This window comes from Acromyrmex echinatior, chromosome 16 (genome assembly GCF_024713525.1).
Source record: "Acromyrmex echinatior isolate Ae372 chromosome 16, ASM2471352v2, whole genome shotgun sequence".
NCBI lineage: Eukaryota > Metazoa > Arthropoda > Insecta > Hymenoptera > Formicidae > Acromyrmex > Acromyrmex echinatior.
Window position 1 is genome coordinate 1,200,942 of NC_141867.1, and position 103,201 is coordinate 1,304,142.

General features: G+C 32.9%; 4 protein-coding genes and 1 long non-coding RNA gene across 16 annotated transcripts; 1 reads left to right on the forward strand and 4 right to left on the reverse strand.

The window, feature by feature from the left end:
• Nucleotides 1-683: 683 nt before the first annotated feature.
• On the forward strand, nt 684-76,003 carry wdp (Leucine rich repeat protein windpipe). 5 transcript variants are annotated; one of them, XM_087414846.1, is made up of 3 exons: nt 686-1,316; nt 68,858-68,907; nt 71,926-76,003. In XM_087414846.1, exon 3 carries the CDS (start codon nt 71,943-71,945, stop codon nt 74,037-74,039), a length of 2,097 nt encoding a protein of 698 aa, XP_087270972.1. In that variant the 5' UTR covers nt 686-1,316; nt 68,858-68,907; nt 71,926-71,942; the 3' UTR covers nt 74,040-76,003. The 5 variants fall into 5 exon arrangements, with proteins under 5 accessions (XP_087270973.1, XP_087270972.1, XP_011052739.1 ...); XM_011054437.2 differs by lacking the exon at nt 686-1,316 and adding an exon at nt 52,240-52,679; XM_087414847.1 differs by lacking the exon at nt 68,858-68,907 and having other exon boundaries at nt 684-1,316.
• LOC105145091 (Type III alcohol dehydrogenase) lies at nt 9,351-13,500 on the reverse strand. The gene is made up of 8 exons (XM_011054445.2): nt 13,281-13,500; nt 12,548-12,656; nt 11,733-11,996; nt 11,261-11,493; nt 10,953-11,186; nt 10,360-10,522; nt 9,699-9,980; nt 9,351-9,553 (listed from the first exon to the last, which is right to left on the reverse strand). The coding sequence occupies exons 1-8, from the start codon at nt 13,331-13,333 to the stop codon at nt 9,470-9,472; spliced, it is 1,422 nt and encodes a 473-aa protein (XP_011052747.1). The 5' UTR covers nt 13,334-13,500; the 3' UTR covers nt 9,351-9,469.
• Nucleotides 15,002-33,685, reverse strand: Gp150 (leucine-rich repeat domain-containing glycoprotein 150). 4 transcript variants are annotated; one of them, XM_011054442.2, is made up of 9 exons: nt 33,414-33,685; nt 20,364-20,604; nt 19,702-20,009; nt 18,131-18,711; nt 17,601-17,943; nt 17,145-17,510; nt 16,752-16,925; nt 16,465-16,681; nt 15,002-16,296 (listed from the first exon to the last, which is right to left on the reverse strand). In XM_011054442.2, exons 2-9 carry the CDS (start codon nt 20,589-20,591, stop codon nt 15,901-15,903), a joined length of 2,613 nt encoding a protein of 870 aa, XP_011052744.1. In that variant the 5' UTR covers nt 20,592-20,604; nt 33,414-33,685; the 3' UTR covers nt 15,002-15,900. The 4 variants fall into 4 exon arrangements, with proteins under 4 accessions (XP_011052744.1, XP_011052746.1, XP_011052743.1 ...); XM_011054444.2 differs by lacking the exon at nt 33,414-33,685 and adding an exon at nt 33,229-33,407 and having other exon boundaries at nt 18,428-18,711; XM_011054441.2 differs by lacking the exon at nt 33,414-33,685 and adding an exon at nt 33,229-33,407.
• On the reverse strand, nt 46,002-52,136 carry LOC147907023 (uncharacterized). 5 transcript variants are annotated; one of them, XR_015547825.1, is made up of 5 exons: nt 51,814-52,058; nt 51,263-51,372; nt 47,912-48,512; nt 46,922-47,054; nt 46,002-46,848 (listed from the first exon to the last, which is right to left on the reverse strand). It is a non-coding gene; the product is annotated as an uncharacterized LOC147907023 (long non-coding RNA). The 5 variants fall into 5 exon arrangements; XR_015547822.1 differs by having other exon boundaries at nt 47,948-51,372; XR_015547821.1 differs by having other exon boundaries at nt 47,912-51,372.
• Nucleotides 76,004-77,108: 1,105 nt separating the features above from the next.
• LOC105145088 (uncharacterized) lies at nt 77,109-85,644 on the reverse strand. Its single transcript, XM_011054436.2, has 6 exons — nt 81,550-85,644; nt 80,977-81,280; nt 79,927-80,155; nt 79,189-79,781; nt 78,431-78,848; nt 77,109-77,817 (listed from the first exon to the last, which is right to left on the reverse strand). Exons 1-6 carry the CDS (start codon nt 81,736-81,738, stop codon nt 77,199-77,201), a joined length of 2,352 nt encoding a protein of 783 aa, XP_011052738.1. The 5' UTR covers nt 81,739-85,644; the 3' UTR covers nt 77,109-77,198.
• Nucleotides 85,645-103,201: the final 17,557 nt, after the last annotated feature.

Genomic DNA, 103,201 nt, shown 5'->3' on the forward strand with positions numbered 1-103,201 from the left:
TCGCAAACACGGAGCGGATCGACTGCGCATCGGATGGTGCCGGAATGTTTTTCCATTCGTAATATCGTCATAATCGCCGTTGTTTTTTAGTGCTCGTCAGTCGCATGACACGATTCTGATGTCGGTGATTTCGCAAGACGCGTATAACGCGAGATTTCCTCGATCGAAACTCAGGTATAAGTATTTTATGCAAGCAATGATAAGACGCGAGCAGTTATATCGCCTGGGGGGTCGATTGTGTATCTTGAAATGAGATAAAAATTACAGAAATGGACAAATTTATTGATCAATGAACTTCTAAATATTAATTTGCTCACTTTTGTAATTTTTGGCTGCTTCCTTTTAGGAGATACAATCGGTACTAAACGTCGTTCTATCTCTGATATTCAAAGAATGACGAAGATAAAACGATACTTGTGTCGATTGTGTATTGTTAAATAAAAGCAACCTTTATCTCATTTCAAGACACAATTGATCGCCTGAACGTCGTACTTCACGAAATGATATTTTGGCGACATTTCAACATATCCTTCAATTTTCCTTCGAGTTTCAATCTACATGTTTGCTAATGTTTGCGACATGAGACGATATAATCGCCATGAATTTCCTCGATGATTCAAAGTGCGGAGAGTGGACGAAAGTACGTGCGGGGTAGCAACAGGTGTAGCATCGCCGCGACGCGGACGGTAGCCACGCTTGTCGCGTGAAGTTGACTGCGCAATCAACGAATCTCCGCCATTTCAAATTTGTCCGTTGCACTATTGCGTACTAGAGTCATTACGGGCGCGTCGCGGGTGGTTCGCACGAGCGAGATTTTCGCGTGTTATTCCTCCATTACGATTTAAGGAGGCGCTCTTTGCGATTAGCAGTTTTACGCGATCAATGAGAGTGTTGTGTATGTCGTTATGAATATCGTACGGTAGTGGTATGTGAACGATATCGACTATCTTTTGTTTCGCGAAACAGAGTTGTGTCGCGAGTGGTTCGCACGAGTGAGATTTCTGCGTGTTATTCCTCCATTACGATTTAAGGAGGCGCTCTTTGCGATTAGCAGTTTTACGCGATCAACGGGAGTGTTGTGTACGTCGTTATGTGTATCATGCAATAGCGATATGTGAACGATATCAGCTATTCCTGCTCCGCGAAATGGAGTTGTGTCGCGTGTGTCGGTGTGTACAGTGTGTGTGTGTGTGTGTGTGTGTGTGCAGATTAATACTAGGAATTTGAAGCAACGACGAAGAGAGAGAGAGAGAGAGAGAGAGAAAGAGAGAGGAGAAAGCCCAGGATGGCATCAGGCAACGGCAGAGCAACCGTGGGTGAGTCTCTTCTAATTGAGGGTTAGATCGTTGTAATTTCGCTGAGCTCGGATTCGAATACTATAAGAACGCAATAATGATCCTTATTTTCGAAGAAATAAATCGCAATATGCGATGTAAGGTATCTTAATTCTCACGTGGCTGTAGCGTTAGAAATTGTGCGCGCGCGCGCGTGTATGTGTGTATGAGTCTCAACGAACGCTTATAATAGCATGAGATCTAGTTACAATTTATGTATTTACACGAAAAAAATTTATGTATTTTTTTTTATTTTATTTTATGTTGAGAAACTAGAATATTTGCTAGAATATATTTTAATATTTTTAAATAATATTTAATGTATAAAAAGAAGAGCATAAAAAAACCATTGCACAAGTTATAGTTTGTGATATTTATTATCATTACATTAATTAAAACATTAAACGTTTTGGCCACAATCTGGCCAGCCTCAGTAAATTCACAATATTCTTAAAACGTTAGTTACATATAGCTGACATTAAATTCAATCGTCATATGATATAATTATATAAACGTGTTTTTTCATACGTGAAGATGTCTCGTTCAATAATGTCACATATGAAAGAACACGTTTATATAATTATATCATACGACGATTGAATTTAATGTCAGTTATATGTAACTCTGCGTTTTAAGAATATTGTGAATTTACTGAGGATGGCCAGATTGTGGCCGAAACGTCTAATGTTTTAATTAATGTAATGATAATTAAATATCACAAATTATAACTTGTGCGGTGATTTTTTATGCTCTTCTTTTTATACGTTTTGAATTATAACCACATTCGTTTTTATGATGTATTTTAATATTTAATATATTTAATATTTAAATATTTGAAATTGTGGAAGACAAAATTTAAAATTATTTAATAATATATATAAACAATATTATTTAAATAAACAAGTAAATTAAGCGATTAGGTTTACTTATCTAATTTTGTAAAAATTAATTTATCTAAATAACTTTTTAAAATTAATACGGTTCTTTTTATTTTATTTGAAAGGAGTAAATAAAAAATTTGACATGTGTAGTATTTATTTTTTGGGACATATTTTTGGGGATTGCTTTTGATATTTGGATACATTTATATTATACAGATTAATATTTCAACTCCGCTGTGCTGCGCATCAGACTTGTGAATCGTAAATTGTTTTAATTTTAAAGTAATGACTTTGTGAAAAAAAATTATATCAGATGCATGTGATAACCTTTTTTTATTGAATATCACCATTAATAAAATAAAATTTTTTAAAATAATAAATATCGTATATTATGGTAATAGATTTTATACTATTTATTTTAATGAAGTAATTAATATTTGAATGTCTTTTATTTCTATAATTATAATTTATCTAGAGAGCGAATGTTTATATTGCGAATATCATTGAAATAATTATATCTCACAAATCATTGCTTTGGAATGAATGAGCTATGCTGCAGATTAATTATTAGATATATAAATATTATTAATTATCATGTACATAAATATTAGCAATTATTTATATAGATATTACTGTATGCATACAGTATACTAACGTATTTTAATTAACTTAAACATATAAATTACTCTATTTAAAATTATACAGGGTGTCATTAAATTACGGCATCTTCAATCTTGAGCAGATAGAATGAACTAAACTGAGTCGAAAAGTCCTCTACCATTTTGCGATTTTCGCAATAGTTAACGAGATATTAATTATTAAAATGGTTAACGAGATATTAATTATTAAAAATCGTTAAATATTGGTTTTCAATAATTTTTTACTCAAATACTATCAATTTTACAAAAAAAAAAACACCAAGAGATAAAAATTATTTATTTTCTTCTTATAAAGTTCTGAAAATTTTTTCAGAATTTTTTAATACCGTATTTTTTCTTTCTTTATGGTGATAAAAATAAAAAAATGCAATACTAAAAAGTTAATAAAAAATTCTGAAAAAATTCTTATAGTTCTATGAGAAGAAGATAAATGATTTTTTTGTAAAGTTGATAATATTTGGGTAAAAAATTATTGAAAATTAATATTCAGCGATTTTTAGTTTAATTAATATCTCGTTAACCATTACGAAAATCGCAAAATAATAGAGGACTTTTCGACTCAATTTAGTTTGCTCTATTTATTCAGAATAGGTAATTTGCCGTAATTTAATGATATCCTGTATAAGGTAATGCCATGATCGCACTTAATTCACTCATCAAAAAAAATATTATTACTTATATAGTTTTACCTATTTATTTATTACTTGTTACACATGTCTCTATTGTAATCTGATTATTTTTAAATTATTAATTACAAAAAACAGTATCAATATAATTTTTTATTTGTTTTTGAGAATTAATTTGACACTCTAGTCTTGCGAAACCATTAGACTTATTTTTATCAGAAATGATAGTGCAGAAGGAATGATGAGTCCTCCTTTGTCAGACAAAGCGAATAATAGAGCAAGGAAAATCCTATTTTTATATAAGTAATAAGAATATACTACAATTAATCATAAAAGATAAAATAAGAAAAATTTAAATATTTGGAAATGAAGACTTTGAAAAATATATAAAATACACGATATCTCATGATATTAGACTTGTATGAAAAGGTTGAGTTTCTCATAATTCTTATATTCTCTTTTCTTTATTACGCAGCAAATTAATATAAAAAGAATATGTTAGATTAATATGTAATACCAATCTAACGAGAAATTTTTCAAAGGTATATATGTAAAAATAAACTGAATATGCGGGAGGGTAACATGCTCGCAAATTGCGAGTTCTTATATTTTTTTTAATTATTATTGTTTATTTAATACAAATATAATTAAATACAAAAATAATCAATAAATAATGGGAGTTTTTAATGGGAAAGAATCTACAAAACTTGCGCTTGATTATCCGCGATGATTTTCATTAGTCTTGTTATTTCTTAATTCTTTTGTATTGTAAAGATTGAAAGTCTGTTTTAATTATTTATTACTCATTTTCGCAAACAGTAAAATCTATTTTATTTGCAAAACTCTCACAACGTCTAACGTCTTATCTCCACACAGAATACTTTATCCGAGGAATATTCTGGGATATTCTTAGGACTTGGAATGTTTTTTGCTTGTCTTTAAAGTATGTCTTGGAGGTCTATTCTATATAGGTTTACATATGCGGTCATATTGCGAAATTATAACATATGTTATCCAGATAAAAGTCATATAAATAATAATCGTTAAAATTTTATTCTGCGAGCCATGTCCGTAGAAAATAATATGTTATGATAAGTCTAAACTATTCTAATTTCAATCTTTAAAAACAAAACAATAATCAGCTAAAGGCAAATACATAATGTCGCTATGACTATTTGAATCTTTCTAAAATGCTCACATACGAGTAGTGCAAAAATTTTGTATCGGATCGTAAATTCAAATCGTTTGATTGCAATTGAATATTCAGCATTTCCAATATGAGTTTTTATTCAGTTGTTTTTCTGTGTCCAAGATTTTTATATCCTCCCAAAATCATGACTATGTTCTAATCTATGCTGTGATCACAGATTCATAAGACGTTTTTCTATTAATGTGATTGTTGTCTTCTTTGATTTTCGTTTTCAATAAACGTCCCACATAGGTTGCATTACAGTCTCGACATTGTATTTTATACATGACATTTTTATTAGAGCTTGATGAGAGAATATCTTTATGGCCTTTGATAATGCTATTTATTCAATCCAATATATTCCAATATATTCCATTTAGATAATTCAATTTATTCAAAATTTATAACATAGATTAACATTCATATACTTTGATTACATTCATATTTTTGAATTTCTCAGATATTAAAGGCAAATAGGGTACCGTGAACCAACTTTTACTTGCAGTTTCATCCTCTTTATCACTGTCAATCTGTTTTGATATCTGTTTATTGATTTATTTAAAAGATTTCAATTTAGAATGTATTACACTAAATATGAACTCAATTGGGTAGTTATTTTCCAAGAATATATTGACTATTAATTCTACATTTTTAGGATGATATTTTGGATGTGACAGCAAAACGGCCCTATCTAACCAATTACTAGGCCTTTCTTTTGTGCTAGCGGATGGAGAGAATGGTAATTGATAAACCTGCCCGAAAATGTCTGTTTGTGAAACCAATCAAATTCTATTATATTATCGTTCTTTATTAAAGTAATATCGAGAAAATTCAATTTATCTCTTTCCATTTCTGTAATGTAAATTTAATTTTTAAATGCAATAAATTAAAAGTATTAAGAACTTTATTGATAGAATCATACGGGACTGCTATTGTGATATCATCTACATCTCATGTAAAAAGATGTATCAATTCTCAAATTCTCCAACGCTTTATTCTCTAAATACATTCAAGCACCAAATCTGACTGGAGAAAGCGGAGATTCCATATGGGGGAGTATCGAACTTCCGCCTATAAGTTTTATGATTGAAGGTGAAATAAGTTGAATTAAATATCAATTGCACCACTATTCCTAAAAATTCATTTTTAGGAATATTAGTTTTTTTAGCCTTGTGTTCCCATTTTTCCGCTAAACAATCAATAGCCAAATCTATTGGGATAGTGAACAGTGATATAACGTCTAATGAGATCAGAACATGCTCTTCGTCAATAAATTTATCATTCAATTTATTCATTACCATAAAACTATTGTCTATATGACTCTTTGGTTTGGGAACACATTGGCTCATAGAATCTTGTAAAAAAGAAGCCAATGGATATAGAGAGCTGTGTAAGAAACAATTATTTTAAACTTTACTGCATACCCTCTTTATGAATCTTAGGAAATGCATAGGCTCTCGGTAATGTCCCATCACTACAATACAATTTTCTGTATGTTGTGAGCTGGAAATGTATTCCTGTCTTTCCCAATTTTTCAATATAACCTGTGTCTTTTTTATAAGACTTGACGGTGGCTTTTTGTTCATCAAAATATATGTATCCGTATCTAGTAACATATATTGTTAACACTACATATATAATCGTCTTCAGGGCAATAGTAGGTAATGTTCTCTTTGTTAGCTCTGATAAAAATGATATTAGGATTCTCTTTGACAAAAAGATAAGTAACTTTCGTTAGGCGTGATAATGTCTGATTATTTGAATTATTATTATGTAAGGATGAAGCTATGTTTTTTCTCAATGATAAGTATGCAACGATTCCTGACTGTAATTTTTACATATAACGATAATCTATTTATATATATATATATATATATATATATATATTAGGTGTTGGAATTAATTCGTAGCGTTTTACAAGTGATGGGAAGTACTTTCATTAATGTATTTTTTAATGCTCATGTGAAATAAATAACATTCTTTCATTAAAAAACGCTACGAATTAATTCCAACACCTAATATATATACTTCTTCTATGTTTTTAATAAACCCTGCAATTTTTTTTAGTATCATTCGAAGATAAAGCAAATCTGTTTCCTAATTGTAACAGGCATTGAATTTTTATTAGTATCGTAAAATATATTACTAAGGTTTTTAAACTACTTATTTTTGACACTATCCAACGAATATTGAATATTTTCTATTATAAAATTGGTTGGATGTATACAAATTTCTACTGCTTTTTTACCCCGATGAAAATTTTTCTCAGAATTTTTCATATAACTTTTTAGAATTTCTATATAATTTTTCAGAATTTTTCTATAATTTTATAACTTTCTCACATTTTTCATACGAATTGAAACATTTCTCAGAAAATTTACATCTTTTCTCAGAATTTTTCATATATGTTAATTATGAAATATCGTAAGATTTTTAAGATTTGTTGTAAGTATAATTTCTGATGAAATATTACAAAATCTAAAAAATTTAAAAATACTTTTTAAAAATTATGGGATGAGAAATTTCAGAATATTTCAGAATTCACTTGTATGAGAAGTTCTGAGAAAAGATATAAATTTCTGAATATTTCTGAGTATTTCTAAAAAATATTCCAATTCGTATAAAATTATGAGAAAAATTTTCAGCAATCTATGATGAAATCAAAGGATCACAAGAATAAACATTCAGATTTTTTTCTTGAGAATTTTTTTATTGACTGTGTATGCGCTGTAATAATGAATCGGTTTAACATTATTTAGTTTCTCCTCATTTTGTTTAATATATTGCGTAATAGCCATTGCATTTTTTTGCCTATTCTTATATGTTCTTGTTGAGATAGCCATTGGAAATAAGTATTTTGTTTGTAGAAAAATGAATCACAGATGTGAACAGGAATCCATGAAATCTGTCTAGGTAGCTTAAATGTTTGTGTTCTAGAAAAATATAGTGATCTAAATGCATCATTCAATTCAACATTTAATATCTTTTTAATGAACATATCTCTCGCTTTTGAATATTTTATATTTGAGTCCGGATGTACGAATTTAATATTACATTTATAAATACTAAATAAATGTTGTGGAGTTATGTTTTTATACAATATTATTTTGAATTATGTACTCCAAGGACAAAGTATCAGTTTTAAGAATTTTATTATACGAATATTTAAAAGCGATCAAGAATGTCGCAATCAAGTAGATTCGAATATATCATCAATCTAATCATTCCTGGGTAAAAATTAAAATGGTCTAATCTTAGTTCTTCTTGTACGTGGCGATAGTAATTTGAATTCGGAGAAACATTTTGTACTCAATAAAAATACAGAATATATATGAACATATAGTACAAATAAATGCGTTTTTATATTGTATTTGCCGACACGCAGGTTTGATACATTATAAATGATACGATAAATGAATGTTCTAGTCTGCATTACATTTTCTTTAGCATTCATTGATAGTTTCATCACAATTCATTCTATTTTTCAATACGTTTATTAATTTTTTTATATAATTGGAGTATATACTTACTTTTGAATTTTTTTTTAAATGTTCTAATTTAGTTAAGCAATTAATTGCTTTACATATGTTGTCTTTGTATCGCCTTTTAAGGTAAAATAGTCTCAAGTCCAATAGAATTTTACTTCTTTCTTTTCTTCTTCCTTTAGTTAATTTCTCAGGATTCTTAGGATCTCTACCAAGTGCTTATGAAATATCTAAGCGGCTAATACATATAATGAATTTTTCATCACAATGTTTGCATATTGCTTTGTTACTCAATTTCGTGTAATGTTCACATATCCAGCGACGAGCTGGAATCAAATTGTCTTCTGCTTCTGTCTCTGCCAACCGCTGTGTGGAATATTAGTAATCACAGATGGTTCCTTCTCTACAATTTTCTTGTTAGGTCAATACCAGAGAATGGAAATAACTCGTTTTACTTGTAACAAAGTCACAGTTACAAGTTACTTTTTAGATAACAGTACTGGTAATTGTATTACTTTTTTTTTGTTAACTGTAACGGTAACTTAGTTATATTTTTTTGATAACTGTAACGAATTTTACAGTTACTTTTTATCGTTACTTGGCACACGATTGGACATGGTTCGATTAGACACAATCTACTCATAGCATTTGGGACTAGAAAGCCTCTAGGCACTCGTCTGCTGTGATTGGTGGTCGATTTAAAAAAAAATAACGAAAAAGTAACGAAGAATTAATTTTTCAAGTAATGGTAACTGTAATGAGTTACTTTAAAAAATCAATAACTAATAACTGTAATTAGTTACTTTTTATACTCAGTAATGAGTAACTATAAGTTGTTACTTTTAAAAAGTAACTTTCAAGTTTTAATTAAAAAAAAAAATTTGTCATCCTACGATAATTTTTCGCGAAGTTATCGTTAATCTAATTTTATTAACTTTTTGCCCAAAATTTTTCTATGCCATAATTTTTTTGAACAGTGTATATATATATATATATATATATATATATATAGATTTATATAAACTAATTAAAAACATACATATTTGTTATTAGGTGCGCAACTAAGTTCTCGCTGTTATTTTGATGCAAATGCCATCAAAATAACAGCGAGAACTTAGTTGCGCGCCTAATATATATGTATATGTAATATTTACATTTAACAACAATTACTTAATCTTTTAGCTAAATCTAATTTTTATGTTTTCTTATAAATTCTATTGTTTTTTGTATAAAAATAATTATTACAATTTCATTTATATACAATTAATAAAACGTTAATTTTTATAAATATTAAATTAATAAATGGTAAATGAATTTTCGAATAATTGTGTAAGATCCTCCTCTGATTGTTCACGTGGCGCCAATTTCGTGATACGATGCTAGAAGAAAAGAGGAGATAAATTTTAATATGGTTTTTAATGGCGTTTTTACCTAGATAATGTATTGATCATTATATTACATTTTATATTAATTATATATAATATTTTCATTTAATAAAGAATATATGTACTGAATATTATTTACCTGAGGTAAAGTGCCTTGGACTAACGTAGGAATATCTTCTTTTTTGAAACCGAGTTCTGTCAAACCGTTTTCGATTTTCATAAGGTGCATATATTCCTTTACAATATCGGCCAAAATTTTGCCCGCGTCAGCCTGCTTAGCATTTTTAACATCCGCTCCGAGCAATTCTGCAGCTTCCAGATGCCTATCTGGACATGCACTTCCGGTGAAAGAAAACACTGCTGGTGCGGATATCACCACGGATAGACCATGAGGAATTATGGAATGATCATTGCTGTATCCCTTAAATATAGTAAAAATTTAATAAAAATATCAAAGAATTTTAAATAATTTAATACATAACAATTATTTACTATACAATAATTAATAATTTGATAAGATAGAGCTAGGAAGATATAGTATATAATTTTACAAATGTATTCTAAATAAGAGATAAAGTGTGTGGAGATTTCTCTCGAGAAAGGGAGAAGAGAGAAGTCATATTTTTATAATGCTACTTGGAAAGCTATTGTAATCAAATATTTTTCTACTTTTTAAATAAAAGTTGTTTAAATATTTGCAATAAATATATAGAAGTTTAAATGTAAATTAAATTTTGTATTTAAGTAAATTAAGATTATTGATTATAAAAAGAGTATATGAATTCAAGTTCTTAATTTACCTTTGGTTGGAAATTTCGAACATTTCCACTTATAGGATACGAAAGTCCATGACAAAGATGAACACCAGCATTTCCGAAACCAACGCCTGCCATTGTACTTGCTAAATGCATATGACTTCTCGCTTCCAAGTCTTCTTGATTATAAACTGCTCGCTCAAAGTATCTATGTAAAAAATTACATATTCATTTATGAATAAACAATATTTATTACAAAAAAAAATAAGTTTTCGAAAATTAAACTATGTACTTTCTTTAAAGCCAGTTATTTTAAAACAAAATTTTTAATGTTCTCAACATTTTTCCAATTTTATGATATAAATTATATTTAATTTATGTCATATTGGTGGAAAATTAAGATATCAAAATTTTTTAAGCGGTTTCTGTTGTTTGAAAGAGACAATTTTTGTTTTTGTAAAATTAATGTAATTATTTTGAAATCAATTAGAATGACTTTATATTTTAATATGATTTTATAATTTTACTTTTGGCTTGATAAAAATTAACTTATTATTTATCTGGAAATCCCTGGTTCAAAATATGTACGCAAATATTGAATATGCAATTTTGCACAAGATAATTGACTGATTAATTACTTGCGCATAACTTGGAGAGCATATCGCGCCCAGACATCGCTGACAGGATTGCTGCCTTGATAAGCTGGTCTCAAAATTGGATTTGATGGGCATGGTGTTCTCTCTGTATAGGGTATCGCCGTGAAAGATTCCAAAGCGTGACAGAGCACATCGAAACCAGAGTAAGCACATACTCTCTCCGGCAAAGTCAGAGTATGCTTGGGATCGATGATTCCTAGTGTAGGACGTAGAGATCTGTAATAAAATAGTTGATAAATTAATATTTTTTTATATCTTCTTTCTATCCAATGATTTATACTGAACGTTACCTGTTAGCGATCCCTGTTTTGGCCTTTAGCGGTCGATAATCGAAGATAGATACTCCAGTTGTCTCAGAACCGGTACCGGAGGTTGTCGGAACGGCGATAAGTGGTTTCAGAGGTACTCGAATCGGTTTACCTTTTCCGATCGGTGCGTTTACGTAATCCAAAAATTCGGCATTTGGATCGCAGCTATATAGATTTGCCGCTTTACAAGTATCCATCACGGAACCACCACCAACCTGCGAATTAATAATAAAAAAAATAATATATGATTATATAATAATTAATAATAAATATATATTTTATTAATTATATTATTACATATAATAGAAATACAGGTTCATTTAATGATTATTATTGTACAATATACACATAATTGATACAAAAAGAGAATATAATTTAATTTATATAGGTATATGTTTTACAAAGAATATGATAGTATTAATGTTCTTTCTTATCGCGTTTGTTGCATACGTACCGCTACAAAAGCGTCAAAATTTTCACGCTTGGCAAACTCGATTGAATCTTGTAAGCTTTGTTCGGTTGGTTCCACTCGTACTTGATCGTAAATCTCGAATTGAATGCCATATTTGGAAAGGCTGTCAATAGCAGTTTTTACAGGGGCTAAGTTTATCAAATTAGGATCAGTCATCAGACATGTTTTCTTCGCTCCTAAATTTTGTATGTCCATTCCTAACTCTCTTGTTACTCCTACTCCATATCGCACCGTAGAACAGGCCATCTAAAATTTCACGTAATTTTTAATAATTAACATTATACATAAATTACGACATTATCACATTTTAATTGTCAAACGTTTCAATGATATAAAGAAAAAAGTAAATTACTGAAATGAATTCAAGAATTATGTTTAAAAAATTTTTGGTTTTATATTTGTGAGATACGTGTATTGTTTTTTGTATATATAATTAGTCGGATCTAATTTTTAAAATAGAGAGGGAGAGAGAGAAAGAGGGGAAAGGAAGAGAGAGAGGGAGAGAGAGAGAGAAAGATATCTTATCTTCATCATATCTAATCTTTAAATAATAATTTCTAATTTTACGAAATAGCTTTGTTAAAATCTGTTGTTGCACCTACGATATATTTAGATTATTATTAGAAATGTGGCATTGAATATGATTATTGTAAAAACGTTATCTTAACTGAATGCACAACGTATGTGAGAAGCTTTTGATTTCATAATCGTGGAATCTGCGATAAAATCAATGCATTTAATTTATGTTTTAAGGAGAATTCTTATAAATAGTTTCCCTGTCTTCATATAAATTTTACCTCGAAAGCATATTCCTTATCGGTCGTAATATTTGCTGCAGTGCTTCGTGTTTTTCCATGATCCCATACGCTAGTAGCTCCTGGATTTCCGTGCGCTGGACATTTGCATCTAAAAATCCAGAACAGTTTAACTTTCACGTTCAATATACTTCTATTCTTTCATCCAAATAAATCCATCGAGAAACGTCATCGAGCTAATGTGCGCTACTTTAACGGATTATAAATATGCGTAGATTGTGATAGATTGTCACTGATGTTACATTCCATTCTCATATTTCTTACGTTTCTTATATAATATTTTTACAAAATACAGGCGAAAATTATTTCCACTGCTTTAATGATATAAAACAGGAGTCTAAATGTACTTTGCTTATATCTTTTTAATACTTTTTAAGAAGGAAGGTAAATAAAAATATAATAAAGATGATATTTTGATGGAAAGGATTATTTGTGTTGCGAGAACTAATTTTAATTATAAAAACTCAAATGTTCTTTTTTTAGCAGTTATTATATATTTAATTTTAAGTAATATTTATTTGTTATTAATTATAGCACGATTACTCAGTTTAGTTCTCTTTACTTTGATTTAAAAACATAATGTATTTTTACATAAAATTTATCATATTGATTTATTTATGATAGAGAGCATAATTAAAATACTTGGCTATTTATTTGATAACATTGCTACTATATTAATTTTTTCCAAATAACAATTATACTGTAGTTTACTTACGACTGAGATGAAATGACTTGCAGAAGTTCAATGACGCGTCGCCTCGGTAACATTTTAAATACTTGTTAGGAGTGATTGTCTAAAAAAATAGCAAAGTAGTGGTGGTTGGAACAAATTTTAACAGGTCTTTTGATTGAAAATATTGTGGAGTGACGTTCTCGACAAACTCTCGTACTGTACTCTCGTACTCTTGGTATCACGATCAGTTCATATTCCCCTTCCACTAAGACCTGTTTACCAGTTAAGCTTTTGATGAGGTGGCTCTGTTATCCATGTGTTCGTATTCATATGTGAACAGGGCTGTATCAATAGAACGTGTATTAATAGAGCTACGTTTTGTAGTGCTACTTGCTTTCTATCATTCAATTTAAAAGATCATTTCCGAAATTTCGATGTTTAAAGCAAAAATTCAAACATTTAAATTAAATGAAATTTATTGAATCGAATATTACAAAAAGAATGTTACAAAAAAAATAAATATTAAAAATTAAGAATTTTTTATCTATGTAATTTGTGAGAAGAAGAATATAAAGCTTTATTTGTGTTACATTTTCCATGAGTAATTATATTCAATCAAAACTTTATATAAGGATAAAGCTTCTAAAATAAATATTCCAAGAATATTTCACAACTTAGAATTTTTAGAATTTATTTAAATAAATTTCTAAAGGTATAAATTTATTTAAAATTTGAGCAGCTCTATTGATAACTGAAACGAAAACTTTTTGACTGAACGATTTAATAAATTTCATAAATTAATAATTTTGGAGTTATATACAAGAATAGATTAGAAAAGTTTTTTCTACAAAAATAACATAAATGTTTAATCTAATTTTTTAAATTATAATAAATAATTATAACTTAAAACGAGATACGATAATGTCTCGGCTCTAAGACAATATAATTTACATTACATGATGTATTTTTTACTGTAATACTATAATACTGTGAAATCTTATTTTTTTATCAGTAGAATTTTTCAATAATTAGTTCTAGAATACCTTGAATAAATAGTGCAAAAAATTAGTATGCTATGAGTCTGGCATGATTTTATTGAGTCGACTATTCTTATTTTTTTTTTTTGCACAAGTTTATCGCGTTGATTCTTGTTGTGGCAGAAGTTATTCAATCGAGCTTATTCCACGTCATCTATCTATAAGTATACTCTCTGTTATATACGTTTTATTATATTGAACCTTGATTGAATATTAATCACTTCTACAAATTTTATAAATGAAATATTGTATTTTTTTCGAATCACAATATTAACCTTCATGATTTTTAACATACTTTTTTTATCATTAATGTCCTTTTTCTTTTTGTATTAGGTGTTGGAATTAATTCGTAGCGTTTTTTAATGAAAGAATGTTATTTATTTCACATGAGCATTAAAAAATACATTAATGAAAGTACTTCCCATCACTTGTAAAACGCTACGAATTAATTCCAACACCTAATAATATACTGAAGTCGGTTTTTTATATACTATTTCTTTTTTTTAAACGAACTCGATTAAGGCAGAAAATTCGAATTTGATTCTAAATAAAATTTTATTAAAACGATATTTATTATTTACAATGTATATATATATATATATATATATATGTGTGTATATAATATATATAATAGAGCATAATAGAGATGTGCGTGCGTAGCGACATAACGTACGTACAAAATATTAGTTTGAATGTAAATTTTCGAATTGTCACTGAATGAAGATATCGTTACCATAATTATTATTTTATTGTTGGCATATATTACTATGACTGGACATCCTACAGGAAGCTCTCTCGTTTCGTAAATAAAATTTTACATCTGTCATACGTAATTCTCTCATTCGTTCATCACCGACCACCAATTATAGACATGCTTTTGCCCAATTAACGCAATATTATTATTATTATTATTACATTACATCTTCATGTAGAATCTTCATTTGATTAAATTTGTGCTTCTTAGACAGTACTGCTTTTCTTCGAATTATTCTTCAAATTCTTACTTAATCAAGTAAAGCTTTTATTACTTTCAGCTTATAAATAATAAGTACATTGTTATATTTTTTTATAACTCTACTTTTTGTAAAAAATAATTTAATTTTTCATTGTTTCTTACAAAAAGCTACATAATTATATGTATATGATTGTAACACAGTACTGCAGTTTATATATCTAAGATATATTATAACTATTTGTTATTTTAAGGTATATAACTATTCGTTTCTATCAGGCATCTTTGAGTTAATAATATAACAATAAACGCTTATTAATCACGTGTTTTATGTCAACTTTGAGAACATGACAAAGCCTAGAAGAAATATGTAACACGATCAATCGTATTCGTTCTAAGAGGTCGAATTAAATACTCAGTTATATTTTTTCAATCAAAACGAATCATAACAATTTATCAACAGGATTATATTACTGTGGTCACCACTATGTGGTCAAAAGAATCTGCCTAATTATTCTCATCGGCTTCGTCGTTCACCCAATAACAGTCTGAGAACTTCTCTTGATTCGCGAGAACAGCGCAAAATGATTTTCTAAGATTCGCTGTTCATAACCAATCACATCGGTAGATTGCCCAGTAATGGGTCAATTAATTAATCAAGAAACAAATTCTCTTATACACTCTCTGGTACGATTTTGTCGTAATGGAAGGTGCTGCTCGAGTAGAAGCTACCGCGTTTTGGCATGTGAGGCGTGGCTATTTCCTCTTGCAAAGGTTTATACACCAAACCGCAGTTTTTGTTGTCAACTAGACCTTGACGAAGGATCATGGGTGGCCTGATAACAGGACCTCGTCCTCGTTTATTCGCCAAACAGCAGGCAAGACGAGCTATCAATAAAAAGATTACCAGAACAGACAAAACAGTGCCGGAAATCAACCAGACTTTGAAACCGGGTTTCCAGTTGTACCAAGTGTGATATTGCGTGGTGACTGCAAAGTCTTCGTATTCTTGATCCTCCGTTAATCGCGGCTCATCGATATGCTGCATGCCGTGATCGATGTTGAATTTCTGTAATAAACGCATCCAGCATTATCATTTTAATTTAGGAAATAATATAATACATTACAAAAAAATTCAAAATTATATCAAATCAAAAGAGATATTAAATAATTGAAGTATATAAAAAAATATTTCTAAAACATTAATATTAAAGGACATTATTTATTATTGTTTTACCTCATCGTTATCAAGCTCATGTTTCAATAAAGAATCGGAGTCTTCTACAATATCAATATTTAAAAGAATATCTTTTTGTGTGCCTTTGCCAGGAGGTGATCTAGCTGGTGGACCATCATCGATTCCATCGCAAATTATCCTCGCCAAATCTGTCCACTGGTTGACGTCCATAAAATTATCAATATCTTCAATATCGTCATATTTATCATTGATAAGTCTATAAAAATATGACAGATTGAGAGATGTTCTATATAACATTTAACTGACGACTAAACTTGAATACTCACTCAAGTACCTCTGTAGGTGCAACACCACGATCAGTAAGCCATTGCACAGATTCAGTGAATTCGGCATCGCAATCTAAAGGATTATGCAACAAATCCAGACCAGTGAGATGTGGGGTGGCTCTCAATTCCTCAACGGTGATTCGTCGTAGAAGATTACCACGAACCGACAGGAACCTAAACAAGAGCGAAAATGTGAGATACATTGATGAATGAATCTTTTGACATCATAATACACTGGTCAATGAATATCTTGATAAAAATGTCGTAGAATAATTTTGTTTGTAATACAGAAGATATGTTGCAAAATATAATATTAAAAAAAGATTATATTTAAAATATAAAATTATCCTCAAATACGACAATCCATGGAAGAACATAGAATTTTTTGAGTACCGAAGAGTCTTCAATGGCACTCTAGCTTCACTCCAGACGCGCTCGAGATTGCATCGGCTCACGTCAAGTTTGGTGAGACTTGGAAGGTCTAGGAACGGCGTTACTTGTAATGTTCTCAATGGATTACGAGCGAGGTTCAGTTTGTTCAAATTTATGGCGCCGCGGAACATGTTGGGTCGGAGAACATTAATGATATTATCGGACAAATCCAATTCACGAAGAGACGAAAGATTATCCAGGAATCCATCGGGCAAGGTGGATAGATGGTTCTTTGCTAGCTTTAATCGAGTCAATGCTGGCATTTCGTCGAACGTGCCAGGTTTGAGGTTGTCCAGACCACAATTCGCGCATTCGAAACGAGTAATGCTGTTAAATAAAAATTATTATTGCGATATACATATATTAATTTAGTTATATTTATGGTTCTTAAAATAAAATGGCACATGACATATTCACCTGAACGTATTAAATTGCAAGTCGTAAGTTTTAAAAACTGGCAGAATTTGTAAACCGGGGTTGTCGTTCATCAGTAGAATCTGTAGTCTTGGATTGGACTTGAAATGATGCTCAGTTAATAAGGAAAGCTTATTGTCGCTGATATCCAAATATTGTAATTGCTCGAGATTGCTGAAAGCATGCTGGTGGATTCTCTTCAAATTATTCGATTTGACATATAATTGATCTAATAGTGGTACGCCTTCTAGATCATCTTTACCGATTACCCTGATCTTGTTTCTCGAGGCATCGAGCGTCGTCAGTTTCGAGGAACTTATGGTGGCTAACGTCGATAGATTATTTCCTGAAAATAATTTTTTCTATAATTTTTTCAATTAATTTCTCAACGGTTAAAAATCTATCAATTAGTTTGCTCATGAGATGATAGCTATAATTAAATTAAAATTTATCATTTCTGTTAAATTCAATTAAGCATTTATAATTTTAATAATTGTGTACTGATAAATAATGATACACGTTGCCATTATTACCAGCGACGCGAAGAATTTGAACATATTTATCAACAAATAGATCGCTCGGGATTTCATCCAGGATATTATCCGAAAGGTCTACTTCCATGAGCTGATCCAGTGAGTCAAAGATCATGCTGTCGATTTCTCTTAGCCGGTTGCCACGTAAATTGATGAAATTGAGGCTGTGCATCTTGGAGAAGGCGGTGCGTTTCAACCGTAATATTCCATTGTTTGAAAAATCGAAATCAGTGACCGAGGGTGCGTGCAACAGATAATGCTTCGACTTAGAGTCATGCATGTGCTTAAGCGGATTACCGGCGATCGTGAGCAGGCTGAGTTGCGTATTGTTCTGGAAGGTATTCGGGTGGATGTCTTGCAAACCATTGCGTGTCAAGTTCACGGCAAATAGGTACGTGATGCCATTGAAAGCCGTACGATCTAGCTCGACTATACGTGTGTCGACAATGGTGATGGATTCCACATGCTGAAGACCGCGAGCTCGCAGGGCGTTCGGTCCCAGTCGTATTTCGCCGGCGTTTTCGATGCGCAAATGAGCAATACTTGACCCAAAGGATTGCTCATTTACCAGTTTAGTGCATCTATAGATAGTAAATAGAAAAAAATAGGAATAAATAATGGAAGAATGGTGTACTGCTTAAGTGGCAAGATGGCGTCTTAATGACGTCTCTTTTCTACTTGACTAATTCTATTTAGCTATACTGTAAAAAATGCAGTGTTTAAAATATTTACGTTTAAAACAAAATAAACGCTTAATAATAAACGTTTAATAATAAAAATATTTCAATATTAAACGTTTTAGCGTTTCAATTTAAACATATAATATTTTGTTTATTAGAAAAGTTTAAAACTAAATATCTTTGTATCTAAAAAAGACAAAAGTAAAACATTTTAACATTTTAAAATTAAACACTTTTTTTGAGCGTATGTTACGTTCTAAAAATATGGATATTGATTTTAACATCACGGTGTTTATATAATTTCCATTATGTTGTATTAACACCAACATGATGAGGATCTAATATATGGATTTCAAATATACATTATGTTGGTATCAACATCAGAGTGAAGATTATATTAACCGCATGGTGTTAAATTCACATTCATATTTTTTAGAGTGTAACTACTTAGCGATTGTCACCTCTAATATTAGACAAATTATAATTAACCTTTTGTTATCGATTTAATTCGATCGTTCTGCAGAAGACCATCTAATGACTTCTATATATAACTAATTATATATAACTAATATTAAAATGTTAAAGAACTTATAAAGCATAAAGGAAATCATTGTGACGTAAAAAAAGATATCAGAATAATTACGTTTAAATAAAATCACAATTTAGATAACATAATTTTTTTAATTATCTCATTTTATCGTGTTTGGGCATGTCCTTGAAAATAATGATAAATTCTGTATCGAGAGTATTTATTTGATTTTTATTAACTCTTTATTAATGTAGAAAACTGTGTCGTATGATTGCTCTCTAAGCAGGAAACTATCTGCTCTTTATCTGCCGTCGCGCTAAGGGACGTTATTCAGTTATATAATGATTCGATTAGAAACATACGTTGCAGTTGTTGCAGCGGCGTATTGCCCGGCGCATTTACAGTAATCAGGGCATTGTGTCATAACTTCTTCATCATCTTCCACTGGCAGTAGGCCGTCGTCCTCGTACTCTTCGTCACTGAAATCGTCATCATCGAAGTTTGCCTCGTCGTCGTCCTCGTAGGGCGTAGCTTCGAGTTTCTTCAATTCATCTTCCTTCAAAAGCGAATTTGATACATTCAGCTTGATCGGTTTAGAGGTCGTCTTTCGGAAGTTTATGCTGTCCTTTTGCGCTTCGGCCTTGAAAGTCTTCGCCATCTCTTCTTGAATCTAAATAAACGTTTTTTTAAAATCGTAATTAAGTGTAGTTTAATTAAATAACAAAGCAAAAATCAAATTAAAACTGACTGTATTTCAGGATTCGATTTTTTAAATTATGTTTGTATTTTAAGAATTTTCTGTTTAATTATAGATCTATTATTTATGTTTATATATTGCAATGATGCAAGTAATTGGCGGAAAATTTTTATCCGTCAATATTTAATAATTATGTTAGGCATAAGTTCGCAAATAATTGAATTCTTTTTTATGTAGAAAGATATGACCGCGCTTATTTCACTAGAGATAGAAAAATATTATATAAGATAATAAATATTCTTCATGTAACAAAAAATCTGCGCTTACCTTAGCATCGGTAGCGTCTTTGTCTAAAGTCTGGATCTCTCGCATCAGTACGTCCTTCATGTTCGTGAAGGGTCTCGCGTAATCTACAAAGTTGCTTTTCGGTGTAGTTTTCGTAGATTCGACAGTCGTTTTATTCTGTGAATCGATTTTTGCGGATGGCGTAGTTGATGCATCGATCGTGGCAATCGCCAAGAAGATGGTCAGCAGCCAAGCTGCTGAGATCTCCATGTTGTGGCTTATTCTGAAAATAAATCAATCTTCGTTATTTGATAAGATAATAGGATCTTTTATATGCGATGCTTGCTCGTAATTCTAGCGCATTAACAAAAATATTCGTGCTCACAATCAATTCTGACATCTCCATTATTATTTATTAATTGCAATCGTTCTTTTAGTTTGTACAAAAATAAAATAAAGTCTATATTTTAATGCAATTTATATATTTTTTTCATATAAATAATTAATTCAATACGATTTTAATCTTTCTTTAGAATTTTTATTTGTTTTGAAATTTTAATTTATAAGAATGCTTTAGCTTACTTTTATTTTTTTTTAAATAATTAAATAGTGATTTTTCTTAATACCATCTTTAAAATTTTTTAAATTGAAGTACAGGGAGTGCATCACTTCTAAAGTGGTCGGTGTAACGTGAGACTTTTTCTTGTCCTTTCTCAAATAACATCTGCCGACCAATTTCTTTCACAAAGCAAACATTGTTCTGTTGAACTTTCCGAAACATATTTCATAAATATTGAAACGAACAATTTACAAACATTTAAAAAATGTGATTTTTAATTTATTAAAAATATAATTTTAATTTATCAATTATTATTGAATCAAATTTATATCCTTTTTGTACATAATTGTTTATGCACATCAATTTATAATGCTGTATGAAACGCTTTGTTATAACAATTCTTCATTCTTCTGTAGCATAATGTTAAATTAAAATATTGTATTAAAGTTTTCAAGAGATTCAGTGTTGCGTTGGGGCGTCACGTTCGTGTCAGTGCAATCAAGTGCAAGAACGGAAACCTGCAGTTTACAAAGAAACAAGAGAAAACTTCTTCCGGAGTACCTCGAATCATTACACTAAAGTTTCTTCTACCGGATGTGCTATTTTGATGTTTCTTTGTAGACGTAAAACTTAACTTTATCTATGTTATTTTATTGTTATAAAAGCGAAGTATCGTAATCCTTCTTATACGTAATGTAATTTATTTAAAAACGCAATACAATTTATTTAAAAATTTATTAACTCAAAAATTTCTAATCTATCGAATTATCTAAAAAATACATCTAAATAACATTGAAATAATAATCGAGACTTTCAAATAATCAAATTTTCATGGAAGAGTATACCTTTATCTCGATGATTTTCAAAAGTGATCGCGTCACGAGCTTGAGGGATAATCCAAACTCTTGTTCCATTCGTGATGAGATTTTAACGAATGAAGTACACTCGAAGCAATCGTTGTTCGCGTTACTACAACGTTACTGCCCCACCTATGAATGCTGACGTTAGATAACCGTGACAGTTTGCAGACTGGCGTGACTTCTGGCACATATGTGAATAGACTGGTATGGACTTTTCGATAAACGGAGATGAAAAAACATATGTTCTGGACAAGGAATTCTGATTTTCAAAAGAATCGATCTTCCCAAACAATAATAGCGATTTTAAACCAATCTCTTTATAAGGAATCGTTTTTTTCTTTTTTAGCTGAGGACTATTTCGAAGTTATCTTTTTGCAAAAAATCAATTTTTAGTGAATCGATCCGGAGATTGCACATTCCTAGTTTTGGATAGTCAGTAGATAATAACAAGCAGGCATCATTAAAAAGATGGGAAATATCTCTTTGAAACAATCCTTATTAAACATACGCGTTATTAAATATGTTATTAAATACATATTGCGTTGTTACACAATATTATCGTAATCAGAGACATAAAGAAATATTCTATATAGGAAATACACCATCAAACAAAAAAGATATTATATCGTTTTTTTTTTTCGCAATGTGTTTCATTACTTCATTTTCATGCAACTTAAATGCTGATTATGCCGAAGCTAATTGGTAAACTGCTTACATTATATATTGAGCATTAATTTACAAGAAAAAATTGTGAATAATAATCACAACAATTATTACAGGAATTATTCCATTACAATAATATTATTATAATACTCTTATATTAGGTGTTGGAATTAATTCGTAGCGTTTTTTAATGAAAGAATGTTATTTATTTCACATGAGCATTAAAAAATACATTAATGAAAGTACTTCCCATCACTTGTAAAACGCTACGAATTAATTCCAACACCTAATAATATTATGCATATAATAATATTATTGTAATATTATTATACATAATGAATGTTACACAAACGACGAAGAAACCTGTTTGCATTGGTTACGAATGTATTTGGTTGTACGTGGGACGAACAACTTCATAACTGATGTGAAGGGGGATTATTGTCTCGAAAGTTGATCGATTGAAATAAAAGATTATAGTATGTACAATCTAAGTGAGGAGTTAATCAAAGAGTTTTGATTAATTTAAATAACTTATGTCCATCAACGTATAAATTAAAACACTGAAGCATCAGCATAATTATTTTTTTGTTAGGTAGTGTTCAAGCTAAATGCGTTACATGTATTCAATCGACATACGCCTCTATCAGTCACGTATTCTTTATCAAGGGTTGTATGACACAAGCTTTTTACAAGGTACGAAGATCGATTTTCTAAAAAAAAAAACGTCGAACGTTTTTATCAATCGTGGTTCTCAATGTTTCTCGCCCACAAGACGAGATCGTATCACTCTGGCCAAAAAATCTGCCCGACGAAACACTGTAATCATGAGTGTAACCAGAACTGGAGTAGTTGAAAATTTTCAGGTAGGCACAGATTAAGAGACATAGGATGAACAATGCAATGAGATTTTGTAAAAAACGATTTTAAGATGTAATCTCACAAGCTTTGCCTTTATATTAATTTAATTGATTTTTGTAGAACAACTTTGTTTTTCACCTGTTTGATCAGCAAGTAGCTATAATTCAATTCTTCACAATAAATGTAAGATTTAACAACAATTAGATTGTAAGAATATATCCATAAGAATTTGATAATGTAAAAATTGTTCTTATTAAGAAGTGACGGGGCGATGAAATAATATTTCATTGTTCTCTCTCTCTCTTTCTTTTTCTTTCCTTCTCTCTCTCGTTATCGTTCAGATATATCGAGCAATTTTATTTGCGTCGCGTCGCATTTCATTCCTGAAGTTGATCCGACTCGGCAAAAATTGATCATGCATTCATTCTCAGAGCGGGATTTATGCGAATATAATGTCGTTCTCGTATGCTTCCGCGTAAACAATTTCCTGGCGCGGACTTCAGCTTCGAGATGCAAATGCCAGGAGCGCGAGGAATAGTTTATCAGCAACGTGTATCTCCTATGTAAGAAATACATCGGTATGCGGTAGAAACACCGTGGTGACTTGTAAATACTGAAATCGGGCAATTATTTTTCCGCGTCAGAAAGACGCAGACCAGTTTCTGAGAAGCTCTCGACTGCTATATGTACAGACGATACTAGAGTCTTAATCAAAATTGAAATAACAAATAACGTAGCTTGGCAATCTTATCTTGATGAGCATTTTGAAAAAATTACGACTAGTTAATATTAATTGATAATATTAATTAATTGATAATGTATGTGTTATTCTTACTATTTATATTTCTCGAAGAATTTACAGCACCCAACCAACGCGCTGCGCAATAGTCACTCGAGATGCTTTTTGTCATCTGATGACAATGGAGTTATCTTACTGGAACTGTACTTCGTTCGGCGAACGATCGCTGGACTATGTGCGGATCATACATATGTCGATTATACTTAGTCGATTATATTTATTTTCAATGATTCTTTTAAACTGAATTGCGATTGAGCAAAGGATAAGATTAAGATTTTCATTGATCAAGAATGTCATCCTAATTCTCGATCATTCATCGAATAATCTTGGATGAATTAAGCGAATTATGTTTGTGCTTGACATTCGTCCAGCAGGACGATCTTTAACCATTTTGGCTACTTCGTGATGCGTTTCATTGAGACCAGCTGAAAGAAGATTTATTCAGGTCCTTCACGAAACTTTCCGTTCTTTTCAATGCCATATGGGCGCTTCTTTGTTAACTCGGAGAAATTTCTTGAGAAAAGATGAATCGATACATCGTTGTTAGTGGAATGTATCTAGAGGAAGATTGAATGCGTAAAATGAACAAACATACGCGTTTACGCATGAATTTAAGAGGCGGAAGCTAAATATAGGACCCACGAGTTCCATCTGGAGTCTTTGTTCGATCTCTCAAAGATAACTTGACGGCTTCTCGGCGGGGTTTAAACCAGGTAGAATTACTTGCTCCGAAACGAAGCAAGCGCAGGTAGTCAGCTCCTCCTCTCGAATCCCAAATTGCCGGTGGATCCAAGAGAGCAAGAAACCAATCTAATTCGAAAAAGTCTCGACGTCTCGATTTCAAGTTACAGCGAATCATTTAGACAATTTTCGTAAAAATGTTGATACTAGTAAAATTGAAATAATAAATTATAGGAAAATATTCATGGAATAAGAAAATATTATATTTAGATAAAAATATAAAAGTATAAAAATTAATAAATACAAAAGAATATCCATCAATTGAGCGAAAATAATACTGATTATTGATTACTGATAATATGATAAGTATGAAAAGATTTTAGATATGATAAACTTCTTAAAAATTTTACAGATTTTAGATAGAATAAACTTCTTAAAAATTTTTTGCTTTTCTACTTTTATTTTAAAAATATTTTAAAAATACTTTAAAAATTTATCTTTAGAAAATGATTATAAAGAATTTATATATCTGAAACATAATTTTTTTGTGCCCAAAAAAAAAGATTGAATGCCAGGAAAAAATAATATATGTAACTATCTTATCTACACTAATATGTAAACTATCTTATCTTATCTTGAAAATAATTAGCAAACAATAGCAAATAATAATAAATGATTTTTTAGGATATATGTTTATATAGAAAGAATGTTTATATAATAATTTCGCGCGTTATGTATAGATTCACATGAAATTATTCAAAGCACTTAAGAAATTATTCAAAACACTTAAGAACCAGCTTTGTACAGCTCCGGTACAGACATTCTTTCTTACTTATTGTATTCAAAATACAACAATATTTTTTTGCACTTTGTCCCAACGCATAAAACATTATTTAAATAAGTAACTCTTTGCAAAAGAGAGTTTTTATTTCGATTATACTTTTCCGTATGTATAAGTAATACTTAACTCAATTTATCGCGTTTTCTCTATCAATGAAGTTAGTTTGTTATTTATATATTTGCATAGGCATACGCAATGCGAGTGAGAGGAAGCGATTATATTGCATTGATATCAATCTTCTTCCCTTTCATAATAACAGCCTTTGCTAATAACAATAATAATTTTGAGATTACAGCGCGATTATCGTAATTTAAGTCGCGTTTCAATTTTAAATGCAATTAGATATTAGCGTTGAGCGTATCGCACATGCAGTCTGATATTTTTTTGCAAATGCCCACGCCTTTAATCCAACACATTCCGTCGGACATACGCGAGCGTGTCTGATTACAGCACGATGCAAACACGCGTTCTTCGAAGAAGCATACTTTGCTTTTTGAATAGGAATTACAAGTCCATTATGTCGTTCGTTTTAATGTGGTGAACAATTGTGATTTACTTAGGACTAATTAACAAGAGCGCTCTAATGTTATTTATATTTTTAACATGTTAATTAAATGACAAATTGCTTCTTGTAAACATGAATGAGCTTAAAAGAAAATTGGAAACAATCAATGATAAAACAACGATTATATTGATAGCAATTTAAATAATTTATAGCATAGTTAAATAATTTTTTATTAATAGTTCAAGAATTTTACTTTTTATATTAGAAATTCTAGACCTTGATAAAATGTTTCTGCGTCTCCGTAGCAAATGCACAAGTTGACTGATGTAGTATGCCAGCGATTATGATAATTATTGTTGGTTATTACATTCAGCTTCTATCTTCAAACGTGCACGAGTCATAAAATTTCTTTACTCATTAAACGAAAATTGTTAAACGAGGAATACATTCCTTTCGTTCAAAGTCTACCTTTTCACGAAGATATATATATATATATATTTTTTTTTTCTGTAGTCGTTTTTATTTCGTCATATAAACGCTTTTGTAGCTACGATTTACTTATGATGATAGATTGGGTATTTGATCTCTTTAATTTAATAATTGTATGCAAAGTTATACAAGTATAATTAGACGTATAATAATGTTAACGGCACATATATGCAATTTTATATTTTATTCCATATACATATAGAGACATATGTATCCTTATATTTTATTTAATACGATATAGAAATTATTTATAACTTTTTAATAACTTTTTTACATTGCAATAAGTATTATGCATTTATTTTAATAGTATTTTAAATTATTTTGTTTCATCAACATCTCTTGTATATAAATAAAGATATTGATTCATATACTTTTTTATTTAAATGTAATATTAATATTGCATAGCATATTTTATTTTATTTTATAATCAAAGTATTATTGTAATATAATATGATATAATATAAGTAAATATATTAAGTAATAAAAAAATTTTCATTTTACATATAGAAATAAGAGAAAAGACTAAAAGAATAATACAAACTAACTATTACAAAAATACGAAACAAGTATTTTTGTAGACTGGGACACTTGAAAGAGATATCTTTAATTTAATTGTTATTGTTAACTTATTTTAAAAATCTATTTTCACGTATCAAATAACATTTTAATTAAATAAGTTTTATCCTCTGTTTCGCATTTGAAGTTGTTTAACTCCTAAGAAAAGCGTCGTTTCTCCTTTTTTATCGCAAAAGATATTGTGCTTTATCTCATTGTGTTATCGGTATTTATCTCTCGTACTCTGTACTCGAAGAACATATTTGTTTTGTCTCCGACCGCGCTGTTGCCTGTTGTAATTTACCGTATGGTTAACAAACTGTACAATCTGCAAACTGGCAGTTGCGTACTTTAGATTTTTTAAATTTCTCTTGAACTCCCCTAAACACTCTCTTTAGAAAGTGACACTGCACATAAATTCCACAGACACAAACTCATCGTATTTTTTTCGTCTGCTTTATCACCTTACAATTCTTTATAATAAAAATTTCGCACAAGAACTCTCCTTGAGAGCGTCTAATTTTGATTAAGTTCCTCTGCATCTGCCGCGGAAATCTTAATTCCTAGAAATCATCAACCGTGACGATATCTCATCATCACCGAGGCAATTCGCGCTTCTTGTTGCAACGATGCTTTTCCTTGTGTGTCAGTAACCGTCTCTGTTCGCTGGAGGTCAATTCACGTCGTTGACCCTCTAGATCTTCATGATTCGGCAAAAGGGAAAGAGAAATGGAAGTAGTGAACATGGATGATGTGGCCACACATGTCAATATTCGTATTCGCTATGTATGGACGATACGAGGCTGTCCGATTGTTCGCTTATGAATAACGCTGAGACCAAGGCTAGGACAGAGAATGTACGTATTTCATTCGGTTTAAATGACATCGGGAAGACACCTACGTTTGTCGCATGAAACACAAATATTACTCAAAACTGAATGATTCCATAGAATATCTCTAACGTTACGCATTGTATTCTTGTCAGTTAGTCCCTCTAATTAATTTGAACCATTCTTCGATTAAAATTGCATGTGTGTTGTAATGTCTTCATCTGTGTTTATGTGTGCATTCTTTCGTATGCAATTCGGAAATGCGTTAACTGTATAATATCTATAGAATTATAAAAAAAATATTGTATATACAAAGTGTTTGATAAGTAATTGATAAAATTCTCGCATTAGAGTAAAGTGGACTAAACTGAGTCGAAAAGTTCTATATCATTTTATAATTTTTGCAATAGTTAACAAGATATGAATTACTAAAAATTGCTGAGTATTGGTTTTTAATAATTTTTTACTCAAATACTATCAACTTTACAGAAAAACAACAAATGACAAAAATTATTTATTTTCTTTTCATAGAGTTTTGAGAATTTTTTTAGAATTTTTTAGTACCACATTTTCCCATGTTGGAAAAATAGTTGCCAATAAGAAAATGCAGTACTAAAAAGTAAAAAAATCTGAAAAAATTTTTAGAACTCTGTAAAGAAGAAAATAAACAATTTTCATGTTTCTTGCTGTTTTTCTATAAAGTTGATAGTACTTGAGTAAAAAATTATTGAAAACCAATATTTGATTTTTAATAATTGATATTTTGTTAATTATTGCGAAAATTATAAAATGGTAGAGGACTTTTCGACTCAGTTTAGTCCGCTCTTTACGAGAGTTTTATCGTTACTTATTAAACACCCTGTATATATCAGTATGTTAGTATATATCAGTATATCAGCATTTATCGTTGCCTATTATTTGAATAAATACTGCATGGTGACGAAACTCATTAGACTGTTTTAAAATTCTGAGTACACGTGATGCATTGATGTAATTTGTAGTTATCTGTTACTATGTACGCTTGCAATTAATATAACATCGCGATAACAGAAATCTATTATCATCTGGAATCGTCTGGAACTTGAATTTTATCGAAAAAAAAGCAATATCTTCATATTTCTAAGAAATCATTTAAATTAATTTTACTTTTATATAATTGCAAAAATTGATGCTTTTTTATGGATCTTTAGGAAACATACAAAAATGCTGCACATTGTGCTTTCAAAATATCATTATCCTTACACAGTTCGACTTCGCATCAATCACGTGGCATTGAGAAAATCATCCCGATTCAATAGTGAATGGTTCATGGTGAATCGAAATTACGTTCGTTGCCTTTTATAGTTGCACAATATGTGACTCGAACTGAAATATATCTTCCGGGAATATCGCTTAAACATTCTTTCATATGGACTTTTAGAGACACTCACATCATGGCACGAATTGCGTTATTTTCGAACTAAAAGCTAGGAAAATCATAGTAAATATTATATTTTGAATCGCAAAGAAGCGATACATTCTAATTGAATAATTAGAATGTATCAATGACTTAAATATTATTTTGCAACTCTTTATCTATCTTTGAAGTTTACCAATCACATTGATTGAATCTTGATTTAAGATGAAAATCTAATTACTTTGCTAGCCAATAACAGGAGTGTTGGAAAAATGTGCTTACAATTAAAAGAAAAATATTAAAAGAGAAATACAAAGAAAAGAAAAATATATTCCAATTTAACATAATTTCTGCAGAAAGAAAAAATCTTTTAAAATTTACCCTGAAAATATGGTAGTTGTGGTACAACAATACAATGTTTATACCATACACTTCAGTAAAATTAATCAAACTTATTTTATACTTTATTGTATGTTTATACTTTATTGTTTTTATTAATGAATGAAAGAGATTTACATTTAAAAATTCTTGGAAATATAATGTTGTCTCACGACTATCATATTTTCAGGGTAAACTTTAAGAAAAAATTCTCTCCGTGTGATTATACGATCCTTGAATCTTGTTCAAAATTTCTGATTGATAATGATTCTATTTTATCTTTCGTGTTATTTACAATCAGTAATAAAAACAATTATATGGAAATTATATAAAAAATTGTGGCGGAACTCAAATATTTGTCTGACAAATTTGCACAAATGAATCTTTTTTTCTTCTTTTATACACTGATAATATCCCGAAATTGAAACAGTATATATAATAAGCGACACGTACTAATCATTTATCTTTTTACCACATCACATTATTCATCACGTTGATAAAGAATTTTTTGCTGAAGCACATTGTGTAGAACATTGCACATGTTTTCCTCTTTCGGCTTGGAACAAAAAAGACGAAATGGTAAAGAGACTAAATCGATACATCTGATACATTCTTCCATTCGATATTTATGTGTTCAGGACGAAGTTAAATAAAAACAAGGCAAAAGAAAGATTTTATATTTAACCGTAAAATAATGTCATCAAATTTCAAATTACCAGTATTTTTTAAAAACATTATGTATAAATATCCCTCAAATATGCATCTCTTTTTCTCTTGTAATTTCTTGTATACTTTTAATTTTATAATTCTGTAATTTTTAAAATTATAATTTTTTTTTAACTTAATTTTATAATAATTATATAATTCTTAAAAATTAGAATTTTTAAAATAAATTTTAAATTGATTTCCTTTTAATAGAAACATAATTATTATTTAAAATGATTTAATTTTTAATAGAAAACATTTTATGAAAGAAAAACTTATTGTTAGGTCTCTGTAATATATCTTAGGATATTATATTTATTATTATAGTAATTATTATTTTAAATAACAGCGTTTAATATAGAATGTAATAATATGATTTATTTAATTTATTTGATAGTTTCTTTATAGTATAGCGAATGTGTTTATTAACACCTTGACCATCATCTCGCATTTGTCCGCTTTTACAATCAGACTCGACAGAGGCACATGAATCGCGCTTCTTACACGTAAAAATAGATCTTACGGATGGACAACGACCTTGCCATTGCGCAATGGTACAATCCGAATTATTAAAATCCATTATTATAGTATAGCGAAATAATAATATTGCCAGTCGAACTACACCGTGTACATGTAGTGCATCGTACAGATAACGTTAAATTTTATGCAGAAGAGTTTAAGCTAAAAGCAATATTAATGAACATCAATGACATCTTTAAAAATATAAAACAGGAAATTTTTAATTTAATTTCAATATCTAAATAATATGGGCGGAACGACATTAGACATGAGATAAAAAAAAATACGAATTATCGACGAATTGGATCGACTTCCATCATGATCAGAATAACCATCAGACTCTTTGTTTGTAGTTATTCACTACTACTGCGTGTTAACACGTGTGTAGCAGATGATTTCAAGTTCTTTATATAACCGGTTTGTTTATTTAAATGATTGTCCATGCTTGCAAATCGCATTTAGCGCATAAATTAAAGAATATGTTACGTACCAATTATAATTGCATATTGATATGATAAATAAAATAAATAATATAAAATTATATAATTAAATAAATGAAATAAATGATATAATAAAATTATAAAAACACCTGTTCTATTTTAGATAAGATAAAATTAAAAATATTAGTTAAATCGGGAGTTATTTTTCAATAAAATATAAATTTCATATCTAAGATAACGCAGGAGAATGATAAAGGCCAGTTAATGATTTTAAAATGTCACGCTTCGATTTTGCGCAAGCAATCATACGACCTGATAGCGCAATTTACAAAGAATTTATCGATTTTCTCGCTCGATATGTGAGCTCGAGTCTTATGGAAAGTTTCGTGAAAGTCAATGAGAGGTTGGCCGAAATCCTTCTGACTGATCGACGTGGATTCGAACGATCGTGTATATAAGCCTAAAAATATACGGTGAGGTCATTGAGTACACGCGACATTCCGTCGACAGTCAACAACCGAGTGAATTGCGTTACGAGCGAGCGACAAATGAATTTCTATGCGTGATACGCGAATGCGCTGAGCACCAAAAGAATTCCGCGACTAGCTTGCGACGCGACGCAACGCAACGCGACGCGACGCGACGCGACGCGACGCATTGCGTCGTATCGACGCGATATCTTCGCGACCGGAATTTGCATTCGACGACAGTGTTTTCCAGGTCACGTTGGCGTACGCCTGAAGGATGGAATCGGAAATGAGAATGACTCAAGTGCACTTTCTGCCGATCGTGTAATTAAATGGCGATCGGAATATGCTTTCGAAGCACTTTGTAACTTTGGAATCGATCTATTTCTTAAGACTTGAAGCACTTTAATCCAGCAAACAAGCTGATGTTATTTGTAATCAAAATGATGTCAAAATAATAATGTTAGCTTATTTGCTAGATTAATATGCTTTAAGTTTCAAGAGAAATGGATTTTATTAATAACTTCAATTTCATGTTTGCTAGGAATATTTAATTTTATGATAACATCAAATATTGCTCATAATTGATTCATCGGTTTTTTGATATGACTAATCGCCATAATCATAAAAGAGATAACGAGAAGCCATTACTATAATGCGTTTATGTAAGTAATGTAAAACTTTTTGAAACATGTCACTGCTTTGTATCGAGATAACTTTGAGGATGTGAATTTTCTTACCACATACAATTAATTGCGCTCTAACATTCGTTAAATTCTGAGTATTTTAATTGCGTAAATTATGATGTCCTTTAGCATCAAGGTTTTATAGATAAGAAAAAAGCTGACAAGAAAACACGGATCACAGCTGATTCCAAGTTTCTTTGAACGTGTATTTTATCCTGTTGACACGTTAAGGAAACTTTAAACGTACAAAGATCCGCGTGTTAATTTGAAATATTAATAGTTGCGAATAAACGGAGAACAATAGAAATAAATTTTATTTTTTTATTTTTATTTTACAACCTCAAATAAAGAAAGAAGACGAGAAAAGTTCTTTGCAATGACTGAAATACCAATGACTGGAATGAATAATATGATAGAATATGATAAATTCGATTTTTAACAAAGCAATATCGGGAAATATCGCGACGATCATGCGACGCAATATAAAATAGCTTATAACGATAAGATAACATTTCCAGTATCAAACGATTAACGTCTTGTCCTAACTTAACGTGCCAAGGAATCCTTGGTGAGATCGGAGCCATCTTGACCGATCGCGTTGCCGATCATTCGATCCTGCGTCATCAACTAAGACCAGCAGGCGTCTTGCATTGGTTCTGTCGCAATGAACACTCACCTGATCCACAGAACTGTTGTCGAAAGAAGAACTGTTGTTTCAAAGAAAACGCGATTCACTCGCAAGGCGCACGGTCACGCGGCGCAATATGCGCAGACAGGACAATCGGTTCACTCGTCTGTTTATTACGTTTACAGCGAAATTTCTGAACTAAGTTCGAACTGAGCGAGCTATTCGAGGCGTACCTTCTCTTGAAAGATAGAACGAACGCCAAGCGTGGGGCCCCAGGGTCGGGCACGCCGATTGGTCGAGCTGGTTCCGATCTGGTGGAGGGCAGATAAAAATTATTGCTGGCAGGTGAGCACCGGTACGCCACCTGGAACCAGAGAAGCTCGGACTCGCGAGTGGGCTGAAAGTTGGAGAACGCGTCGTGGTTGCCGATCGACTGCGTGGGCGTCGATGCGACGACGAGAGGCTGTGATTCGGCTGAAAGGAAGTGCGTGGACGATGGGAATGATTGTAAATAAGCGGCAGTGTTGAACAGGTCGCGCGAAAATCTGCTTAGGGACTTACGATGTTGAACGATGTTTAACGACTGTTTTCATTGGTAGATTTCGGATAAAGACAGCGAGTATAGATAATCAGATAGATATATGGATAGAAGATATATTTTTGAACTCTGGTTATTAAATATCAGCACGTGCGATTGAAAAGGAAGATTAGCTGCTTGATTACAAGTATAAGAATAAGATCATCTATTTGTATAATAATAGTCGATTAATTCGGAGAATTCCAAAAAAAAAGAACATAGGTCGATAAATTCTTATTCTGAAATAAATCTTGTCTAAAAGGAGATGATCAGGTGTAGAGAGAATTAGAGACAAAGTGATGCATCTTATATAGAGTATACTTCTCGAAAATATGAAATTATAGCAAAGATAACGCAAAGATATATTTTTAAAATGTTATAAAGATAAGATAATGACAATAGGTGCACGTTGTAATATGGCTTTATGCATTTCACAATGCACGATAAAGTGCTTAGAGCTTGTCTGCAGTCCGTAAAAAATAATGCATATCAAAAGCAATATTAAAATATTTTTTTGTTTCCTATCTTATTGTAAAATATTTTTATTTTCTGCTTTTATATATTGTAAAATTATTTTTTAATGTAATACATTTTTTTAGTGTGTTCCTTCTCTACTTATTTGTTTCAAACTAATTAAATGTAGTCTACATTATATACAATAAGATGTTGATATCTATTCTTATTTATGTATTTACACAAAAATATAGTTTATAATTAGATAATGACTTGGATTCTTATTTCTGTGATTTATAATTATAATAAAAAATTCATAATTAGAAACTTACATAAATATTTAAAATTTAAAATTTAATTTTGTAGGTAAATATTGTTAGAAATTTTGTTTGATTGGAATAAGAAATTATTTGTTAATCTGTTGGTATTAATATAATATATTGAATATAGTGATTGGATATAATGAAGATATTCTAAATAATCAAGAATAATCTAAATTAAAAGCGAGAATAAATACTGTGAAAAATATAATATTGAATATTAAACTCGGAAGCTCTCATATTATGTATGCAACTAGAATTAAATTCAAATAATTTATGATCATAAATTTTTCTTGTGTGAGACAGTTTTCCAAAAATTTTCATACCGAATGCTATTTAGGTATAGTTATTTGTACACGATACGGTAAAGTAAACGTAAAATGGGTCAGATAAGATAATAGCTTCACAGTCATCGCAAATAGTCTGCTATGTCGCACTTTGTAGTACTATTTAATACAAAATTATTGCAATAATTTAAAAAAAATTACCACTGTTTTAAATAATAAATAATAAATGTAACAAAAGAAACACTCGATAAAATTTTTTTCTTACATTAAATATAAATATAAACATACATATACATGTATAAATATTCATAAACATATATAATTAAACATGAAATATGACCATCCTTCTTTCTTTTGTGAAATTACTTTTTAGTGTAATAAAAAAAATAATAATGAGAAGACATAAGAAATAATTAAAAATATAATTTTTCCATTTATTTTAGAAAAAATTAAGATAGGAGAAACGCAAAAAAATTATTTATACATAATTATGTAGAATTTTGTATACTACAAGTATAAGCAAATTTTTTACATTCCTTCAAATTTGTTTTTTTTTTAACAAATTATTTTCGCAAATTATTTGTTAAATTATTTGTTAAAAAAAAAGCAAATTTGAAGAAATATAAAACATATATTTATTCATACATAATTATAATATACAAAATTATACATTATTATGTATGAGCAATTTTTTTGTGTTTTCTTCAAATTTAATTTTTTCTAAAACAATGGGAAAATTATTCTTTTAATTATTTTTTATTATTTTTTAATTATTATCTCGTCTACGCGTGATACAGATTACTGAAGATCCATCTATTGGAAAAATAATGGATTTCTTTTTACTATACCTAATATTTCTTTCATTAGTTTTATTTTTTTTATTACATTACATTAAAAAGTAATTTTATAAGAGAAAGAGAAGAATGTATGAACATATTTCATGTATAATTATATATATTTATGAATGTTTATACATATTTATATATATTTATGCATAAAAAATTGTTTACCGACCACGTTCGCGAATATTCAGAGAGTATTAAAAAAATAAAATAAAATAAGTAATGAAAATATATGAGAAATAAGAAAAAAGATTTTTATATACCTTTTTCATATAAAATTTTAGCAAATAAGAGATTTATATGATGAATATTCATCAATGAATATTGTCAATCTATAAAATAATAATCTGTATATACTATCATGTAATTTTATTCTATAGAAGCAGATTTAATTAAAACAAAACTGTAAGTAAAATAATTTAATTATTTATTGTAAAATTCATTATAAAAGGATTTAAAAATTAATAACTAAAGTAGAAATATTATAATAAAAAAATCTTATTTATATAATTTTTAATTTGCATATAATAGACAAACTTGAAAAGTATTTCCTAAGACATAAATTTTATTGATTCAATTTTATTCAAATAGTAATATTTATTGCCGAAATAAATGTATATACATTTCAAAATTGTACTGAATGCCATCTAGTGCTTCTTCCTACAAAGTGTATCCTACATTGCCGGTTATTTCAATTTTTATATAAGTTTCTTGAGTATAATTTACAATATTTATATAATTTCAGAACATAAGTTGTCTTATTTTTCTTAAACAGTATTATAAGTATAAAAAAACAACTTTTTAATAAATTATACTACATTTATTTATATTACATTTTTTGTAACAAGATATTATTTTTTGTAGAGGCTGCTATTTATTGATAAATATACATGTTAATTTTAATTTATATATGTTAATTTTAAATGTTCCTTTACGATGCCTAAACAAGATTAAAATTGTTAAAATATATGGCAAAAATTATATAAATATAAGCAATATTTTTTCATTAAAGGAGGAAATTGCCAATGTTAACTTGAAGTGATAATTCATAAGTTTCAAATTGCATGTTTATCCATCGGTATGATCGGTATCTGTAAACTGTAGCCTTCAGTGAATGCTGTCCTCTACAGAATGTGAACGAATATATTTGTAACAATTGCTAAAAATTCTTTTCAATGTAATTTCTTGCCTATCATGTCATGATAAAGCAGAGAACTGGTTATTTCGCAATTTTCTCATTATTCTTATTTGTATTGAAATATCTCACACTTTATTTACTGCAAAATGAAGAAAACTTAATAAAAAAAAATAAAAAATAGGAATGTTTTAGATGTACTTTTTAATAAAATGAAAAAAATCTTTTTATGTTATATTTGAAAGTAATGTAAAAGATTTGACAATTGAGAGAATGGTAAGATTTGACAGAATGGTAATATAAAATTTGAATAAAAAATTATTGTAATAAGAAGTACACATTTTATAAAAAAAATCATTAAAACAGTTAAAATAACAAAATTTTTATTTAAACTATAAAATTGTATTGTTAAATATTATATTAACTCTGTTGAACTGTTTTATATGTATATAATATTTATTTTTATACGGGAAGTATAAATTTCAATTTGTCACTTTTTGCAGAGAGAGAGAGAGAGAGAGAGAGAGAGAGAGAGAGAGAGAGAGAGAGAGAGATATTTGTATAGATATACTATAATACATCTTTAATAGAAGAGAGAAAACAAAAACATTAGGAAATGTTCCTATCTATTACGAAGTGTTTTCTTTGAAACTTCAACCTAACTGTAATTTAGTTTCTGTTAGTCTTGTATCACTGGCTAAAAAATGATTTTATCTGGTTTGAACGCGCTATCACGAATCAACGGTTCTTATCAGATAAAAAGTCTTATATTTGTGCATACCACTTAGACGACAGTGATGTTGTTAGAAGTAACAAGATATTAAAAATTCATATATTTGTATGACTCAAATATTTTCTAAGTAATAGATTCTTTTTAGGCGACTTTATTATTTAATTGTTAATAACATCGACTGTTAAGTAATAGTTTTAACTGACTGTTTATTATCGTGTTTTCTTCTTCTATATAATAAATTTGCTCGCTTACTTTGTCTTCCTAGTAAAGCAGTTAAAATAAAAAAAGCAAAATAATTTTTCATGCGACTTTAACGTTTGCAGCTAATATTAAAATTATAATTTATTAATCCTCTAGTTTTAGATCTTTTTTAGTATTTCTAAATAGCATTAAAAATGTAAGAATTTTGCAAAACTATATAAAAATATCTGCAAGTGTGACTTTAGATTCACAGTGCGTAAATTTCTTTCCACATGAGAGTTTACGCTCGATATCTGCTATTAGCTTTTTCCTCCTACTTCAAAACTACCGGCCGGCCGCGCAACGCAATGTGTCTCTCCGCTCTTGTATTACAGAACGGCAAATATTTAATGACCCCTTTTCCTTGGTAAAAGAAAAGAAGAAAAAAGCAATTGCCTGCGCTGCGTTTATAGGGACGAGAGAAACTGAACTTTTATTGTAACAGGAAAGCGCGATAGTGAGGGCATCAACAGTGACGCCGGAATGGCTATCGATGATGGCAATTTATTTATGATTCCGAGAAAATCATCCTCCCATCTTCCTTTCCTTGCGTTTATTTAATACTCCCACAAGTTTTAGGTCCAACATCACAGTTCGGAGAACTTAAAAAACATTCTGACCTTGTTTCTATATGTAATATTATTTAGAGAATCGTAAATTATATAATTTAATTCGTGACAAATAGCTATTTATTTTTTAATTCTTTAATGCTTGACTGCTTTAATACACTTTACTGTTATTTGTTTATCGTATTACATTTCAAGCTGTTCGTTAGAACAAATTTGAGGTATTATTTGTCGCAATTCTTTTCCTTTTCATTTTTTTTATATTCAATTGTCTCTACTTGTAGAAAAGAAAAAAAAATTTGCATTTAAAAAGCTACGATTTTGTAAATTGTGTAAAAGAATATTTTTGAAATGTTAGCTTATATTCGGCGCGCGTTTTTAATGCGTTTATATTTCCATTAATTTCTTTGCGCCTGTGATAATTTAATCGGCGCATCGCGACGTCGTGCGTTACGCAATGCTGCGTAATTCACACATAGACGCTTTCTTTGTATTGTTTCCGAGAGTTACGTTGTGAATCTTATTTTTCGAGCGTCGCGTTCTCTTTGCTCTCGTATTGCATCTAGTACGATTATAATCGGAAGATATAGAATGTAGAGAGAGAGAGAAAATATAGGATTTTTTTTCTCGGTTGTACATACAGTCTACAACTGGAACACGCATTGTAATACGATTGTAAACGTATACACATGTCGGCAGTTATACTTCACGATGTAGCTACGTTGAAATTTTAATGTGCTATAATTACAGTCGCACTTCTTCGCCGTGCACGTTCCTTCTTTTCGTACGAAAGATTTAGCATTATTTCATGATTATTTCACTATTATTTTGAATTAAAATATATAAAATAAACATTTCTAAAGTTACAAATTTTAATATTTATAATGAAACCTTCAACAAAATTTGATGCAAACTCGTTTTTGAGAAAAATTATTCGAGAAATTATCCACTATAATCCCATAATATTTCTTGACGTTCGTTACGCTTGGTTTCTTAAACTTTTATGACTACATTGTCATATTTCTAACGTACGTTTTCCTTATTAGCTGATTAAAATGCAACGCGTCAATGGGATGACAAAACTCGGTGCATAAATTATTACATTGTCGCATACGTGAGGAGAAACTTGTCAACGAAATGAGGTGAAAGTACAACCGTGATAGTAATTTAATTATTTTGTACTCATACTCATTACTATCGTCGTCCTGTTCATGACGAGCAGCAAGAATCTCATTTTAATCTTGACTTTATAATTCTCGGGTGAATCAGAGCGTGTTAAAATTATTACAAAGATCACCCATAATATCCTCTTTTTTTTCAAATTTATACAGATACGTAGTGAAAGTGCAAGCACTCGATTGCATAATTGTAATTGTGCAAATAACGATATGTTTTACGTTAAAAGTAAACCAAAAGAGTCCCAATGTTTTTTCCTCATTCGCGATGGATACACGTATTTTCAATCGTAAATTTTACCGCATATCTACAGGCAAACGTCTCGCTCGCATCTACACCATTCGCGCGTTGCAATTTATGCGGGATTCTTCCTTTTATTTCTTTCTCTCTTTTTTTTTTCATCGTTCAGTTTCACGATTATTTCAGAATGTGCATTCCGACTGAATCACTGTAAGACCGACATGATAAGGATTTCAGTTGACGCGCGTGTATGCGGTAGAAATCGCCATGTGCGCCTTCTCTTGCCGCGGCAACGATATTTCATGTTGCATACGTCTAAATTGCAAAACCATAGGTGGCTGAGAAAAGATAAGAGCAGATTACCACCGGCTGCTGAGTGCACCGTGTAGATTGCTGATTGCACGAGGTAGAATGGACCGGAACCGTCTCGGTTTATAAACTCTAACAAATAATGATATACCACGCGTACACGAGAATACATTTGTTAAGAGATTTGCCTACCTATATTTTGTCGAATTGGTTTATTGAAATGTATGGGCCAATATTGATTTTCAACCTGAGCACGTTACAGATATTGTTACGTAATTCTTGGAAACCGTTTCCTATAGAACTTTTGTTTTTCTCGGCGTGATTAAGAATAACTATTAGAACTCTGTGGAGAGCTATTAACATTCGTAATATAAAACGGTAGATTTCTAAAAAGAAGTTTAAACAAAATTTTTGTTTAATTTTTCGGAAATCTGCATTTTGGTAGTCTTCCAAAAAGTTCTATTTGATTGTTCTATATATTGTAGATCAGAGTGCTAAAATGAAAGATAAAGAAGTTAATAGCTCTCCAAATTTTCATGAAGTTGGCCTCTCCGTTACTTCAAATGGTGTTTTCACTGCTTTAATCAACGGAACTCTTTCCAAAATCAATTGAGAATTCTAAACTCTTCAGAGGGCAATCAAATCTCTGTTTATTTTTTTCTAAATTTTGAAAAAGATAGATCAGTTCCACAGAGGTCTATTGCAGAGAAATTTCGGGGTCTACAAAAATTACTTGTCCTATTATGATTATAATCATAAATTGCTTAAGTTTAATTATACAGATTTTTGAAACATTTCTTAATAGTATTCATTTTTATTTTTTTTATTTCTTATTATTTGTATTTTAATAGTTTATTTTATTTTAATATTTATTATTTATTTTTTTTGTAATTAAGTTTTACGTGATAACCGACGACAATGCTGTAAATGCGAGTAATTTTGAACAATTATCGCGTAAAAAAAGAAAAATTTTAAAGCAGTATAAGGAATAGCAAACAAATAATTAAATGTATAACATAAATTGATGATCGATTGACTTTTATCTTCTTAACAATATTTTCCGTTTCTCTGACTATACCGAGTTAACCTTTGGTCGTATCTACTAAGGCAAAGTGCATTCTTCGTAATATCTCGATTCGTCGATTTATATAGTGATCGTAATACGTCAAACTGAAAAATATAAAGAGAAAAATATAATAGATATTGTAAAGAAACATGCAAATAAAAACTACATTTGCATTGTCATCTTTTTCTTATCGTACTTCCATTAGGATACAAATTAATAGATCTCTCAATAAATTTTTGCAAAAGAATAATGCAATTGTATATAAATTTAACTACAACGTATAATACGTCTACTGATATATACACAAATTTAGCAACTTAATTTTTCTATTCTATTAATGATCAATTTATCACTACTATATATTTTTATATCTTTATCTTTTTATTGCTAATATATAATATTTTGATCAAAAGAATCTGCAATGAGATTAATTTTCTCGTTCCAATGTTCTCATAATTCTAAACAATTGAAAAGTATTTGATAAAAATATTTAAATGCCAAAATATTTGTCGTATAAATATGAGTAAATAAAAATTAAGAAAAAAGCACAATAAACTTTAATTATTGTAAGTCACAGTTGCCAATATTTATAAAAAAAAAAAAAAAAAAAAAATGAAGAAGGTCGATAAAAATGAATGCAATAATCATTAATTTTGTTAGAAATATTTTTTAAGCAATAATCTTCACGTTGCATATTGTTAGACAGCATTGCGAGAGAAACGGAATCCGTGGCGTCTGCGACGTGACAGGCAGCAATGTCATTGTCAGCTGACGATTTACTGCGGCCGTCGAAACTCGCCATGTCCGGGAAGTCGGCCCATTAACGCGTAACATTCTCGTGCAAACGCCGTTTGTATAGCGTGGGCGTATCGTAATATCTTCGCGCGGTACCGGCACTTTATCGGTTCATTTACAGCGACGCGAGAGGTTCGTTTGGCGGTACACGTGGAAGAAGCTGTTGCAATTGCATAGCGCCGGAAGGCGAGAGTAGATTCGTGAAGAATCATGGGAACTTGTCAGGCAATTTGTCTCTATTGTTACGCAACGTACGATGTAGATCTGCGTTATTGCTTCGCATGCACTTGTGGAATTTCAATTTGTTTTTATCACTTAAAATAAAATATTGATAACGTATTAAGTAAATTATTAATTTGTTGAAGATAATGAAGACAATGCTGAAGATGTGATTACATCTTACTATTGCTATTGAAATATTTATTTTATATTGACTTCGTTATTTGCTGTAAATTACTGCAAATGTTGAAATATTCTTTATCTTATTTATGGCTTACATTCTGGAATTTATATCGTATATGAAAATTTATAATATACGTAACGTATATTATAATATTTTGGTATGCAATATATTCTCGAGGATAAGACTTCACGTTCAAGTATATGTGAAAAAGGATGCATACGTCGCTATTGCAATTTTAGAAACTCTATGTCGGATAAATCGCGAACGAGGTCGAGCCAACAATGTAATTACGAGATATGAAGCTAAGTGCCACTAAGAAAAAAGTATGGTAATCTTAATGTTTGTTGGCGTATTCAGCTTTTTACGAGCCAATTAGATTTTATTATGAGTTGTAATAAATATATAGTGAACGTCGTTAGTTACAATCCACGGATTGATATCATTTATTTTCTCGTATAAATCATCTCCTATTTATATGTTTTTATACACATATAGATATTGCAATTTGCAAATCTTTTATTACATTTTTTTACGTTTCTAAAGAATAATTTAGCTTTTAAATATGTATTCTAAACAAAATCGAAGTTTATTTTATTCTCTGACAAAATCTCTATATGTATATTTCCGATATTAAAGATGTGAGATAATAAATAAAAATTGTAAAATAATTAATTCTATAATCCAAAATTCTTGCCTTTTTCTTTTTAAATTTAAACATTAGATAATTTTACTTTACATTTTGTTTTAAAGTTGTACTTCAACTTCATGAAAAGCTGTAAAAATTGTCACAGCTATTATAGTTATTTTTATAGATAGTCGCTAATTGTTAGAAGAAATTATTATCGTGTGGTATTATAGGTCAGATTGTCACGCGTAGCGACAGCGATGCGTGACAACCGTAATAGCGGATTAATCACAGATGTATGACGATTAATCCCGCACATGAGTCGTTCGCAAATCAGAGGGCTTGCTTCCAAGGTCTTCAGAGAACGCGGCTAGATTACGTTCTAGTAAAAAATCGGGGATGTAATTTGCGATCTCCTCGTCACTGGACTGTCACGTGCGAGAGCACATCGGGCTCAATCGTCTGTCGACCGTTCGTTTGCAAGAAGGCGAAAACCGAGAGCGTCCAGGATATCAAGAGATGCCGATTCTACTTTGAACCGTGACGCGCTACTTTCTCGTTAGCAGGTGATCAGAAATCCCTGAGGTGCGAATGACTCACGTCACGAAACGTTGGTCAGGTGAGGCATTACTTAATGCGGTCAGCGCATGTGAGATTGTGATGCTGCTGTGTCGAATAAGCGATCCTCTTAACGCTTGAAAAAGTACGACGCACTCGTTGACCCGAGATTAACTGACGTTATTATGCAGATTTACAATTTATTATGAAATGATTAATGACGTTCTTCTCCTTCGATTACTCTAAAGAAGCGATTAAACTGGGACATTTTATGTAACTGTTCCGCGTTCGCTTTAAGCTGCCACTAGACGTTCAATGTTATTATATAATTATTTCTTACAATATATTATTGGTGCTCCTTTTAAACAATTTGAAACAGTCTGGAGGCTCAGCATCAAATATTTAATGAATTCAGTTGTTATGTACAATATTATAGATATACAATTCTATTGCAACTAAGTTTTCATTCTTTAATTTTATATTGTTCTGATAAACGTTGTAACAGCAGATAAGTATTGCTAATCATTTGTATATTTGCTCATCTTCGCAGACCTCGGATATAATTCTTTAAATCGTGTGTGTGTGTGTGTGTTTAAATATACAATAAGTTAAATTAAATTAAATTGTCTGAGGACGTTTTGTTGCAGAAGAACCGATAGGAATCTTACTTCTTCGTACTTATGCGTTTACCGCATAATCTTTTTGCTACGTAATCACATGCGTTCACACTTAACGCACGTTAAGTATAAATGCGTTACAGTCCAGCGTAACAGTGATACGCGCGTGCTCCGTAATTGACGGGTATCTTCGCGAGAGAAATGACACGTTACGCAAACATCAATCCGGTAGCGTCACCGGGTATAACAACAGAGAGAACAACGCGACATGGGTACGAGTACCGGTGACTGTCGCGTCGCGTTACGTGGGAGATGGATAACGGAACTAATACCGCGAACATATACTTGTACCGGAGTATCCGCCTCGTATAAATATCATTGTCACATACGTTGCTCTTACAAATTCAAACGCAATGTGCAAACTACTATTAATAATTAATACATAACGCATTTTCATTTGCCTCGAAATCGGTGCCGGACAGCGGAACATTTATCAAAGCGATTAACTACTCGAGATTGCGAGATATTCATTAATATGAACCTGACGTAAAAAACGGTCGTTTAATTTAATTGACTGTCATCTGGTCATCTCATATTTTATTACGTGCCTCCGTTTTTTTTTTTTTTTACTATTGTCATTACTAATATTGATTGATCAGTAATTGCGAACAAATAGTAATTAGCTAATTGAAAATCACTGTCGTTAAAAAATAGGTGATTGTCTCAATATTGCCGTTTAAATTGTTCGCGAGTTCAGGCAAGAAAGAATAATCACTCGGATTTGGCGCAGCTAATAAAATAATCCGAATTGCAGAGAAAAAATATAAAAAAAATTACGATATTAGTCTTCCTTTCTCAGAAAAATTATTTTTAAATGAACATTTCAAATAATTATTCTTCAGTTTGCACTGCATTACAATACAATAATTAATAACACTATCACTACTTAACAAGTAATGATAATTAGCATAAATGCCGAAATTTTATCGTTTCTTTTTCCTCTTATTGTTTCTTCCTTCAACATTCTGCACAGTCGAATACATTTATATTAATTATCCAGAAACTACGTAAGATTTATTCAAACTGATAGGATCGAGAATCGTGTTATTAATCGCGATGAAAATAATCCTAATGAAAATATCATTGTGATTGCGTAATTGTTTGTTGCTCATGTGATTCATATTTTCGATGAACATTATAAACTTTTGTTTATGCATTTATACGTATGTGTTTTATTACCTCTTTTGCATATACATTCTTGAACCAGCATTAACTTGTTTGCTCTTTCAATTGACAAAATGTAAGAGTCAACAAAATGCAAATTTTTATATCCCATCAACAATCCGATACTTTCAATGACCAGTCCTTAACGCAAAAATTTTATTTATGTTCAGGGACGATGTGTTTTACGCCGATTGTCCATACAGTGCCGTCACAATCTTTTGTTTGTTTTTCTGTTGAACAGAACTGCAGCTTGTTTAGCATAATGTATTCAACATGCATATATGTATTTTTCTATCAGATAGCATTTTTTACGGATTCGAAATAATTTCCTGATATCATTAGCATTCTTTTAGGTTTTTCCGTATTGATAACATCGCAACAACCGCCACATTGCAACGGATATCGTTTATCGCGCTTCGCATATACATTTCAAATTGAACACAGCAAACCTGCTGCAGTGAAAGCGCTGAAAATGGTCACTATCTTTATATTTATCAAAGACTGTAGTATTGATGGTAAATCTGCGAAGTCAGTTTTGCGCAATAACAAATTTAATATTTAATTTTAACTATCTCTCCTGTTTCAAATATACCGCATTACATTTAAACATTTAAAAATTAGAAGTACGAGGAACAATAAATTCAAATCGTTGTAATGTACTTAACTTGTTTATATTTTTATTCTCTTTAATTTTAAAAGCGAGAAAAGATTCTATTTCTCTTTTAAATATGGCGCGACATGTCAAATAATATTACAATTATCTAAATTATTATCTGTTCAGAGCAAATAATTGATGATTCTTTTAAAATAAAATTATATGTATTAGGTGTTGGAATTAATTCGTAGCGTTTTACAAGTGATGGGAAGTACTTTCATTAATGTATTTTTTAATGCTCATGTGAAATAAATAACATTCGTTCATTAAAAACGCTACGAATTAATTCCAACACCTAATAGAAAAATAAATTGTAAAGAAAGATATTCTACAAAATATGCAAAAACATGCGTGAGACATCATTTACACATATTATTTTATGTACATATTTACTATCTAACAAAAGGAAGTGAACACAGAATATAACACAGACTCGAGTTTCGCCCGCACCAACGATACCTTCAAGGCCGACCGGAAATTTGGAAGATGCGGTCCGTTCTCGAGAATTAGCACTGACCTAGGGAAGGCCTCGAGGTCGCTGATGGCACACATTCCGAGTGCGTCTATATTAAGTTAACTGCTTCATAACTGTCGATTGGACCGCCGGTCGGCCACTGCCAATATATAGGTGGACGCATACAGAGCTGGGCATAGGCAATGCCAATTGCACGCATCCGCAAATTTGCCACCAACTGGCACGCTTATGTTATAGAGTTACTGTGACTCTATCTAAGTGGCTCCTGTCTTTCTCTCCAAGGATGAAGGTGTCTCCACACCGGCGACTTTCCGAGCCAAACTTGATGTGAAATCACATAACTAGCGTAACATGCCTGCAGGAGTCTGATCACTAGAAGAAACAAGAGAAATTGATTTAATTGGCGACATTATCAAAGAATAATGTTATTCTCACTTAGCCATACGTTTTTGCCAATTTGTAAATGGAGATGTTGTTGGAAAGGGAATTCTGAGCTGGATGGCAGATTTGCGGAAGACAGTCGTGGCTATTTACTAGCGTGAGTTGACCATTAGTCGTGCTACTCATGCTGCTATTGACTGCAACAAGAAAAAAGAAGATACAGTCGCACGAATAGGCGACTAACGTACTTGCGTAGCTCATTATCGTGCGCGTGAAGTTGTTAGCACGAGCGATTGTACGCGGCAACCCTTGGTGATCCGTGACTAATGGGAATACTGCGATTATAAATCCCATCTATACGTAAAAGACCGCGTACGACAGATTGAGTTGCAACACGAGTTACCTCATTACATTCCTCGAATCCGAGACCCTCTTCTCATTCCTACGTATGGTATTTTATTTCTGTTGCTTGTTGCAAGTACCGATGCTAACCCATCATCAAACAGTCAAACAATTTTTTAATCATCAAGCGCAATTTCAAAAGTCTCGGTTTAAAATTTATTTCTTATATTAATCTTAAAACTTTTGCATCTAGTATTTTGAACAATTGACTATTTTCGGTTAATCTTAACAAAAATACGTTTTTAAATATTTAAATAACACATTTTAAATAACATATTTTTAATTTAGACTTTAGGCAGCTATCATTTTATAATAAAATTGTGACTGTTGCAAATTGAATTGGTTTATAATTAGCACATAATTCTTCTAAGAAAATGCTGCGTAAGTTTTTGTGTATTTATAAATTTGACGTATAACGTAACATATTGATGACGATATAATAGCATGTGACAATTTGGCCTTAACCATTGACATTCTATAATATCCTATCGCGAAAAGAGCCACTGGCTAGCTATAATTGAGCGATACTCTCGACAGCTCTATTGAAGTAACCAGTCTCTTAAATATATCCTCCTTGAGGACGCACTTCTACCCGTGAGATTAGACCAGCGTTAACACTAAGTATGACAGACAAATAGTATGTTTAGACTACCTGTATACAATGCTGAATAAAGTTGAATACATTTACCAAACAGTATAGGAATAGTTAGATGCATCTTAGGCTCCTTCGTTGACGTTGAGATTCTGTTTCATATTTCACATAGCTCATTTCTCTTTATTTAATATATATATATATATATATAGATTTGTGTGGAATAAATGGCAACATTTTCTTAATGACTTGAATGATCTTTAACCTGCATTACGATCCTAATTGCTAATCTGTAATGGCTACATTTATATTGGCGGCAACGATTTCCGCGCCAAATCATTTTAGTTTGACTCTATTCGTTGTCTGATTTTTTTTTATTTTGTTCATCCATGCCGCACCTCTTGAGTCTTTTTCTAGGTCAGAAAATATAAGGCTATGACTGACTCATTGTGATACGTGTGACCGATGAGGGGACTCCATACAGCCACCTGTATTGCTCGAGAGATTTCAATCGAGGTCATTTTAAGACGGCGCTTAATGAATTCTTTATGTTCTATAATTTGTGTCATTCATGTTTGTTGAAAACGCACTGATAATATTGTATAGCAAAGACAGAGAAAAATTTCTGAGAATCACCTGTAGTCATTCATAGTGTAGGGTACTGGAAAAAAATGCGTTATTTTTTTTCAACAAATAGATAATTCTTATATAATGATGCACGATACGTTAAATATTTATAAGTAACTGGCATACAAAAAATTAAATAAGATATCTATAATAAGAAAATTAACATTTTAGATTTGATATACTTATCTCTACGTCTCTACTGTGATTGGCCAATTCGTTTATTGCTTACATCTTATTATCTTACGTTTTTTTACGTACCGTAGCCTATATTATATTTAATTGCACTAAGAAAATTGAATAAAGGGAATTCAACATAATAATAATTATTCCTGTATCAATTTTTTTATGCTTCTCTCGCTTTTATGGTTAATTTTTTTATTACTTTTATATATTTTTCTTGTCTCTCTCTCTCTCTCACACACACATTACTTCAGTTACATTAGTAAAGAATTAAAATAATTTTACTTGTGGATTTACGAGTTTCTCAAGCACGGAAACCGAACACTAACCGTTTCGTTACCGTTTTGTATCACGTACTCATTAACATACGTATTAATATTTTTCATTGTCAAAATGCAACGCCTATTTCCTGCCGCTTACACAACGTGAATCAGTTTTTATCTTCTTCGAGGACGCTTCTCGATAGCTTAACCGTCGGGCCGTTGCAATAAGATCGTTATTGCAGAGTGAAAGATCTGTAATATCATGCGACTATGAAAGTCTTTGATTGCAAGATAATAGATCTTTCGTATCGTATCGGTGTATTTACGAGACAAAATCGCATAATGCAATGCTCCTGGAGATTATCTAAATGCTTTTCTAAAACATTAACTCTACATGTAATTCAAAACCCGATTCATTTCCGGAACTGTTATCATAAATTCTTGAAGCAAACCGGCTTCCTAGTAGCAAGCGTCTTCTCGAATTAAAGGGAAAGATATTGAACATGCAATTTTTCATTTAAGAGAAATTTAATCTTTGATAAAATACATCAATTTTAGTACTACTTATCGCAATTTTAAGAATCAACTTTATGATATCATGCGAAATATAATTAATATTTATTAATTTTTATTAAAGTATGTGAAGTAAATAATTGCTACAATATAAGCCAAATGTTAATATCACTGATTGATAATTCAGATTTAATGGCTTCTTTTAATCAAAAGTTCTACATTATTTATATGTTTCTTTATTAATTGATTAACATAAAAAAAATTTGAATTTTTTTTTTAATATTTCACACATATATTAAATTTAAATATATAGGGTATCCGATAAATTTTGACAAAACGCTCGCGTTTGTATAGAGCAGATTAAACTGTGTGAGTCGAAAAATCTTTTATCTTTGCAATTTTCGCATTTTTTTTAGTTACCCAATAAATAGTATCTAAAATTAACGCATAAAATAACTCTGAGATATACTTAAAAATTCGCTAGCATTTTTGAGATATTTCATAAAAAACTCTGGAAGAAATCTTAAAATTATCTTATACGTCGATTTTATTCCATCGATAATTTTTAGATAAATTAATATCTCGTTCATTATTGCAAAAATTGCAAAAATTGCAAGAGGATTTTTTGACTCAGTTTAGTCCGTTCTACCTACACAAGAGCGATTTATCAAAACTTACTGGATATCCTGTATATTTCACTATTAAATTCATTAATAAATGATGGCTCTTCCTGCAATCTTATAGTTTATTTTCTTCCGAGATTTTATTATTACTTCTAAATACGAGATAACAAGTAGTTGGCAATGAAGAAGCAATTAAATTCTCATAACCTCCGTGTGTGTAAATTGATTGATTAAATTCAAGACAATATAAAAGCACGTTTCTTTCTTCAAGGTTTTAGGTCACAAAAAATTAAGTTTATTAAAAGATTAAGTTTATTCATTTTTTCCAATGTTCCGGTAATTAATTTTTAAATAATACCGTAGAAATTCATGAATAAATATTTAATAAACAGATACATACAGGATAAATTAGAGTCGTTGTTAAAATTATCGACTTCATTCCTAATTGAATTATAACGTGTGCAGTCAATTATTTTCTCGTAGGGTAAAAAGTTGGTTCAACTATTCTGATTCACCCTGTATATGTGTGAAATTTGCCTGGTGGAAGTTCTATTACATATCGGAATAAATTTAACTTCGAATATCAACGATATAATATCGAATTATAATTTAATACAACAGGCAAATATATATTGTGATTAAATATTGATCACGATAGCAATGAATTAATAATTAAATTTCTGAAAAGATCTATATAAAAATACATATTTCATGAATCGTATTATCACAAACCGATATTAATTAAATTCCTTTAAATGTGTACGTCTTGCTTCTGCTTGTCTTCGGTACAAGATACTACCGATATCCTGTTACAAAGATACGCAGTGATTATATAACTGTACTTATCCTGTAACTTGCAGAAATCTTAATTAATATTATATTAAATTATAAAGATGTTATTATAGATGTTGATATTATTAGATATTTTCTCCAAAATTTATGCTCCTCATATCGATGACAGTTGAAAAAAAATTCCGTATATTAAAAAAATATTTAAAAAAGATAAATAGGAGACGCATTATTAAATGATGTCTCAAAATTTATCGACAAAATTACTTGAATTAAATTCCTCGTTTTATATATTTCGATTACCCGTATATTAATTAATGCCGATTTAAATCTACCATTTCCTTTCATGAAAAAAGACACAGAGAAGACACAGAGGATAAATTAATATTAGTTAAAGTTCATAGAACTTCTCTCACCCATCTCACTGTCAGGTAAAATTACCCGGAAGAAAACTACTCTGTCTCTCTTCAGTTTGTAGCACTAGCTATCAGCTACAGTCAAGCATCTATTGCGATTCTAGGTAACGCTATATAGATAAATGGTAAAAGTTTTCCTTAGATATTAAATATTTTTAGTAAAATAATTTCAAATTTAAAATCAATTGAATAAATTTAATTTATTAATCGTTAAACAAATATTTGTTAAAAAGCAAATATTTGCAATAGAATGATCGCAAGTTTAATCTCGACGGAATAGATTCAATTAAATTGTTATAAGTAAATATTCGTTTAAGCAGATATTTGCAATAGAATAATCTCAATTTTATATATAAAAAATTAATGGAATAAATTCATGGAATGAATTAAATGCATCGTTAAACAAATATTTATTTAAGCAAATATTCTTAATAGAATAATCTCAAATATTGATAGAATAAATTTATAATTAAATTAATCATTAATTCCAAATTATTCATCTATTAGTTAGAACACACAAACATACAAACACACTCAGGTAAAATACATACATCTGTTGCAACTGATAGATAAGAATTCAATGAACTTCTGTTGGACATCCGCAAAAAACGGTAGACGTCGCTGAAAATACCAGTTCTCATGAGTTCATTGAGTATGGATACTCAAAACACCTGGCACCACTACACATTCGCACATGCAATACGCGTACACTCACACTTCCCTTGATTGAGTCGCGAGAGACACAACCATCGGGTGTCTTGGCAATTCCGTCACGCCGATTCCGCCGGTTCACCAAGAGGAGAGCGACCGGCGTGGTTCGGCGCGGGACGAAGCGGAGCGGTGTAGCTGCTCCTACCACTCCGCTTGAGCGCTACCAGGCGTGCACCAGGAGCCACGATGGTGGGGTCGTTGTCGCGTAGCCGGCATCAGGAGAGAAGCGAAGTGCGGAGTGTGAGTCGGTAGGCTTGGCCCTCGCGAGCGAGAGAGCGGAGTCGCGGCCTGTCAGAGTCCACAGTCCTAACTCGGCCTCAGGCTGCGATAGATCGTATCTTTCGCGCGCTACCGATCTCTTGCAGTCATTCAATCCTCGCGATCGAGCGAATCGCGCGCGATAGTAGTCGCGGATAACAATCAAGCGTGCGCGCGCGCGCGGCGCAACCCTTTTCTTCTCGCCGGCCGAATCAGCTACCATCCCCCTCCCCTCTGATCGATCGCGAGTTATCGAATCGAACGATCTTCGATTAATATAGCGCGAAAAATTCTTCGCGAGTGACTTACCTATCCCTCGCCAGCCTCTCATTCGTGGAAATCATTTCTTCTGATTTTTTCATCGATCGAAGCGAAGAAGCGAACGTGAGGGCGGATTATCGCCATTGCGTTCGTAAAAGAACGGGATACCGGGATACTGTTACGAGAGGTAAGATCTTCCTTTTTTTTGAGAGGGAAGGGGAGAGAGAGAGAGAGAGAGAGAAAGCACGTGTAGGAGTCTGTAGGTGGGAGTATCGGTATAGAGAATGTGCAGATTACAGTTTTATGTTCAGGATGAATTAATTTTCTTTTCCATAATTCTATGTGGATTGCAAGTGTGTAGATGCGTGTGTATGCGTGCATGAACTCCTTATGTGCGAACGAGTGAATGAATTACTTTTGTGACGTAAGATCGTACGTGACATATGTCATGGGAATTTGGGTGTCGTAGGAATCGGCATGTGTGCCGTTATTGCGAACTTATCATTATATCGCACACGCGCATTTTGTGAAACTACTGAGCCTCAGGAAGTTATGGTTCGGGTTCGACAAAAGTGGAACGTACTTCTCTTTCATTGAATTTTAAACTTACAATCCTGGAGATATTAACATCAACTTTGATATTTTAGTAAAATAATCTTCAGGAAATAATCTTTAATAAAATAATCTTCAAGATATACATAAATAACAGCAAATCGTTTCTCTACTAATTCTTAAAATGGGGTTTTAGATAACGTCTTATTTTAAGGTTTATTTTAAGGTTTATTTTAGTTTAAATTGAATATTCAAACATCGTGAAAAAGATAAATTTTGCTAATAGAAATTATCTGCAATAAGTTAATAATTTAAGTATAATAGAAGTAAATAATACTAAAATTTAATACAAGCTCTATGAAGTTTGTATTGTATAATATACTTAATGCAATATAGCGGTTTTATAATTTAAAATATTCTATATTATGAATTATAACATATATATATCGGTTAACTTAAACGCAATTTAAATATTAAATAATTTCTGAAATAGCGTTACGTAACTGTTTTATTTGTGTTCGTTCAACTTATGAAATATCTTCGCGCTTCCGATGCAGTAAGATAGAGCCTTAATTTACACGTTCTGCTTTCCGTGAACCTATATTTCCGGTTTTAGTGGTTGAAGCGTGTTTTTCTAAAATTAGAACGAAATGCTGAAAGTAAAATAACACAACCTCATGGTAGTCAACCTCAGGGTCGTGCCACGAATGGTGATTGTCTTTGTTACGGTCGTAATGATCTTCATAAAATTTCTGGAATACTGTATCATCTTCCGAAACTTTCTGCGAAACTTACTTCGGAACCTGATAATAAAGCATTTTCGTTACGAGTGAATAACAAGGTTAATTATTTTGAATAGATTTTTGTGCGCTTTAATTGAAGTTATCAAATAAAATCAAGTCAATCAATATAGTTTATCTAAGCAAAATCAATCGATGTCAATCATCAAACTGGTTCGAAAGAAACTCTTCATCGTTATTTTGATTATTTCACATATTACATAAATAATTATTAATTCTTTGATAAACTTTAAATTTAATAATTGTTGCTTAATGATTTATTTTATTGTAAGTTATGTAATTTTATTCATAATATTTCTTATAAAAAAGATGTGATTTCTACATATAAAAACTTTTTATAAAGTGAGGAAAATTTTTAAATTATACTCACTTTATAAAAAGTTTTGTACATTATACTGTTTTATAAAATATTTCATACAGATCTCTAAGGAACATCTTAAAGGTGTCTAGAGGATATCTCTATGTCCTCTGAACATCTTAAGAACACATCCAAGATGTCTCTTGGATAAAGTGTATTATGAACGATAACAACAGGCAGAAAAAAGAGAATTTTTATTGCGATATAAAGTTTTGATGCAGATATGAATATATATTTCATTGATACAATATACATTCACATTTGTCAGAATATCTCACATTCATTAATCGTATAGTACATTGTGTATTTATATGCACGTCTGATTCGATCGTTGCGCACGATCTTGCATAGAGCAAGTGTATTTTTTATTGATTAATAAATAAATAACTCTGGAAGTTACAACTTCTCATTGTAACACGTTCTAGAATTCATTGCTCTTATTTTTTTTCTAGTTTTTTACATTTGATTATATAATACGTGGCACGTGGCTTAAATAGTTATTCTATAAGCCACGCATCGGTATTTGTGTCTTCTTACGAATCGTTTGACTCAATACATTAGCGAATATAATTGCTCGATTAGTTTTTCAAGCTAGATAAATATTTAAATTTTAGATATTTAGATTCAAAACACATTTTTAAAAATAGTTTTTAAATTAAACCTAGAAGTACACTTTTCCTTTTTCTGGGATTAAAATTAAAAAATAGCGCATTCCTGAAAGTTGAGTTAAATTTAGCTTAAGTTAAATGAGATAACGGTAAAACCGGTCATAAATCCTTGCAGCATTTGCACCGAAATGTTTCTCGTCGTGTCACGGGAACAGTCACACAAAAATTCTCAGAACGTTGATTGAGTAAATTCCTCTTTCAAAAGTGATAACTTTCCGTGAAAATCTCTAGAATCTCTATGATGTCCGTACGCGTGCACGCATCACGCATGCATGCACGCACTCGCGTCCGAGGATCGGAAATCGAGTGCTCACTCACCTAGAATTAAGTAGGCATGTACACAAGAATATATATACCTGCGTAAGTCTAAGATATCTTCTGGCTGTCTGTGACGATGGTTATTACGTAATGGCGTTAATCAGAGGTAGCGGCTGAGTCCGAACGGTACAAATCCGACGATGGAGATCGGCTCATCGACGCTCGAGAAAATTAAAAGCCTGAAACTAAATCTCTGGCGACCTTGAGGACGCAATATTCACGTGTGTCTGGTGACACAGAGACAAGTTGTGCGTTCGATGTGTCGCGAGATTGACAATCGGCGCTGAACAATTCAATTGATCGAGATCTTGACATGGACGTGGCTTTGAATGCAAACTTCGAATGGTACGACAGGATACGAATAACTCGAAGCACAGCAATTTCACTTTTCATTGGGTGAATTATGAAAATAATCCTCTCGAGCTTTACTTTCGAAAACTCTTCGCTTTCTTGAGCGCGTTCGCGCATTTATTCTCTCTTGTACATAGTCTTGTTTTTCTCCGCTAATCCGAGATCTCTGTGACACTTGGTATGTGTCGCGAATTTGCTGGCATTGAAAACGTAGGCAATCATGACATATTAAATTTTCCCCTCGAGTTGATTGCAATCGCGGACCGCACATGCATGCAAATGACAAATAGAAAACATATCCACCGTCCGTATCCACCTGCGACGTTCGCGATATTATCCTGGAAAATTCTTCAATACTTGATTTATCAGCAAGTCGCCCGGCGACGTAATGAACATAAAACTGGACGCTTGGAATTCATTTGCCTTTGCATCTTCCGGTTTTCGAGATGATGGGTACGTCGCTCAGATGTACAACGCTATTCTGAGCACGCAACGGACCGCTCGTTATCCAGCTAACTCAAGCGACGATCAGTCCCGAGGAGAGTAAACGACTAAGTCAATTCCGTGATTAATATCCGCAAATAAAGGTAATCGTTGGCAAATATTTTCCGGTTATATTTAGTCGCGAAAGCGTTTAAGAGCTCGATAAAAAGTTTACACATTCAAATGATACGCATTTCTCTTACCTAGCGATTAGAAAATAATATGTTACAGATGAACGACAAAAACGTAAATAGGTTGAAACGGAATTTCTCAAAGAACTTTTATATTTGCCTCACGGAACTTCTGGAATCTAGCAGGACCCGAAGTATCTCTTTTTACAGTTCGATGGGACTTAATTTTCAAAGTTTTCTTCTCCAGCTGCTGCATCTGACAATGAGATGCACTGTTAAATTTATAATGTCAAATTATACCCAATTTAAGTTATTTTAAATCGTTTCTATAAATCGCTCCTATTCAATATGTCGTTAATTTAGCTAAAATAGATTAAACAATTTAACTGAAGGAAATGTATTCATTTTGACTCTTTAGTTTATTGTTTATTAAGTGCATACGTTAACAGGGACGATATTCACTTTGAAACTAACTGCAGAAGTGGATTCATTTACATTTTAACATGGAAGTTAAAAATAAAATGTTATTTAATTAAAAAAAAAATTGAGTTACCATTGCTTCTTTGATATCTAACAGTGTACGGGACAATGTGTTCCTCAGACAATGTATTTCATTTTGAAAAATCCACATCCTAGCTGTGACATGTTAAAATCGAAGAGAGACAGTCGCGACTAACGTTTCTTTGTCAGTCGTCACGGATTACTTACTCGTTCGATGCATCTAACTCGTTGGCGGAGCAGGCCAAGGCAGCGGTGCAGCCGCAGATGAACATCGGTTGGCGCGTCTGTATCGTTATGATAACGAGTTCTCAGGTGTTTACGACCACGCGACGTCATCGAACCCACCTTTACCTTTCCGGCCGTGTACATTCTTATGCATGCGCGGCATGTTACGGTACGCCACGTTGTAGCTTCAGCGCTCCGCGCCTCGCAGCAACGTCGGGAATGAGGTAACTCCGAACCGTTTCTACTAGTTTCCTGCGTATTCCTGCCTGTTCTAACCGCAGGTAACCACGCTTTACACGTTACGTTCTAAAGATTCCCTCTTTATATCTGTAATTTGCATACAGTGTAGAAAAATTATTTTAATCAATAGCATTAATAATAATACTGATGTAAATTATTTTTTTTCTTTTCTTATTTAAATTATTTCAAAATAAAAATTTGATTTATCTTTTTAATAATCAAATTTATTAGTAAATGAAAAAAATTTTATATTAATATTTCAGTAAGAGACGGTCCTCGCAAAAATGAATAATCCAAGATATCCTGGAAAGCCCAATCATTTATTCTGAGAACTGTTTTGTACTGAAATGCTAATAAAATGCTAATAAAATTTCTTTATATTTATTGACGGTGACAATATCGAAATAATTTTACTCTTGACGAACATCCTTCTAAAACATTTGACACTTTGAATTTTTATGGCACTTAATTTCGTCAAGAGAAAAACTCATAATTATTCGTGTTGTCGAATAATAAATGAATAGGTAAGGTTGACACTTCCACTTTTTATTGGATATATCATAAGGATACGAATATCTTATTAACGTGACGAATTTTTACATATCATTAAATTATTACAAAATATTTCAGACCAATTGTGTATGTTTTATGATCCGCGAATTTTCTCTTTACCCAAAAATTAATCCTATGCTCAATGTATGTATTCGCTCCGATAAAAGTCTAATATGTCGTCCATAATTTTTGTCAAGAATGTTTTACTTTTAACATTCTATATTTTGACACATAGTATATCTATACTTCTATGATTAATCATGATTGGATTGTAGTGAATACTAAGTTTTGTAAAAATTATTCGAAACAGCGAAACAGTACAAAACTTTCCACGAGAATCAACGCTGTTGATCGTATTAAAAAAAAATGCGATAATGTACTGTCATTCGTAATTTAAAAATCATCAAGCGAAACGCTTTACAGCTCCTCCCGATATCTTATGTACCCCTTATCGCATGCTTATCGATACGTGATAACGCAACGTGGAAAATCAAACAAATCTTTATCTTTCAGGTCGGTTGCCATTTTTTACATAAATTTTGAATTTCTCAGTTGTGTCTCTCTGGCGTTTTCGTCATGTTTGCAACGAAACATGTGCCAAAAGATCGTCACGAGCGAGACACGACAGACGATATATTTTGGTTCATTGCGCAATTTATTTACATATCACAGAAAAGAGACGAGCGCCATTCAAAGCGTAAACACAGATGTGTCATGTATTACATATTCATTAATACGATTTTATTGCTGATGTCTACTTTTTTTTTCATTTCTTTTTCTTATGACTGATAGCATAATAAATAATAAATATTTTTATTATTTATTAAGATGTATAATAGTAATAATTAGTAATAATAATGTAATCATTTATCTCTTTTAAGTAAACTTTTTGGGAACATAGGAGAAGAAACTGATTTTCTTTTTTAAATGAAAATATGTTGAAAGATTTTGATATTTTGATATTTTAATTTTTAATATCTTTGAACATATTTATAACTTTTAATTCAACTTACACTAATTTAAGATGAAGTCATATTATTTTAATTGAAATCAAGAGTTTTTATCGTTTGCATTTTTAAAATTCCATCTGTCAGGATTTAAATTTCAATTAATATCTATTAATATTAAATATCTTGACATTGAAGCAATCGCTTCGTTTTGACCTTTAATATTACATATTGAAGAAGAGTCACACAAATTGGGGTATTCTTTCTTCTTCTTAATATAGTATTTTTATATGTTGCTAATCTGCTATAAATTCTTTTAAAATATTCTTTAACAAAGAACAAAATATACAATGTTGATCATCGATATAACAAATTTTAATAAATTAATATTATGTTGAAACGCATTAAATATCATTAGATATGAATCTTTCTTTTTTTTTTCATTTCGTAATTTCGTGTATTAACGACGTCTTAAGTTACACCAAGGAATGTGATTCATTAAGTACTGTACTTGTTATTTGTCAGTCGCCGCGTTAATTCGTGTATCTTAAATCGTTGTCGGGTTCATAATGCAAGCCCTAGAAAGGTCACGTTCTTTTCGAGAAAAAGACGGCAAGTGCAGATGCTGATACGAAAAGGCACAGTGAAAGATGGAGAAGTTAGTTGGATCATGTGAGATCTTTTCTCGACCAGACCTAAACGTGGCGAAGGTCGTCACTGACGGCTGTCATTAGCAATGCTGATGTTCCAGACACGGCATAAGTAACTTGCAACCCCTGTATATATTTATTGTATCTTTTATCACTTATTTGTCGTCTATTTTTATTCTTTCATTTTCTTTACATTCCTTCTTTTGAATATAATTTTCCAATACCTCGTTCTTTTTTTTTCCTTAATTTTATATTCTTCTTCAGAATTATTTGTGACATTTACAATCTAATAAATTATTATAAGTTTTTTTTTGTTATTATTAAAAAATGAAATTTAAATGATTTATTTTCCAATAAATCATTTAAAATGTTTTTAAAAACTTGGAAGATTTTAATTCTAATGTTGGGAAAAAAACAAATTTATTCTAAATAAATTTAATTAAGGTTTGATGTAGATTTTTCATTTTTTATATTCTTTTATATACTTGTCTGATTTTTAAATTATTTTTAAAATGATTTTTGCATTGAAAATTGCATTTGCAATTTTTAATGATACTATTTGTTTTAGAATTTAAAGCTAAATAAAAATAAATATATTTGCGGAATCATACATATAAAATCTAATTCTCTAAAAGATAGGTTTATAATGAATGTTCTTCTATATAAATGACATTCTTCATTTTATCTTAAGATGTTTCTATAAATCACGCGGATTTTTATAGCTCTTCTCTCTTAGAAATTTCTCAAGCTATTAATGTTTAATAGCTATGCTATTTCATACTTGATTACTGCTCCGTAGTTTCCTGGGACGTTACTGCGGACTATTTTATTTGATTGAACTGATTCAGTGCTACTAGCCGCTTCTATTATCTCCGATAATGTCTTCTGCGGAGCATCCGATTTGTTCATGGCCGATTGCGAAAACATATAAATGTGCCTACAGATCTGTCTATTTCTGTCTCTTTTGACTTTCTATATATCGTTTGTTGAATGTATAGGATATCTGAAACATCCTATATAATTTCTTCTTCAACTCTTACCGTTTTTCTCTGTCGTTCCTTATCTCTCGTATAGTCCGGTATACAGACCCTTTTTATGTATGCATATATCAATAGTCAACTTGCGGTCTGAGAAACCGAGGTAGATGATGAAAATGATCGCTATCGCCCAAGGCCTTTACACGAACGAAATTCTGACATATCATCGCAATACGTTACGTAATACAACCCAGTAGACTAATATGAATGGAACATTTCAGCGTTCTCTTGAATCGAAAGACGTTATCAACTTTTAATTGCCTTAAATAGATGCGTAATGAATGTCGAAACAAATGTGATTATTACGCGAACGAAATGGAAAGTTTTAGTGGAGAAATAAAATGAGGACAAGAAGAAAAATTTGCAACACTTTTCTCTTAAAAAAACATTAAAAATTAAACAATTTAAAAAAAAATTTTTTTAACTAAAATTAAGTATATTAATTTAACGAGCATTAATTTAAGTTAAATATGCATCACATTTTTATAAAATGTAATATCTAGTGTTAAATTAATTAGTAAATTATATAATAAAGATAAAACGTTATTTATGTAAAAATAAAAATCCATCTAGTTTAAAAGCTGTAATCAGCATCTTATACTTATATATATAAGATAGAGATATATAAAGATATGATAGAGATATATAAACATTTATACATTTATGGATTGTTATTTTGATTATCAAATTGTAATAAAGTAAACACAAACAGAACTGTTTAACACAATTTTAAATCAAATAGATTTTATGTCATAAATATGTTGCTATAAATATTTGTCACTTGATAATGTCATACACCGGTATTTTATGTCAACTCATGAATAATATCTATTGCGACGCCTGATTACTAGTAATGAACATATGACTAATACCCTGCAAGCAAATAGAAAGACAGATATAGATTATTAATGTAAATACCATGATACATGATCTCTATCTAAAGATGAAACGTCAACAATATTTAAAAAACAATCCTTATCTTATTTTTAATTATAAACTTTTATCTTGAAATTTGTCATATAATGATATATGTAACAATTTCATAAGATGTGTACATTTAAAAATGTTCTAAGTCATATTAATTGATATAGATATATAAAATATTTTATGCATCATGCATATCACATTGATTATATAGTTGATGAATTTAAGACTAATAAGGATAAATAGAGATAATTACACCTACCTAAATAATATAATAATCTTAATAGTTATTTAATTTTTATGTTTGTAAAAATATCACGTAAAATATGTTGTAACGTAGGAAGTGTACACGTATATGATTATGTTTTCACGTCTCATCATCATTATCAATTTAAGAACGTTACCAGAGATAACTGTTTTATCAAGGACCATGCATTAGTCAATATTACTGATAAAAATGTTTCTTTTTACGAACTTACAAAAATAAATTTTTATCTTTTTAAGTACATGTTACGAGTGAATTAATAAAACACGTTATTAGTAAGAAAATGAAATAAAAATGACGATTTTATACTTACTTGTCAATTGCAATTGCAGAGTCTGAATTAATGAAACTTTCATTTATATTTTTTATTTACATGGAAAAAATTAATTAACATCAATTATAATATAATTAACATCAAACAGCGAAAAAAATACATAATATATTTACAATATATTTTACGTGATATTTATTAAAATTCTATTATACTGATCGTAAAAAATTTGAAGAACATCGTAAAGTTCATATATTATAATTCCGAATTTTTGATTTGCTTTTTAATAAAATTAAAAAGAAATAATTTATAAATAAAAGACAATATTATAATTTAAAAAACCAAATTAATTAAGTGATGGATAAAAATGCATTTTATATTTTAAATATTGCAAAGCTTGAAATATTTAAAACAATTTTGAGTTCCCTTAATTGCGTTACAAATTATAGATAATAATTGAAGATTCAGGTTCTTTTGCACGAATCATGGATGAAAACAAGTATTATTATGAAATTGCAAACGTTACATCACTGTTGCCAATGAGGTGCGAAATGTGTTTCCGGGATTTATAACTGACCCTTATGACCAATTGAGTATAAACGAAGATTATTAGTTAGTATATTAGTAACTGGTATTTAAAGCTTTTTACATCGAAATAACGATATATTGGTTAATAGATTAAATGCAATAGTGACGTATATTGACAATTTTTTACTATCTCTCCATTTACTCTTTTAGGAAATTTAATAACTATGAAATATTCAAACTAGGCATCTTTGAAACAAAAAATTCTGTTGTGTGACGGTACACAATAGAATTTTTTAACTACACATTTCAAGTTCCAGTTTGAAATTTTCAAGATTACCTTATAATTGAAGTGGAAATATGATATTTTTACAAAATTTTTTAATTGGTGAGTTGGTGATGAAAAATGTTAATAAAAATTGTAAACAAATGGAAAATGATTTATTTATATGAAAATGATAAATTAAAAATAACCTATAGAACAATTTTTCTTTAAAATTGGTCTCTTGCTTTTTTTTATACGACTAATGGTTTCGATGATATAATAAATTTGAATGTTCGTATGAGCGACATTATTTATGAATTTTTGTAACTTATAAGTGTGAATAACTTCACAAAAAAAATTTTTTTTCGCGAAACACATGTCTCATATTTTTATCTGTAGAATACGTCAGCAAATTAAAAAAAGAAAAATTAAAAATGACGATGTCTCAAAAGTGCCCGAGAACGTGGAATGCTTTCTATATGGGTAGAATAAATTAAAAAAAAATGGTAGTTAATGAAAAAAAATAAAAACTCAGAATTAATAATTTATCTGTAAAAACTTGAATCTATTATTGAAGCTTTTGCTATTGCGTTTCTTTTTTAATAGCGAAACTTATAAATACTATATTTACATAATACACTCTAAAAAAAGGTAGCTCTATACTTGATATATTTTTTTTTTATTTTTTAATAAAAGGCTTATGTGCAGAGCTTGTTTTACATAGCAATTTTATTTTTTTTTTCATTTTTAAATTTATTTAAATATTATTTTTTCCAACTGAAACATTTTATTAATGTTGAATGAAACTAGATATTTTTAAAATCCGAGAAGTCTATTTTCTCTAACAGTTACGCATAATGGATGAAAGCCGACTAGAATCTTTATATGTCAATAAAACTCCATTTTCTCCTGTAAGGCATTTCGCGAAGGATAATCCGCGAGAATATCTTTTTCTTGGTATTTAATTGTGAATACGCATATGTATTATACTTCTAAAATTAAAATCTCTCAGTTGTGTTCGTTCTAATTTAAATACTAAACAGATACGATTTATAAAGTCGATTAATCACATTTGAAACGTTGCGGATAAGTTGAGCAAAGTGTATTGTTGATTGATTTGAAAGATAAACATGTTAAAGTATTACAAAAGTATTGAGCATAAAAGTAATGATTAATGCGATGAAATCAACAATTCCACAGGAAACTTGAAACAAAATAACGCAGAAATTTTCTATGGACTTTCAGAACTTTAAAATTTGATATTTAATATTTTTTAAATGCTCACTTGATTTCTCTGACACAGATTGTAAGTTAAATTTTGTTGCAATCAACGAACATCGCATTGCGACCTCGGCGTTTGACAGGACACCATATTAGGAGACTGTTATAACTAGTACCGAAGCGTATTCAACGACTGGTATAACAACTTGTTAGAAAACACGTTAGAAATGCCGTTTCGTCTGAATTGGCTTTTGAGCAACGCCTGGGACGATCGTGCCTGCCGTCTCGTCGCGAAATGTATGTCAGTACGATGATATTGTTCCTAATTGCCTCCATTGGCAGGCAATGAATATTATTTCAGGCAGGGTCACATGTGGTCCTTGCACGATGTTAATCTTGAATCACTCATGTGACTGTTTTTGTTTCGTTAACATAATAAAAACTGTTGCTAACTGTCGATAATTTATGAAAAATTACGGCAAACGACATAGCAATCGGATAACATTTTGGTTAGGAAATTGTCATGAAAACTAGAACGATTCGCTTGTGCCTTAAATATAAAAAGGTTTTTTATTTTTATATTAGGTAGAGAAACAAGAGAGATATATATTTTTCTTTAAATTATTGGAAGAACGGCAGTTTCCGTCTCTACAAATATTATTTCTGCTTATTTATTACCCTCTTCGAGAGGGAAAAGCAAAAGGCGCGACGAGGGATCTCAGATAACGCGGAATAAATAGAAATGTCGATATGTAAGAGTGTACTTGCTTCAAGATCAATAATTTCAAGTCCTGTTTCAGCATCCAGTTCTGTCATCGATGGCCATTGCCCCGTCGTCGTCTGAATTCTGTTGTCCTTTTGCAATCGCTTCTTGAAGTTTATGCGAATTGACAGCAATCATGTTTCGCATCTAGCGCGCAAATCGATCGATCGGCACTAATTGAGCCGGTCATAGGCAATCTTATAGACGAACTTATTAGCAACGCGAATCTTGTTATTCGCGATTACTCGGGTTGATTGACCTATCCTATTCTAACGCTGGCTTCCAGCGTGATCTCTTGGCACGTTGCGGCTTGCTAATCTTTTCGCATGAATGCCTGATATCGATACTTTGGCTGTTATTTATGGGAGAAAGACGGACTGTGTGGTCTCCATGCATCATCACACATTGTTACTTTTACAAAAAATTTTGTGTTAAAGTATCTGTAAAGAGATAACTAGATATCTATCTAAATATTTAAAAATTTACAATATTTGCATACAAATTTAAAACAAATTTTGTTGGACTATCAAAATAATTATGTAGTTCAAGCTGCTAGAATGTCAATTTTTTTGCATTGTCCATCATGCTTAAATTTCACATATAATTATTTTGATGACATAACACAATTATTTTTAAATCTGTATCTGAATTGTTAAATATTTCAGCAAAATCATTATTTCTTTAGTATTTAATCTGTTATTCGTTTTCTATTTTGCGGTCTTTATTAAGCTCTTACAATTTGTGAGGAAAGAGTTAATGAAGAGAGGTGGAAAGAAGAAATTACGTATATTCCATGTAACAACACAAATTACATTTTAGTATAATAAACAATAATTTATGAGATAACTTTCCATCGTAATTTAGACTTTTCATTTCATTCATAATGGCAAGAAGAAATATCATTTACAAAAAAATGAGACTCGTAGAAAGTAATATTAGCCACAAAAAAGTAATCCCGGAAGAGTAATATGTTTCTAAATACGTAACACATTTTAGATATCTACTAATAGGTAACAATGTTGCGAAATGTGCATACGCGTGCTCCGAAACCAATTAACATTTCATTTACACTGCCCGCGTTACTACCGTCTATCCGATGACTTACATATTTTCAATCATGCGTGACTTTAGAGTTTTTAACGGAATTCTTCGCGGAATATTTCCAATTTCTTCAAAACCAAGGCTCCATACTCTTCCTGTTTACATACAAGTGTTAAGACAAGTTTACGCTAACTAGCTTTTCTTTGTTTATTATCGATGTAAATAAATTTCTAATAGCGAAATTTGGACTGTTTATTGATCAACAAAACTGCAAATTTAATCCGGTTAGAAATTCTTGGCAAGCATTGTCGAGGGTCAGTCTAAATGTAGTTTTAGGCAGTCAACAAGATTGAGAAGTGCTCAAAACGTAAACGTAGGTATCTCGTGCCTTCAATACCCTGTTTTTTGTACTCTAAAGTAACGTTCGCATTTTCATTGTTTTCTCCAAACTCGTATTCTACTTTTAGATTATATAATAAATTATCTTTCTTTTTCCATACAAATTTTTCTAAAAAATTTTCCCTTACAAAAATAATCAATTACTAGAAAAAAATACAAATTTATCAAAAAGTCATAAAAGTGTATAATCCATAATCTAAAAATTAATTATTGTATCGCTATTTTTCTAATTGGAACATCTTCGATGAGTTCTATTATTTTAACGGACAAAGTATACCATCAACTTCACGATCAAAGTTCAATTTATAATCGATCGATGACGTTGGTTACTTACGCACATTGGTTGTGAATGATAATAGAATGATTTCATAAATTAATCTGCAGACACGGGAATGTATTGGGTCATTTAAAAAGTATCCGCGGTTTTTTCATTCAAAAATTGAACAAAAAACCGCGGATACTTTTTAAATGACATAATATTATGAATTATAAAAAGAAACAGGAGAGAACTAATAGAAAAATCATCAATAAAATCGTATTAGCATTATGATAGATTGATACTTGCCATTTCTTTGCATATTTATGTAATGATTTATAAGTTCGCGACTCTTGTCCCTTTTAAGAAACGAAATTAAATGTAGGTGTAGGTTAATTCATCGAAGTATAAAACACTTTGATCGGTCAGAATGGAATGCCGTTGTGCGCGAGTATTATTCCAAACGATACGCGTTTTATCACAGAAGAGAGTTCGTTAACAGTAATAATACGATATTAGGTCATTAATAATAGTCCATTCATAGGCGAATGATTAATCACATTTTTATACATATACGATGCAAGGACAAGGGAAAAGCTGTTTATTTATAATTATACATTATTAGGTTCGCTTTTAAAGCTAATTCTTAGACAGCAAATTCATCAACAAAAATTAATAAATTAATTAATAACCGAAGTTCCGATAAATCTGATGGGAAATGCATTAATTGCTACGCAAAAACATCGACGAGAATACAATGGGATATCGATATCCTTGCGTCGCAGCTGTGCTTTCACACGAGTTAATGAGACTAAATTAGAATAAATAAGGATCGCGTGACCAGGGCCAACAGACGGACGTATTAAAATACAAATCGCTGGAGTGAAGCAACCGATGTTTCCGCAGCCTCTTTTAACTTCCTCCCGTACGAAGGTGTACGACCTCCCGGGATGACTCCTCGAATCGCCGGGCTCCTCTGAAAACACGTGATGAACTGGACCACGAGGACGTGTCGGTACCGTTAAGAACGGAGTCGGCAAAAAGCGAGCCGCGTGACCAAACCAGGCATACGTGCTCAGTGCATCACTCGTTCCGAATTTTCTGCTGAATTCGCGCAAGAGCGCTTCATCGGTCGTATACAAAGTATTTACTATTGCAAAATGTCTTTTAAATATGAATTCGACTTTGTAAAATATTTTAGAGACTATTAGAAAGCGCTAAAGAAAGAAAGTTGCAGTCTTTAAATAATTATAAAGAAATATTTAAATAATTAAGTAATTAATAAAATTTTTTGAAATCGCAGAACTCATTTAATCTCGGTGAGCGACTAGAAGTTCTAGTCTCGATTACGTCTTTCATTGAGACTTCTTCAGAATCTATGTTAGTAAAAAGAATCTTCAAGTCGTTTCAATTTAATTATTCGTAATTCACTGCACGTAGTGTATTATTATCTACGCAGACAGCCAATTAAAACGAAGAAATCATACTCGTCGATAACGATAAGCCTCATTAACGTACGTAATGTCACGACATCGAGCGACGTAATCGACGTTGCCTCTTACAACCCGAGAAACGGCGTGCCAAATCTAGCACACGCGAAACATTTTGCAATGGCGCGATTATGAAACCGAGTAAGATGCGGGCCATAAAAGAAATAATATAGAGGGAAGGGAAACACGCGCACACACACTTGTCATAATAATTACAACTGCGGTATAATCACGCTGCGACGATCCAGGGCTGGAAAGTCAAGGACTAGAACTCTCATGTCGGAAAGTGAGTCAGCAGCGCGCTGTATAGACAGGGAACAGGATGGGAAAAATTCGCGAGACGAATCTTGCGCAACGAGAGGAAACGAGAACGAAAGTGTAACCATCGCGGAGAAAATCCGGGACGAACGATTTAACGCTTGGCCGAGCAATGGTGGATAGGTAAATAGGTAAGCGTAGAAATCCTCAAGCAAGTGATTGAACACCGTTTAAGCAATTTCTGATGGATTTGCCATACTTTGTATTTTTCAGAAACCTGTTTGAAATAGGATGAGAATGGATACCTTATTCTGTTCTGTGCATAATCTATCTCATTTGATCTTAAACAGGTTCTGAAAAATATCAAAGTACCATTTGGCGAAGTAAATGTACGGTGTCCAATCTCTTAAGGATCTCTAGATACATACACGAGAATGCGAACGCGCGAAATTCCTCGCGAAATGATACTGCGGTTACACGGTTACACCGCGAGAATCGTCACAAACAACTTTCCATGTCTTGCACATTCGAGAACACTCATGCTCGCGATAAAACATGCGATATTACACGCGCCACTCGAGAGACAAATGCTGCGTAAGTAACGGAGGAATGAACGAAAGAGCGCAGAAAAAGCGTTGAATTAGAATTTAACTCGTGCATTAGAGAAGATTCCTGATTGATCATCACGAATTAGTTCGTCATTTGTTTTTTTATGCCAACTATCGTAATTTATTTTCATTAAATTCTATTAAACATTTCTTTCATCGGACAATCATTAAGCTTATCGATACGTCAATGTCTCTCTAGTGTTGAATCGCACCGAATCAAAGACCAGAACGCGGGAATTTATTCGCCTGTTTCGTGTGTGTTGCAGATGCCCTCGAGAGCACGGTGTTGCCGAAACCACATCTGAGCAAACGAGTTGTAAGTGACCGATTAAGATATCATCGATCGCATCACAAATAGAGACGAGGCTAATTTCTCTTCACCATAATAATAATATTTCATCACGATTGTGATTAGTATCTGCTCAATGATAATGATTTATTGTGATAATTAAAAGTGATGAAATGAAATTTTACTGCTGCAGTAGAGAATCAAATTGATATACCTATCATTTTACTGATCGACTTTCTGTAATCAGCTACCATATTTATATCTATATCAATTAGCATCATCAGTGCCTTTCGCAAAACGTAAATGCGTTGACGTAAACTTTAAACAACATCTCTTGTCAAAGAATATAACTCTTTGTCATCGTTATTTTTGATTATATAAACATGTGAACTTCTCTTCCTATAACGAACCAAGATTTGTGTTAAGCTTTGAATAAGCTTTCACGTCATTATGCGCTGCGGCATTTGTACGAGATATCATTTTCATGCGAAGTGCCCGTTCGTAGAATGACAGGAAGTAGTTCTTTGCAAATCTCACACACATATGTATTGGTTACACAAATTGTGGATCTCCGAAGCGCGGGATAGCAGATCGTCCCCCGAGATCTCGAATCCATTGGCCATGACCTGCCTCCACTCACGAGATCGCGTGAAATATATTTTACATTGCACGGATATACGTGCATAGATGTACGTCCATTCAGAAATTAAGCCGGAAAATGTTCTGATAAAATTATGAAACTGTGCTTTAGATTTCTTGTTAAAAATCCAGTTTACGTGCAAAAAGTATAATTCGCGATCCTTAACATAAAAAATAGTCCGCGTGAAATTTCGCGTCTTCTATCGAATTTTTATTTTGTTGAAACGATAAAAATTGAGAAACGGAAAAACTTAACATTTTTATATAATAAATTCCTAGACGTTTTTTCGAGGTCGAAATTATACGTAATCTCTTTCTATTTTAGTATTTCACTTTTTGTTATTGCTTATCTGGTAAACTAATCATTTACATAATATTATATTTTTGAAATATGTGTTTCATAATACTAATCTAATTTGCCTTACTAATTTTTTTCAATAATTACGCTGTTGATCGTGAAAGGTGAGAGTGCGATTTCAATCCGGACGCAGTCCGTTGGTTACGTAATATCGAGAAATATCGGTATCAGCTTATCGATATGATTAACAAGCACAATGGAACCCATTATTTGTCTTATCTCATTGATAGTGAGGGATATTTATTTCAATCCCGCGGTCCCAGAGTTATTAACTTATTAACGCGCAAGAAATGCACCCAAGTCGAATTGCGTATGCAGCCGACCAATTAACGTGATTACGATCGGTCATGCGAGTTCAATGCACGTCGTTGCGCGATCACGGCGCGTGAACCATCGCCTTTCTTTCCTTCTTTTACCCGCTGTTTATAGATGGAAATGACGTCACTGTTATGCCAACACCGTGGACAGTATGCAAAATAATGCAAATGACATGCCGAAACTGCTCGCCCTGTGCCTTTCTATGTATAGGACGCCGGTCATAGCGGTTTAACGGTTCAAAGAGGTATTTGATGGAAAAAGAGGTTTATCCGACCTATAAATTTTCTTCATTCAACCCGACGATCCTCGCTTTAAATGATTACTTACAGAACGGCTATCATAGAACGGCTATCTTAGTATACGCGGAACTTTGACGTTCACATTTTGTTACCTGCATATAATTATTGCACAATATATTGATTAAAGGAGAATATTTTTTCAATTATAGTCAGTAAATTGGAAAGCGCTCGTAAGCGTATTTTATGTTCTTTCGAATTTCGGAATGTATGCATTTTATACAACGAATAAAATTTAATACTACTTTAATACTACTTTTATGTAAAAGAAAAAGATTAAATTAATTTTTTATGATACAATAACGTGCGATGCATTGGTTGATAAATGTAAAAATATTTGAGCTGTACTGAAAAGTATCTGGGTGCATAATGCACGTAATCGCACATCGTTATATTATAAAAATAGTTTATCTCTGTCTATATATATAGTATAATATATAATATATAATGATCTGCGTGCCAAATGTACACAATGTACGAGTTATATAGCAACTATTACGTATTAAGAAATATATGTATTAAGATTCTAATGATCATAATACTTTCTCATGAGTTAACTCTTACTTTATCGTACAAACTGTACCGCCTCTTATCTGCAGCCCCACATTGACGATTGCTGAGGCAATGATAATACGCTGATAAGGATTGCCTGGATCATCGGGTTTATCAGCGCTTGGCCATCGCTTTTCAGCTTGGCTGATATAATTGAGTATCGAATGTATCACGCGCGACTAGAATCGACTTGGATGTTTTGCAGGTGTTACAACGGTGGTAATTACCGTCAGGCTGGGCGTGTGTACTAATTACAGGCATTAGATAATTATTGCTGTGTTAAGCCAGCCGGGACGTTTTACTTTCATTACTTTCCTTCACGGTCTGCTTGTATAGACCGTGAAAATTACGATCTTTCGTGTATGCGACTACAGGATATTACAAAGTACAACGTAATAGCAATAATGAGCAATACGTTCGCTTACTATTACGAAACGTTAATATGTTATACAGGAAAACGGTAAGCGATGAGTAATGCTTCATTATTGGACACACCGTATATCGTGCTTTCTGATAATTGCTTATTTTTGGTATCTTTAGTTACACGGTGCGTGTCCAATTTAGCTCTTAAAAGTCCACTTCTCTACCCATCACGTTGACCTCCTTTCGGTGGTCGACCGCGTTGGACATCTCGGTATGTAACGTTCACTTCGAATCTACAATGCACAGAGTTAACATTTGAAAATATTAATAATCATCATTACGAATGCCCCGCTATGCTTGTTCTTGACACGGCGAATTACATAATCCATTCATCTTCTACGTACGCGAGGTATTTGATTCTTTTATAAATATTCAATAAAACTGACGCGTAACAAAACTTACAAACACATATATGACATATTATTGAGAGATGTATCCATATACGATTTTTTGTTGCAGATAAATCAGATTGAAAGATGCAGGCAGCACCTTTGCTATCGTTCCTCCTGATCCTTTTGTATCATTCGGGATGGACCCACGGGCTCTGCAAGCTGAAGAACAGCACCACAGCATGGTGCGACCAACTGAAAGACCTCAAGGACGTCGAGACGCATGGTCTGGAGACTTTGAGTGCTCCGGTCGCACAAGACATTTTAATTCCTGGCCTCTTTGACAATTTGACTAGCCTTAGGCATCTTGACCTGTCCGATGGCGATCTGAAGAAGATCGAACCAGGAAGTTTTCGAACTTTAAACGACTTGAAATCTCTCAATCTTGGGGATAATCGCATCGAATACCTCGATTTAGCTTCCCTGGAGGGTCTGATCCATCTGCGAAGTTTAAACTTGCGGAGGAATGTCATCCGACAACTGCCACCTGCACTGGCGCGTTTAAAAAATCTTAAGCATCTAGATATTCATGGTAATCCGCTCGAGTGCAACTGCGCCACCCTCAAAGTCCGCGATCTTATCGTACAGAGGGGCGTGACGGTGTCGAAGAAAGTCGTGTGCGCGGGTCCCGGCAACATGAAGGGCACGTCGCTGATGAAACCAAGCGCGATGATCATTTGTAACTTCGAAGAGCAGGATCGGGAAATGCAAAACGACCAAGCGGAAGGATCTGGAGAATCGGATTTAGGATCCGGAGACGTGTTGGATGGATTCAATGAAGAGGAAGAAGAAGAAGAAGAAGAGGAAGACATAGAAAATAAAAACAGCACATCGGAAAAACCGAAAGAATCAGAAGTTGAAACGCCTTTCCCGACCGTGTTGATAGAATCCACGATAGAATCTTCCACCTCGAAAATAACCGTGGAGGTCACTACTGGCACAACAATGAATTCTTTACAACATAGCACGGAAGATGAAGAAATTTTCTTTGACAATGAAGATAAAAAGGAACAAATATCCACGACTGAGATGTCGCAAAAGAAGAACATTAAGGATGTCTTGTTTTATCCAACTGCAGGTTCGGGCGATGGAGATGAAAGTTCCGGCGAAGGATCTGGTGCTACTGGAACGCATTACGATGAGGAGGAGACTGAGAAGGTAGATACTAGTGAGGGATTTTTTGCCACGGGAGCAGGCTTCTTGAATACGCTTTTTGGATTTGGAACTTCTGTGACTACGTCGACGACTAAAGAGCCAAATCTTGAAGAGGAGGAATTTATACATGTATCGACTACTAATCTGGCCACTGAGGAGACAATCGTGTCTGATAAAAGCTATTCAGTTGAAGCCGGTAATGAAAAATCCACCGAGGTTACCACAAAGGTCATACTACCTAATCTTAACACGAACGACGTAGTGCTAGCATCTTCTGATATAGTCGATGATTCTAAATCTGATAGTATGATGGATAGAAGTAACAACGAACAAGCAGTATCTTCACCTAAGCAATCCAAGAAAGGCATGGGCTCGTATGTCGTTCTAGCGGTTTTACTCGCCATAGTGGTAGCGTTGATCGGTTTCGCCGCGTACAGAGGCGATATATGTAAAAAGAGGAAGTCACGCGATGTAGAAACCGGCACTGAGATGAAGGAGATACAGAAGTCTCTTTTAGAACACGGTGAAAATTCAACTCAACCGAAGAAGGAAGAAAACACACCCTACGTAACGGAACTCGAAAGTGATCCTCTCGTGAAAGTCAAATCTGCTGGTGACGATGCGAAAATTGATGATATCCATGTCATCCACGATGACGACTATCAAACGCGAGAACCGCCGCGTCTCAATGGCACTGTTGATCATTCAGAACTCATAAAGCCGCCTAGGAAGCAACTTTTACAGGACGAAAATGCAATTTCACAAGATGATGAGGTGAGAGAGGAGAGACCTCGTGTGGACATAAATTCCTTGAAGAAAAACTTCCTGGAGGATAGGAATCCGCAACCCTCTACTTCGGCGACGACCAATGGACCGACGACGCATTTTCCAGAGCCCAATGGACCACCGCTCAGTCCAGGGGCCCAAAGAGTGAAGATCACTTTGCAGGAGATTCCCGACAGTGTGCCAAAGACGCCTATACTCATTACACGAACAATGGCTGGTGAGAATCTAGTCAAGACGCCATGAAGCAGTGTCCTGGGAAGAGAATCTACGAGAAATAACGGACGTTATATCGACCGATCGACATACTCGTCTGTCGAACAGAAATCGAAAGACAAATATGTGTGGAAATGAAGGAGAAAGTTTTTTTAAAGAATGCGACGTACAGATGTGATTTATAATAACATTGTTGTTCCTAGGGCTGCACACGATTTGACTCCTCGTGATGGATTTTCGTGATAAAGAAAGATTACCGAGTCAAAGACCATATACGACAGTGGCTAGGAGATGGCTATTGTTTTCGGCAGGAAGCTGAAAGTGTGCGAAAGGTGACTGAGGAACAGTTTGTAACCTCAGGCCATGTTTCTGAATATTGAATAATTGGATGCACGAAATGCTATATGTTATATTTGCTAAAACTATATTCTGTGCAGGATGTCCTTTGGAAAGATATTGCGTATTATTTTTTATATATTTATAACCATATCATTCATTGTGTTTAACTATTCATAAGAAAATCTCGTAAAATCATAAATTTTAATTTGAAAATTTGTATACATATGAGCGAAGTAAATAAATGAATTTATTTACTTTTTAACATTAGAAGTTTTATATTCACTAAATGGATCAAGCAAATAAATTACTATAAAAAATGGTGAAAAATGTTTCAGATTTTAACGAATCAAGAAAATTCAGGAATCTTTTTTTAAATAAGATTGTAATGTTAAAAATCTAAGAAATAAAAACGGCCAATAAAATGACCCTTTGATATTTCTAATATTAAGGAATAAAGAATAAATAAAAATTTACTGTTTAAAGATCCATTGTCGAAATCTTGCAATTTTTATCGCTTATATAATATAATTCTTATCAACGCAATTGTCTTTTCTTTTTAATTTAATTGGGTGAAAATGAGCGATATTTTGGACATCCGCATTTATGCTATACGTGTAGGAGTGAGTATAGCGAATGGAGCAATGTTCGAAGTTAACACTATAGTACACTAGTCAGTCTTCCTAAAGAGACTCGCGTGTCCTACGAGCACCAAAACATTGAGAATTTAACGGTATTCATTATCACGCGAGATCGCATCGCGAGGATCCTTAGATTAATCGAGGATCGACGAAATGTTCGCCGTATGTCAGGCATCGATGAGCATTCCAGTTCTGCCATATTTTTTTACGCACGAACCATCGAAGATTAATGAAACCGTCGGCCTTACGCCGTCTTTCGATCAAATCACAGATTGTTTGCCAACGCGTACCTCGTAATTTTTAGAGTGAATTGTTAGCGTTTTACGTACGAAACGTTTATACGCGATTTGGAACACGGAGGAATTTGTATTATAATTCAATGAGAAGAGTTTGCCAATTATGAATAATGACCTTTGGAACAGCTTTTGGTACGGAGCTACAGAGTTTGAACGTTTGAACAATACTGTTAACATTGTAGACCTATTATTCACGTGAGAGAAAATATATACGTAATATCTTGTTATCACGTTATTACTGTTCTTGTAGCGGACGCGATCTCCTCGCGACCTTAGAGGCACACGTTTCAGAAAGGCAGTGACTCGTATTTTCATGTGCATTAATGTATTTATTCGTTGCATACGATGCAAATTAAGAGACAAATTTCATGTATGCGTGTGACGGCACTCCATCCTCCATGATTGCGTGATTATCAGTTAAATGGACGCGTCATGTAGCTGTGCGCACGGCGATCGCACGGCGTGACATGCGCAATGCGTTATCATATTATCCATACTATTGACTATTATTCCTTACATACGATTCTTTAAGTCAAAATGTGTCGAATGCTGTTAAGCCGTATATGATTTAATTTTAAGGTAGCGCGAACCCCGTTAGATCGAAACTTGTCCCAACGATAACGCACATTGTCAGATTTAACTTAGCGATAAAGTAAGGAGCTCAGTGAAGACTTTATTTATATGTTCAGCCTATCAATAAAAGAGAGTGTTATTTTGTTGATCCATCATGTACTTTAATCGTGCGTCATGGATAATCTTTGGCCTCGCTTTGTTCTCATATTCTCGAACACGTCACTAATATTATGATTTTATATACATTTATCTGTTACATAATTATTACTTGATGACATTTTGCGTCTAAAGAAAGCGACATAAATCACGTTGATTATCAATATTCGCATAAAAAATGAAGTATAAGTAATGAAGAAATATAAAATATATTTCATAACTTTTCATGTCAATGTCCTTCACATGTACGTATAAATATTACTTTAATATCTGTTCATAAATTTAGATCGTGTAAACTAAATGAAAATTTATAAGTCTTAAATATTTTTACATCCTTTCTTAATAAATAACCAAATCCACACAAAATACAGTCGATAAAATCGCACGCGAAACGCCCACTATGCAATGTAATGATTATTGGGATATTACTGAGAATTTGTACTAGACATTTAATAATCCAATTATTTACAATTTATAAATATTAGCGTATTTACCGCTTCTTATTCTTTTCGTAAATGATATATTAATATGATATATTAATATGATATATTAATGATATATTAATATGATGAATGATTAGTTCATAACTATAATCTTGAAATATCTTAATTTTTTTTAGACTGACAAGAAATTACCGTAATTCGAGATCGACGTGTCTTCGCTACATTCAAACCGGTAATCTGACGTTATTATAGCTAGAATCTCTATAGAAGAGACAGTGTTCCAAGAAGACGCTTGTACTTTTGCTCTTCTTCGGAGTAAACCTTTTACTATTGGCCAGCCGACTCATTTGTCATTTCCTTGATTACTAATCTTCCTTAGGCAATATGTGTATTTAACACAAGGGAAAAAACCGGTTTGGCAAGATAAAACCGCCGTAATATTATCGCGCAAACTAACATGTGTTATCATGGATCCGTATCCACCTTGTTGATTTAGCGTTGATTTGGATCGTAGAAAAATGACTTTTGCATCAGAAGAATAAGTTTTAAAATTACGAAGTCCCATATTCCGCAAAGTGTACGATGTAATATTAATTGTGCTTCCAGCCGATTTATAAACGCGATGAGAGAATATTAAAAATCTACACTGCTATCTTTTTTTTTCTTATATTTTTATTAAATTTTTATTAAAACATCAAGAAAGTTTTATTATATGTTTTGGAACAATTCACAAATGGAAATAATTTAAGACTCGCGTTCCATAAACGATTCTCTGTAGCCACTCTTGGGCTCTCGTTTGAGTTCCTTGATGACAATGGAACGATTCGAATTCATTACCTGGACGTCGGAATCTTCATCGTCGGTCACAGGCTCGTTTCTAAGCACATGTCTTCTCTTTCTCTTCTTCGAGGTAGGCGTCTGCGGCCTTGGCCTGTCCTTGCTACTGCTGGACTCGAGAGTCTCGTCCACAATGCTATGCCTCCTGGCTCTGCGCGTTGAGGAAGTTCTAGGATTCCTATTATGCAGTTGACTCGTGTCACATATGTTACCACTGGAATTATTCCTCTCTCTTCTGATTCGTTCCTGCCGGCGTTCTTCCCGTCTCAGTAGATCATCTTCGCTCTGAGTCCGTTTTCGAGGTCTCCTCGTACGTCTTTTCTTTATTCGTAGATTATCCATAGAATTTATGGAACGCAAAGTGCCATTTTCAATGGAAATCTCGTTTAAAGCATCCATGGAATGAACTAGTCTTTGCATCTGGACTGCTTCCTCATAACTAGGTGGACCGGCTAATTCTAAAGGATTAATTCTGATTTCCTCTGGAGCCTCCAATGCCTCTATTTCTTCCTCCAAACGCTGATTCCTGAAAGTACGATAAAATAGAGCTTTTGTTTGATTTCATCGCGCTATTGTAGCTAGGAATGATATATTATCTGTAGCGTAATTTAAATGTTGAAAGATTAATTATAAAAATTCTTGTGTAGTACACATTTATTCTATAATACATTTGATTAATTTGAAGATTGATAATTCGAAAAATTTTGCGATTTATATTTATTAAAAATTCTGCTAAATTAAAAACATATAATTATACGTCGGTATGAGTAACGCACTCTCTGATATCACTTTTAAAGAGATGAATAATGTACCAGCTTGCGAAATTGTAATGTAAACCTACTAGACAGATATCTGTCTTATCTGTTGCAGGTAGATGTGTCCACTTTCCCTAGCATACATTTTCTGAATTATTCATTTTAATTACGTTGAAAAATATTGTAAACATAACGCGAATATTAAATTACTCAAACATTCATTTTGCTTATTATTACGTCATAAAATGAAGGTCATTATGTGCTCATTAATAGCATGCCGCGCGTATTGATTTTACTTAAGCGAGGCAAAGTGAAATATCTTTAAATGCATTTTGCATATATACACAGAAAACTTAATAATTAGTAATCCGAAAGCATCTTTACCTCCTTTGCAAACGTCGTAATCGTTCTCTCTCTTCTGCTAATTCCATTTGCCGTCTCTGCTCAAGGACTCTTCTCTTTATCTTCAGGGTGTGCTTAATCGATATCACGCTGCCACACAAAACGACTAGAATGAGCAAGCTGATCATTACCATTCCCCAAGTTCTGTCTTTAGAATAATATAAATTAGTGTTCCATTCATTGAAACATGCGGTTTCCCACGAATAGCCGGAAACGTTCGCCGGACTTTGGCAGATCAAAGTCGACTTTACAGTTTTGGACGGGGGTTCCATTAAGTACTCGAAGGTGTCATACAATTGCATACAGTCGCATCTCCATGGATTATCCTCTAAACGGATTGTGACTAAATGTAAATTGTTTTGAAATATGTCAGGATCCATCGCCTCCGTCAAGCGATTTCCTACGAAATAATTGATTAATTACATAAAACGTAAGCGCAAAAGATTTAAGATCTATACAAAATAAAAATGCAGAAAGAAATCAATTTCAAAAATACAATTATTTCAAATATAATAATTCTCGGATTAAATTCAGAAATCATGCATCGATAAATTTCAACGATTAATTAAATTTTTAATTAAAAAATTTATGTAATTAGAAAATTTTAGATTCTTCTTAATAATTAAAGAAAATTTTTTTCTTTAACTTTTACAAAAAAAAAACGAAAAAGTCAGAATATATAATACTGAAACGTATTTTGAGGCAAGAAACACGATTAAATAATAAATTATAACATATACCTGATAAGTCGATCTTTTGTAATAATGGCAATTCAGCAAAGCTATCATTGTGTAACTCGATGAGCCTGTTTCTCTGCACATCTAGTATTCTTAACGTCTTCGAATTTAAACTGCGCGGTAACGACTGCAGATGATTGTCTTTCAAATTCAGAATTTTTATTTTGGATAGGTCTTCTAGAGAATTCGCCCTAAAGTGATTGATTAGATTGAAGGATAGGTCCAATGCCGTAACAAAAGAAGACAGATACGGGAATCGGTACAGAGAGTTGTAGGAAAGATTCAGAAGTCTGAGATCGATGTCCCTGAACGCTAGCTTGTGAATTTCTCCAAGATTGTTCGCAGACAGATCCAGTACTTGAAGCTTCATCAAACCTTCAAATGTGCTAGCATTCAATAACGCCAAGTTGTTCGAATTCAGGTACAAGTGCGTCAGCTGCCTGTTTTTGATGAAAATACGATCTGGCAGTAAACGAATTGTGTTGTGAGAGAGTCGAGCCTGCGTTAATGATGGCAAACCATGAAGACCAGGTCGGTCAAGATTACATCTCGATACGTCCAGTTTTTTTAGCTTTAGATGCTCTAGGGTCGAATATCTACAAACGAGTAATGTATGATATTATTTGTAAAATTCCTATTATTATTTTTATTTAGTAAGAACTATCAAATTTATTAAGCGATTCTTTTCGATGATTAATTTAGATATAAAATTAAAATTATAATCAAATAAAATTTCATTACCGAGTACTGTACACTAATGTAGGATTATTGACCAGTCGTAACTCCTCTAATTCTGGAAATCCAACGAAAGTGTCTGGATTCAGATAATTTAGAGCGCAGTCAGACATATCTAACCATCGCAATGTCTCGCTGACAGGTGTTTGAATACTTTTCAGCGGATTTCCTACAAGACTTAGAGTATTCAGCGCCGACAGTCCATTCAAGGATTCATTGCTGAATACTTTTATACCTAAAACAAATAAAATTTTTATTAGTTTAATACATACGTGCATTTATTATTGAATTTTAAATATTTTTTCTATATATTTCTATGCAAAAAGGATAAATCTCCGTATTATTAAATATATATTATATCAAATATTATATATATTACTAAATTAAAATATGTCCATAAATACGTTTCTTTTTCAAATTAATTGTTATTATAATGTCAACGATTTTATAAACAAATATGATATTTTAATAGATACACTGAGAGAAAAGATTTTGTTAATTTAGCAAGCCATCAGTATATTTAATCGGTAGATATGTGACAACAAATTTTGTTGTGATTGCTATTAGTCTGCTATATCAACTAATTATTAGTAACAGAAACAAACTACATACATATCAATTTCTTATGATTTGAGACCCTACAACCATCTACGATTTATATATATATATATATATATATATATATGAGCCTCTTATTTACTAGCGATACTATTAATTATTTGTTACATTGACAAATTAATTTGTAATCGTAATAAATCGATCGTTTTTAAAGAAATATTATATTTACTTTCTCTTGATTTGTTCCTATAACAAAATCATTTCTCTCAGTATATCTTTTTAAAAATCACCTTTAAAAAATTCTTTATATAAATTATTAGGTGTTGGAATTAATTCGTAGCGTTTTACAAGTGATGGGAAGTACTTTCATTAATGTATTTTTTAATGCTCATGTGAAATAAATAACATTCTTTCATTAAAAAACGCTACGAATTAATTCCAACACCTAATATTATAATAAATATTTTCAATAACACTTATGACTATCTTGATACACACGGCAATGGCCAGCATCCACTGCATGAAGCACTTCGCTGGTTAGCCCTTTCAAGTCAGGTAATAGATTCCTTGAGATGTATAGAACTGCCAGGGATGGTAGCTGGCTAATGGAAGCAATATCTACCGTATTTGCGATGAGATTGTCTGATAGATCTAGTCTACGAAGCTTTCTTAATTCTTCGATATTGTTCGGCAAGGATTCGAGCTGATTCTTGGCCAGATTCAAGTACTGTAGATCAATCAACTGATTGACTTCGTTGGTGATCTCACTTATACGATTACTTGACAAATCCAGATGCTCGACCTATTACAGAAAAAGCAAATTTTAATTAGTAATTAAATTATTTATTAGACAATCATCTGAAAGAATATATTTATCTGAATTGGTAGTAGTTTAATTATCTTGATCATATCTTTTTCATAATTCTTACGTATTTTTTTTATCTATATATTACTGTACTATTTTATTTTATTTTATATACGATAAGCTGCAATGAATTGTTATCTTACAATGAAATTTAAAATTAAAAAATCGCTAACAAAAGAAGTATTATTCATCGCATATATATTCACCACAGTACTAATATTTTCGGGAAATATCTGTATTCCCTGCTTCGAACACTCGATAGTTCTGGGTAATTCGTTAAAGCGGCACAGACACCTGTCAGGACATATGCTTTGGCACCTCGTAATTGACAGAATTGTTAGCCACGTGATTAGCAGTGCAAGAAACACGCCGCGTCTCATTGGTCCTTCCTCCATGTTTCTTTTTCATCACCGCGAGTCAGGTCGAATAATCGCGCATAGCCCACATTCTTGCAATTCAATTCGCCTCCAAAATGACATTTACGGTCTCTCGATCGTACATTGCCAACGTCGAAATCTTTGTTACGGGAGGAGTTACACGAGAGAATAAGATCGCTCACCGAAAATTCTCTCGCTCCGAATCGATGACCGAACCTACTGGTGCTCTGAACCGTACTAAGCACTGAGAGTTAGTAGCTATCTTTGATAAGTAACGCAGGGTACGTCGCACGATATCTCTAGTAAGATAACCAGACTGCCGTGTCGAGGTGTTGAGTGCGTTATTACGTGCAAAAGGAATGAAAAAAGGAGAATCGGATAAAGATAGAGAGGTGAATACACTGTAATTGTATGATGGTTTGTCCGCAGCAGGATGAATGGCATCCGAGATATTAATCTATTCTGCTCATATCGACAACGAGCAGTCGGTCTCGTCGAGAACTATTTCATTTACTACTTAAATCTATGTTTTATATGTATTTATTGTTCAATTAGCAATTTCAATGGCAGTTTAATATTAATCATGTCATGCTTATAATGTACATTCATTAATTAATTAAAAGATTTTTGCTCTGATTTTGATCAAATTTCTGCGTGCATCCGCAACTTGTTCGAGCTTTAACATCATCAATTTTTCGCTATAGTATTAGCATCGCTAAATTATTGAGACGTGGATATTTTAACGAGCTCTGACGTTGGTCGCTCTGTCGAGATCCGGAGAAACAGGTTTTCCGCGAAGGAGACATGAATGGAAATCTGAATGGGCAGTGCCGTGGAAAATGTAAGACATTAGATAAATATCTCAAGTATCCCGAAAGCCGATATTGAAGCGGGCATCTCAGTGGTCTAAGCCTCTCTCGGCTGACCCATGCGGATATTTTCCTCCCCTCGCGATGCTGTCGCCGCATTACGATCTTTCTCCATCGTTTTTTTTTTCGATCCGACAAGATCGTGCGGTTTCTTCTTTCCGCTGTTTCCAATATAGAAATTAGATCAAATGGAATTCGTTATCACATTTATCACATTTATATTTATATTTTTTATTATTTCTCCATGTATACATGATTACTAAATAAAGCAGATATTGTGATTAATGATCGTTTTTTCATAGACTGCAAGCTTTTATACTTATAGAAAAGAATATCTATAAATACTAAATTATTTGAATTCAAAGGAAAAGAATAATCTTAAGATTCTTACTTTTTCAAGAATCCAAATTTTCAATTGCACTAAATTCATGGTTTAGATATTCGGAAGAAGAAGTTCGTCAGAAAAAATAATATTTCTAATAATTTAGAAAGATGCTAAGATTTTTGAATGAAATCTTTATTACAGTTAATAAGGAACATAATAAACTGCTTAGTAGGAAATAAATTAATGATAAAGACATTTCAATGTAGAAATATAAGACTATAACGTGAAGAATTTCGACGTATACGTAATGCGATTGAATAAAAATACGTCTAAAGGAGTTAATATCAATTACACGAGTTAAGGACCACTTAGATGCCTCAGCCGCGTATTTGTGCAGAAGAAGCAAGTGACTCGTGATTATTTGTTCGGATTGCGGTGAAAAAGACTCGGTCTAAGGCTCCACCCCTCAAAGAGAGGGATTTAAAAAGACCTTATCCGCGCAGGACAGACTCGTTCTCTTTTTCACACGTCCGGTCGGGCCAATGGCGAGGGCAGGTCACACCCTCGGGAGGGTGCGAGAGGTTTAGCTAGCGCCGGCGCTTAGCCCTGGGCTTATCCGGTGGGGAAGAGGACGAGCTCTACCTGTTGATACTAAACCAACCCCTTCGCGATTTCGCAAATCCGGAGTTTCACCGTTGCACTCATGGTCACGCCCTTTGGTTCAACAGATATCCGCAATTTTTTGTGAATAACCCTCCTTTATGTGCGACTTTATGGTATCATAAAAACAAGTATCGTGTTTTTATCAAGAAAACGATATAATTTCCCTTATTTACATCATTAAGTTTTTTATAGATCGGAATGTTTGGGGAGATGCTGGGGAAGCTTTCTGACACGTGGAGTATCATTTGAGTTACATTTTTTATTCATCAGAAAAGTAATATAATTTTCACGATATATAATGACTGCTTAATTCTTTGATATTACGATTAAATAGAATAACAGATAATAGTCATGACCTAATAATAATTGAATTATCTAATAGCCATATAAATATGGTAATTGAAAATCGATTCTCTATATCGATTCTCCATATATCGATTGCTCATAATTATATATTTCATAAGAGAACACCAAGCTCTTCTTTGATTGTACCTTGCTCTTTAATCTATACAATTGGGTTCGTGATAGTGGTTGTGAATATTCACGCAATATCGAATTCGTGTTAGGTGCAGTAACCGCCGCGAAATGAAGATTCCAGCCACGAGAATGGCTTCAGGATCGATCATCTCGGCGCGTCGATTCCTTGGGCTCACCCTTGTGCAACACCAGCAAACCAGGTAGCAGATAGCTATAATTAAAAGTCGATCAGGCCAGGCCTTCGCAGATAAAGAACCTTCGCCTGCGCGAATGTACAGTACGCTCCAATAACGATCATCTGATTGGTCACAAGCTTGTAATCAGTAAAATAAATAAGAATTTTAAGAAACAACTAAATAGTACAGCACTGAACGATAGTGTTTTTAATATTCAAAGTAAGTAATTAATCCATTACCTTCCAGTATTAAATTCTGTAAGCAATATTAAAGAACCAAATAAAGAAATAGAAGTTGTAGAAATTAACTTAACAGAGCTAAAGACGAAATGTAATGATGCTCTTTTGCTGCATTGCGAAATTACATCATGAGCTTCAATTTTGGTCAGAAAAAGATTCGTTTTTCGTAAAGCATCGAAACTACCTTTTTACACGAGAACTAGAGAAGAAGAATAATTATCTGTTTTCCCTATAATCTTCACATCCGATAAAATGATTGAAGTCGTTTACTCACTTCAACTCCTTTTTACCCCTGTCGTTCCTAGTAGTACAACTCATCCCAGTCGATGTTCCTCCATCGTCCTCGAGACGTTTCGCCGGCAGATCGGTCTCTCCGTCACTATTGAGGGCACCTGTACCGGAGAGGATATAATACCGGCGCGTGCTATCTGGAGTATATTTTTAACGCCTTCATTTCCGGCCGCGCTGGGACACCGGAAATAGCGGGACGATACCTCGCGGTGTTTCAGGTATTGATCAGTTCGAGGAGCCGGTGCTACACCACCCAACCATCCACCCCCGTCAGATGAGGAGGGAGGCTGCACGGCTCTGCAGACTCGTAGCTTCGACCCCCACACGGTCCCCTGCGTCTCCGCCACCCCCGCCACCGGCGGCGGCGTCCCACTGGCGACGCCCCTGTCCGCCACCCCCAACCACCGGCAGCGGCGTAACGTCGAAGACGGATCTTTAGGTATCTCCGCCGTCTGCGCTCGGATCTTCGGACTACGCTCCGATGGCTCGGAGCGAACGAAAAGGGTGGTTGAGTGGGTGAGCGGATAGCGGGTGGGGCACGTTTTTAGGGAAGAAGCGAGAGCAGCGGAATGAACTTTGTTGCTTCGCGGTGCACACCCGTGCGATATGTATATGGAGGGTGGTGGTATCGATGGCCGCGTCGATGACCAGAATATGGCTCGCTGGTATACCGAAGTCGCTCGAAGTGACGAACGAAGGGTTGAAAAAACCGAAAAAAAAACAAATGAATTTAATTTAAATCTTGGGGAGATGTATTGAAATAAATTAATATTAACAAACCGTACTGATTGAAGTGGAACCGCGTCGATGATCGAAATATGACTCGTTGATAGCGAAGTCGCTGGAAGCAGCGAATGACATAGAGAGTTTGAAAGAACCAAAGAAATACAAATGGATTTGATGCATTGAAAAAATTTAACAAATTAACATTAGCAAACCATATTAACTGAAGTGAAAAAAAAAACAATATGTAATGAGATTATATATAACCTGTATATATAGAATTAAAAATTAATGTTTGCATCTCTCTCTAAGAATATTAATGAGTTTGATAGTAAATAAATAATTACTAAAATTAAATCATTTTTTAATTTTTTTAGCTGTTACGTATTCCCAGGATTAAAAAAATAATTTTTTTTTAACGTAAACTAGGGAACAATATTTTATTATTAGTAAAATTAAGAATATGTTGTACGCGTTTATTGCATTCACGCATCAAAAGAGAATGATTCCTACAAAATATCCTTTTACGCATTATTTTATTCTGTGACATTATTCTATTCAGGCGGACGAGGACATGTGGAGCATCATGCGCGCGGATTTGCGATTTCGAAGTGATTTTATTTTCCCTAAACTCATCCCGACCTTTCGCGGCAGTCCTTAAGCCGAGTTATAAATAACAGCTTATCTTTTGTCGGCTTCAACGCCGCCGCGATCCCGCACAAAGCCAAACTCTACCCCTCTTGACGAGCCCTCTCCACCACCTTTTATGCTTCGTAAGGGGTCGCGCGCGAGAAGACATCTCGTGAAACGTGCATTCGTAATTGCTTTGGCGTGTCCCTAAATCAAATCCCGCGGTTTTTCCGCATTGGAGAACATGTTACGTATGTTTTATAGAGAAATAAAGCCGTACGAGATCATATTAAACTCTCTCACTTCTAATATCGCGTCGAGACAAATTAGAGTTCGAAAATCACTCAGCCATTGAAGAAATATTATGACTAACAAGCATTCTTGATGTCCTATGCAATATCTAAAAGTGGATTGAGTTAATATTTTTATTTTGTATTATTGACATGCTAATTAGTTGTTATTCATAAGAAAAATATATGGGATTGCTGTAAATTTATAGTATTTGTCTGTCTGAACATCGGGAAGGATTGATCAAGAATAACTATTTACAATTTTTTGCTTTTAAATGTTCCACAGAGAGTAATACAACTCAGATTGGCGCCTGTAAATAGTCAGACCTTTATGACGCCACGTATTTAGACTTGATAAGCATGATTAAATGCTAACTTGTTCAAAAGGTTCTACATATAAAGCTGGTGATTTTGAATAATTAGTGACGAAATATACCGCGCGTTATATGTTTGTTCTTATAATAAACTCGACACTACATCGACACGACCGGCGCGTTTTACGTTGAAAATCAGCGCGATTCCATGGCAGACATTTATCGAGTTGTCGTTTAAGCGGGTTGTTGGTTGACGGCTGCGCGATGTGGAAGTAGCTTAAGTAGCTGGATTTCTCGCTGATATTTGAATGGATGTCGGCTATTTGTGGTTCACTGCGTCCTTAACAAGATCAGGGACATTCAGGCACGACACCCCCTGAGGATGAGATGCACGACCCCGCGCACAACGATATAACTACGTGTGTGTGTGTGTGTGTGTGTGTGTGTACAGTGCGCTCGCACATCTGTCGGCGCTCCCAAACCCCGAAAGAGAAGGACTCGTCCTCGCTAGACCTCAGCATCCTCAGTGTTTCCGTCGTATTGTCTAATCGCCTCCCGGTTTCACCGTCCTGTTGCTCCCTGCTTCTCCTTTCTTCCTTTATCATTTATTGTTTCTTGCCTTTATATTGTTCTTAATATCCATAATTTTGCATCACTCTTATGTAGAAAAGAATAAATATCTCTGTAATATATAGAGAAATTAATTAATTCAACGTCTCTCTCTCTCTCTCTCTCTCTCTCTCTCTCTCTCTCTCTCTCTCTCTCTCTTATCATTGAATATTAAAAATGATTTCTATATTATTTTTGTATCTTATATTTCTCTCAATGTTATTTAATGTTATTAAATCTAAAGTTCGTATTTTTGAGCCGCATAATATTTAGTTATTATGTACTTAAAAATATCCAGAATTTTTCAATCAATTAAAATTCTTAGATATGTAGATATAATTGTTTATCTTAGTGTTTACTTAATAATCATATTCATTTATTAAAATGCAAAAAAATTGTCTGATTGAAAATGGACGAATCAGAATTTTTTGGTTGAATTTCTTAGAATTCTAATTGAGATAATCAAAATTCTAATTGTGTGTGATAAAATCTACTAGGTTTCTTATTACGAGAAATAATTAATCAGAATTCTAGTTATTCAATTAGAATTCTAGTAGAACCAAAAAATTCTGATTCGTCCATTTTCCATCAGAATCCAATCAGATCATTTTTCTCAGTGTGTAAATTGCTTTTAAATACATAGAAAACATTTCCACAAAATATAATAAACTCTTTTTTACTCTCCTTCTCTTATCCTCCCTTCGACGCATTGATGTCTTCCCTTATTCACGTTGTCTATCAGAGGAGCGATTCTTCGCCCTTAGATGAATTCGCATTCGAATTCACTGTTAACTTTATCGATAAATACGCGGATTGTGAGTCACTCATCTAGTACACAGGATTATTCTCGTCAACGACTAAGGATCGCGAGGGAAGAAAGCGTATCGTGGATAAGGGAGAAAATTCGTGCTCGATTAAGAAGGGGTGGTATGCGAAGTATTGCAACAGGATTAATCAACCTGATCATATTCGCTTACATCCAGTTTTTTGCGCAATGTTTAATGCTCTTTCGTTTAATAAATTTTTTTTATATACGTCATACATGAGGATTACTATATAATTTTGTATCATTCTTATGTGAAAAAAATAAATACCTCTATAATAATATAGAATAATTAAATGATCAAAATTTGTTGGTTGTTAAATATTAAAAATCATTTTTGTAACATTATTTTATTTCAGTTCTTCTATTTCTATCAGTTATTGAATTTGAAATAATTAGTATTTGTAAAAAAGGCATATTTATTCACCTATATTTGAAAATATCTAGAATATGCCAGTAAATTAAAATTCTTAGATACGTCATGCTGTAAAAACAATAAACGAACATTTCTACTGCTGTGCTTGTCCATAGAGAAAAATGAATAACTACGAAAATAATACTTTAAAGTAAAGAGATTTTAAAATTATTTTAAAGGTTTTAAAAATTATTCTAAAATTCTCCAGTTACAAAATTAATAATTATTTCATTAAGACAGAAAATACATATCGGATATGCATTACTATGCTTTCTACGACATCCATCTGTCGCTTACCCCTGATGAGTGTCTCATTGTCGGCACAGCAGCGTCGAAAGTTGCTCGCGGATGAGTATATTTCACGTTCACGAGCGCGGATCGTTCGCTATCTGAAAACGTACAGGGCAACATCCGCGTTGCGCGCCTAAAGAGAGCAAAGAGATGGCGATGCCGTACGACGGGCAACATGCCAATCTTGCGCGATGCCTTTTATTGCTGCGATAAGCGGCCTGTGTCCCCTCCGTCTCAACCCCCGTGCCACGCCAACGAGACGTTCAAAATGTAACAAATGTAATCTTTACTTCTGCGCCTTAATGGACATTTTCTCGCCATTGCGGCGCGTGTTACGCACCCGGTGATCCTCACACTCGTAATGTTTGACAGAAGGTGTCTTCTTTATGGCCGAGATGGAAAAGAAACGCGATAAGCTCCCGTCAACAAGACCGCGAGCTGTATTACGAGAAACGATGGCGCCTGAGATAAATGCCTTTTAGCGTTTGCTCGGCTATCGCGATAAGTTTACGGATAATTTCCGTCGTTTAGTCACTTAGAACGATTTACTTTACTGTAACTTCTTTAATATTATTTATTAATATCTAATAATCTAAAATAATCTAATTTAAAAAAACTGTCACTAATTGTAAGTAATTTGTTTGATACATTTACTGAATTAAATTTTTCATAATTTTTTGTATTTTTATGTTGTATCCTGCTTTAGTTGAAAAGTAAAGAAAGAAGTTTGTTGAATAGTTTCTTAATTGATCAATTTTTTAAAACAAGATTGAACATTTATTGAAAGGGTTTCTATATTGTCACATTTGGTATAGATATTATCTGGAGATTTTTTTGATGCGCCGCGAAAAACATTTGTTATTTTTAATTATATTGTGGTTGATTTCTTGATGTTGTAACAGGATGTTCGAGAAGTACAGCGCAGCGAGGCTTGAATTACGCCAAGTCTCGCCAGTTCAGGAAGACTTAAAAACTTTGATCCATCTCTACCTATAAACCCCATTCCGAGCAGGACTTCAAGTTCTTCCTCAGATAAAACGGAGCTTGGCCCGTCACCGAGTAAAGAATTTAACGAGATTTCAGTCAATCTTACTCAAAGTAAAGTCCGCTTTTGTGTTAAGCAAAATTACTTACAAAGTGTTCAGATAATGCAAATATATTGTATAGAATGTTAAGCAATTTTATGACGAGATAAGATGAGAAATTTCACATTTTTATTATATGTAACAGCTTTTTAATTTGAATGAAGATATCAATCAATGAAGTTAATTGAAATATTGTTAATTGTCAGATTGCGATAAATCTTTATGGACGGACAAGAATTTCTGCTCCCTTTATTTATCGATGGCAGGCGGGTTTAAGTTATAGATGCAAATTAAAACGCTCATTCATCTTATGGTAATTACACGGTTGGGATTTGCAAATCCCTTGAACTTTCTTCTAACTTTCTCTTACCGTCTTCACTTGTGGTAAGCTTACACATCGTCATATCGTATCAATGTAAATTAAGAAATTCGTTGCATTTGTCGCAAAATAATGTAATAACCTCAGTAATTTTATTTACTTGAAAAATAAATAAGATATTTTTCTCGGCTTAATTCAAAGATTGTTGCTAAATTATATAATACAATATAACAATATAACTAATAATAATAATTAGTATAATAACGCAATAATCATTACGCAATGGATAGATAATAGAAAACAAGATGTAAACAAAAGCCACGAATACACGACTACGTCATCTCAACATGCACTTTACCAGATTTGCCGAGAGTTTGCATTCATATACATCGCAACAGCGGAAAATCGCAAGATGATCCCCTAGGTTTATCTTAGTTAGAATAGAAGGGATTAAACTCCGGCTTCTCGCAGGCGGCAGTTATTTTCAATTATCCTTCCGCCCCCTTCGAAGCTGCAGCTTTTCCCACCCTCGGTCGTTCCTAGCCGCTCCTGGTCCGCTCTCGGGGGTGTGTAATGTATGCGAGATAAAGGCCGAAGAGGCGCCGTCGTAGACTAAGATATTACAGGGAAATGGTATAAGGTGTGGAACGTGGCGGGTGGAGGTGGTGGCTGGCAGGTTCCCCGCGTGGTGGAGAGGGCAAAGGGGTGCCCATAACTTATCGCAGATTTAAGGCTCTTAGACTTAAGGGACTCTAATAATAATATAGCGCCATTCCGACACCGTTATAAGGAATCGCGCGTATAGCCGGAATTGTGTACTTCGGCGGAGTCCCACGGATCGTGGACGTGTGTGCGTGTATTTCCGGACGTTGTAATAGCGCCGATCGTTACGGACTGGAATAATTTTTACGGCGTTGCTACTGAAGCGTTATATATGTCTGATAACGAGACTACCTCGTTAAAAAAATTTAGATAAAATTATTGAATAAGGAAAGATGAAGATATGAGAGAAAATAGAAAATTTGTGAGGTAAAACGAAGTGAGATTTTGATTTTGTTCAGAAAAATATGTAGATTCCTAAAACATTTATATGTACAATTTATATAATTTGTTTTATATCATTAAAATATTCAAACTACACATTTAAATTCATACGTCTGCTTATAGATTTTAATATACTATAGATTTTTAATTCAGAAATTCATTTTATTCATTCAACATATCTGTATTTTCTCGTGTACCTTGACAAATTGCTAAATGTTCCGTGCGTCTCAGATTTTCTTATAAGACATCTCCAAAGAACACAATCTCTGCTAGTTGCAGCAACGAGAGGTACGGTCAGATAATGCAAAGAAGGAGGGCCGGTGGGCAACGAAGAGAGAGATTTAAGATGGCGCGGCGCCGCGGTAAACAAAAGCCGCGATAAATTTCGTAAGTCGCCGAATTAATAAAAGATTACACCGCGGTTACTGCGGGCACCCGCGAGATAAGAAGACTCTCTTGGCGGAACCTCGAGACCGCAGCTAAATCATCGGATATCTTGCCCTGCGATACATAAACCACCCTTCAGGCTTACTACGTATACGTTGTATACAACCCCCGCGTTATCTTCGTCGGGACGATGCTCCGACTCCGCGTATAGTCAATTCTCTAAAAGAAATCCGGATGTTGGTCCTCTCGCGACGCTTTTATGAGAAACCGCGAAGAATTATATCGATTTATAAAGAGATAATATAATCATTATCTGAAAATGTTCAAATTAACAGTATAGTTACCCTAAATGCAGAATTAGTAAAAACAAAGGCTTGATGTCAATTATTTTTTTCTTTTAGTATGTATTGTTCATCTATTTCTTAGCGAATGAAAAAAATTAATCTTACAGCGACAATTTATTAACTATTTAATATTATAAAAATAAAGAGATTACTTATTATTTAAATATCTTTTAAAATGGAACGATTGTATCTTTTATTACACACACATACATTCTTATATAAATATTTGTAAGTTACGTAGACATTATTACTATCACAGCAGCACAAATTGATTCATTCATGTACGACATATCGCGGGATCTCTATATTTACTTACTATTACGGGATAAGACGTCGCAGGAACTGATGGACAAATATATAGGTCCTTTATTAATTGGCAAGCAGGACACTTTGACAGACAGCTGGGGATGGGTGAAAGACCGAAAGCTTTGCTTTGATGTTCGAGGACCGCGGTCCATTTCGTACTGCAAAGCTCAATTAATTAATTGGCGAGAGAGTGAGCGGCGCTTATGAGTCCAACAGTTTCAAGACAACGTTAAATCTTTCTTTGGTAAACGACTGGTAATTTTTTAACTTTTTCCCGAGGCGCGACGCGAGTTAAATAAAATCTGAAATAATCCTTAGACTATAGGTGCTCGTCCGTGCAACGGTCTTGAGATGATAAGATCCTAATCTTTTGCCCCTACGCTGGAAATGTTAAACTGCGCTGACTGCGTAACGCAGATCCGGCCGTACTCGTTTACGCGACTAACTTACGATGATAAATTATTAAGGAAATCAGTAAGAGAGAAACTCTAGACTTAGTGAAGTGAAAGATATATGCGAAGTTTGTACTTCAGCGCGATTATCTCCTTTCAAACTGACCTCGCGACACCAATTGCAATTAGACACACCAAACCTGGATATTTTCAAAGCTTTCTTCCATAAAAGGAAAGAAAACCTAATTCAACAAATTATTATTACTTATTTGATTTGCTAATTTATTGATATATTGGAATTAGTCATAAAGAGTTAGTGTCGAATAATCAGAGATTTCGGAATAATAAATTCTACCAACAACACTCTGCACTTTAACTATTTAGTAGCAGAATAAAATATAACAAAATTGAATCGTATTTGAATATTAATTAATCATTTGTTTACAATATAAAATATTGCTACTGCAATAATCAATAGAAATTTAAAATAAAAAGTTATAAGATACAAACATAGTGTCTGCATTCATCTTTAGTTCTTCTTTATTTCAAAGATTCTTTTATTATATCGGCATTCTATTATATCGTTCACCTTTGACTTCTTTTCAAAGGAGATTAGACTTACCGAAGTAACACGCGAGTTTAAGATCGATTATCCTCTTATAATATTTTTCTCTCGATTTATCATTTTCGACGCGATCTAGTTTCACGGTGACATTAACCCACGCGATCTTTGACGCATTGATTTTCCATATAACGTCGACTGCGAATGTTCGTTAAACGTTAAGTCCGCGGCATTAAGACACGGTGGACGGCAAGTAAGAAGAAGGAAGCCGCAACTGAAGAGGAGGAGCACGAGAGAGAACGAGTCGAAGGAGGAAGAAGACGAAGAAACGAGCTGAAGGCACAGTGGCGGCCACCAGAGGCGGTGATCTATGATGGGATTACCGGTGGCGGTATTTCTTCATAACCGTTTCTCCGGGTCGCCTCTCTCTTTTCTCTTCTTCTTCTCACTCTGGCCATCCTCTTCGCCCCTTCGGCGATGTTCTCTCCTAGCTGCGGCTGGCTCCAGCAGGTTCTCACCGCAAGAAGCTCCTCGGCTTCTTCGGCACTGGCTATATCTCCCTACGTCGGTAACGTACACGCCCCCGCGCGCGCGTTCAGCTCGCGGGGGGTTGTATCTTAATAACATTCATGAGCTCAGATATACCCGCCAGATTTATTGCTCCGGCACCCGCGGATTCTGCGAAGACCTGCGAACCGACCCCTTCGTCCCTTCTCCTTGGGTGCTTCCTTTCTTACGCTCCTTGGTCCTCCGCACTCCGTTTCCTTCGTTTTTCTCGTCTTCACCTTTCTCAGGATCACCCCGCGTCTCTAGGCTCGCGATTTTGCCCTCCTTATAGACGAATGTAATTTGACGGCGGTTAAAACTGTAAACTGCATTTGAAATAATTTAATTGAATGGAGTTATGATTTTGAGAAAAAATGCAAAAAAAAAATGCTACCGAATGTATATTTTTTTAAGTCTCCAAATATTTATATGCTCTAAAAGTGACTCAATGTATTATTACTGCACGGAGAAAATTTTATATTAAGTTTTAATACAATTTTAAATTACACTTTATTATGTCTTGTATTTTCGATTGACCATCACAACATGATTTCGACATAACTTTTACTATGGTAATACTAATTTTTATCACATAAATAAAGTAATTTTTGTTAAAAGCCAGTGCTTAAGTCATATTCTAACATGAAAACAACAAGTTTTGATTTTGCAATAAAAAATTTTTACTATGAAAAAGTGTAAAAATTACGTTGCATTATTGTTTTAAAAAAAAATAACTATAGCACTTAAACTTATAATTGTCATGATAGTCCGCAGCTTCTACAACATTATAGTAATTTTAAATATAAAATTTTCTCCGTGTGAAAAGTAATAAATATTCATCGATGATTATAACAATTATAAGTATAGCATTGAAGTCAATAGAGAATGCAAATATAATTAATTAATTTACTGGACTGATTGATAATAAATATTAAAACCTTTAAAAAAAAACAGAAAACTGTATCACACGTGTATATCGATGTGTACTTCACCAATAAGCGTTGGTTAATTTCGTTTCATAATGCTCTCAAGCACTTCCGCGAATCCCTCTCATTATAAGACTAAATTATGCTGGGTCATGAATGATTTAGTGACGGTTTTCATAAACGAGTTCTCGATATCGGTTTTAACTATCGCCACGCAAGCTTTAATTGGGTCAAACGCATGGATGAAAAGCAACGTCGTCTCCGCGTGATACGAAACCACAGTGGCTTCGCTTTTATCCGTTTATCAATTGAGTCTCCCCCGTGAGACACCCTTACTACCTATACCGCCCACCCTCCGTGCCATGGCAGACGCCGTCGACGGCTCTGTGTTTCGATATTTATGGCTCGCTGTATATTACACATGAATCTTCGCATTTCCAGTGCCGTTGTGTATTCGACATTAAATGCATAGCATTGACTATTATCGATTCAATTCGATCGATTGACGCGAAAAGCAAAACGTACTCAGACTACACACGTTTCATTTTCTCTCATAATTTTGCACCGGAAAAAAGATAATAAAAGTAATGGAAAATCAGTCAAATGTTTGTTAGCATGCATTATTTAGTTACGAGTTCATTAATTATATACAAGAATTATCTAAAAATTCAATATTAAAAATACTATAGCAAGAAAGTTTTCGAAGAATTAAATAAAAAAATTATTTATTAATTTTTATTTTAAGCAATAATTTCTAAAATATAAAGGTTTAAATATGAGAGACAAATTATATACACAAATTATATACGTTTAGATAATAGTCATTTGTAAGTTTTAATGAGCGCGCTGAAGTGAACCCTCATTAGTGCGATTTACATCTTTTAATAATTTAATTTGTTATTTACGTACTCCAATAACCTAAGATTGCTTTAAGACCGACAAATAATTGACATACAACTTGCTTGAATTGGAAATTGTAAAAATTCACACAAAATATTATTAAGCATCAAGATCCGCCTCGATCAAATATGGTCTTCTTCACTCATTTGCTTTGAATCTTCCATTTTTATTTTATATTGTTATCTTTTAATAAATTGTTGCATTTGAAGTAATTTATTAAAAAGCGTGATCTTTGGAAGGGTAAATTATTTTCGATCAAACCGGACAGAAGACATCGACATTTCCTTCTCGAGGAAACGAAGCTCGACGCAGGTTATATCATGAAGACGCGTTTGCGTGCGCGTTCGATCAACGTGTGTGTCTACGTGGGTGTAATATAAGCTCCTCTCCTTGCTGCGCAAGGCAATACAGATTTATGTAAGTATTTAGCACGGGCTCTTTGCTTTATCGCGAGTCGCCCAGCCAAGACGTCCTCGGCCGCCGGTATAACTACCGCCCTACTTCCGGTCTGACCGTCCGAAAATTTTCAATTATTTTTTCTCTCCTCCTTTCTTCGACTTTTTGCTCTCTTCCGTGGTCCCGTGGGACGCCTGGAGATGCCCGACTGCTGATTATCCGGTCGTCTGGACCGTGAAAGAAACCTAAACCGCGTTGATACCGTCCTTACGATTACGTGATAATCGGTTGCCAAGAAATACTTTTTATTGAAATTTAAAAAGAGTGATTGTTGAATAAATTTCTTGACGTATGATACATTTAAATTTCCAAGTATAAAAAATTAACTCTGATATCTGTAAATTTTAAAAAGAAAAAAATATCGTAAGAAAAAATGCAAAGAGGTCTCAATTTCAAAAAGATATTTCATCAAAGCATGTCTGTAATTAAATCTTAATTAATGCCGTTGAAAAAGAAAAATATCCAAAACATGTTTTTAATCTTATCATGTGATTAAAAAATAAATAGTAAAAAAAAATTAAAGGGATGTTTTTTTGTATTAATTTGGATAAAGCTAATTAAGGAGATTATAAATGTTACAAATATTACAGAGACTTTGACCACTGATATCTAAGCAAAATTCTTATTGATAAAAATGTAGTTAATCGTCAACTTGACCTTTAAAAGGGTAATGTCGTCTTCATGAGCTTCGCGAAAATATATTCAGATATTACACGTGTAACGTTAAACCCGGCAATAAATAAACACGGGGGGTAAGAAAGATCGTCCGGAGTCAGCCGGCGAGGAAATATGTGCGCAATATCCTGATCCTTCCACAGTTAGCTTCAAGTCGCGGCTTCCGTACGGAGGATACGAGACGCTGGATCAAAAAGACGCGCGCGCGTGTACAGCAGATTGAAGGATTCTGTTTGGCCAACCATGAAAAGGCTAAAAGCCATCGGTATCGTATCAACAACCCCTACGTTCGAATCCTGATCTCCTTTAGGAACGAAACTTAAGCCACATGGCATTTCCTCTTGATCCTCGTAAAAGAAGAACTAATCAGTGTTCCCGAATTTATCGAAAGCCTTGGTACACATGTGACGTTGATCTTCATCCCCTTGCGATCTATACTGGACACGGATGTGTCTCGTTTCAAATCGAAATTTGTTCAATATTTCATTTCAAGCGATTTCATTTCAAGACGTGCGTGAAAATTAAATTTTAATATATTTCGTCACATAAGAGATTACGTTTCACTTTACTTCGTTTTACTTTATATTAGCTATATCTATAATTTATCAATGTTTCTTATAAAAAATATATAAAATGTATTATTTATCTCTAAATTATGAATAATACTTAAAAAGATTTAAAAGTATTTTAAAAACTTTATGTGCTATTTACAAGACAAAAAGAATGTTCAAGAAGAATGTAAAATATACAATGTAATATTTAAAAAAGTAAAAATTAAATTAAATCAAATCATAATAACGCAACAGATTATACTTCAAGTTTCAAAAAAGAAATCTTTATCCCAAATCTCACGATATTTTTTTTTATTGGTCTATAGCGTCTATTCGTCTCTTCCCCCTTATATTCTCCTATCCCGCACAACGCATTCATGTTCGCCAACAACCCCCAACCCATCCGGTGATCTATCCGCTTGTGAAGCGAGCTAATCGCCGGGGCCTCCGCGTAAGCGCTTTCTTACCACGTGCAAATAACGGTCATGCGGATGCAGGGCACCGGTAGATCCCGCACGGAGACAAAGGGGGAGGGGGCGGATGTGGCGGAGATGTTGGTGCTCGGTCGATCTTAATGCTGTCTTAAGCCCACCGGAGCGCGACATAAATTATGTATCGTCCGGGCGTAAGATGCCGCCAAGATCCCAGGAGCACCTGGTATTCCTGGTTCGGCTCACGGTTTCTCTCCAAGACTATCGCTCGCTCTCCATCCCCTCCCCCCTCCTCGGTTTATGTACGCGGACGCATCCCTACCCCTATTTCCACATCACCGGGGGTCCCTAAATTTTCTCGAAGTCTATAAGGGTTAAGGAATTAACTGCGGCTGCTGGACCGACCGTTCAGGCCTACGAGCTTCTGATACGCCAGGGTGGTTGCCTCCAGGGCTTAATAACTGGGGTGAGGATCGCTCACCGACAGAACGAGCGAGAGAGGTGGATGGTAGAAGGATCTTCGCCAAAGGCCATTACAAGGATTTCTTTTATTTACGGTCGCGAAAGAAGCTCTCGCGTCGAGCGAGCTAAGTGGTATGATCTCCTCTTCTTGGGCTTTACTCTCGCGATAGATCTTGACCAATGATCGCTAAGCGTCCACTCTCCGAGGCTTAATACCCCCGTTCAATCGTATAACATTCGGCAGTAGATCAATTAAAGCGTCGTCGCTGAGTCCGAAATCACAGTAATATCACTACTGTGATTTCTACCCTTTTAAGCTTTCACGTAATTAAGATCGATAGTGGCTCTATTATTGTGCTTTCCGTTTTTAAGATATAAAAATTCCATGCTAAACTTTTTTCTTCCTTCTGTCGCGAAAAAAATTAAAATTCTATTTGCAATATGTTCTTCAAACATTTTAGAACGTAAATATAAATAAATATATCGAAAAATGTTTTTCAATTTGTTTATTTCGGACGTTCTAACTAATTACATCGACGTAATCTTTTGGACATTCTCATTAGGATTGCGATCAATAAATATCTTTAGGCAAACATTATGGCTGTACTTTATTTGTTGTAAATGAGAAAAAATGTTTGCGTTTGCGTTATTCTTTCTTCACACGCACGAACGCATCGTCGGGACTCGATGCCGATAAATTAACGGGATTAATTATCCGACTATCGGATTACTCGCAGCGGAGAATACGGCCTACCCCTGGTGATTTTCCTTCTATGGCTCATTACTTTCAATCGTTGGTCTTCAGCCGGTCGTTCTCTTCTTCGCTACTCGTAATTTTTAGTATAGCCGCGCGAGTGCAGGGAGGGGTAGGATTAAAGAATAAGAAGGGGAAAGCAGAGTTCGTTTATGTGACCTCATCAGCTACCCTCGACGAAAAGAGAAAGAAATAGTAAGAGAAAGAAAACTGAGAAGGAAAGAGGGAGAAATGAGAGCAAGACAAGAAGATGGAAGCCGCGTCGCCGACCGTAGCATCCCTCAAGGATTATGAGGCCAATCCTGCGGCTAATTTGCGAGCTCTCGAATTCTCAAACCCCTCTACTATCTCTTGACTTCATCCAAACCGCTCTTTGGTCTCCCTTATAACTATTTTATCGTTGTTTCTTTCGCCTAACTCGAAAAGAAAATCTCTTCTCTTGTCATATATTAATGTCATTTCATTTCTTAATAAACACACAATTTATTCAGGAGATTCTAGTTGTTTGCAATCTTAACATCTCAAAAGATTTTTGAATAATTTTATAGCTACATCTCTATAAATCTGATCAAAATATCATTAATTTGTAAGCTGTTAATGTTATAAGTTTGTGTGTATTTTTATCCTGTAATAATCCACTCAAACGCAAATTATGTATATCTATTCGAGGAATGTATAAGTAATGAGTTACCACATACCTCACTAACATTTACGACATGTTTTAGCAATTATGTATTTTTATAGGAAAAGTTACGCTTACGAGATACCACTTACATCCGCTATGAATGAATAATTAATAGGAACGGTGACGTTCTTATACAGTCGGCACGCTCTACGCGCGTTTGTTACAATCCGATTCAGCGGCGGAGGGCATTTTCGGTTCTTATCAATCGCATCCAACAATCTAACCATCCTGGCCAACATTATCTACGGCGAAACGTCCGGCAGCCGCATGGAAATAGAATAGTTAGGCATATCCTAGCTACGGCTGATAGCAGAACCGCGCGGCTCTCTCCCTCTCACTGTCTCTCTCACTGTCTCTCTCACTGTTTCTATCTTTCCCTTTTCCTCCTTCCTCTTTCTCTCTCTCTCTTTCTCTGTCTACCTATAACTTCCTCTCTCTCTCTCTCTCTCTCTCTCTCTCTCTCTCTCTCTTTCTCTTCCACAAGCTCTCTGTTATTATTCAGGAACTTTGTTGACAGCTCTCCGGATAGGCAGATAAGAACGTCCTCTGAATGCCAAAGCATACACAATGCTCCTTTGGAGCGACATGTACCCACGTCTCGTGGATACTTTTCGTGTACACGATCGTGTGGGAATGCAAAGGGCAATGTTTAGCTCGCGTTATATCGCGTCACATTCGCGATGGTCATAAACGATTCTAAATTTCCTTCAATCGTTTGCAATTTGTCGACTGTCACCCAAACGCAGCTCATTTGTTATCACATAACTCGCGTCAGGATTTATTCTCTCTTATCGCTTATTAAATTATAACAATAATAACTCATTGCATGCATATTTTTGTATTTATTATATTTCTCAAAAATACGATGAAAAACATTTTCGCGCAATTTTAAAATATTCTTTTATAATTTCAATTATTTTAGCGAAACTAAAGGCCATGACACATAGAAAAACTTAAGACGTAAGACTTAAAGCAGTAAGCGAATTGACCAATCATAGTAAAGATCATAAAATCATAATGTAAATAAGGTAGCGAATATGTTTTCTTACTGTTTAAGTCTTATGGATCTTAAATTTTTCTATGTGACTTTTATACCTGTGGCACATGATGCATATTTTCTTGCTGGATTGCTTGCGTTTTAGTAAATTACTAGAAATCTACTCTGCGTTCTATCTAGCCCAGTTTTAGCAATTATTAAAACGCAAGCAATCCAATAGGAAAAAAGCATAGTGTATAAGCTTAACTACACTTTTAACTACTTCAAATTAATTGCTATTATTGTTCTTATTAACAATAATTGTTTTTCATTTCTCGAGAAAAAATTTTGTTTAGATATACATTAAAATATTTAAAAAATTTGTTAAAAATAATTTTAATAGAACGACAGCAAATCAATATCATCGGGCATGTTTCATAGCAAAAATTTTAATATATATGTCGATAAAGCTAATTTCAAAACTGGCCATTTTTCATAACGATTTAATACGAATGGTGTGATCTAAATTGTCTGCGCGCGACCTGACAAATTAAGATCAGATAAAAGGATGATCCTCCGGGCTGCTGACTTTCAGATTTTCATAAGACGTTGCTTTCTCTTCTCTTCTCCGTTGCCATTTCACTGTTCCCTCTTAGTTCTTCATACTCTTCGGCCCAGCAGCAATTTTCTTATCCGATCGACCAATCTGCTCTTTTCTCGCTTTCTTCCGATTAAAGATCCTCGGTGTTCACACGAATAAATGAAATTCCAGGAAACTAGTTGTTTTGCATGTTAAATTTGATATTTAATAAAATCAAATATGTATTTGCAAGTTTAAAATGATTGAAAAAAATTATTTATAAACAACAGTAAAAATAATATTTTACAAAATACAGTATTAAACACATTAAAAAATGAATTTCAAAAAATTTTTAACATAATATACTTATTAAAATTGAAATCTGATCGAATCGAAAAACTAGCTAACGTGATGACTTTATTATCTTCGATATTTTATGCATACTCTACTCTCTAAATTCTTTGGAGTAAAACCTAACTCTAAAGAAACTGAACCAGTCTTGAAAAAGAATGGCTTAATTTTCAATATTTAAGAGGGACAATTCGCTTTAAAAGAAAGTACGTTATTCTTCACTACTTGTATTTGAATCTATGATACAGAATATTTTTTTCCTGCTGAATTGCCTACATTTTAGTAAATTACTAGAATCGCATCATATCGCAGAATATCTAGTAATTTACTAAAACGTAAACAATTTAACAAAAAAATCGTATAGAATACGTAATTGTATAACATATCGAAAACAAGATAATTTTTTTTTGCGCCCTCCGTGATCCATAAGTGCTCATCACTTATAATAGATTTATATCAACGATATAACATCAATCCACTCATCTTCGATCGTGAGATTCATGAGTTGTGTTTTGCTCGATGACGCGGTAGAATCTTCATGACATTCGCGGATACCAATAGCACTCGAAACAAGCTCCATAAATCCTTGTCTGCTCCGGCGTTGCTTCCCGAGTCGCGGCTCGGTTTGGAAGGCGGAGCCCGATAACGATAACGAGAGGGATAACGGTAGGTAGATACCTATATAGCGCGGGGATAAGAAGAGGCTGCTGTGGCAAAGTCTAGATTCGATGTTTTGCGAATGAACGTCGACCCGGATGGATCCTTGTAAGACGTTTTAATTGGACAAATCCGCCTATCCTCATTAAATCCGGGACCCCCCGGCGGGCCCACCAGAACGACAGGTCCTGTGCGCGTGTCGTAGATGACAACGATATCCCCTTGGCATCGTCTTTGCGCATTGCTACGTACTTAAACGCAAAAGTCTTCCATTTTGCTACGCAATCAAAGTGCGTCTCGAAAATCTGCGCTTTATTATAAGAATCCTGCTCAATAATCATTTACCCTATACGAGTCTATTAACAGAATACAAGTATCCTAATGACGAATTATCTGCTCATTAAAACGCGCTATCAATGAAAGCGGAAATTTAATGATACGAAATAAGTTTTCCTTCCGTAATGCGAAAAAGATATATTATACCGTCAATGAAAATATGCGTAACGAAAGAGATTGACTATCTTTGTATTTAGCGGATATTTTTTTACTACACGTCCAATTGTGCTTCCGTTTCATCCGGTCTCTTTGTCATTCCCTGCCGCATCCGCAGTCTTACTGTCCCTGAAACTCTCGCGAACGACGCGAAACGCGTGTAGCGCCGTAGACAGATAGTACGCCGCTTTTAGAGAAAGACTCATTGACTATTGTGACGTTTGAGTTAGGGTTGACTCGATGACAGCTCGGCTGTCTTATCTTAGCTGCGAGATTTCGGTCGGGGCGGCTGCTTTGTGCATTCGTATACTTGGAGACAGTATCGTTGTGCGCGCTTCTATTGCACACGCGTGTGAACACATCGTCTCGTCCATTTAGATATATATATATATATATATATATATATATATATATATATATATATATGCTATTACAAGCTCTATGAAACTCACGAAACACCATTTG

What these genes read in the sequence shown, in the direction of transcription:
- Gp150 (XM_011054442.2), bottom strand. Translation starts at nt 20,591, where the DNA reads ATGGAGATCTCAGCAGCTTGGCTGCTGACCATCTTCTTGGCGATTGCC. An exon ending in AAGACGCTACCGATGCTAAG is followed by an intron (nt 20,010 to 20,363) that starts GTAAGCGCAGAT and finishes ACGTTTATTTAG; the next exon opens with ATTCAAGAAGAGATGGCGAA. An exon ending in GTGCCATTGAAGACTCTTCG is followed by an intron (nt 16,926 to 17,144) that starts GTACTCAAAAAA and finishes GCTCTTGTTTAG; the next exon opens with GTTCCTGTCGGTTCGTGGTA.
- LOC105145088 (XM_011054436.2), bottom strand. Translation starts at nt 81,738, where the DNA reads ATGGAGGAAGGACCAATGAGACGCGGCGTGTTTCTTGCACTGCTAATC. An exon ending in CCGAAAATATTAGTACTGTG is followed by an intron (nt 81,281 to 81,549) that starts GTGAATATATAT and finishes TTTCTGTAATAG; the next exon opens with GTCGAGCATCTGGATTTGTC. An exon ending in AGTGGATGCTGGCCATTGCC is followed by an intron (nt 80,156 to 80,976) that starts GTGTGTATCAAG and finishes TATTTGTTTTAG; the next exon opens with GTATAAAAGTATTCAGCAAT.
- wdp (XM_087414847.1), top strand. Translation starts at nt 71,943, where the DNA reads ATGCAGGCAGCACCTTTGCTATCGTTCCTCCTGATCCTTTTGTATCAT.
- LOC105145091 (XM_011054445.2), bottom strand. Translation starts at nt 13,333, where the DNA reads ATGTTACCGAGGCGACGCGTCATTGAACTTCTGCAAGTCATTTCATCT. An exon ending in ATAAGGAATATGCTTTCGAG is followed by an intron (nt 11,997 to 12,547) that starts GTAAAATTTATA and finishes GTGAAATTTTAG; the next exon opens with ATGGCCTGTTCTACGGTGCG. An exon ending in TCCAAGGCACTTTACCTCAG is followed by an intron (nt 9,554 to 9,698) that starts GTAAATAATATT and finishes CTTTTCTTCTAG; the next exon opens with CATCGTATCACGAAATTGGC.